Consider the following 141,981-nt stretch of genomic DNA (forward strand, 5'->3'; position numbering starts at 1 on the left):
TTGTTGGAAAAGCAAAAGGGCTTTTCTTCCAGCAGGAAGCAAACAGCATGGCTCCAAGAGCTGAAGGAGGGAATGCACTCCCTTCCTCCCACAGGTCCCTACCTTGCTGCTTTTGGGTCATCATTTCCTTGCTGCTGGTTTTCACCTTGGAGCAGTCTGTTGCTCTTTGCTTTTATGAGAGGAAATCCTGATTTGGGGAATTCCCTGGGAAACGTGCAGACCTGTAGGGCCAGCCCAGTGGTGTTGTGTGCCTGTGCTGAGGAGCTCGACTGAACCAGCACTGGTTCTCCATAGGTCTGTTTGGCAGGAGCAGTCTGGAAAATTATTATCCTGAGAAGACTTGATGCTGGGGAGGAAAACACAGCCCTTTAATTCCAGCTGCCATTTGCAGTTTTGTTATTAATCCCATAGGATGACAGGAGGGTTAATTGTGCTCAGGTTTCCTGTTATCCTGTTCCAGACCAGCACTGTGACCCCACCACTAAAAATATCCCACGACTTTAGCCTGAAAAAGGACTTTGCTAAATCTTCACTCCTTTCCCTCAGGTCTCAGAAGCCTCCATGGATGCACACTAAGGATTGCAAACTGGGAACCTTGTATAGGAATGGGGCATACAGAACCTTGTACAGGTACTCACCAGTGCTTCCCCTCCTCCTGAACAGGGGTGCTTCTCTGAGGGAGAAAAATCAGGAATGAGTAAAACCATGAATTGTATCTGCCTTGAGTCACCCCCAGACCTCCTGGGACAGCACTACATGGGACTGGGGTGCCTGCACAGCCCATTCTGCTCAGAGAGACAAACAGGAGGCTGAGCACAAGGTGACTGCATGAAGGGACATCTCTTCTCTTGCACTGCCCATTCCATTCACACAGCAATGTGTGAATTCCTCTGCCGGGGCACAGAGCCACCTCCTCCCACTGTGTCCTGCAGTCCCTGGTGCGACAGCTCCGGCTGGTGGCTGCTGAGGGCTGTGAACAGCATTCACATGGAAACACTCAGCAGAGGGAACACGGCTGTGCCAAGGACATGCCTCATCTTCCTGATGGTATCTCCCAAACACAAGGGACAGGAAACATGGCAGCTGCTTTTGTGGAACACCCGAGGTGCATCAAACACACATCACTGCTGCTCTCCACAGCACAACGAGGCCACTGATTTAATTACACACCAGCTCTCCTAAATCAAGGGGAGAGACAGTTGAAAATAGGGTGGAAAAAAACCCAACATTTAATTCAATTTATTTAGCAGCATCTTTATTGCAACAAAGGTTTTGTAATAAAACGCAGCAAAACTAATGTCTCCACTTTACATGATTAAAAGCCATGGAGCTTGGGAGGGAGGAGGGAGGGAGCCCAATAAACCCACTGGAGTGAGACATGCAATTTTGTTAACGCAAACAGCAGGCACTTCATGTTCTCAAATTAAACACCTGAACTTCTACTGTGCAGAACAGCCGAGGAAAAACCGCAGGAAGAGCTCTCTGCCCCTCCAAAGGGGCACGTGGAAAGTCTCTGCAGGGTTCTGGCACCAAGGAAACAGGTAGCCCAAGGCAGGGCCTCACCTGGCCCGTGTTTTCCTCACTCAGGCTCTGTTATTGCCTGGGCAGGGGCTGGGTGTCGCAGCAGCAGGACAGCTGGACACACAGACACACACAGCAGGAGCACAACCCATTTCTCCTGGCAGGGAATATGGGTTGGAACTCAGAGCATGAGAATTCTCCATAATTTCCTACCCAGGTTCAGGTGCAGGTGCTCCAGGGTTAAAGCATTACTACATTATCCCACTCAGAAAGTTTTTCCATAGCCTATTTCTAAATGCCATTAGTAAGGAGGGAATGCATTTTCCATTCTAATATGATGAAGTTAGCTATTTTCAAAGCTTTGCTTGGTGCTTTGAGCTTATTTTTCCATTGAATTTGTAAAAATTAAGCAGTTCTGTGTAATTTTACTGTGTTCTGAATAAAAAGAGATCATTGAGAACAAAGGGAGGTGGGGGTGAAACCCAACAGCTTTGCACATCCCACACTCACAAGGCATCACTGGAAGCTGCACTAAAATGGGGTGAAAGAACATGCTTTCACCAGGAACAAACACAACCAAACCCAAGCACCTCAAAAGACAGGAAACTGCCTGCACCAACACACAACAACTTCAGTATCTCAGCACTCAGATCCCCATATTTGATATATGTTCTTAAACATTCATCTCAAAGACACCTGTGCAACTAAACATCCACCAGGAAGGCTCAGAGCAGGGCTCCTGCTGGGCAGACACACCTGGAAAGCAGAGGGGCCTCCCCAGGGGACACAGCAAAGGCTCCTCCTCACACCTTTTGCTCCCTTGCATGTGCTGCCCCAGAATCTCACTAGCTCTGCTTAAAACTCATGTTAACCAAGAGATTTTTCAACATGCAGGAAGTGATGAAATACAATCCCAAATCTCAACCAGGCTGGAAACCTCCTTGAGTGACATTCCCATCTCCAGGACTGTGAGGTTCAGCCTTGTCCTGGTCCTTGGCCAGACCAGGAGTTCCCCCTCAAAAATAAAGATGCTAAGTCCCTCAGCACTAACACCTTCCTACCTCTGCAGTCTTGATCACAATGGGGCCTTTCTTCACTGGGAATTTAGATGGAACCAGACTTCATCTAAGGCATCTCTTTTGCAAGAACTACAAAACTCTGGTGGTAAATCCTTCCAGCACTTCCACAGGATAAGAGAGCACGGGGTCTTAAAGTGCTTAACTACAGAAAAAGAAAATAAAACGGTAGGAAAGAAAGAATCCATAATTTATGTTATAAAACAGAGCAGTTACAGTATATTGTACTTTAATAGCTTTTTGAAGTATATATTTAAAACAGTGGAAGGATGCATTATTAAAAATTCTGTGTCAGCACTTAGAATCACATCCTGCCTCAAATCCAAACCCAGCCTGGTTTACTCACAAAATGTTTAGTTCTTCAGTCCCCCAAAAAAGCACTGTTTGATGAAGGCCATTTTTGTTCTGTTTTTTTAAACAAAAGGATTAATTTCATCTTAAAAATCATATACATTTACATTCAAGGGTAATCACCTCTAGAAAAAGAACAAAAACACCCCAAAAAAGCAAGTTAATTTAATATTGAACAAAATATAAACAACCTTGGAAAAGGTGAATACTATCCATGGGTAATTTTATACATATATGTATATATGAACAGATATAGATATATGTATATATAATACAGCATAAACACGTTGGGAGCACAATGGAATTCCAGAGGAACAGCTTTTTTTATCTCTACCCATGTGCTCCTCTCTTGGGTGCTGACTGCAGCACACTCCCCAGGGATGCTGCCTTTGCTCCAGCCACAGTTAAGGCTGAGAGAACATTCCTGGAGCTGGGCTCCTTCCCAAAATCAACCCCGGATTGACCTGCTAATGGTGTTTTAACTGATCCACTTGTAATCACTGCAACCTCAAACCCAGCAAACAGCCCGACCCAAGGCTCCCCAGTGCAGAGGAGCCACTCCCTGCACCCTGGTGGCTTTGGCTCTTTGTGTATCCCAAAAACCGGATCCTGTTCTCACAACCCTGTAACTGCCCTGGCTTTGGTGCATGTGCCCAGGAGTTTAACTGACAAAAGATGCAGTTTGATCCCATACAGCCAGACTCTGTTAAATCCCAGAGTTCTGGGATCAAGCTGAACAGTACAAAACCAAGGAAAGTACAAGGTTACAACATGTGGAGTTCTAAGAGCGTAAACACTAAGAGTGATTCCAGATTTTCAGCAGACGAAGAGAAAATCATGCTCTGCTTCTCTCTAGCACCAAAACAGAAAGGAAAGGAAGTTCTTGGGTTTCTAAGCAAACCATTTTATCAGAGTCCCAGAGGCAAGTCTCAAAGAGAGAACTTTCTGCATTAAAGAGAATAACTTTCTATGGATTTCTATCCTACCTGTTGCCAGTTAAAAGTGCCTTCACATATTTCTGCTTTTCAGCCAAGCCTGCTGCTTAGTTAAAACCTCAGTAGGAAAAACACAACTGGGACTGCAATTCCTTGAGGGTTACCTGAAGCTGTACAGAAAGGGGTTCTCAAAGACAGCATCATCATCATGCACAGTAGTGCTAGAAAGGACCCAGGAACAGGGGACTGGAAAGGGCATGAGCCTGGGAAATAGCCCCTCATACATGAGGAAATTCAACAGAACAGTTCATATTGCCTCACATGTAAGGCCTCCTCACACATCCTCTGCAGAACTTGGAATTAGAGTATTGAATTTCTAAATTGTAACATGATGCATATGCCTATATCATGCTGATGTGAGGGTGAGGAAGGAGTATTGCAAACCCAGCTCCAGAGTGAACATCAGGAAAAAAATCTCAATGGGATGCACTTTGAAGCTTGTTTGAAAGTTTACAGTTTCTGCTCTTTAACTTATGTTAGTTTGCACCTCAGAATATAAGATTGTTATGCCCATATCACAGTAAAGTATCAATTCACTTCTCCACTGAAATCAAGTACAATCAGGATAGGTTCTCAAGCTGCTGGAAGAAGAATGATTTATCCTAAGGGAGAAGGAATCAAAGAACCTGGCATCAACTGATCTGAAGCCAAACTTCAAATATAGTAAGAGGCAGCTTAAAAGTCTTTCTTCTTAAAAAACAATTAACATCTAGACAGGGGATGTGTCCAACTTGTGACCACCTTCTAAGGAGTGAGACACATCCCTTTCACAAAGCATAAAAGCTATATGATAGCATTTGAAATTAATAAAAGTTGTAACCATTCAGGTAAACTCTTGCTGTGTAGTGAGTAAATCATCCAGTATAACATAAGATATCAAGGAACACACTGTAAAAATACATCAATTATGCCATAATGCTTTTAAAAAGTGAAGATCTGGTGCTGTAGAAGTATTTTCAGTTTCAGCTCATCTCCCAAGAGAACACCCATGGTACTTATTATACCACAGACATTGGATTTTATTTACAACTTAAACTTGAAGTTTAATAACTAAAGTTATTAGATCACTGTACTTTAATTTCCCGTATGGCACCAAATTTACTTTTAAAAAAGTGTCTGTGAGGGTGTGTACGTGTGGCAGGCACCAGAAAGCAACGTTCCATCCTGTTTTCTCTAGTTTTCTACACCTCCCTGTGCAGAGAGCAGCCGTGGAGCAGAGCTCTGAGGTCAGTCACATGGCCTTCATGGCAGCAATGTGAGAGCCCAGGTTCTCCTGCAGGTAATAGAGCAGGTGCAGTTCGTAGTGCTCCCCCGACTCAGGGACCCTGATGCTGTGTCTCTCCTGAGGGTAGATCTGAAATGGAAAATAAAGTCATGAATATCCACGGGAGTTGAAGGTGCCAATATTTAAATCAGTCCCAGAGCCACATGGAATGTCCCTGAATTAACTCTGCACCTGAACTGACACACCTCATCCCCCACTGCCTGAACCCAGGAGAAGCCACTGGGACCCAGCTGTGCTGGAGGGGATCAGCCTGGCTGAGCAGAGGCAGCTCCTGGCCAGAGCACATTCCCACTTCTGCAGTGTGATGTGTGATCCCTGGGCTCCACCTGCACTGAGCCAGCAGGGTTTAATTAAATGCAGAACCCTTTTCCATGCTGTATGAACACTGCTGCACTGCCTTTCAGCTGCAGATCTCCACAGGAGCAGCCTTAACTGCTTATTTGCCCAATTTTTCTTTCTGTAAATTCATAAAATATTAACGTTTAAAAAAATGCTTGGCTCAAACGCTACAATTTTATCCTGGAATTCCAAGGTGTCCAGCACAGCCATGGCACAAGCTCCAATTCTGGACTCCTCCAAGACACACACATTACCTTTACACCCTGGTTCTGGTCTCACCTGTAGGTCATAGGGTTTCCCAGCTCTCACCAAAAAGCTGAGTAAAATACTGGTGTGTGCAAAGTGAACGTTCTCATCCAGGAATCCGTGCAGCAGCAGCAAACGGTTTGGTCTGGGAAAAGCAAGAGACAAACAGTTCTAGACAGCATCCCACTCATTTCACAGTCCTACAAAAACACTCCCTAGAAAAGAGTATTTGCATTGAAAGCAGTAATTGCACAGTTGTAAACTGCTCTGGATAGGCACATGTCTCAAACATTTTCCTTCCTTCTCTGAAAGTTCTTCCTGCACATGCATGTTACAGTCAGACAGACCTTTTATCTGAATATCTTATTTATTTCTCAGCAATGCTTCCCTGCTTGGACAATATGAGGCCTTAAACCTTGATGATTGTCAGCTCTTTGGCAAGAAAGCCCATGGCTCCATCTTGCTGTGCTGAGATAGCCTCAGAAAATACAAACACATTCCAATCAACTAATTTTTGTTTAGCTTAATGTGTATCTACAGTGCTAATCAAACGGAAGATGTGTTTGTCATTTCTTTAGACACAAAATATAATATAAAAGGGCTTACATGGAATGGTCTGTAATTTTGCAAAAGTTTATTAGTGTTGAGTATTGGTTTGGTTTTTTTTAGTATTATTTAATGTGAGCATTTGTGATTAGAGAAACGCCAAGAACAGGGAGATAAAAATGTGTCTAGGTGGCTTGAACTTTCCTGGTAGGAAAATGAAGATGAAAGCAAGAAGCAAACTTACTCAGAAGGAAACTTCTCAGCCTGCATGGCCACAGATCCCAGGTAGTAGCCCTGCTCGTTGTGCTCCGGGTGCCCCATGTAGCGCTCCGTGTATCCCGTGTCATAGAAAATCCACAGCGTGACTGGGGCTCCAGCTACTGCCACCTGCCAGTGCCACAGAGAGGGGAGTGACAACAGTGACCCTGACCTGGGAGTGACAACAGTGAGCCTGACCTGGGAGTGACAACAGTGAGCCTGACCTGGAGTGACAACACTGCCCCTGACCTGGGAGTGACAGTAGTGACCCTGACCTGGGAATGGCAACAGTGACCCTGACCTGGGAATGGCAACAGTGACCCTGACCTGGGAATGGCAACAGTGACCCTGACCTGGGAGTGACAACAGCCACCATGACCTGGGAGTGACAACAGTGACCATGACCTGGGAGTGACAGCAGTGACCCTGACCTGGGAATGGCATCAGTGAGCCTGACCTGGGAGTGTCCTTCCCTCCCATGGCTTCACCCATGTTAACTTCATCCACAGTTAACTTCCTGTAATGGTGGAAGGAGCAAAGCAATCCTCGCTGTCTCTGCCCCAGCTCAGCTATGATCCACATGTGCTGGACACCAGTGAGAGCCTACAGATAAACTGGAAGTGACTCTAAATATACCCCTTGCAAGGGATGCTGAGGGAAGTGCATTCTGTGAGGTTTTGTGAGTTTGGGTCCATTTGCATGTCTAACAGAAACAGCTCCCTAGGACTCAGCAAACCACCCTGCACAGCTACCAACAGCTTGCAGACAGGCTTGTGGGGAAAAAAAAGACCACAAAACCATCTAAAACTCTTTGCAAGGCAGTAAAGGTAAAAACACAACAATTGTTAAGGATTGAGATAAATAATTATTAAACATTCCAGTAATATTAACATTGGATTTAAAGAAAGCAAGAGTAGCCACAAAGAGCAAAATACACCTCAGGGGCAATAACCAGCTCTTCACACACCTCTATCCCAAAGGCAGTCGGTTTATTATAGTGGTTTAAAATCAGGCAGGCACAAGAATCTCTTTCCAGTACCTCTCCCCATCCTCAGGCTATCCTCCTGGCTGCTTCAGAACACACTGCTCTGCAGCAGCATGGGCAATTTGATCTGAGAATACAACAGCCTGCAAAGGAACTACTCTCTCAGGGCCAAAAAGAGGGAGGATGAGAAGGAGGTGTTGTTTTACACCAGGATGGTTTCCCTTACCTGGTTCACAACACAAAGAGCTCAGCTGGCACAAAGTGAGCAGCAGCTGACACTACCTAAGGTACCTTCAGCACAGGGGACCTCAGATAGGTAGAGGTACAGCAGCAAAGCTAAGTTATTGCAAGCTCAGCAGTCCAACAGCTGCTAGAAAAGCAAAGTCACCCAAATAGAAGAGTCCTGAAGAAAGCAGCCATTGCACTGTGTCCTAACTTGTCTACAGCAAGCCCCAAGGTCTTTGTGCTGTGACCACCCACAGAAGTCACACTATTAAAGATTCTGTCTGCACCACCAGAGTAAGTACTCAATGCATGAACATACCCTGAAGATATCTGACCTCTGTGTTAAAGCCATTAGGGACAGGTAGCCTCCGTAGGACCAGCCGTGAATGCCCACACGCTCCAAGTCGATGAAGTCGTGCTGTGATGCCAAATACTGCAGCCCTTCCACCTGGTCATCGATTTCTATCTGTCCCTGGCAGGGCAGAGACAAAGTTCTGTTAGTTACAGGCACAAGTTACATTCTCAGCATTGCCCAAGACAACCACCTTCAGAGCTTTGGTGCTGAGGAGTGATCCATGCTCAGAACGCAACTGTCCTGCTTTGTGTGAGCTGCAAATTGTATCTGTGAGGAGTCACAGCCTCATTATGAACCCTGTGTCAGGCTGCAGCTGGTTCACAACCTCAAACCATGACATTTTACCTTTCCTCCTTCAACTCCCCTCTACACACTTCCTGTCCCCAAACCCCAGGAGTGTCACACAGGCAGTGCTGGGCGCCTGTGCCAAACCAGTGCTGGTAACACTGGCACTCAAACCCATCTCTGGTTGAGAACAGAGCCACACTCAGAGCCCACTTACCATTTTGTACTTAAAGGCTCCTTCAAACTTCAGCCCTCGGTGGCAGGAGCCCCTGTTGTCAATGACAACAACAACATAGCCTAAAGAGGCCAAAGTGTTCAGTCTGAAGTACTTGATTCCTTTAAACCGGTTGTTCACCAGCTGTACCTGGAATACAAGAGCAGCACAAAATCCAGAGGTCATCCCTTAATCCAATTTCATATTTTATTTATATTTACTTTCCTTTAAATGCTTTATACAATTTTATAATGCAAAGTTTTCAAGATCTCTACTCTCTGTTGCAGGATTCCCTCTCTCTGCTATGCAATAAACTCTTCCCCTAATAAAACAAGCCATTCTGTCTCACACGTATGAAGAGCTGAATTGAAGCAACTGGAGAGGAGCAGGAGACAGAACTGGGAACAAGGACTATCTGATTACCTTTTCTCCCAGCTCCAGTTCTGCTATTGTGTACCATGACCTGGGAACAATGAATCCTTACAGCACCTTTGGCCAAGCACCTACTCACCCAACAGGCAAAATGACACCTGCTGGATTCAGCACAGAGCAGGAAGTGCTCCTGCAGGAGAGCAGTGGAGTGATCCCTGGCCAGCCCATCCCACTGCTCACCAACTCACCTGAGGGCCTCCATAGATGAAGAGCACTGTGGGGTACTTCTTCCCAGGCTGCAGGTTGTGGGGTTTGTACATCATTCCATACAGTGTGAACCCCGTGGAGCTCTCAAAGGAGAACACTTCAGGGGGAATGTAATCAGGAAGAGGACCTGCCATGGGAGGGAGCAGAGAGCCTGGTTTTAACAGCAATGGACAAGTAACAGCTCTGCTGCACCACTGTCCTGTCACCAGTCTCACTGCAATCCCAGTGGAGCTCCCCCACACTCTCCAGTGGGTGTGGCTGGATCCAGGCAGAGCCTGGCAATGCCCCAGGCCCAGGTGAGCTTTCTGAGCTCTATCACATTGCCATCCCTGCTCTCCTGTGAGTAACTCTTCTCTCCTGACACAGCCATTACAGATGTCCCATCCCTTCACAATCCCACTTAGGACTAGCCACATTAACACATGGAAAGCACAGGACATAGAGTATGCCTCAGCTAAGGAGAAATAAAAGGCAACAGAAATCCAGTGGAAGATTATAGCCCAAGAGCTCTCCCATGAAGACACAAGTAGGCAGCAGCACACACTATTTAAGAAGTGCACCTCCCTTCCCAGGAACACACTCTTTGGCAGGCACATCAGAGCAAGCAAATGTACTTAAATCCCTCCCTGAGCTAAAACTGGCAGGAGAAAATTGGTAATTTCTACTCTAAATTCCTTCATGGTCTGTTTATATCCATTTGTTGCTGAGCTGCAAATGTCCCTCCTGTACTTCACAGAACTCCTCACACAAGCCTGAGTTTCAGAGACAAGCCACAACAGCAAATCTCAAGCAAGCATATGCTGGGATATCTTTTTATCCTGTGATCCTGCTTGTCCTTTTCCTGTTCCTCACCCATGCCATTACCTGCTGAATCTAAAATGGTAGCCCAGAATTCCTTAGTTCTATGAGCTGCATCATCTTCTGATCCTGTCAGCCGGTACAGGGACACACAGTGAGGGCTCTTCTGATTACTGTACTTGCTGATGAACATGTCACAGTCCTGGGGAGGAAAAGAACATGCCTTGAACTCCTTGGTGCAGAGTCACAAGCAAGTGATCATTTCTTTTGCATTTACATCTTTCAGAAGGTGCTTTGGACCAAATTAAAACAGAAATCTGAGTACTTTTGTTTCTGAAATACTACAGTCCTTAACACTCCAAACCCAAAGATACACCTGCAAATGCAAGAGTGGCATGAAGAGCTTGTCACACTCCTTCTTCTGGGCCATGAATTCCCAGCTGGACTCCTGAAACTCCACCCAGTGCTGCCCAGGCTCATCTCCTCTGGTGATTGCTCTTTAGCCCACTGCAGGCAGAGAGCTCAAAGAGTTTCAAACAATTCGTCCTGGCTCCTTTTGCCTGAAGTGAGCTGGACAGCAATGGAACCAGGAGGTCAAGTCTGGTTTCCAGGATGGTTTTACACACTGACTGTACAATGTACAGGAGGGCACAACACAGCCTAAAATCTGCTTTTGCTGTACATCAATCCTGCCCTGCCTGCTGAGTGACAGGATAAGCCCTGGCAGGCACAGGTACCTGGCTGACACAGCAGGCGTGTGAGTAACCGCGCTCCGTCAGACGCTTCACCTCGCCGGGGTTCTCGTAGTTAACAACGTACAAGTGATGCTCCAGAGGAGAATCTTTTGTGCCTTGAAAGTACACCAGTTTCTTGGCTTCATCCACATAGATCTGTCAGGAACAAAACAAACAGCACATCCCTCAATATCCAGTTCTACCACCTCTCCCCCATGTCCCTCCTGTCCCAATTCCATAATGCTGATTTGGAGCCCAGCAATCTGCAAGGGACAAACCAAACAACTGCTCTCACTGTCTACAACTCTGTCAGTTTGATTCAAATGATCAAAGAATTCATCCAGCCCAGAGCTAGAAGAGCAGCAGTTTGGGGACCATTCCTTCCCTCCTTGAGCAAGCTCACAAGTTACACAGGACAGAAATACTGTGTATTTTGGCTAAAACCATACTGGATTAACAGATTTATGCTGACCCCTCCAAGGGACCATCTCCCTGCAGTGTGTGGCAGAATATCCAGGAAGCAAGAGCAAGACTTACATTGGATCCATGTCTGCCAAGCACTTCCCATTCCCCACTGGTAATTGCTATCTCCTCTTTGATGAGGCACTTGAAGTCACCTGCAAATAATTCAATGTACAGAGATTTTTATTTCTAAAAAATATTTTGTCACTTGCATAGAAATAAAGGTTTAATGCTGAACAACAGGCAGGCAAATAAAATATGAAGTGTCAAAAAGAGCATTTTGCAAGAACTCTGCTTTTATAAGATGATTTCATTTCCCTTAGAATAAGGGAGATTTAGCAAGAAAAAGAAATCAGATGCATTCAGAGAAATCTAATCAGCCCAAGATATAATACTATGTGGGAAAAAGACCCACAACAGTTGCATGAAACTAGGAAAACCTCTAGTAAAATTATAAGTATTTTTTGTGCATACAGAGTTCAGTAGGTGCCTTCAACACACACTAAGTAAATTATCACAGCATGGAACTGTGAATTTAAGAACACATGCTGTGGAAAAACCACTCTGGGAGCTCTGCACACAGTGATTTTCTGCATCTGAGCAAGACCGAGTTCCAGCAGTGAAGAAGAAAAGCCAACTATGTCTCAGTATCACAGGGAGCTTGTTTCCCATCTGGCTTTTGGAAACTTTTCCCTCTAGTCCATAAGGAAGGATCAGGGTTAAAACTAAGGCATGCTGAGAACAGAATAACCCCTGCACAATTTCCAGAGGAATGACTTTACACTGAAGTGCTTTCCTGGACAACAGCAGAAATTTCCAATAAAACAATAACTCCTGCCATCTGGAAGGACATTTATGTCCTCACTGGTCAGCAACAAATAACCAGTTAAAGCACAAGAACAGTTGCCCTTACTGGGGGCAGGGAGGCCTCCACAGGAGCGTTTGTACTTGCTCTCCTTCAGGACTGAGGTGACCTTGTACAGGTGCCGGAAGCCTGTTTTGCACTCGGAGGCAAAAATGAATTCTATCTCATCTTCGTGGGTTTGAGGGAAGACATGGAAGATATCATGGATCTGAGGAGACAGAGCAGTGGATTATTGTTAGCAGCAGGATTCTGGCACTGCAGTCACACAAATTATGCTCCTCTTGCTGCTCAACACAGACCACACAGTTCAGGCTAACTGGGTGCAGCTCTCCTTACTGGGAGAGCCAGTTACACTTGGAGCAAGGGGAGTCTGCAGCCAGTGTCCCCTCCCTGCAGCTCCAGCCTTCTGCCAGTCTAACTCTATATCCTGTCACCAAACTCATGAAGTTTTTCTGCACCTGCCCTTCTAGCTTAAACACAGAGGTGGGTCCAGCTCTGCAGACCTCTGCCCTGTGCTGCCTGCAAGTGAAGGATTATTCAAAGAAGGATGAGCTGACATCATCTTCCCACTCATCAACATGCCAGCTCTTGCTTCAAGGGACAATCTTTGCAGGACTGGGGAGCATTTATCTTCACAATATGAGCTGCCAATCAAGAACCACTTCAGACAGTAAAAATAATGGAGAAAGGAGAACTCACTGTACCATCCTGAAACCAAACACTAAGGAGAGAATGTGTTATCATAGACAGCACTTGCTGCATGGGGACCATGCACTGGAAGGCTTTGTGCAAACACTCTCTGCTGAAAGATCCAACTATGTGCCAAGTGATTGATGCTCCCAGGCACACCTCCAATGGGATGTCACTGCAGAGACAGGGATCTATCTTTATGTGCAGCAGTGTGAGGAGAGGCACAGTTTACAGCAGTGACCAGGCACCCTGACTGCTCTCAGCACAGGCCCTGCAGTTCACCTCCCACAACATCACACCCTTAATCTGTTTCACCAGAGCAGATGTAGCTCAGGAGGGGTTCAGTGCCTGTTAGCTGAGTCTCAAGACTTTTTACCCAGTGTCACCTTGCTACATCTTTGTTGCTTGGAGAATATTTTATCTGGCACTGCTGGCACTAACAATTGGTACCAAGAAGCTGGAGAGTGCCAGTGACACAGTGGGCAAGGGGCTGCCTGGAAACACCAGAGTCCCAGGCTCTGCTCCTGGCTCTGAGAACTGCATCCACTCAAGCAAAGCAGGTCTGTTTTCACATCCCAAATCTTTTCTCTACATCCTGTTTTTCACAGCAGAAAGCACTGAATATGCACAGAACTTGCATAATGGGATCACTCCCCTTGGCAGCACAGTGACAAACATTGTTTGAGTGCTACCAACTGTCAGAGAAGGCTGAAATTCAAATTCTTACATTTATCCAGATGTCTGTCGTTTCTTCATAAATAATGAAAGGTGTAACAGAATCTGGTACAGCATCAATAAGTTTCTGCCTTTCCATTGCATCATCTTCTGTGGGGATGAATAATGCAGGAGGGATCAGGACTATCTGAAGCCGAGTTTGGGAGCGATCCAGCAAGATGGACCAGATGCTGTTGAGGACACAGATATTAGAGAAAATAACATGCAACCATGAGTATGACACAAGTCTGAAAATCTCAGCAGACACCCAGTAGCACTAGGCATTTTGAGGGAGTCAAGAATATTCAATTGGAGATTAAGTCACGTGCAAAATTTCACCCACATAAACAAATCTCTTCCATAATACAAGAAACCTATTTTGCTTCATTTTAATATTGCATAAGCACTGCAAGTTCAAAAGTTTAACTCATTCTGTTCTCCCCGATTTGAATTGTGCTTCAAGGGAGAAAGAGAAGAGAAAAAAATCAGAGGGAATAATGAAGCAGAAAAAATTTCAATTGAAATTTCAAGATGCTAGTGAAAATGCTACTGTTAGATGTACACCTGGCAGAGAATAACACTGGCACCTAAAGGGACCAGCAGCAGCCCCTGCCATATTCTGACAGCTTTATATGTAGCTCCAACAATAATTCTGCAAAAAGCAGGATAATACAGCAAATGTGTCCCTGTATTTCTTCCACATTTGGATGGGAAAGAAATTAAAAAGGTGAAAGCCATCCTTAGATTCAAAACCTGGAGGAGTGCACTTCTGGAAAACCATGGGATCATTTGGGTTGGAAAAGCCCCTTAAGATCATTGAGTCCAACCATTCCTCCAGCACTGCCAAGCCCACCACTAACCATGTCCCCAAGTGCCACATCTACACAGCTTTAAAGTCCCTCCAGGGATGGTGATTCCACCACTGCCCTGGGCAGCCTGTGCCAGGGCTGGACAACCCTTTCAGTGAAATACCCTTTGGGAAAAGCTTCTGGTGAGTTAGAAACACTGTACTACATCATCTACAGGGTTAAAATGACATGCAAATGTAAGTAGCACTTACAGCAGGTTTTCTGATCAGTAAGTCTGGTCAGCAAGGATGGTCCAGTGGTTAGGGCGCTAGCCTAGGGCCTGGGGGACCTGGGCTCATTTCTCTCCTCAGCCACAGACTTCCTGCGTGACCATGGCAAGGCACTTAACCTCTCTGGGCTTCAGTTCCCCATCTGTAAAATGGGGATAATAGCACTGCACTCTCTCTCACAGGGATGCTGAGAGGACACACACATCAAAGGCTGCGAGTGCCCAAACCCAAAGCAGTAGGGCCAGGGAGCAGAGAAAGACACAAGGAGGGCTCTGGTTTGGCTTTTGGAAAAATGGTCCCCTTTGCACAAACAAGTTGGTAGCAATGTAAAAGTGAAAGCAGGCTTAAGCTGGAAGGAGACAAAGACCGCTACAATCTGCTTCTGACTGTAGGACCCCAAACCCTCTGAGCAGAGACAGGATTAACATACGCACTATTTTCCTTCTGGCGTCCACCCAGCTCTAGCAATGTACTCTACTCCTTCAAAGAGGATCTCGAAGGGCTGAACTAGCTCTTTATCCACAACATCTGCAATCTGTTGACAAAGCAGCAATTCAGTGACACTGAGATGAACCCCCACAACCAGATTTTCATGCATGATGAGAGCCTGGACACAGAAGACTTTTTCTGTGCAGCTTTTGCAATTTAGATTGTTCAGCCTTTGCAGCACAGGGGACTGAACCCTGTCTGTAGCCAGATCCCAGCACAGCAGGAGAGCAGCACACTGCCAGCACAGCCAGGGCTGGGAACAGACAAATCAGGATGCTGCTCACAAACCCATCATTCATCTTGCACAACTCATTTGAACTCTCAGTTCTCCCCCTGTAAAGGGGAGGCGATTTGTATTGAGCTCTTTTGTAGGATTTTCATGGATAGGTGCTGAACATCCTGCATGACACCAATGTGGCTCTAATCCATGAAATGCAGGGCTGCAGTCTGTCCCTGCTGGGATTGGGAACAAGTCCCAGTGGTACCCAAAGGGTCCTGAAGGCTTTCCCTGCCTTTGCTGGCTGACACCAGCATCACTATCCCAGCAGGTGACTGCTGATGGCTGAAGGAGCTCAAGAGTTGGGAGAATTCCAGTAATTTATGGCTGTTAATGTATCTGTTTGATAAGATTAATTTCCCATCTGTCCAAAGATCTTGGACTGGGCTGTGGAAATTTCTGCATCTGCTTAAAAAATCCCAGGGCAAAAGCAAAGTTCATCTCTTTCCATATGTTCATGCTTTTGTAAGGTGATATACTGTATTTGCAATCCAATTTTCCCAGTATCTGAAGCCAATCAAGAGATCAGTCACATAAGAAGGTCTAACCATCCACACCTACAATACTCTGCTCTGCAGCTGAGCTCACACACCAGTGCTAGCAAAGAAAAGCACAGCCTTGAGAAATACTGCTGCACACTGAGTATCTGCACAGGAATGAGCCAAAGGCACTGCCTCCAGAGAAGCCAGGAAGCCATCACAACCAGGAAAGTTTCTTTGTACAGAGCTGGAAAATGAATTTGACAAAATAAAAATAAAAATCACAGCAACTAAATATATTTGACAAACAAACAAAACATAGACTTACTCTGCCTTCTGCATTGATTGTCACTTCAGAGATCTTGAAAGTGACCTTTGGATTTGCTGTACCTAAAAAAGAGATGTTAACAGTCAGGCATCAATTGTTTGCTGTGCATTATTGTGGTGTTATTCACATAGGACTGGAAAAGGCAAACAGGAAAATACTCTTTGATCAAATAGCCTCCCTGCAAGCCTGAGAGACAGCACAGAACCAGGCAGGGAAAAAAGAAACTGCAAACATGAAGTGATTTAGAGGTTGTAATCCTGCAAACAGATCAAGAGCCACACCATTGTCCCAGTCAGACTTGTCTCCCAAAATCAGTGGATGCATTTACATGGTGGAAGTGAATGCTCAGGAGTGACTGGGATAGCAAAGCAGGCCTTGGTTCACTGTTAGGTTGTTATTCCAAGGTGGTACACAGAAAGTGATCCAGTGCTAAAGAGAATCTGTGAAAATTAAACAACTAAAAACCTACTGCCATTACTGGTGCCATTATGATAATAAAGCTACATATTGTTTAAGGGATTTGGGTTTTTGTTAGTTTGTTTTCTTTGCATTGAATAGAGCCATGGCAAAATACTCGCAGAAATCTGAGTGTTCACAAGCACCAAAAAACCAGTGTCACCTCTTACTTCCCAGCCTCACACTGAGCCTTTCTCCATCATCAATACAAGTAGTAAATCAGGAAAGGCAGAAAGTTTTCCCAGTGAATTGGGGAATCTACAAGATCTGAATGAATTCTGCAGCTTGAAGAGGTCAGCCAAAGAAAGATGTTTCTCCAAAAAAAGATTTCAGGAGTGAGGAAAAAGAGTAAACCACTGTTACCTGAGCAATGTGTCCTGCTGTGACAGCAGAGACAACTCTGAACTGTTCAAACTTGCCCCACACCTGACAGTGAATCAGCCCTCAGCAGTTCTGCTAAAATCCCACTTCCCTGTTTCCAGTGGCACTCCACTTCAAGCCTGCCCTCAGCCCTTCACTGCTGAAGCCTCCAGATCATCCACTGTGTGCAAATGTGACCACAGGAGGTTTTCCTGGCAGGCTGCAGCAGGACAGGTTTGCTGTTCAAAGTCCAAGAGTAATCCTGGAGATCAGAGTCCTCCAGAACTTGAACTGCCAGGGCACTGCCAGCAGCTAAACAGAAATGCTCCCAAAACACCAAAAGGTTGTAATTCTGGAGCTGTTCCCTCAGAAACACAGGGATGTAATGAGAATCAACTCCTCAACAACTCAGGTCTTCCAGGATCCCAGAGAGTGGCTCAAACAGTGACAATGGGAGAGGGTTCCTGCCAAGTCCTGAGAGCCAGAGCCCTCAGTAACCACAAGGCTGCAGTATCAGCACAGCCACAGTGACTCACTCAGCCTCCAGAGCAGATCCCCAAACACATTTGCACAACTTTACACCAATTCAAAGACTACTCAACACCTCTCTGCTCCAGTCTTGGAGAGTCACTGCTGTCAGGCACATGGAATAAAACTGGTGTCTTGCAGAAACAGAGATGTAAGTTTTAGGGTCTCACCAGTTTTGGGGTACCGGAAGGAATCTGTTCTTCTTGTCTCCAGCATGGGTGATGTGACATGGATAATTTCCACCTCTGACTCATCATTTTCTTCATAAAGAATCTGAAGAACTTTACCCCCATCCAGTGCTGTAAATGAATTAACATTACAGAATTACAGAACAGAATTATCAGTTATTGCAGGCATCAGTATTCTCTCAGGAGCCTGAACTGATTGGAAGGATGAAGAAAAATCCAATAAAGCCTGTGATTCATGTTTCATTAAGGAAAACACTGAGACTCCTACCAGTCCCACCACTGTTGTGAGAAGGGAAGTCTCTCCCCCAGTGCTCTCCTGTAACCTGCCCCCTGCTGCAGACTGCTCCAAAGGAGGCCATTCCCAAATTGCACAAAGCAGGAGGAACAGAGAGTTCTGCACTGGACAGGGCCTGTCAGACACGATGGATCCCCACACTTACTGGGCTGTGCCTTTGGGCACCACCAGTAGCCAGTGTATCTGTCAAACTCCTCCTGCAGCACAAAAGTAGCCACGCCAGCAGATTTGGGATCCTCCTCAACATTGGCCAGTTCTAAAAAAAGACACCAAAAGAATTAGTTCATGATGTGCTGCAGAACCAAAGCAGTTCTGCATTATCTCAAACACAGCCCAAGTTCACCCCCAGGGAACAATTACTAGATAATAAATCTGACTTCTCAGCAGATTTGTTTTCTGCTTCCAGCCTTCTCTGTTCATATATTTAGGGAGGATTTAATCCTCTCTGACATGGCAGCTTGTTTTAGGAAAGGAAAGCCATTCTCCCTTCTTACTTCTACCTAATCAGGCTCTCAATTAGTCTAAGAAACAAAATGTTCTCTCTACCTGAGTTCAGTGAATTGGAACTACAACTTTTAAGAAAATCAAAACCCCAAACCTTTCTGGGCAACAGAACTGAAAACATGAACACTCAGAAAAATGAAAGCATCAATATTTCACTTACTGTACGAACCAAAAGTAACAGACTTACATAACATCTCAACATGATGACATATCCATAGGGCTTCAATATTTTTCCTGTTACCCTGGAGGTAACTTAGCAGCGCTCCATAAATAATTATCATCTGAGAAGGAGTCACTGCTACAGTTTATTTTTACTGTACTTACATAAGATTTTAATATTAAGCATTTAAATAGTCTAAAGCATTATTATGAAGTGCCAGAAATTTCAATTGACTAAAATTTAAATTATATAGTTTAAATACAAAACGAAATTGATTTTTAAAGTGGTTTATCCACAATTTCCCATTTTCTTTCTTCCAGAACAAATGCCTAAAACAGAGTTGAAGAGGGTAAGAAGTGAAAACCTAAGTTATTGAGTATGAGGGGCCAGCAGAAGCCCCAGAGCTATTCAGAAACTGCCTTAACTGCCTCTAAAAGTCTCTGCAGCCTGATTTCACTGGCAGAAACTTTCCTCCAGCTCTATTCCACCCACAGCTCCTCCACTCCAAAAAGGCTGTTCCAGTGAAAAGCAATGTGCTGTGTTTCTGGAGAAGAGCCCCTCCATATGTATCCAACAAACAACTCATTCTGCCAGATTGCACAGTGCAGGGAAAAGAATCATCCCACAGTATCTGCACTAGGGGAAGTCTATAAATGTGACAAACAAGGTGGCACAAGGTGGCCATTGCCCCCATTTCAGGAGAATCTTTAGTGCCATTGCTCAGTGCAGTCTAGCAAGAACAAGTGCAGAGGAGGTAGAGGAATTGAATTCAGGATGCATTACCATTGTGCACAAACGTCAGCCTCCTTTCTTCCCTGGATTCTATATTAGATATCCAGATGTCATTGCAATGGATAAATGCAATCCAATTTGGATCAGCTGGGCAAAGCTTGGGATCCATCCGGATATTGGGACAACTGGTCTCTACCAGAATGGGTCTTAAAGGCTGTTGCTATTTGGAATTAAAAAACACAAAAGAAACACAGTAAGATATGATAACACAGGAATATATCCACCAAGTAACCTGGATTTTAGGAGAGCACAGTAGTGTGGGCACTGACTTCAAATACATGTTTAGAGAGGAATTTACCCACTTGACACACAGGAAAATACTGTGCAGATATTTTATAGGGAAAGTTGTGCCTCTACCATGGTCTCATCAGGCCTCTTTTCCCAGAACTGAGGATCAGCCCCAAATCAGAGGGCAGCTTGTGTAGAGAAGCCTGGCCCACTCTTAAAGACAGCACCCCAAAAGGGGCTGGCAGAACACACAACCTTGTCCTCCAAAAGCAACTCAAGGTACAGTAAATTACCCCTGGCGGCAGGGCTAGACAAACACCAGGTAATAATAATAATAATAGTAATAGTAATAGTAATAATAATAATAATAATAATAATAATAATAATAATAATAATAATAAATTATTCAGCTTTGAAGGTCAGTTTCAGCACCAGCAGAGTGAAGGTTGCAAGTTGCACAGTCAAATGGTGTAAAAATGGTGTAGTATACCCAGCACTGACCACGGAACAGTGACCTGGAAACTGCAGCCCAGGGACAAAAGTTGTCTCTGATGTGATGTCTGACTCCATGGAAGAGCACTGAGCCTTTTGCTGCTTTTTATGGACACTGTTAGTCATGAAAAATCAAACAAATCTATTGTCCTGCCTTGCTGCCACTATTTTACCATTCTTATAGCCCTGCAACTGAGTTTCTACAATCATGGAAACACAGCCTAGCCTGTGCAGAACCCTGTTCCCAGGGTTATCAAGGTCACTTCCTGTGCCAGTGCAGTAATTGCTGATCTGCTCTTTGCTCTCACTCCAAGCCAAAGGAGGTCCTTGCCAGAGCAAAGTCCTGCAGAGAGGATGAGTAAACTCACGGTGAAGCCATGGGGGCCTCCATCTTTCACATGGTAAATGCCACTCCCTGCCTGGAACAGGAAGGTGCCGCTCTCTCTGTGGTAATCGTAGGAGGCGATCCCGACGGTGCCGATCCGCTTCCTCTCCCGCAACAACTCCTCCTCCCGGGAGTACATCCCATAGTCCAGGATGGCCTGAAAACAGGCAGAGAACCCAAATCAACACCTCTGCTCTGCATGCCTTACCCTGCTTAGAAGCAGATGGCTGAGCAGACATCCTCCTCCTCCAGACTCCTGCTGCCGGCTGGAACCCCACTCCTGCTTTGCCTCTGCCATCAGCGCTCGTAGGTGCAGGCCACGATCAGATCCCACACAACTGTAAACTGATAGCCACTCCTCCCATAGCTAGGCCAGCATTATTCCCAATACTCCCTGGTATAAGAAAGCTCAGACTGAGGGTTTGTTATTTCTAGAATGAGCAGAAGAGACTTTGCTCACTTTCACAGACATGCAGTGACTGGGCTGGTGGGAGGAGAGCACAGCCGGAGTTTTATGTCTGGCTGACAGCCCCGAGAAATAACACGGGGAAAAATCCACCTCATTCCATGTGGGGTTTGTCCCACCTCCTCCAGCCTGCCATGGTGCATGGGATGGGATGGTGCAGGCTTGCTTGTGCAGCAGGGAAAAGGGAATCCACATCCCAGTGAGTGGGAAAGGGATCCTCTGCTCCTGTGTGAGTCACAGAGCCACTGACTGATCCTCGGGGGAATCATCACTTCCCCTGCAAGACAGCAGGGAAGTGATTGGAGACTCCAGGCTCCTTCAGCAATCCCCAGGATATCACAGCACAGAATTTGATGCAAATTAGCACTTGCCATCTCTGCCAGCAAAGGAGTCATCCAGCACACAGAGAGGATGGAACTCCAAACACTGAGGAGAAAACTGCTTCATTTTGGGATGGCTGCAGGGTTGGCATGTACAAGGAGAATCTTTACATTTTTAAGACAATAAACTTCACATTTTCACTATGAAAACCCTGAATCCCAAAGGCTTGAAGCAAGAAAGAAATCAGGACCCACCGGAAAAAGATCCAGAAGAGGCTTCCAGGAAAGCAGCAGGACAGCAGCTTTGTTTATGGTTTTGGGAATTTCAGAGTAGAAGAGTGTGTTCTCCCTGTTCTCCCCAGACATTGCTATTGTGAAAGTGAGGTGAAAAAGAAGTATATTAGCTTTGTATAAATAATCCAAACAATCTCAAAGGATGCCCAGGAACAGTTTCCCAGGCCCTTCCCACCAGAGGAAGCACTGATGGTCTCTGCACTGCAGGAATTCCCTGCTTCACAGAGAAGGCAGAGAACAACACCACCCAGGCTTACCCCATGCTGCTCAAAGCACTCTGTGTCTCCTAACTGCCCTTTAATTCCATAAGCTTTATAAATCAAGGAGAGCTTTTGTGCCAATTCCCCTGTCTGGGACACACAGCCAGTGTTCCAAAGGTAACTGAGCTTCAGGGAGGTTTGAACATCCCTGTCCTGCTCCTCTCTCTCAGTGCTATTCAGATTTCTGAAGGCTCCTGCCAGGGCACATGGGGATCAGACCAGAGGTGTGCTCCAGGGAAGGCCAAGTCTGATCTATAACCCAGGAAGGGGCACTTGGAAAACTAGAGCTCATCCCAGGGGAATCAACCTCAACCCACCCGTGATGTGCTTGAACTCAGCATCATCCAAGGATTATGACTCCCATCTTCTGAAAAGGGAAAAAAACCAGCAGTGTTCTGACTGTGTCACTGCACAGCACATGCAAAGACTGTGAATCAAAACCTGAGCTTAAGCAAGTAGCCTAAGTGATAAGCAGTGGGGCTAGAACATGGCTCTGGCTCCTAGGCCTCTGCTTCAGCCATTGTTTCTCCCTCTAATCCAGGTTTTCATGGATTTATGTTCAGCTACTGCAGCTCCAGACAAAAGCACTCCTCCACCACAAGGCCTGCTCTAAAAAGCCACTCAGAGGGTTGCTCACAGTATCACTTATGGTCAAATCACTTCCACCAAGTGAATATTAATTAGTGAAACAATGCACAGCTGAGGCACTGAATCCAAGAAAAACAAACTACATGAAGCTTTTGTTAATAAGACCAAAATGTTGAGAAAAGTATTAAATTCTAAGCTGCCCCTGACCTGTGCTATTTATTCCCCACAGGATTCCTGGAAAACCTGCTCCATTGGTAGCTGAGGTACAAAGAATTACACTTAAAATCTCAGCTTTGGAAGGAAACTTTGAAACAGAACAAGGCTCCACCCAACAGCTGTAATAAGAGAAAGGAGATAAACCTGCACGGCTTTTGGAGAGAGTATTACTTGGGGTGACAGAAAAGGGACTGGACAGACTTCCAGCTTGGGATCATGCCCCAAAGGACAATTCCCAGTTCTTTTCCAGGCCTAATGGGTCACCTCCAAGCACGCCACTCCCATGGGAGATTACCTCACAAGTTTTAATAAGATATTACGATCACAACCATGACTTTTGAGCAGCCAGTGTGGCCTGGAATCCCTTTTGATTTAACTGCCAGGAACACCCAGCTGTCAGGAGCAGTCAATGCCAAACAGCCCTGCAGCGACACTGTCCCAGCCAGCTCACCCAGGTAGTAGATCCTGTCGGAATGAGGTCCTTCAGGATCATTTTTCTTCACAAATGTGAAGTCATGAGGAGCTTTTGCCATCATGTATCCATGATACTTCCGTGTATCTGTGAGCAGTTTCCGAAGCTGGCTCCAGGAATGCCTCTCTACATAGAAAGGTTCCAGTTTTGGCTGCTCTTCTCTTGGGACCTGCTCCTCATGACCTGCAGTCTCAAAGATTTCCAGGCCCGGCTGTTCAGTTTCCATGGCTGCTGCCATGTTGCATGTTTCTGGAAAAAACAGAACAGCAGAGCTTCAGCTCCAGCAAATCCCCACTGCACACTCCCAACACACCCCCCAGCAAAAATGCTTTAAGAAAACCATCCTTTCATGTGGGGAATAAAACTCACAGCAGAAGGAAGAGGACTAGGAAATATTTTTCTGCTCTGGAAAACAGGCTGGCACCACTCAGCCTTTCAGAAGGGACTAAAGACTTCACAGAGCCACAGATTTATTGTTGTTTTTCCCATGCCCACACATACCAACCACTCATTTCAGGTCGTGAAGTGGATAAATTCTTCCCCTTTAAGCTCACACTTGCTTCCTTCCCTCCAAGACCTCAACAAATCACCTCCCTACACTGATATTGGAACAGAGGAGCAAGAGCTGGGACAAACAACTGCTCAGAAGACACAACACTGGTAGCTGTCCTGGAAACATCAGCCCACACAGCAGCTTTAGGTAGCTCATGTCCATTATTCTCCCATATTCTTGGGTTTATCTGTATCACCTTTCAAACTAAGCTCAGAAGGGTCTAGCAGTGATCAACACTATTACATGGTCCCAATTACTAATACCAGAAGGGGACACAGTGAAAAAAGCATTTCCTTAATGGATTTATTTGCAACACAAGCCTTATCTACCCAACAGGCTGTTAATTCAAGAGATATCTCTTGCTGCAGTCAGCTGGGCTTTACAAAGCGTATCTGAGCTGAAATTATCAGCCCAGACATCTGGCAAGAGGAAACCAAGTCCTCCCACTGTAAATCCCAGAGCTGAGGGCAGCTCCAAAAGGATCCAAGCTATGAACTGCTGTCACATAGCTCATTCCTGGAGAGCCCAAGGTGTAGGATTGTCAGTGCTCAGAGGGAGGAAGGGGGTGCCTATATATAGCATGGAAAGACTGCACAAGTGTTGTGTACACTGGTGGGGCACAGCATGTTGGCCTGAGCCTGACAAAACACTAATACAGCCTAAATAAAGCATTTCCCTAGAGCAAACAGGCACTGAAGGATCGCTGGAGCTCAAGACACAGGCTTGAGCAGCTGCCAGAGCTCTCTGATGGACTGGCTCTCCCACGGCTCTCCAGAACAGAACAGACATCTCCCCAAAGGAGTGAAAAAGATATGATCTGCACCTTGACACAAACCCATTTTAACACTAATAGTTCAGTTTCACCTTCAGCAACACAAACCAAACACGGGTCTTTCTTCTGCTCACGCTATTTACAGCACAAAAATTCAGAACAAAAGAGCCCTGTCCAGCTGGAAGGAGGGTCCAAGGCATGCACCGAGCAGTGCCGTGCTCAAGACAGGAACTGACAATGAACCTTCAAACCTGAATTGCAAATCGCGTTTCATCTGAAGAATTCTAACAAAGAAAAAACGTCCTTTCGCCACCTACCCCCAGATGCTGCTATTTCTTAACCCGACCTACTTCTCGCAGGAAAAGGGATAAAAACCGAAGAGCAGCAGACGTTAACGAGCCAATAGCAGTGGGAACGGCCACCCGGCACGGGAATGTCAGCCCAGGGTGATGCTCCCGGGGGTTCCTCCATGGCCGGGGGCAGGTCCCGGGGGACGGCGGGCAGATCGTGGGGATCCCTCCCCGGCCGAACACAGATCCCGGGAAGCCCTCCACAGCCGGGAGAGTACCTCAGGAGGACCCTCCACGGCCAGGGGCAGATCCAGGAGTTCCCTCCACGGCCAGGGGCAGGTCCCGGGGGAGCCTCCACGACCAGAGGCAGATCCCAGGGCGCCCCCAAGGCCGGGGACACATCCCGGGGTGGAGACGGGCAGACCCCGGGGGTCTCTCCACGGCCGGGGCGGCGGCCAGGCCTGGCCGGGGGCGGAAGGCCAGGCCGCCCCGGGTCAAGCCCCCTCCTCCCGCCCACTTCAGGAGTCCCAAGGCCCCCAGGGGTCCTCTCCGGAGAGGAGCCCCCTTTCCCGGCCCCCGAGGCTCCCCCCGGTACTCACGGCGCTCCGCGGCGGCGCTGCTGCCGAGCCGCCCCGCCGGGCCGCTGCTGCCGCTTCCGCTTCCGCTTCCAGGAGCGGCCACGGGAACCGAGCCGAGCGGAGCGGGCGCCGCCTGCCGGCCGGGAGGACCAAGGGCAGGGGATGCGACATCACCCGGGCACGGGAACCGGGACACGGGACACAGGGACACCTTGCACAGGGACTGGGACACACTTCCCACAGGGGAAAGAAATTCCCAGCTGTAATAACGAGTGTTAAACCCTGGGCACACCGAGGCTCCAGTGCAGAAATGTGAGCCTCCAAAACAACCCAAGCTCCAGAGCTGTGAGCTCCCAGCCAAATGTTTCTATACCCCTGAATTTTGCTTTGCAAAGCACAGTCCCTATTTTCACAGGAAAATCTTTTCTGACCCCCTATAAATCAGAAAAAATTACTTTTCTGCAGGTGCTCCCTTCTAAATGCACACGCAGGTGGAAGCTCTGGGTCACACTGGGACCTGAGGGTTGGTTTTCCACACACGCTGCCCCAAAGGGTCTGTGGGGTTTGTGCTCCAAAATCCATCCTGGGACCATCGCTGCAGCTCACCCGACCTTCTGTGGCACTTCACAGCCCCAGGGCTGGCAGAGGGTGGGAATCCTCCATCCAGGGGCAGGCTGGGCCATGGAGCCGCTATCTCCACACCAGAGATTCACACAGAAACCCTGAGGCTGGGAGAGAGAGGCCGTGCCAAGGTGGGCCTGAAGGAGGATGGATTTGCTCTTGGAATGAGGATGGCTGTGGGAAACAGGCCCTCATGTGAGCTGCTGAGGGAGTGAGTTTTTGGAAACAGCAAGTCAATGCTGTCCTTTTTTAGCCTTATTATCATAGAATCATGGAATAGTGTGGGTTGGAAGGGACCTTAAAGCTCAGCCAGTTCCAGCCATAGGCAAGGACACCTAAATCAGGCTGTTCCAAGCCCCGTCCAACCTGGCCTTGGACACTTCCATAAATGAGGCAGCCACAGCTTCTCTGGATAACCTATGCCAGGGCTTGGCCAGCAGAAGGTCTATAATAATGAGCACATAATAATGACAGTGCTGAGAGTTCTAACAGGTTGGGCCTCAAGACTGCAGGATTGGTATTTGCAAAATTCTCATCAGCCTCTCCTGTCATGGCTGAGACAAGGTCAGTGTCTTCTACCAGGTAACATGCTACAGGACAAGGGAGACTGGCTTAAGTCGTGCCAGGAGAGCTTTAGTTTGGATACCACTGAAAATTTCTTCACAGAAAGGGTTGTTGAGCATTGGCACAGGCTGCCCGGGGAAGCGGTGGAGTCCCCAACCCGGAGGGATTTCAAACCATGGCGTAGTGGCGGCGTCGGAATGGTTAGTTCGGACCTTGCAGGGTTTAGCGGCTGTGCCTCAATGACTCCGAGCACACAGCCCGCGGGAGCCGCCGAGGGCAGCAGCCATCGCTGAGGGTAGCAGCCATGGCGGCCCCGCCCGCCCCCGGTAACGCGCGCGGTGCGCAGGCGCGGGGCCCGCCCGGCGGGGCTCGGGGTGCGCAGGCGCGGGGGCGCCGCGGGCCGGTGCGGGCCGGGACGATGGCGGGGCCCAGCCTGCGGCCGCACGTGCACTGGGCACAGCGGCACCGCGAGCTCTTCCTGCGCGTGGACCTCAGCGACGTCCGGGTACGGCCGCGACACGTGGGGACACCCGGGGGGACTCGCCTGCGGGGGGTGGCGGGCAGGCTGACCTGCGGACACCCGGGGAGCGACACCTGGGTGACGCCGGGCAGGGACACCTGTGGGGGATTGGGTGCGAGGGTGGGGAGACTCACCTGGGGGACCCTGGGGGAGATCACCTGCAGGACACCTGGAAAGGCTGAGCTGGGGGACACCCTCGGGGCAGACTCGGCGGCGGGTGGGGAACACCTGCGGGACCCCAGGGCTGCCTCCCCTGCGGATCCCCGGGCGGGTCTCGCAGCGGGGCCCGGGGGGGCTGTGCCGGCGTGTGGCAGGCGGGACCTCCGGGTGGGTGCAGTGACCCCCGCGGGTTCGTGAGCTGCCAGCTAATACGTGTTCTCCCTCCGCAGAACCCGGACATCACCATCACCGACAATGTCCTGCACTTCAGAGGTACGGGCTCCATCGGGGGGTCTCAGCCTGGCCCCACCCCGGGGGCGTCCCCATTGTCCCCATCGTGGGGTTCCCATCAGTGCAGGAGCCACCGTGCTGGGCACGTTCAGATCCACCACAGTCCCACCCACAGCCCTCTGTGTTCCAGCCCTGGTAACCACAACAGGCCCTATCTTATCTAACAAGAAAACCCCAACCTCCCCATATTTAAATACCAGTGGAATTTCCATATATCCTTCCCATCCCAGGCCAGCCAAACCCCCGAGATAACTCTCAGCAATTTTTCTTTTCACAAAGACCTTGTGTGCAATTCTTATCGAGCCTCCACATCAGGAACTAGTGCTCCATTTGGAAACTAAAGCAGATCTCGCCCTGAAATATGAGTTTTTTGCAGCTGGACAGCTGCACATTCCAGCACCACGGAGTTTTTTAAGATGTCTCATTAGGAGCTGCTGTCTCCTTGGTGAGCTGCAGCCAGGCCATTTGATAGGAGGGTGTTGCACATCGTGTTCTCTTTGGGATCAGTTTACGGCGTGGAAGGGTGGGAATTAAACAGAGTGCAGAGTTTGGAGCCCTTCTGGGGACAGGATCGATGTGGGAGATGACAAATGAAGCCTGGTAAGTGCCCTGCTATTGGGAGGGACTCCCCACAGCACCTTCCCACACAGCCAGCAGCACCCATCTCCCTGGGTGCTCCATTGTGTGAGGCTGGACCTCTCAAAGGCAGGAGATTCTCAGCTGGATTTGAGTTATCCATGAGCAGCCTTTTGATCCCCTCTTTTGGGAATCTGACACTCTGCCTTCCTGCAGCAGGGACCCTTTTCCAGTGTGGTGCAGACCTGCAGCAGCTTTAGCTGCTGACTCCTGTGTCTGCCCCTCCAGGCAACGTTTTGGTGTCTTCCCTGTGACTGTGTGGTTTTCTCCTGCTTCTCAGGAAGGCAGGAGGAAAGTGCTGTGAATAAATGCTGAGTATTTCTGTGTACTGACTATCCTGTGCAGGTGGAGTGTGTGGAACCTCACACTGACTGTCAATTCTTGTCTTTTAGCCCAGGGTCACGGTGCCAAAGGAGACAACATCTATGAATTTGAGATCGAATTCCTCGAGCCAGTTGAGCCTAAAGTAGGTATTTTTACTTCTCTAATTCTTGCAAAGAAAAAAGTAAATTTTGAAGGACTTGAAAGGAAAATGGCTGTGCATAAAGTTCCCAATATACTGTTTAAATTTTTCTGATAACTCTCTAACAGCCAGCTCTGTGGCAGTCCTGTGTGCCATTGTGTTGTTTTAATGCAAATCACCTTGCTGGAGCTGGTGCTTGCATGGACCAGCTTCAGTAGACATTTTCTTGTTTCACTTGTTACACAGCAGCTGTAAGTTTTTTAAAGGATGTGTAGCAGCAAAATAATGGGAGAATCTGGCAATGTGTTGTTTGATGCAACCTTGACTGGAGGTCAGGGGAACATTGTGCAGTCACTGTGATGTTTCATGGTGTCTTTTGTAGCTGGACAAAAGAAGAGAGTCAGGAGAATTCGTGTTTCTGGCTTGAGCAGATTTCTTAGGTTGTGATGTGTTGTGGCTCCTGTTGCAGAAATCTTGCCTTAATTCCTGTTGCAGTCTGGGTGGAAAGAGCTTGGCTTGAAAAGCCATCCCTCTGTGTTATTCACATCTGTCTGTCCCTATCTCTCAGAGCTGTTAGGGGCACAGGAGAACTTGGGCTTTGTTCCTGGGCAGGATTTGTGCTGCTTATTCCTGGCTGAGTTGGGATAACTCCAGTCAGACCAGGAGCCACTGTTCACCTCTGCTTTTCGGCAGGGAAGGAGACCATGGGAGGGTGAATTTCCAGGCTCTGTCAGCAGGAACATTTCTGGTGAGGCTCCTGCCAGATGTGGAGTGGCAGACAGTGAACAGCTCCTGGTTCCAGGGTCTGGTCACTGCCTTTTCATCTGCCTGGTGTACAGTGTGGGAGAGGTGCCTGTCTCTGCCTGTGCCTGTCTCCTGTGCTGGCAGACACAGGCTCTGCTGTGAGCCAGGCCTGGAAGGCAAGTCCTTGCCTCTGCAGAGCAGCCTCCTTCCAAAAATCATCACTCTGAGTCACTGTGGAGGGATGGAGAACAGACTGCTCTGTGTAACTACAGATGCTCAGGACCAGGAAGTGTCACAGTCCAGGGTTTTCTCCTTTAGTTTTGATGTGCACAGTGAGTTCCCCTTGCTGGTACCACGTTGGCCAGCAGTGAGAAATGGAGCCTGTGGCAGACAAGGACAAGGTTTAGTAGCTGTAAATTCTGTAAATTACAGCTGCAGCCTTCAGATGTCTGAGGAGCATCCAGCCAGCCTTGACAGAGCAGAGCTGGTGTAATGTGCTCAGTTTGGAGTGCAGCTCATGCAGCAGTTTCAGCTGGTCTGAGTGAGAGGCACTGCAGTGTGGAGCAGCCTGGGTGGTCAGGAGGGTGGGCTCCATGGTGACAGTGCCATGGGCTCCAAAGTGACAGTGCCATGGGCTCCAAGTGACAGTGCTGTGGGCTCCAAGGTGACAGTGCCATGGGCTGTAAGGATGGAGAGGTTCTGGGCTGCCACTGTGCAGGTGGAGAGGCCTTGTGGGGTGCCAGTGACCACACTGCCTGGTCTGTGAGCTCACCTTGCCTCCAGGTGTTCCCTAAGGCTCTTAGCTCCTTCTCTTGCTGCAGCAGGGGTCACATGGGGTCCCCTGTTTAGACATGTACCTGTGGCTGCTGGCAGTGTTATTTTTACTGCTGGCTAGAGGAGGTGGGTGGCTCACAGTACCAAGTGCAAGAAGGTGTAAAGCCAAGATCAGGGGTTCTGAGAAGGCTGGCACTGGGGTCTCTGCTAGCTCTGTGGTGGGATGCAGTGGTGCTGTGATATGGGCAGGCTGCTCATCAAGCTGCCATCTTCAACTGGACTTTGCTTGTGTGCCTTGGGTGGCAGAGAGAGATTTGTGCTGCAGCAGTTGTGTCATCCCTGCCTTCTTGAAAAGGGGAGCTTGGCTGTCAACTCAGTCTCAGAGCTTGTTTCTTTGGACTTTTGCTGATGTGTCTGCCTCCAGCCTGTGTGCAGGATGACCCAAAGGCAGCTGAACATCACTGTGCAGAAGAAAGAGAGTAACTGGTGGGAGAGGCTGACCAAGCAGGAGAAGCGCCCGCTCTTCCTGGCACCCGATTTCGACCGCTGGTTGGACGAGTCGGATGCTGAAATGGAGCTGAAGGAGAAGGTCAGTCCCGTGGGCACCTGGAGCTTGTGCTGCCAGTTACAAAGCAAGGACAGCTGTTCTCCTGTGCCTGAACCTGCACTCTTCATTTAGCAGCCTGGCATGCTGATTGTTATTGCTGTTCTATATAGAGTTGGTTCATATTGTAAGCAGGAATTTGGAAACAGGCACATTTCTGGTTGGGACTGGAACTGGAGGCTGTGTGCTAGCTCCTTGCATGTGCCCCTTGCCCAGTGTCCTGATCTCTAGAGGATCATGTCACTCTGCCATGTGGAGCCAAAGCAGTGAGTCCTGGCCATTGTCTGGCTGGGAAGCAGGGATTGCTGAGGCTTTCCTGAGCCCCAGGGCTGGCCCTGCTGGTGCATTCCCACTGTCTGGTGAGCTTGAGCAGCTTACTGAGGTGGGCAGATGCAAGATGGACTTGGAAGAGACTTGAACAGACCACATTGCTGCAAATCCCTTTTACAACATCCACTGCCCTGTTCCTCTCACGGAGCAGAGAGGGGCACTGCAGTGCCAGGACTCAGGAGCTTTGGGAAAGGTAGGCAGAGAACCTGGGCTGGATGTTCTCTGTTCTCTTCGGGTTGCTGGTGGGTCATGTAAGAAACAGCACAGTCATAACTGAGAATTAACACAGAAAGCAGAGGCTTTTTCAGCAAAAGCATTAATTACTAGAACAAGCCACACTGTGAGGGCAGGATAACTGGTTAACACCCTCTGGCTTTTACTGTACTATAATTTCTGGATGATTAATGTGCTGTTTTATGCTGGTGAAAATTTAAACCTTCTAGCTACTGGGTGCTTGGCTGAATTTTAAACCCACTAGCTTTGCAGTAGTATAGTTAACAAATCACTTGCTAATTACAGTAAGTCTTTAAAACCTTATCCTTCATCTTAAGGAAGAAGAAAAGATTAACAAAATGAAAATAGAATCCAGAGTCCCAAAAGACCGTAAGTAACTGCATTTTTTTGTGGGTAAAGTGGGATTTAGAAAGTTTGTTCACACTTTGTGAACCTCAACTCTTAAGGAGCAGTTTTCAGTGGCTTGGTGTGTCTTAGAGGGGGATCTTTGAATTGTGAGCTATTAGAAATTTAATAAAAATGGACTGAAGTTTCCTGGGAATGTCAAAAGTCTGACTACCAAGAATTGAGTTCTGGCAGATGGTGGCAAAAGCAGAACCCCCAGGGCACCCAACAAGGCTTTTATTACAATCAATAACTTCACTTTTCCTGACAAGCTTTATTCTCAGAAAGCCTGGTTTGCAGCTCTATTACCATTGCACTCTGCTCACCTGATGTGTTTATTATTGATTTTAGCCTTCAAACACCTGAAGAAGGGATACCTAATCATGTATAATCTTGTACAGTTTTTGGGATTCTCTTGGATTTTTGTGAACATGACAGTACGACTGTTCATCTTAGGAAAAGGCAAGTAATGCACTATTTTATTTATATTGGAGGGTCTGAGTTGACTTTCAGTGTTGTTTTAAGATATTTTAAATAGCAAAATCTAAAGGGAGACATATTTAGGAACAAAACCATGAATGCATTGCCAAAGAGCACAATGAAAGCCTTTCAAAGGTCATCAAAATGTCAAGGGCAGGAAAATACTGTCCCCTTGTAAATCACAGCTGTGTACTTTGTGAATGATACTTGTGCTCAGCCAGGATCACTTCTAACAAAATCAGCTGAAGCAAAATGTCTCGCTCACTGCAATGTTAATGTTTTTGAAAATGATCTGGATAGAATATTTTGTTTTTGAAGCAGGAACAATCCATTCTGTTGAAGTACAGCACTATTGCCTTTTTTGTAAAGCAATTACTGAAATAGCTCTTGATCCTTCTGTGTGTGAAATGGAGCAGTGTTTCTGACCCAACTGCTGTGAGTTCAAGATAAGGCCTATGAAGAACTTATGTAATTATGCATCATGTTTTTCTCAAATACAACCAGAATCCTGTTATCACAAGCTGTGCTGCTGCACCAGCTTCCTGAGCATGGAAATTCACTTGTTCCCTAAAATGGTTGGTTTCCTGTGTCTTACAGATTCCTTCTATGACACATTTCACACTATTTCTGATATGATGTATTTCTGTCAGACCCTGGCATTAATGGAGATCATGAATTCACTAATAGGACTGGTCAGATCACCAGTGTTACCTTCTGTAATGCAGGTAATATTTCTAAATTCTTCTCCTTCATCTTATCTTTAAAGTAAATATTTATTTTACACAAGTGTTGAGACTCCTTAAGTAAGTGATGCAACCTCACTGGCACTGGACTAGAGGATTTCTTATTCACAAGGCAGGAATCCATGTTCCCAGTCTTGGCTGTGACAGGCTGTCTGTCTCCTGCCATCACCTGGGTAAGGGAGTGCAGGACAGCAAAAGCAAGAAGCTGATAAAAGTACATGACTTTGATTTGGTGCCCTTTTTATCCTGGTTGTGGTTGTTGTGCATAAAAATGAGCATGGGGGATTTAAGACTGGATCCCTTGCACTGTACCTAAATACAGAGCAAGATGCCACTTGTGAGCAGCAGGTCACAGCTCAGCTGTGAGTTAGGTGTGTGCTCAGCTGTGTGAGGAGTAGGTATCTTGTGTTTCTGACAGCAAGGACTTGCCCTTTCTTTTGATGAAGAGTGAATGTTCCTTAATATGTTTTTTTCTTTAATAGATATTTGGAAGAAACTTCGTTTTGTTTGTTATCCTTGGAAGCTTGGAGGAAATGCAGAGCAAACCTGTGGTGTTCTTCATATTTTATTTCTGGAGTATCACTGAGCTGTTCAGGTTGGTGGGATTTTCCTCCTACCAAGTGTGCACAGAACAAAGTGGTTGTTCCCAAGAACTCTGTAAAGAAGATTTTGATCATTGTATTTTTTGGAAGAATTAGCTCCAGAGGGTAAAAGCTCCTTGAGCCATGGATTGTTCACAGCCTTCCTTCACCTGCCAAAAACTGAGGCAGGGTTGGAGTCTGAAAGTGATACTGCCCTGTTTCTTTATTTCTTTGTTGCTTTGAATTTCCATTTTTCAATTGAGGTCTTTATCTTTGAAAAGAAGTTCTTTTGAAAGGTTTATTAGGCAGCCAGGCAGTTCATCCCTGTGTTCAGAATGACTTGAGCTCTGCAAACTGCCCAAAAACTTTGTGTCCATCACCATCCCCAGGGACAATGCTTTGAATGTCCTTGTGTCATCTGGGAATTGTGTTGAGCACACAGTGTATATACAGAAGATAATTCTAGCAGTAGTTTCCATGTTAAGGTGTTTGTTTCCCCTCACACTGTAGGTATCCCTATTACATGCTTTCCTGCATTGGAATTGAATGGAAACCACTCACCTGGCTCCGTTACACTGTCTGGATCCCTCTCTACCCCTTAGGGGGCTTGGCAGAAGGTACCTCCTTAAAACAGTTCACTAAATACTGAATTGGAGGCTGGGAAAATAACTCAATCTCTTTTCTGGTAGCTGAACTTACAACAGTAAAATAGAACAACAGATAAATAGATTTTCTTTGAGGTGAACCAAATATAAGCATTTTGTCTTTCATGCTGAATCAAATATTCTTTTCAATTTGATGTGAGAAGAACTCTTCCTTTTGGAGGAAAGACTCCCTTTCTGGAGGGGGAAGTAAAGGCAGTGAAGGGACAAGCTCTGCTGACCCAAAGCTTTGTCTGCTGGCCTGACTTGCTCAGCCTGGCCTGGGTTCACACCAGCTCCCAGGTTTGATATTACCTTGTAAATCACTGCAGAGGACAGGCAGGGGCTCATTCCTGTGTTGCAAACCTGTGAGCCAGGAGGAGCTTTGGGCATTGCCCAACACTGAGCAGGGGGAGGAGGAGTGTGCCTGTTTCATTGCTGGGGGTATTTCTGGATGGCAGATCCTGCTGGCACAGGCCCTGGGGCTGCAGCTGTGTGTGAGAACAGAGTCTCACCAGGAAGGTTCACTGCTGCACCCCCCTCCCTACTGCATGTCCCACACCTTCACAACTGCTGTCATTAATCAGTGCTGGCAAATGAGAAGGGACTATGCTGAAATAGTTGGTGTGGGCTGGGTAATTACATATTTTATCTGTACTTGGTAATGATGTGACCTTCTGCTTTCAGCTGTCTGTATTGTTCAATCCATTCCAATCTTCAGTGAAACAGGGAAATTTAGCCTGGGATTGCCAAATCCACTGAACGTCACAATCCAGTTTCCATTTGTGCTTCAAATATATCTTATAGCCTTGTTTTTAGGTAAGCATTTAATTATATTTCTCAATATTGAAATAAAAAGGCTAGTTTCCCCCTGAATAACTTGATTTTTCAAAGAAAATGAAATTCCTGCATCTTGGGGACCATGGCAACACAAAATTACTTCAGTTTAAGCATTATCCTTGTGGATTTTTCATGTAAGTTTGTCAGTGATAGAGAGGAACCCACCTCCAATGAGCTCTGATTAGCCACCAAAAAGGTGATCTTGGTAACAAATTAGCAGCATAAACTTGACTTAAAGGAGTATTTTTTACATGTATTTACAACCACAGTATACTTAGTTTCACCTTTTATGGGGCATTTAAACTTTGGAATGATGTAGTGGCAATCTCAACATAATTTCAAATTGAAGTAGTTTAGTTAAATGTTGCAATATAATCACAAATGCAACATGTTTTTCCAGGAAACAATCTAGAATTCTCTTTACCTAGTACATTTAAAGAAGAAAACCTGCTTGAGACATACTTGCTTTACACAATTTAACTTCCTTGTACCCACACCCACACTGGGAATACACAACTCACCACAATCTAACAGAATTTTAAACTGCACTTTCACTAGATTCCTCCTGCTCACAGACATTGCTTAAGGCCACCCTTCAGTTGAGTTTCACTCTGAAATACCTGGTTCATCCTCCTTAGCTCTGCCCAGCTGGTCTCACAACTTCTTAAAGGTGACAGACCAACCTTCCAAGGAGCCCTTTACCAAACAGCAACTCCTGCCTCAGCAGGACAAAACCCTTCCATTAGCTTTCCCTGCTGTACACAGCCCTAAATAATTTATTTTGTTGTGTGGGGGTTGGGATCTGCTATTTTTTTCTTTTAGATCTGGTACAGCCATTTAGCAAAAAAAGATGCAGTAATGTCCTACCTAAAGGCTTCTTTCTTTTCCAGGGGTATTTGTAAACTTCCGCCACCTCTACAAGCAAAGGAAACAGCACCTTGGACCAAAGAAGAGGAAGATGAAGTGAAGCAGGACTGCAAAGCTTTTATCTCACCTGGGGACAAGATAAGCCTCTAATTCTTACGGTTTTTCCCACTGTAATGCAAAGAATTTTGTAAAATGAAATGACCACGCTAGATTTCATGATTTCATAGTGAATTCAGGTAACATTCCCTTATACTGGATTTTGTTCCCTTTCCATCATCTATGCATGGCATTTACCACTGAACATTTAAATGTGTATCCTGTCAACCAGCATATTAGAAAGAAATCCTATTATCTGCATATGATATGCTTATAATCAGTGGAGCAGCACTAACTAGAAATAGTGTTTATCTTTTAATTGGAGATTTGCTCTTTCAATATTGCATGCAGATAGGGCTTCTGATGTGGGATATGCTCTTAGCTGGCCTGTGCTGTTCCTGGGAGGCATCCTGATGGCAGGAGGAGGCACAGTCTGAGGCCACTGTGCAGTGTTTGGGTGTTTATCAACCACTGGGATAAAGTTACTCAGCACATACCCCCCCTTTTCTTCTGCAGCATTATTGATGGTGCAGAATTAAAACTGGAAGTAGCTAATGCTGATTTAAATGCTACCAACTTAAGTCTGTTTCTAGTTGAGCCTGAACAGAATAGGAGCTCTGTGTGGACCACAGCAATGTGTATTCCTGTAGCAACACATCTTATCCAATCATTAAGGAAAGGAAGCTGCCACTGAGGGCAGAAATGCTTTCCTGGTCGGTAGAGCAAGCACTGAAATGTAACAAAGCAAGGGAACACAGGTTCCAGCTTTCCCCTGGCACGTGAACCCCAACAGAACTGCATCCAAGCCATGCAGAGGGAGAATGTGGAATTCTCATGGGAGATGGGGCCCCTCTGATCCATCCTGCTGGGGCTGTGGTTCCTGTATTTCCAGCTTTCAGCAAGGCAGCAAAGTCACTTTTCTGCCTGCATTTAGGGGTGCAGCAGAGAAGCTGGTGTATCTGGTTTGACTAGCCCCAGGGGGGATGGAACAGAGGGTCAAATAAACTGTGTTATTTAGACAGCACATATCACATCTTAGTAAGGCAGGTCCCACACAGGGTTTGAAGGACCCATTTCTCTTTGTTTGCTTTTACCACCACCACTACTACCAAAACAAAGCAAACCTGCCCCCACATTTCAGACACATCTGCTGTCTCACCTGGAAACCTCTGGCTCAGCTGACTTTATTTCAGCCTGTCCTTCACACTGAGCACCTGTAGTGAATCCCAGATTCCTCTGGCCTCCTTAACCCAGTTTAGAAATGTACAGAAAGTTTACTCTAAACTGTACTGTGGTTATGAACAGGTTGTTTCCCAACTGCCACTGCCCCAGGGCACTGCAGAGCAATGCCAGCAATCCAGAACAGACACTGAAGCTGAGATTAGCTTCGTGCCATGTTACTATTTATCTTTTTCTACTGTAAAACAATATAAACCCTCCAGAAAATTATTTTATATATATAAAAATTAACAAACAGCAGAAGGTTTGTGATATGGACCCAGTGCTTGTTACTGTAAATGAAATAGTGTTATAAGGAGACTTTAACAGAGAAGCAGTACAAGCTCCATGCTGCATTTCACAAATTGTGTTCTGTCAACACGAGGCGTGGTACAACTTCTCTTTGGGAGAAGCACAGCCTACTTTACTCAGGAGAGTTGAGTACTATTTACACAATATTTCACTTAGCACACACTGTACCTATGTGTTTGAAGTATGTGAAAGGGTTGAATTAGCTGAACAGCAAGGATCACTTTCATACTTTAATTTCTCTGCTGGGCATTTAAACCTCTGTTATGAAATCTGTATGTATTCATCAGTGAAATTGTGGTACCTAGTGCTAGCTGTCACAGATCTTACACTACTGAATTTTAGTCCTTCAGAAAGAATGTGTTTCTATTAATAAAGATTTACAACCAAATTTTGCTTTAGTTCAGTTGTTTGTTCGTTCAAATTACACAACTTTCTGAGAAGTTGTATAAGAGATAAACAGCTGGGACCTGAGCCTTCACCAGGTCAGTGTTTTGGGCCACACAGCCTGGTTCTATGAAAATGGAACAAATCCAACTTAAATTTTCATGAAGAATTACTCTTTATTTGTATTATGCAAATAAAAAACCATTTGTCCCAAGATCAAGTTACTTTCAGAAGCACTGCAGTGCAAGTACAGACTGTCTGTCCAGTTGGACATAAAGTCAGCGCCAACACCCCAAAATCAGCTCCATCTGATCTTGCAGGGTGCTTCTCACACCTTTCTTTGGACTAATCAAGTTGATGTTTAAAGTGTAGTAGCTGCCTTTTAGGATACTTTCACCAGTTCAGTTATGTAATAACTGCATTCTGGGAAGGCCAAAACCCAAGAAGTGCCTCCAATGGCATTTTTTTTCTCTCCTCACATGTACCAAATAACTTCCACCCATCATCCAACACCATCACTGGGTCTGGGACACTTTCCACAGTTTCCAGGTCTGACTAAAAGCCACCACAAACGAGCTATGTTTGTTTAGAGAGCACTGATGCAAAACTTCCCCATTTGGACAGGAAGTTCTTCAAACAGCAATTGAACAGGCCCTAAAAAGTAAACAATAAATTTTGAACCACTCCAGCCTTAATCTAGAGAAGCTCCCAAAACGGAGACTTCACATTCTCTCGGTGCTGCTACCAGAAAAGTCAGTCTGCAGAGGAGCAATGTTGTGCTCGTAGGCAGCATACTCCGAGGCTCCCGTACTCGCCACTTTGAGCTGCTGGGCAGCATGTGTGAGCTGGAAGGCGGCGTCGGGGTGAGCGGTGTCGGGGAGCAGGGTGCACTCCCTCTCCAGCATGTCTGCCACGCCCTTCAGCAGCTCCAGGAAGCCAAAGGCCAGAGCTGCCTTTCGCAAACGGTTCAGCTCCTGCAAAGACACAAAACTCCTCTTAAAGCCACTCCAAGCCTCCACATCGAGCGTGGGTTTCTTGTGTCTGTTTGTAAAGGTGATGATACTCACAGTGCAGCTGCTGGAAACTGCCCAGCTGCTCGTGGATAGAAAATCAGGGCTGAAGATAACTGTGATCTCGCCTTGATCCTTTCCTATAAACCTCTACTTCTTCCTTTTGTGCACTCAGCTATTGTACCTGCCTGCTTTGTCTGTGTCCCAGCAGGGCTCCAGCTGAGTCTTCAGTGACTGACTGCTGCCTTTAAGCACAGTGTCCAGTAAAATGTAGATACATTGATTTTTCTTCCCTATAAACTGAACAATGCTTATGTGCACTTAGGCAGGGTATTCATTCTTCAAGTCTCTGGAGGCTGCAGTACCAAACTGCTTTCAGCACTGAGCTTGCAAGAGCAATAATTACCTCCAGCTACAGTCAGCTTATGGATCATTCTGGTGTGGCCAAATGTGCCTGGAACTTTGTCTTTATCTGCTCCGGTTGTAGATAAAATGGAAGAGACATTTTCAAGACTCAGAATGACATCCTATTCCTCTATGATTATTTCTGGTAATTTCTGCCTGGACAACAGCATAAAATTTCACCATGGAAGTAGCAGAGGTCATGAGGGGCACTTGTAGACATGACACATCTGTGCCTGAAAATGTAGTGCCAGACCATTGCAATGACACCTCCTGTCTCACCTAACCACTCTACATTTTTGCAGAGCCTGCACAGAACACACAGTGTGGTTCCTCTGTCTAATGCACCACCACCACTATGGATCAAACCTAGGCCAGCCTGGAATGTTACTCACTTTATAGAAGGTTTGTGTTTTTTCAGGAAGTTTCCTTGCATTTCTCAAGATCTTCTGTACATCTGTCTGCAGAAAAGAGAAAAAAAAAACTTGGCAGCTTCTGGGGCAAGCTGCAGAACAACCCCCAACTCTTTATGGATAAATTATCCTGACCATTGACAAGACTGCAGCTCACAAAGACTGAAACATAACTGGTAATTATACTAAATTCAATAAACCAAGCCAGATGCTCTACTGGAGACACAGCTCCCATTAAACAAGCTATGCTTTCTGATTGCATTTTAATCACGACATTGTAAATTCTCAGTGTTTATAAAAATGAAAGAAAAGCCATAAAGCAATCACATTAAATAGGCAAGACCTGCACAGACTGCAGCTCCTGCTGAGATGGCTCCTGCTGCTCCAGGTAAAGCAGCACAACCTGGATCATTACCTGGAGGCCACTGGGTTTGATCCAGACAGTGACATTCTGAGCATAGCTGCGCTTGTTCTTGGGCTGCAAAGGGAAAGGGCTCTTATTGTCATCCTCCCCATAAGGATTTTCTTTTGCATCTGGGAGAAAGAAGAAATTACAGACTTAGCAACTAAAAATTGCCAAGATCATTCACACAACAGAGTTATTCAGAGGAGTGTGACCAGTACCTGAAATGGGGCCAAGCTGTGCCATCTTCCCCAGCCATGGGAGGGGCTCAGGACCAGGTTCAAAGAGTGACATCATGAGGTTTGATTTCTTCTTGCTATCAGCTTGTGAATAAAGCATTCCATACCACTCTGGCCTGTGGAAAAGAGCAAACCCTCAAACACTGAAAATCTTCCACCCTCTGCCTAGAATGTGCCTCCCTCTCACTGTGTGGAGGCTCAATGTTTGCAATTTGTACTGACAGAAACAAATCTGCAATTAAAAATCCACAGCTTAGTCTAGCAGTGCAGAGTTCTGCATAGAATACAGATATAAATAAACATAATTTATAAATAAAGCCTAAAAGAGCAAAGTAAGAGATTTTTCAGGCAGACATCCAGCTCCATACCCCAACTGGACGAGAGCCACCATGCCTTCCACCTTCAGGCTGCCATGTAATAAAACACAGAAGTTGGGGATTTTCCCAGCAATCTGATTAGCTGAATTCTCATCTTCAGTGTCATCTGTGATCCCAGGTCCCACCTCATCGCCCTCTGGGGAAGAATCAAAGCAAACAAAGAGAAAACATGAGAATAAACTCAAACACAAGAGTTCTGTTTCCATGACACCACCCTTTACTGTCTGCCTGCAAGAGTTAATTAATACTTTTGTAGAACAAACAGCTGCAGAAAGAACTGCTTGGGCAAAGTGGCACAATAATGATACATAAATATTCCACTGCATTGTACTCAGGGGTATTAAATATTCATCTTGCACCACATATTTCATGGGTCATTATTATTCTGAACAGGAAGTTTAGCATGTTCTATTAATAATGATGTTGTAAGGACCCTGGTCCCTCTATGAACTTCACAAAGAACACAGTATGCAAAATAAGAGAGCTTGTGGCCAAGGTTTTAATTTTAATGCAATCACACAAATATGACATCTGGTATTTTGATAAAGCAAAAAGAAACTGTGCTTCCAGTCTAAACCACATTACAAGGGAAGCCTAAAGTAGTTTTTGCTGAAATAAACCCAACTTGCTCACCTCTGTTAAGTGCAATGGGCAGTACCAAATGTCTGGACAAGACAGGAGGGCTGGAAATGTCAGCAATATCTACAAACCCAACAATTTCTAGATCTGCAGGGAGACAACAGATTTAAATTAGATTTAAGACAGTTTAAGTCACATTTAGAAATAACTGAAATGTATTCAGAGCCAATTTAACATCACCACTTCTTACACCACCAGGTTTTCTGAAGCAAAGACTAAAGGTAGCACAAGAGAACCCAAACTCAACTGGAGTGTAAAGGTCTTAGTAAGTTAGAAATACATAAAACACAGAACTTTTGAAGATGACTTAATACACACACAGACTGAGCTGTGCTGCTGGACACTTACACAACTGGGCACCTTGATATTTACACTGTACACAATCTTATAAATTCCAAAAGAGAAAACCCAAATACCTGCTGCTCATGGGAGCTGTGTCCACTAACAGCAGGGCTGGGAAGGTTTTTCTTTGCACAGTTGTTTTTAAAAATCATTTATCCTCCCTGAAGCTTAGGAGGGTGTTCATGGAAAGCAGCCTGTGACTGTCTTCCAGTCTCTACCCCTAGAAATTGGCACCCTGAGCTCTCAAAGTGCCTCCACCCTACTCCAGCCCTTTAGCCACGTATCCATGGATGAAGCAGGATGATATTTTTGTCCCACACACACCAAAAAATTACACAGAGACTGATCCTTGCAGAGACAAAGCAATAACTACACAGGAGGAGAGGTGGTAGTGAAAGGGCAGAAATCAAATGGATTTTAGTAAAAAAGCCATCAAAGATTTGTTACCTGTATTAATTGCTTTAGGAATGGGGTCTATTTCCTCATCTATAATGAAAGGCTCTGGTCTGGGAAACACTTGCACATCAGATGTTAAGTGGCCACACTTGAGGACAGCATGGAATGGTGTATAAGCCAGGTCTATTAGCTTTCTAGAACACAGTTATTAAGGAAAACATGTCAAATGAAAATAGTTTGTCTAAAGCACACTAATTTAGCTCCCAAACCTTTTTTAACTACAGTTAATTCAATAGTTCTAGTGTTGCTAAATGATGAAACAAAGCAGCATTATCCCACTCATGGCAAATGAACAATAATTATGGAAATTACAGCCTTCTATCTGCCAAGCATAAGCAGATGCTATGGTTTGGTTACAAAGATTAAAATAAATATTGACCAGAACCAGTGAAGGCCAAGATGAAATTACAGTTAACAAGATTATAAAATAATAATAAAAAAGAGTTTAATTAGAATATCTCATATCACCAGATTTCTTATTGTATTTGTTTTTCCTTTCAAGATACCAACTGGGGACCTTCCCAGAGTTCTGTTATCTACAAGTGTGCTCACCCAAACATGGACTGCACATTCTTCAGGCACAGGGGGCCATCAATGGTGAAAATCTGCCCTTCCCCATTGTTTAAATCAATGAGTCGTTCCAGGCAGTCTAAGGAATCTGTGCTTTGAAGCTGCAGAAAAATAAAGGGAAATATTTTTGTTGAGTGTTCTTTTTATTCTCTTTTGTACTAACCAATATTTTAAAAGAAAATAAACACAACACAGCAAAAAGCATCTGATTGGATGCTCCCATGATTTTTTGTTCTCTCTCTCCTTTCCAAATAAACCAACATTCTTTGTCTCGCAGGCAATGTTCTCTTTTTACTTATCAGAAATAGATGATTTATTTTAAATATTTTCCCAGTTATTTTGAGATGTAAACAGTGCTTCAATCCACCAGCTTAATCAAAAGCATCACCCTTGACAGAGATCATGAAGCTGAGATATCTAATTGATGCCTAAGCATCTGTAAAGGACACAAGAATACAGATGTCAAATCAAAAGCAATGCTATTAATAAAATGAATCTAAGGAATATTAGTCAAGTAGGCTGCTCTTTAAACTGTTTATGCAGCAGAATTCTAACCACTGTGAAAATCTTTAAAGCTGTGATTGAAATTTGCAAGAGAAGGAGAAAGGAGGAAGAAAATTGGCATCTTTCCTTCAGAACTAAGGGAAGCTGCTTTGAGCACTGGCTTGGAGACTTCAGTTTTCCCCTCTCACATTTCTACATACAGCTACTGCTTATAAGTGTTGAGCATCTCTGCAGCACAAGTCATTTATTCAAGAATTTAACTGCAGATTAAGAACAGCCCCAAAAACATTCAATGCAATTAATGCAGTAGTAATACAAACAGAGAAATTAAAATTCCACAATATTCCCCAGGAACAAACTGCCACGATTTATAAAGATTATGGTAACAATGCAATAAACCCTGAACTCCCCTTCACCCAGAACATCAACAAAACCTTAAGCACAAGAACATCAACACAATGGTCATTAGTTCAGAGAAGACCAACAATTATCCAATGCAACAAAGAATAAGACATCACCTCTTCCAGGTTGGCCATGCACATGACATAGAGCTTGGACGGGAACGGGAAGGGCAGAGGGAACCTGTTGCTTTCGCTGCGCTGGCTGTGCGTGGCCAGGGAGTGGCGCAGGGAGCCTCTGCCGATGCCCAGGCAGCCGTCGGTGACCAGGACAACCTGCAGGGAGCGGGGACACGAGAGAATTCAGCTGCACCGGTGTCCTGGGGTGATGCTATGGTGCTTGTATCCCCAGTCGTGTGTTTGTTTAGGTGAAGGTTTGTTTTGTCCCCTCCTCCACTGTCTGTGCTTAGGGGAGGCCAGGTTTGCTGCCTTTTGCTTTGCTGGCTTTTGCTTTTGCTTTTGAGTTAGTTTAGTTCCCTGGACTGGTTTTTTTTTGTTCTTTCTTTCTTTCCCTTTCTGTGTGCCATTTGAACCTGTTCTGGACCGGGACCTGGGAAACACCAAGGAACACCGGGAGCTGCAATTTGTGATCTGCAGTCATCCCAAGAGCCAGAGACTGATACCACTCACAGGAGAGATTTTCTGAGTTTGTCATCTGTTCATTTTCTGTTCATTTTCTTTTCTTGTGTTGGGCAGTGTTTTGTTTGTTAAATAAACAGGTTTTTTCCACTTTTCCTCTGAGGAAATTCTTCCCGAAGCCGGTGGTGGGGGGAGGAGTCGTGGGGGTTTTGTTTTCTGGGGGCTCTTTCCGGAGGTTTTCCCCAAATTTGCCCTAAACTAGGACAGCCAGGCACCTGAACACTCTCTGCTCCCACTGGATTTTCCTCCACCCAGACAGCCAAAGAACTGCCAGCAGAATTTCCAGAAAAAGCCCCATATCGAGGAGAAATTGAAGATTGAACCCTCGTGATTTACACAGCGGGCATGGGAAATAAATGTTTTCTTGGCATTAGGTAATTGCACTAGAATTTCAATCTCATACATTTCATTTTTAAGTGTACACTAGAAGCACAAAAAACTGCCTGTTACTGTTGGACTCAAAGATTCCAGGTTTATTTTCAGATGGATGATAAAGCCCATTTTTTTCTGCAGAATCTGGATACCAACTTAGCTTCCACTACAAGCCACAGAAACCTCATAAAAGGGTAATATTAGTGATCTTAATTCTTGCAAATACAGCTACAGTATGCTCACATTTTGCAGCAGAACTATTATACACACACTTTTCTATTCAAGTGCACATCCAGAGTCAATCCTTGTGGAAACCTGCACTAATTACACTGAATAATGGGATTATTTACACTCAGCTGTGATCAGAGGAGTAAAAGAGCTGCTCCTTCAATGCTGCATGGCAACAGCAGGCATGATTTCTGGCTGGTAGGTAAGGAAAACCAAATCCAATTGAAACCCCATGTGTAATTGCTACATCCAGCTTTGTATTCTCCCTTCATCCTCAGTCTCTCCTGCAGTCTCCTCAGAACTGCTGCTCACCAGTGATGTTTTCCACTACCCCAAGGCTGCACAGCACATTGCCCAGTGCCCTCCACCACCCCAGCACCTGAAGTGCCAGTAAAATGAGCTGTGACACAAATGAGAGACAAAACAGTTGAGGTCTAATCTCTGACTGGTTTTCACATCTTTTTTGTTCTTTGCTTTGAATGTTTTTTGCTGTCCCAAGGTGCCTTTTGTCCCTGTTGGATGATGAAGCACTATCCTTTTTCTCCTTAAAGATATTTGCTCAAGCATCTTCCCAGTTCACTGAGCTGCAAAATTACTGAACTTCAATCAAGTGTCTCAGAAAACTGAGGGTTAAAAGCAAACTCTGCCATAAGAGGCAGCAGATTTGGAAGGCTGAGAGCTTGGAGGGGTGAATGGGGTGTGTGAGCAGCTGCATGGCAAATGACTCATTTGGGAGAGAAGTCAGATCAAAACACACTCGGCTGCAGCCCCGCGCTGCTGGTTCAGAGCTGGAATTGTTGTAAGCCCTGGAAACCATCAGGGACTGCAGGGGAGAGGCTCCTGCATGTGGGACCACACCCTTTCCAAATGGAGTGAGGTTCCTGGGACAGCAGATTGCATCCAGATCAAACATCAGGGCTGCACAACAGCGCTCCTGAGCCACATTTTATAATCCACTGCACTACAATAACACATTGGGCAGGAAACAGTCTCATTTTTTTTGCTGCTGAATATTTTTCTAAAGATCACCTTCTGTTCATACTGCAGGTTTAGCCAAAATACTAATTCTTTGTGTTTTTGCAGCACCAGCATGCCTGAGAGCATTCCAAATTTTCAAATTACATTTACATTTCTATGTGCAACTCTCAGGAATACAATCAATCACAGAATCACAGGATAATTTGGGTTGGAAGGGGCTTTAAAGATCACCAAGTTCCAATCTCCCTGCCAGGGATAACTAAAATTAAACCAGTGAAATCAGCAGCGAATTTAAACCAGCGAAATCAGCCATACCTGGCAAGGAATTGCTGCCCCCCACTCCTGCTGGACAATATTGCAAACCCCCAGCAGCGCTGACTCCAAACAGGTTTTGTCATAATCATCCATGTTACTCAGGGCTTCCTGCAAAGACAAACACCACAGTCATTGCTGGGGGAATATCCCTGCCAGGAGACACCCAGCAGTCACTCACAGCTTGGAAGGAACTGTAACAATACCAACACAGCTCTTTAAGAGTGAATAAACACCTCTGCGTGTCTTAAAAAAGTGGAAACCTGAGGCAACATCTAGTGGGAAACATTTAGCTGAGAAAATCCTCGAAGGTGTCAGAGCAGCTCAAACTTCTTAGAGACTCACAGAGATCACAAGGAGTTTGTCTCACAAAAACTCTTTGGCAGAGAGAGAATAACAAACCCAAAACTTGCATCTGCATCCACAAACCAGCTTTTCTTCTAAAAGTGAAAACCTCACACTTAACACAGCATCACCAGGGTGCAGCTGTGAGGTGAACTTGGTAAAGGAGCCTGGTTGGGCTCTTGGCTTGCAAAATTCCTCAAATGAACTCTTAGGGAAGTGAAAAAGCAATCAGAGAGGATGCATAAACATAACAGAGAACAGCTTTCAAAATCTCTTTCAAAATCCCTGGACAAACCTAAACCATGGTGCCCTGTGACAGCAATGTGTCCTTTCCTCCTGCATGTGAGGGTCAGACACAAATGTGCCATTTTTACTGCAGAGGCTCCAGTGCTTTGCTGCATTGATGTGAAATTTCCCTCTTGGATGTTCTCCTTTCCATTTCCTCCTCCCAACTTCCCACCAGGCCTAAAATCACTTATTCTCACTCTTATGCTGTTTTGACTTCTACAGTCTCAACAGCAGCTTTTCTCTACCAAATCACTTGACCCAAAGCCTTTCTAAATGGTCCTGCTGGCTGCATCCTTTATCAAGAGCAAACCAACAACTACACATAAAAACAGGAACATCACAGAACCACTTACGGATGGAGCCCGTTCCTCCATCCCATTTTTAACTCCATCCCATTTTAGAGTCAATCAATCATACCCTAGTGCTCACCTGCAAAGGTGCAACAGGCAAAGTTCAATGTTTCAAACACACTGATTTCACCACCTTTAAAATAAGGACAATTCAAGACGTTGTGCACAGGATGATACCAAATCTCACAATGTCACTGTATTTTAGTGGTGCAACTGGCTGATTTTTTACAAATATCGACGGTTTATTGGTGTAAGTATTCACACCCCCTACCTGGAGTGTGTTGTAGTCTCTCGTGAAGGGCACCATCAGCTCCCAGAGGGATGAAAACACCACCAAGGCCGTGAACTCCAGCTTGTAGTTGGTGGCCATGTGCTCGAAGAGCATGGTGAGCCCGTGGGCAGCCAGGTGCTTGCGCTGGTACTCCTCGGAGCCCTCCACCGACACCGGCCGCGTCATGGACAGCGACACGTCCACCACCACCACCGTGGGCATGGCGAGCTGCTCCTCACGGACGGGACGGGCCGGGATCACCTGCCAGCAGCGGGACCGAAAGGCACAAATCATTATCAAACTGCGCTCGTGGAGCCACGCGTCTCGCCCCCTCACGCTGACCCCGGGGAGAAGCGACAATTACCCTTTTTCCCCTCAAAACGAGGGACTGAGCACGGATTCAGTGAATGCACGCTGAACCCCACACAGCATTTCCAGCAAGGCCTGGAGACGGCAGGAACTGGGGAAAGGGCGCAGCTCTGCCGCTCCGAGGGCGGTCGGGCAGGGATCCAGCCCTCCCTACAAGCATTCACCCTCAGCGGGGCTGTCCCCGGAGCGGCCCGGGCCGGGCGGCGGCGGCGGGCACGGAGCGGGGCGGCGGAAGGGAAATGGTGCTGCACAGCACGGCCCGCCGCGCCGCCATGAGTGCGCCTCGGAAAGCGTCCCCCCGGAACGCGCGGCCCGAGCGGGAAGGGCCGGGCCCCAGCGCCTCACGCAGCCCCTGAGGGCTGACACCGTGAGGGAAGCGGGAATGTGGGATGTCCGTGCTGGGGGAATGTGGTGCACACGTCAAATATGACCGCAAATAACCGCTATGTGTGGAGAAGGGTTTATGGATAAGCATCCCGGCTGGGCAGTGCACCTCCTTCTCCTGGTTCTATGTGGGAGTAGGGGGCAGGAGGCAATAAACTCCAGTGCAAAACTGGATGTACTCCTGAAATTGTGTGTTCAATAACAGTTTGCTTTAAAATTATCGGAGTCACAGAATAGTTTAGCTGGAAAAGCCCTCTATGGTCATCAAGTCCCACTGTTCCCCCAGCATTGCCAAGGCCACCAAAAGCCACGAGGGATGGTGCCACATCTATAAAGCTTTAAAATTTCTCCAGCGATGGGGACTCCACCACTGCCCTGGGCAGCCTGTTCCAATGCTGAACAGTAGGGAATTTTCAGTAAATTCAGTAGAGAACCTTTCAGTAGAGAAATTTTCCCCAATATCCAACCTAAATCTCCTGTGGCACAACCTGAACCGGTCCCTCTCCTCCTGTCCCTGTTCCCTGGGAGCAGATCCCAAATCCCCTCCCTCTGTCCCCTCCTGGCAGGGAGTTGTGCAGAGCCACAGGGTCCCTCCTGAGCTCCTTTTCTCCAAGCTAAACCCCCTCAGCTGCTCCAGAGCCTTCCCTAGCTCTGTTCCCTTCCCTGGACGTGCTCCAACACTTCCATGTGCTTCTTGGCATGAGAGACCCAAAATCAAATAATCATTCTCTAATTCCCCTGCGATAAATCAGATGATTAGATTGTTGTGGCTGTTAAATCCTTGGCCAGGGATGTTGTGGAACTGCACATCCCCAGGTCCCTGCTCCCTCCCTCTGCATCAGTGATGCTGGCACAAGCCCTGAGGGATTTTTCCAGGAGTCAATGGGTTTTAACCCTCCCTCTGGGATAGCAAAGTAGACACATACTGTGGCAAAGCCCAGCAGAGCTGTTTGTCTGGCATCTGGCCTCTCAGCCATAGGAGATGCCTCCAAATGCAGCTCCATGTGCCTTGTTTAGAAGTTTTTATAAACGTGATTTACTGCTGCCAGTGCAGTGAGGGTGAGCTGTGTCCATGGCTGGTGCTTCAATCCAGGAGTTTGTGAAGGGGATAATCACCTGCCCTCACACTGAGAACAACCTGTGGTAGCAGACAAAGGTATTGGCTTCAGAGATGGACCCAAATCTATACAATACTATTTAATCTTCTTAGGGCCTGTGGGTATTAAACTGGATTGGGAATCCCTCCACTAACATGTCCTTCACAGCTGACCCGCTCTTGTTTTAGGACTCTGCCAGCAGAGGAGACATCCTGAAAATGGGATCATTTTCACCTGCCTGTCTCTGCAACAGCATCTCCCATCTGCCTGTTGAGTACCAAAGAAGCTTCCAGCACTACATCCAACCCCTGGAACTGCCCTTCCTCCTGGACAGACCTTTGGAAGGTAGGCTGGGGAGGTTTGTGGGATTATTTTGGATCTCGTGTTACTGAGACTGCAGGTGAGAAAAGGAGTTTATCAGGAGTTGACCTAAACTTACAAGAGTAGAGAAACAATTCCTCTGGTCAGAAAGGCTGGAGAGCTCTTAGAACTGATCCTAGCTTTGGATGTCCTTCTGCTTGCAAAGTCTTTCAAGCAGCTTGATTTGGAGAGGAGAAGTAAAACCAGTGTTTAAATAGGAGTGTGTGCATAGCTGTGTTCTCTCTGTGCCATCCTTTGAACTCTCCTGTCTTTGTTAGGGGGAGTTATTTTCTCATAACATGCAATTTGTTATACCTTTTGTGCAGTTCTGCCACATGTATATTTATTTTCTTTTTATGCCTGAAAAGCAAAGCTTGTATCATCTATTTATCTAGGTACTCCCATGACCCTCTCCTACTGTTGCCTTAGTGATCCTCCCAACTATTTAAATTAACACTGCCTGTTTTGCAAGAAATTTAGGCTGATAACTTCCCTGGGTGTTATGTAAGAGGGTAAATGTGTGATAACTTGCATGAAGAGCTTATCTGAGAACGGTTTAGAAAACTATGATTCACATCTAAAGAATAATTCATAGCTAAGGAATAATGTAACATGCCCACTCTGGGGAAAAAAATAATCCATGAAGAGTGTCATTCTAAGGTAAAACATTCAAGCAGTGCTGAAGGGTAAATTCTGTCCAGCCCCAAATCCCTGTCCCTGTGCTGTCACAGCTGCAGGCACTGGCACTCTAGCATTTGCAGTTTCTCTCCCTTTCTAATAATTATGCAAGATATGCTAATTACCCCCTAATAAAAGGTATGATTACAATTCCACTTCACCAGTTCTGATTTCTACAGAAAGCCCTGGAAAGATGTAGTCATAGAAACAAATGGCTGCTCAGCACCTCCACTTTTACTAGAACCACATCTTCCTCACCTCTGCTCAAACTGAAGGAAAAAATCTCACCCTTGCTTGGGTGGTTTCCTGGGGAGTGAAAGGCTGGAAAGCCATGGAGCAGCATCACTGAGAACTCTAAACCAGTTTCTGTCCTCCTGAGGTTATTTTGGTGAATAACTAGCTTAGGAGGGAGGTTTGAACAGCTTGACCTTGTCCTCAGAGCATCATTTTTAGCAATTGAAAGTTGGTTCCTCGACAGAAACCATCCCCACTTCTCCTGCAGAACACTGATCCAACTGGCAATATTACAGAATAACAACTGGACTCTGGTAAATACAGTCCCTAACAGCTCCTGGATAGGAATTTGGTGGAATCAGAATTCAGCTTGGATTGGACTGCCTCAGCCAACTCCTCTCTATTAACCCTAACCTTTGATTATTAATCAGCATAGCCTACAGTCATATTAAAAAATAGACTGAAACCTGGATCCAGATCTGTCTTTACTCATCTAAGTCCATTTTTTTATTGAAAAACAGATAAGCAGTCAGTGAAGCGTTGCTGCTCAAATGGTGGAAAGTTCAGTACTTTGTTTTTCACACCAGATTTTCTTTTGCAGGATTTCCCATTTTGTGCTGTGCAGTTCCATTCCTGATGTTCCAGCTCAGCAAACTGCTGACCAAGTGAAGTCTTCAGTGGCTTCTGGACACCTTTAGGAAATGCATTTACCACGGAGGAGGCGGCTACGGAGGAACCGAATCCTCTTCTTGCTTTCCATAGTGTTGGTCTTCTCTTTCTACCAGCTCCAGCTCAGCCCCTCTGCCCTTCCAGCATCACACAGAGCCCTCCAATCCATGGACCCTGTCAGAGTGACTTCCAGGGACCTCCCCAGCAACAAGACTGCTGTAAGAGGCAATGCCACAGCACCCAAAATAAGGCACTGTATCTATGTGGATCCTGAGCCAACCGTGCCCGTCACTACGTCAGTGGGTACAACACCACAGCCAGAAAATGCCACTGAAAGCTCCCCAGATGAAAAACCACCCTATGAGTCCAAAGGAGAATACCCCCAGGACCTGTTCAGTGTGGAAGAACGCAGGCAAGGGTGGGTTGTACTTCACATCTTTGGCATGATGTATGTGTTTGTGGCCTTGGCCATAGTGTGTGATGAGTATTTTGTCCCTGCTTTGGGAGTGATCACTGAGAAGTTGCAGATCTCTGAAGATGTGGCTGGAGCCACCTTCATGGCAGCAGGTGGATCAGCACCAGAACTCTTCACGTCCCTCATAGGTGTCTTCATCTCCCACAGCAATGTTGGCATCGGTACCATTGTGGGCTCAGCAGTGTTTAATATCCTCTTTGTCATTGGCACCTGTGCCCTCTTCTCCAGGCAGATACTCCACCTGACATGGTGGCCCTTATTTAGAGACATCTCATTCTACATTGTAGACTTACTGATGCTCATCCTGTTTTTCCTAGACAGTGTCATAGATTGGTGGGAAAGCCTCCTTTTACTGACTGCCTATGCCACATACGTGTTCACCATGAAACAGAACGTGTTCCTAGAGCAATGGGTGAAGCAGGAGCTGAAAAAGAAGCTAAATGCTGTGCAGGCAGCATCACCAGAGCATATGCAGAAGGTTGGTGTTTTTAGAGTTCAGAGGGCAAGTTGGAAATAACTTTATAGTGTAAACCACAAAGAAAAACTGCATCTCCTTCACAAAGCACATATTTGAACCTCAGAATACAGGTACTGGTCAATAATTATGGGTTTAGAATGAGGGAAATGCAAACTGGAGAGATTCTAAGAAATTAGAGAACATGACTAAAAGGGAGTTCTACCTGTCTCTTAGCTGCTTTCAAAGATGGGTGTGGTGTTTTGCTTACTTGGTTGTTGTAAAGAAGTTTCAGAAGTTGCAGGAACACATTTTTGGTCTGGGAATAAGATGAGACAATTCTGGTAAAAGGCTTCTGTCCCAGCCTCTTGCAACTGAGAGATGTTGGAGGAAATTCTCTTTTCCCTCTCTGAAGCTGGATGTGTTTCTGGGATGCTGATGGTGTCACTCATTACCTGATCAGCAGCACAGAAAGGCATCTGGCAGCTTTAGCAACCATTCCTGCTCTCCTGGGCAGCGTTTGACAGCCAGATTGAAGTGCCCAAACCCAATTCCATGCCAGCACATTTCAAACTGTCCCCTGGCACTGCATGCTCTGCTAGTCAGAGTCCCTGGCTCTCAAGCATGCTTTGCCTTCTGATCCTGGTACTGCATTTAAGGAAAGGAAGGGATCAGATAAAGGAGAGTGAGGATAGTTGAAGTGGTGCAGAATTGAGAAACTGCTTCTCTTTCCTGCTGCTGGTTTGTTGTTCAGCCAGTGCTCACAGCTGGGAGTCCTGAAAGCTCCTGGGTTACATTCCAGTGGGATACATCTGCAAGAAACTGTAGTGACACACACACATCACTGTGGACATCACCAAGCATCACAAACTGAACCCAGCCCTGCAACTAGAAGTTTCCAGAGAACTCTCACTAATGTTTAGTAGCATGACAGAGAGCTGCTGAACCTATCCCTTGGGAAAAAATAGTCACAGAAATTATAAATGATGGAAAGTAATGCTAATCACTGTAAAAAAAAAAAAAAAAATCCCCTTTGCACCTTCACTCTGCTGGAAAATGAGTAAGGATACAGATGTTTGAGGATGAAATCTGGCACTGTCTGTAGCCACAGGAATCTGCCCCAGGTGCTTGCATCCTCACTGGGAGGCCTGAGATAGAATCCTGTTTTTCTCAGAAGCCAGTGGTTTGAGGAGGCTCATGTCTCTGGCTCTTTCAGTAGCATCCATGGACATTTGTGTCACTGTGCCACTTCCCCAGAGGCAGCAGCCTGAAGGATCATTAGATCCTGAAGCAGCAGAGGTGATTGGTCATTTCTGTTCTTCATTGCTTGCAGACAAGCACCGGGGCAGTTGTAGATGATGGAACAACAATGAAGCCACCAGGAGTGAGGAAGCTGCAGGTAGGTCTAAGCAACTTTACAGGGATCTGAAATCATGGTATTTTGAATCTCTTCCCATGTCAGGTCATAAATAAAAGTGTCAACTCCCATGTCAAGAAACCTGGACCAAAACCTGTATCATATCAGGCACAATGGCCACAGTTTGATTAAGAGGACACCTGGCTGATTCCTGGCCTTAAAGGAATTTCTGTAAAATTTAAGACACAACTCAGGCTTCCCAGGTGGATTTAACTAGAAGAGTGCTGCTCATTCTCTGCTATAAAACAGGGATATAGAAATTCAGAAAGTGACTCTTCTTACCGGGTTTTGTGGCCAAATTTCTTCCTGGGCTCTCACAGCAGAGGCTGGCAGGGTCTGTCCTTTCCCATAGCAAACACTGAACAGCTGATTGCTCTGCTGCTGTTGAATTGCTGCCCCATGGCCTGGAGAGGCCTTGTCTGCTGTAGAGGACAAGGAAGCTGGAACTGACTGGCTTTGTGCCTTCCCACAGCCTGGGCCAGTCCTGCAGCGGGGCAGCAGCTCGGCCTCCCTGCACAACTCTCAGATGCGCGGCACCATCGTGCAGCTCATGATCCACACCCTGGACCCCCTGGCAGAAGGTGAGTGCATGCTCCACACCAGAGGGCTGTGAATTCACAGCCCTGAGTGGTTTCACTGGGAATACAATCAGTATTTTGGGGTCAGCTGAGTACCACAGATGGTGTCAGGTGCAGTGGGATGTGCCCCTTCTGATCACATGGCTGGCAAGGACAAACACCTCATGTTCTGGTCCTGCCATATCTACATTTCCTGTGCCAAGCTGGTTGCTGCTGTGGTGGCAGCTGCTGCTGCTGGGGTTCCCTGGAAGTGGTGACATCCTCCATCTCTGCTGTCTCTCTGACTACAGGGGCAGCAAACATGAGTTACAGACTTCCTCTATTCCATGGCACATCCCATCCTCCTCTTAGCTCAGACCTCATCCCAGCCCCAAAACAGCAGCACAAGAAGAGGTTAAAGCCCTTGAAGAATTTTCTTTTTGACACTGGTTAAAATACCAGCTGAGATTCTAATCATGATGGTGAGGCCAATTCTATGTGATTCAGACTGACACATTTAGAATCCCACCTGCACCATGGTATCATCACTGCCATGGCAAAGTATCCCCACAGCCCTGTGCAGGCAATGGGAGGCTCCCCAGGGCCAGGGATGGACCAGCTCAGGTCCAAAACGTCTTTTAAGCTGCCCAGGGTGGTGAGAAGCCTCATCCCCAGACAGACCAGGGGTCTTTGTACACAGCCTTTTAACATGTTGTTTTATATAAACTTTAATCAAATCAAACTGTGGAGCTTTAGTCTCAAAGAAATAGTGAAACACATAAAAAAAATTTCTTTCCTAGCTCGGTATATGCCCCACCCCTCCACTGCCCTACTTGTTCTAAAGAGATTATCTGCTGCCCATTCAAAGAGAGATTGAAGCTAAGCAGATAAACACCTCTCGTGTCCCTCACAGAGGTTACAAAAAGGACTCTCCAGATGAGAATCCCAGCTGCACAAACTGATGAGGGAACAAAGGACAGCAAGGCAGATCAGTGTCTGCTTTGACAGATTCCAGTGACCATACCCAGTTTGTTATGAACAGTAGCCTAACAAGAGCCAGATCCATCATGGTTTGCTCCTTGCCTCCTGTGCCTCCAAAAGGTTTTGTAAACAACACCAGGACAGACCCAAAACCTTCCAAGAGGATGTGCCATACCTTGGGCATCAGAAAGTGCCAGAATTGAGGGGCTGCTGCCACTCAGAGACCTCCCAGCACCTCCTCATCCTTCCCACACCTCTAAATGTCTCAGTGCAGTATCTGCCCACCCTAGGCCACCACAGGCTTGGCTTTCTGGTCCAGTTTGGTGACCCTGGTGAAACTCTGGGACCCCTCAGTAGGAGAGTTGTGGGGGCCTGAGGTTGGCAGCCCAGCCAAGGAGAGCCCCAGGCAGTTCAGCCCAGAATGAGCTGCTGGGAGCTTTCCATGCAGTTCACTGTCCTTGCTGGAGAATATGGAATAAACAGGACTGGGAGAGCAGTTTGGATTTTCTCTCAGAGAGATTTTCCCTACTCATTAAACAGAATCACAGACTCATTTAGCTTGACCTTTAAGATCATCAAGTCAAGTCCATCCAGCACTGCCAAGGTGATGTGTCCCCAGTGTCCCTTCTACACATCCTATAAATCCTGACGGGGATGGTGACTCCCTGTGCCAGGGCTTGAGAATCCTTTGGGTGCAGAAATTGCTCCTGACATTCAAGCTCAGCCTCTGCCGGCTCCCGTGTGAGTGCGGCAGCCGCTAGATGGGAGTGTGGCCGTGTGTTTGTGGGGCTGGCACCGCAGGGACCGTGCGGGCTGCGGCCATGGGCTGCCACAGCCTCTCCACAAGGGTTTGATTTCCCAGACCCTTTACCTCGCTAATGTCACTGAGTTAATGGCACAAACTCTGCCCCAGGTACGTGCCTGCTCCACTCAAGGCTGTGAGAAATGAAACAGCACCTTATAAAATAGAACAATAAAATTACTGATATTACAAGAGCTCAGCAGCCACAATCAAGGAGCCCATGTGCCAAGTCCTGTGTGCCCTGTAGGAGATTTGCCTTAATCTGATCAATTCCTACCTGAAGAAAAGTGAGTCTGGAGAAAAGGAATTTATCCCTAAATGCCATGAGGAATTTGGCCAAAGTGATGGAATGACATCCCAAGGAAGGATGTGGAAAAGGATTTGAGCCTGCCGAGGCATACAAGGACTTGTGTTCTGACATGTTAACAGTTCCTAGTACTGAGCTAACAGCCCTGCAGCCCTGTGGGACCCTGGGACAGCTGTGCCTGCTTGCCATGGATCACCAGCACCTCCCTTTGCTGTGTGTGCTGCACTCTCTGTACCAGGCACATTTCTGTAATTAGGCTGACACATAGAAGATGATCCCAAAGCAATTTATAATTCCTCAAGGGCCCTTGTTCCTTCTTGCCAAGGGCTGTAGCATCAGCACTTACAGGCTGTGGAAATGAACACTCAACAGAAGGAAAAAGTTGCCAACAGTTGCTCAGCAGTTCCTCACTGGACCTGCTGCAATCAGGGTAGGGTTTCCTTCTTTCAGCTGCCCTCACTTTTTATTTGGGCAGCACAGAAGTGGTTTCAGGGCAGCGAGGTCCAAAACAGAAAAGCTGCCAGCACTGGGCCTCCAACCCCAAATTTCAGGGGCAGAGATCTTGGAAATACAGGAAATGCAGAAGAAATGTGAAACACAAAGCTGCAACAAAATTTCTCTTTTGAAGAGTAGGTTGAGTTCTCAATGTGGGTTTTTTTCTTTTTGTATTAGGGAGGTATCATTACTTGAGTCTTTGTCTTGGGGAGATTGTGTATTTACTTTAGAAGTTCTGATATTTACATGACATCCTGAATTATATTTTTGATAGAACTTTTTACTTTCAATGTGCCTTTTTAAAATTAGGAATCTCTAGCAAGTTTGCTCTTGTGTCCTTTTCCCCACTTCCTTTGAAAGTGAGTAGAAGAAGAACATGAGATCTTTTCCTGGGCATCCCATTCAACACCAGAGGGAACTGTTGGGGAAATAAAGGGAGCAAGGATTTTGGAAATGCTCAGGAACCCTCTAATTTCTGAACCACTAGCTATACCACCAGACTCTTTAAACTCTAGTCACACAGGGAACAAGGCAGAAGCCTACATTTCTTTTTGAACAAAGCAAAAGACTCCAGCAGAGAGGTTGTCAGAGCTGTCTGCCCTCACTATGCCCCAGTTAGCAAGGTAATGATTTTGGAAATTAGACCAGAGCAGTGGGCACTGTTGCAAGCTGGAGAAGGCTGAAGGCAGCTTCAGCTTCTCCTTGCTTCATTAGCATTCCATCATTTTTTGTAAGAGAACCATGATACAGAGAGGCAAAAGGAATCACAAGACTTTTTTTTATACTTGCACTTTTATACAGTATAATCTCCAAATCCTCCAGGTTCATGCTGAATTATAAAGGAAAAAATCCTCCCTGCTGGTTGTTTTCTCAATCCTGTTAGATTGAATATTAGAGCCAAAGAGTGAATTAAATGTAAGAGCCAAATTCAAGGCAGAAGCTCAGCTGCCACCTGAAGTCCATCCTGGATGCAGTCAGTTCATAGGACAAGAATTCTCCTGGAGAGCATCTCAGGGCCACTGGACACAGACATGTCCTGTGAGATGGGTTCTCAGCCCTGGGGACAGAGTTGCCAGCAGTGAATGCCCCAGAGGACTGAGGGACACTGCCCTGTACAGCTGATCCAGCAGAGCCCAGACTGAGCTCATGCACATCCTTCCTCCCCGTGCTGAGCCAGCTTAGAGCCAGCTCTGCCTCCAGTCTCAGTCCCTCCTGCAGGAATTGTGTGTCAGAGGAATTAAACCCTTTTAAACGAGGCTGATCTCATGAGAAGTGGACAGTGGCTGGGCCTAATCTGTTTATCCTGCCAGAGATGCTGCTGGACTGCACTGACCCTCCCAGCCCCTGGCCTGGCTGAGGGCAGCGAGCCAGGAGCTTGAATTTCCATAATCTCAGGCTGAGCCTGACCGCCCTGACCCTGCTGACAGGAGCTTTTGCAGCAGCTCCAGGGAAAAGCCAAACAGAAGGATGCATTGCCCAGTGCTTAGAGGAGACTGGGAGCAAAAGCTCTGCCCTGCACTGAGGGATGTACTTGTGCATGAGCATGGGGGAAAGGAATCCAACACTTCACATCCCCTCAGGGAACTTCAGTATTGACCAGGAGTGTGGAAGAGTCAGGCTCTTGAGTCCCAACCATCTTTTCAAAAGAAAAGAAATTATCATTTAGACACAAAATTCTTACCTGTAAGGGTGGTGATGCCTTGGCACAGTTGCCCAGAGAAGCTGTGGCTGTCCCTGAATCCCTGGAAGTGTCCAAGGCCAGGTTGGATGGGGCTTGGAGCAGCCTGGGACAGTGGAAGTGTCCCTGTCCATGGCAGGGGATGGACTGGATGGTTTTTAAGGTCCCTTCCAACACAAACCATTCTGGTACTCCATGGTCATCTCATCTCAGTCCAGCCATTCCAGTGCTCAGTGGAAATCCCAGCTGGTGAAAGATGTTTTTGTCAGACAATAGCAGGAATCTCACCAGAGCAGGACTTATCCCCTGAGGTCTGAATGTCTGAGCTGGGCCCAGTTATTGGACATACAGCAGAATTTACTGATTTCCACAAGGTTCAGCTCAGAACAATAGTTCTGCCCACATGGCTGGACCTCCTATTTCTATTATCTCAATGTCACTGTGATTAATAAAGTGGCAGGGCCCTGCCCTTGAGGCATATGACAGCAGCACCTTCTGGGTGCATAGTCAACAACACAGCAGATTAAATCAGTGTGATAAAGCATTCAGAGGAAATTAATTTACAGTCCTGCACACAAGCCAAACCCAGCACTGCCAGATTCCATTTGGTTACTGCCCATGTGCAGAGACCCTCAGTCACTGGGAGTGCAGCTCAACAGAGGACAGAGATTAGAGCAAAATACTTTTTTTGAGCCCATTCTCATCACTTTCACTGAGAGTCAGTAAGATGTTTGAGCAAAAAAACAACTGCAGAGACACACAGTTTCACAGTTCACTGTAAACCAGTAAAAAAGCAGCTGAGCTGAGTAAAGCAGAGCTTGGTTTACAGTTGAAGAAGCCCTCAGCAGTGCCAGAAAGAGATCACCAGACCTGTGCTGGTGACAGCCTGGACCATGCTGAACCTGGATACCAGGAATTTAGATCAGCTCCAGCAGGAGACACTTTTGTATACTTAGAAAAATCAATCATTTTCCAGGGAACTGGAACATAAAAGATGTTTATTTTCCATTTCCATCAGGTCCCCAAGCTGTAAGCAGCACCCTAAAGCCTCTTCAACTGCCACATAGCAGGAGGAAGGTGTCATTTTTAGTTTGTTCATAATCTAGCCTAGAAAAAAATCAATAGTCCATTTGGAACAAGATGATATTGTACCAAAACTCCCCCTCTGTTCTTTCTGCATTTTCTTCCTATGAAGTACAGATATCCTCTGTATTACTGATCTGGGAAGGATTTCTCATTCCTCTAGATTCTCCTTAAACAGTTCCATGTCAAACTGCTGGTGCAATTTCTGTAGCATTAAGCAGTTAAATACAACAGCTCTGACCAGCAGCCAAAACCTGGGGTCCCAACCAGAACAACCCCTGGGGCAGCAGCTGCAGGAGGAGGGGGGCAGGAGCAGGTGTGAGCTGGGGGATGCAGGTCCAGGGGGCTCTGCAGTGACAGCCCCTGATGACCATGTCCTTCTCACCCACAGCAAAATTTAAAGACAGGGTTGACATCCTGAGCAACATGGCCAAGGCCAAGGCTGAGACCCTGGAAGGACAAGGCTCCCAGCCTGGTGAGTGCAGGAAGAGCCAGCACTGTTTGCCTTGTGCACTGCAAGCTTTCACCTTTGCAGCATGAAAAGCCCAAGGACTGGCAAAGAAACCCTGGGGTCATCACAAATGTTGTGCTGATACTGGGCACAGATGGCTGCTGTAACAAGGCAGCAGAAATCAATCGATGCACAGGGGCAGGAGCATCCCCAGAGGAGCTGTTAGTGAGGCAGGGCAGGGAGAGCTGCAAGGGTGGACTGGAATGGCCATGGAACAGTGCAGGAGGGAATTCAGGGCATTGCAGACAGCACTTGGGTGCTGCTGGTCCTTGGTAGATCCTGCAAATGAGGTGTTTGTTGAAACAAAGCACCTTCACACACTTGCAGAAGGGCACAGAAGGTTCCTCCAGAGGGATTAATTGACACTGTCTGTATCAATTCCAAGGACCTGGGCACCCTTCCTTTAACAGAATCACAGAATCATATAATGGTTTGGGTTGGAAGGAACCTTAGAGACCATCCCATTCCACCCCTGCTGTGGAGAGGGATTTCCACTATCCCAGGGTGCTCCAAGCCCTGTCCAGCCTGGCCTTGGACACTTCCAGGAATGGAGCAGCCACAGCTTCTCTGGGCACCCTGTGCCAGGGCCTCACCACCCTCACAGGGAACAATTTCTAATCTAACATTTAACCTAGATCTGCCCTCTGTCAGTTTAATTTTTTTTTTGGTTTTCTCTGTCACTTCTGACACAAAGGCTGCCTTGGAGCCAGAGCTGACCTGTGCTACAACACAGATTTGTGCTGCCAGCAAGGCTGGAGATTTTGAACACCAGGAAACTTTTGTGTGGACAACACAGGCACCTGAGCACCTCCCAGTGCTGGGCCTCACAGAGGTGAACGAGCCCAAACTTGAGAAAATCACTGTTTAAAACCTGAGTAAATTCTTGGTGTGTGCTTCAAACACCACACTGACTTCCCTCCCCCAGCCCTGCTCCACGTTATCCAGATTTCTGCTGTTCCCACAGAGGTTTCCATGTTCCTCTTGGCTCTGCAGGTTAATGCAGGAGCAGCAGGACATTGCAGTTATTTCCTTGTACATGTCAGCACTTTCCTATTTGCTTTTGAATACCCACCAAGCGATCAGGGATTAAAGTCTGGCAGCACATCCCGGTCATTTCTCAGAAGCCTTGAAGAGTATCAAGTCCCTGGAGAATGCCTGGTCTATGGAGGGAAGGGGGAGCTGGGGGGGAAACCTGAGAAGCAAAGCTTGACATCCCTTCTGGGTTTTAAGGATGGCTTTAATACAATCTTCAGAATCCAGAAACAAACTGAGAAATGCCAATCAGCTGTAGGTGAAATTGCATTCTCCTTGTGCCACTTACAGCAGCTCTGCAGGGAAGGTCAGAGGAGCACCAAGGTCTCATTCTACTCCAAGTGGGCCAAATTCTGCCCAGATTTACCAAACACAACCACAGCAGTCAGGGACACAACAAACCTAAGCAATCTGAGGGTATTTCACCTGAAATGCCACCACTGTGGCAGGCAGCTCAGAGCTCCTGCTGGTCACAGGGAAGGTGATGCCCTGATATGGTGGAGATGACTGAAACCAGCATTCCTTCTTATTACTTTTGCAGAAGAGGAAAAGAAAGCAAGCACACTCAAGGTAATCCCTGCCAGTGACTCTGAGCCCAGCAAGGACACACAGAAGGCTGATGTGCCACAGGATGGACAGGTACCAAAATCAGGAGTGCCCACCCAGGCTGACCTTCATGTGTGCTTTCCTTCTTCCCTCTCCAGAGCTGTTGGGACAGGACCCAGCCCATGTCACTGGCATCTATAAATAGGCTCTGTGTGTAGTGATTTAAGATGCTGGCTGAAACACTTTGGCTTACAAACACAGACTGGCTCCAAATTATGACACAAAGTGATACTGGATAGTCCTGTCCCCTGAAATGACTCTCCTGAGCTCAGAGGGTACTCCAGGGTAAGGGGAGGTAGGAGCACCTGCCTGTCCCATGCTCAGCAGCAGACTGTCCTGCTTGGCTCCCCAAATCCCTTTTGGATGATGTTATTTGGCAGTTCCAATGGAAGAAGGTTTTCCAAGTTCATAAAATATTTAATTTGTGCCTAAAGGGTGGCTGTGGTTAATGGATGCCCATTAGTTATCAATGCACAGGTGCTGGGGGTGTGTGCCTGGATCCTGTCCCACAAGAGCTGTGGCTGCCCTCAGCAGTTACAAATGCCAGCTCTGCTCAGGTGAGGCCACAGTGAGTAACTGCAGCTCTTGTTAGTGTGAAAATACATTGGCTTGTTGTTTTTTATCCTGAGGCACAGCCCCCGTCGAGCAGTGACAGCTCAGACGACAGCAGCTCTGAGAGCCAGGACAGTGACAGTGACAGCTCAGAGGGTGATGAAAACGATGAGCCTTTGTCTCTGCAATGGCCAGAATCAAGGACAAAACAAGCAATTTACCTTTTCCTCTTTCCCATTGTCTTTCCTCTCTGGAGCACTCTGCCTGACGTCAGAAACCCGGTAAGAATCTATCTTCCTTCTGCTACTGGAGTCATTAACTGAGCTACAGATTTCCTCTGGGCAACAGTCCCTGGGTCCATTTCTCCATGTCTGGAGTCTTTGCACAGTTGAAGGGCTGTTACTGCTGCAGGGAGTGGGACAGGAGCCTCAGCTGCATGTAATGTCATTCCAGAGACTTAATTTAATAAACCACAAATTCTAGCAACTACAGGTCAAGCTGAAAAACAGCAAACAGAGACCAGGGTACAAGTTAAAGCATCAATTGCAGTGAAATATTTCAGGTGGATAGTTTTCAATGGGGACTATTAACTTCCCTGAAACTTCTCTTTCTTCTTTTCAAACTTGATTTCAACAGGAGTCAAAAAAATTCTTTGTCATCACATTTTTTGGATCCATCCTCTGGATTGCTGCATTCTCCTATCTGATGGTGTGGTGGGCTCACCAGGTGAGAGGTTTTGTTCTTTCTGAAATGGCAAATCCCCATTTCAGAACAAGTAGATGGAGAGAGGGGACAGTGTTACTGTGGCATTTCATCTGATAAATGACAGCTGCAGTTATCCATCACAACAGTAGAAACTTTGTTTTGTTAGAACCCAAAAGGGAATTTTTCATATCCTTTTTTTTTTGATTTGACAAAGATTCATTCATTTCCGTGAGCTTCCAAGGGAGTTTGTGCATCAGTAAAAGGAGAAGCACCATCAAGATTTATCTTAATTCTGACTTTTCACTGATGAATGTTTCTGTGCAGAACATAATTATCCATTACCTAATTAAAATTCCAGGAAAATATAGGTTCTGATTCTGGAAGCTGCTAAATGATCTTCACTCCCCCATCTTAATGTTCACCTGGTATTCTGGGAAATAATACTTGCAGCTTGTAGGATCAGCCCCCCAGTCTGTATTGAGTGATATATTGCACATGCAAGATCTGTTCATGCCACAAATCCAAGGGCTGTCATCTCCAAAGGCCCTTAGCTCTTGCACAGCTGATATTAAATTTGCAAAGGTAGACAACATCCAGAAGAGGACTGAGAACAGGAAAATTGTGCTGTAGCTGACTTGACCTTGTCTCAGTGCTGGCATCACTGTGGTCAGATTTCCTACACTACAAATCCAGAATCAACAGACACAGTAAAATGGAACTTTTTCATCCTATAAAGCAGGAAAGTGCTGCCACATTTATGGGACTTGGAATATTTTAACTCAAATATGGCACAAACCCTAACCCTGTACTGATAAATTACAGTGCCTCTTCCATTGCTAACAGCCCTACCCAACGTTGTGTTGATTAGGTTGGTGAAACAATTGGGATATCAGAGGAAATTATGGGGTTAACCATACTGGCAGCAGGCACCTCCATCCCTGACCTCATCACCAGTGTCATCGTGGCCAGGAAGGGCCTGGGGGACATGGCTGTGTCCAGTTCTGTGGGCAGCAACATCTTTGACATCACTGTTGGGTGAGTACCAGGATTTCTTCTGAATTTCCTGCTTTGAAACCAAACATGCCTCAGGTAATTTCATTTCAGCTGTAGTTAAGTGAAAGGCAGCTCAGCACCCTTTTTCTTTTGAAGAAACCCAAACCCAGCCAGGAAGGAGAAGCTGTTATAACTCAGCCCACTATCTGCACCCAATTCTGAATCAACACAAAATTACCAATTTTTCAAGACAAAAATGCAAGAGACCTTTAGCTCATGTCCAAGCTATACAGGTAGGACCTCACCTGGTCACTCAGGAGACATTCAGCTCCTGGTGCAGGGCAGTATCAGTGCCTGAACCTCCCATCCTGAACCATCAGGACATTTCTGTATTATAGCACACCAAGGCTCTTCATTCTTAGGCATTATTTTCAAACCATTTTACTCTTGGATTGTATTATGATAGTGCAAGCATTATCCAAATGCAGTTTTGACAGAACAACATCCAGTTTAGATTTATACTGAGCTATATTGAATACAATGGCACATTTTTTCCCCTGTAAAAGTTTGGAAAAATTGCTTAGTTATGATGCAGCAAATGAACTGCCTTAAAACATTTATTTCAATTACTTGTCCTTTCCTTGCAGGCTGCCAGTTCCCTGGTTCCTTTTTTCTATCTTCAATGGCCTCAGCCCTGTAGCAGTCAGCAGCAATGGTTTGTTTTGTGCAATTGTCCTCCTTTTCCTCATGCTCCTGTTTGTGATTATTTCTATTGCTGTCTGTAAATGGAAAATGAACAAACTACTGGGGCTCACCATGTTTGCTCTTTACTTTGTGTTCCTGATCATCAGTGTGCTGTTAGAGGACAAGATAATATCCTGCCCAGTATCTGTGTGACATGTGGACACTTAAAGATGTGAGTGAGGATCCAGCAGCATCAAAAGGGGTTGAGGTAGCAGTTGTTCTACTGAAAAAAACCAATAAGAATTGTAATAAACTTACTGAAAATAAGATATCTTTAATATGCTAAAAAATAAATCAATCTTAAGTGGTATGTCAGCCTCTGCTGTTTTTCTTCAGGATCACAACAGATACTGAAATGACCAATTTTAAATAACACAGATTTAGGCACTTGGGGAAAGGGTGATACCATTCAGATGCATCAAATTGTCACTGTGGCTGATCCCCTCAAGGTAAAGGAGCTGATTTTCACCACAGAATATTTACTCCTTATAGGAAATTTTCAGGAACATGCTCTAAATTAGCCAGTGAGCTGCTCAAACTCCTTGAAATCAATGAATTTTACTTCAGTGGGAAGAGAAATCAGGCTGATGTGGCTGGGCCTTTTCAGAACTGCTCTGCTTAAAATCCCTGTGTGGAGACAGAGGCAGCAGCTCAGCACAGAACTGCCCCAACTGCACTGAGCTCCCTTCAGATCTGAACCTGATCTTGCAATGCAGTCCCTAAAATTCATGTAAGGTGCCCACAAGTACAAGGGTGATGTCACCTGGTTTATCTTGCTGCAACAAGACTAAAAGGCTCAGGGGTTAGAAGAACACATTACCTCCAATCAGAACTAAAGCCAGGAATCAAATACAACAGGGAGTTAATGCTGGGGGTCTGTTTGCATCCTGACACTAATCTCTGACAGTTTCAGATTATTTAACCAGCACTAATTCCTCTTGTAAAAACTGACTTCTATATAGAAGAGATAAAAAAATGCCACTGACATCACCAGAGCTGAGGTTTATTGTTAACACCTCATGGGAGCACACAAAAGAGCTGCAGACATTTCTGTCACTCTAATAATCTAATAAAGTGTTAATGAAAATAACCAGAAAGATTTTAAGCTTTTTATTGACTCACTGTAAAACTTTTTTTTTTGGATGAGACAGGAAAAAAACCTTAACATTGTGAACATTGACTTTGCATATTTTAAAGGAACTACAAACCAAAGCAAACATCCAACATACTGTTTTTTTGGTAAATAAAATTTAAACATTACATATTTACAAATCTACAACCATTCATTTAAAAAGTGCTGCTTGCAGACTAACAAGGTACCATTTTAAAATCCCAATGAGATAATATCCAGAAATACTCCTCTCTATTATCACTATTTGCATCTCCCATTTGTTACACTAAGATTTTACATGCAGGAATTTTCTCTTTCTTGGGATACAAATCATTTAATTTGCCAATGGAAGTCAAATTCATCAGGCTCTAACTGTACCAACAGCAAACCTCCTCAAATGGGACACAGCAGTGTCAGAGAAACAGCACAATTTCTATTCACATTTCAGTATTTCATCTCCAATAATTATTCCAGTGGAACCATAAGTAAAGCAAAATATATATTGCACTGCAAATGTAAAACCTTTGTTTAAGGTTTTGGACATAAGCATTATTTAGTACACAAAAGGAGAAAATTCTGTTCATACAAAATTTTAAATTGAAAATATGTCTCAAATATTTAATTTATTCATCTTTGTGGTATTGGAAAATATAGGCAAATTGCTTTTCTAATAAAGGACAGTGAGATTTGAAAACTGTTTCAACACTGAATTGGATGATGCTTAAAAATTATCGACCTCAGGATACATTTGGAACATTATGACTCGAATGAGGAAAATTTCCCACTTATAGTATGTTGTTATTCCAACCCTATTTTTATATATTTCTACAGTGGACTGACTTGCAACAGACTTTATAAAACAATCCATTAAGTGTAATGATTTCACTTGATGAGTTACAATATGACAGAGTAATTTAAAAGCACACCCAAATTAACATTGGCAACGCTTCAGGAGAGCCACGCCGGGGATGCAGGGACAGGGATTGTGTGAAGGCTGCAGGGACAAACCTGACACTCCCTGACAGGGCTGGGGGAAGCAGAACTGTTGGGTTGATAAGCCTGGGGACAGCTGAAGTCCTCACAAGGAGGCTGGGGCTGGGATGGAGGAAGGGCCTCGTGTTGCCCCCACACCTGCACCGTGTCCTGGGGACGGGGACTGGGCTCGGCTCTTCGGCCACCCCACAATGGGGGTGGGAAGCTGGGTCATAGCTCAGCCCCTCTAACACCCCACAGCAGCTCTGGAAAAAGCATTTTCTCTCTCTCCTTTCATGGCTAGAAGGTCCTGTAGAACCGTGGCTGCCCCAGTGGCAAATGGAAACAGAACTGCAGGGAGCTGGGAACACGAGCTGCCCTGCACATCCAGCTCGGAGCTTCAGAACAGCAACTACTGGAGGCAACATTTCCATGGTAATGCACATTCCTACTGTACAGAGCAGAGCAGCCATGCACTCTGAGGGCTACTTACAGGGACTGGGATCAAAAATAGCCTGTTTACTTCACAACAGCTCAGAGGAATGAAGAGGGTATCTCTACCTGGGTGAAAAAAGGAGCTCCATTTCATGCACAAGGATACTGTACAAGCGTGGCAGCACAAAAGAGCATCACAACTTGTTAAAATAAATTAAATGTGAAAGATGTTATAAGTGTAGCATTGCTAGCTCCGCCTCAGGTGGGGGGATACTTTCAAAAAGGTCAGCTACCTAATTAGCAGCACATTAGAGAAGAGGCATTACCCGATGGAAGTTGTAGCCAAGACTACATCCTGCAATTATCAGCACATTCCTGCAGCTCTACAGGTTTGAAATCCTTTCTTCTTAGGGCAGCTTCTTCTTAGAACTTTACAGAGGTCTGGGAGGAGGTTACAGAGCTTCATAGCAGCATTACTTTTCATTTAAGCCTCTGAGGCTCGCTCTATTTCACTTAATAAAGTAAATGTGAGCTTTAAAGTTTATCACCTTTCTGCTTAACTGAATATTGCTGGTTTATTATACTTGCAAACTAAAGATGTTTTTAAAAACACCTACCTACTGGTAGGCAGACTGTAATATAGAATCTAATGTAACAGTTGAATATTTTGAAGTATTATAACAGCAACAACTAAAAGAAATTAGAAGTGGAAAATTATTAATATTACTTAAAATACAGCTATTTGTTAAAGCATGATTTAAATTTGTTTAGGGTGTTTTATACAGTTCAATGTCTGTTTTCCCACCTCCATGCAAGACTTCTGATATTTTCCCTGTAGCCTACCTTCTGGTGAGGGTTGCTATGTGACTAGAGCACAGAACATTTTTTTAAATGTCTGGAACAAGAAAACATGAGGCAAAAGCCATGACTCCACCACAAGGACTGATATAGAAGTTTTCTTCAGAGAAAAAAAAAATGTTTTGCCTGTGAAATAGAGACAGAACATTCCAAGTACATTTAACTAAGCACAATATGCCCCAGTAAGTTATATTCCCTATAATTCCCTGTAGCAAGTTTGCTGGATGTACTTGAGTTCAAAGCTTTGGATGGGCATGATGTGGTGTTGTACTGAGTGTCTGAAACACAACCACTGTGTGTTCATGGAGAACTCACTGCAGGCTGGCATTTGCTCCCTGTCACACCTGGAATGAGGCCACTAACAAATGCCAACAGCTGAGATGGGCTACTCCAGAAAATCCATAGCACTCTTCAATGTGCCTTCCCTTTCCTAGGGAGTGGGGAGGGAACACGAGAGGAAGAGGAGATTTCTACAGAAGTGTTTCACAGAGACATTGGTGAATTCATTAGAGTTTTGTAAAATTTACCATACCTTCCTTCTGATTGCTGTGGTAACACGTTTTCCAAGTGTGCATGAGAGAAATCCTGGATCTCCAGTACTGTCTAGGTGAAGGTCAACATTTTCTATTCTGCTTTAAAAACAAATCACTCTTCAAAAAGTAACTGGACAAGTTACTATAAATAGCAGTGTACTGCAAAAAAAATAAGCACTGTATTGCTTCTGCAGCAAGTCCATTTAAAATTCACTCCAGTAATTTAAAAAAATTAAAAAAATATCAACTTACTATAAACAATTTAAAATATGTATAATACAACTTTGTATGCTCTTCATAACATCATGAATATTCTATGTAAACAATAGATTCTGAAGAATTTCCTTCGCTCACATTCGTTTCAGTGCATTGTTTCTGTCCACCTGTTACTTACATTTTTTTTTTTAAGGGAGCTGTAATATGTCCCAAGACAGAGAACTGATTTTGTTTAGAACCTGCCTCTCCACACACTGATTTGCAGAAAGGACAAGGGACAGGGAAATAATATTTGGCCCATTTTGCTCTCTGTCCATCTCCACAAGCGCAGCCAGGCCGAATTTCCCGAGGCCTCCTGCCACAGTCCATCGCACGCACCTTCCTGAACACTGAACACTGTTCCTTGTGACTGAAGTGGTTATTTTACACAGGGATACTCATAGATATCACCTCTTTAGCCAGGTATATTTAAAGATATGGTTCTCCAAAAATCTTTCTGCATTCCATGACGCCGGTGCTGGGCGGTCTGTCGCAGTTATGAGTGTTCTTCACCTGGTTAGCGGTCAGACGGTCATAGGCCATTTTGTACTCTCTGTCAAAAGCATCTGCAGCAAGGGAAAAACAACTTCACACACCCAGCTCAAAACCACCACCCAAATGCCACAACAGCTGCATTTATCAGCACAAAATATCTGTAAAGTCCTTTTTATTTGGCACTCAGCACAGAGTGGCACACATCTAATCTACAGATCATTTTTTTCTGGAAGCTGAACAAGTAAGTTTGCATAAATTCATCATCTGTGCTCATTTGAATAGTTGGTAGAACTCACCTATATCAATGTTATCTCTTCCCAGGGCAACAAGTGAAAGGAACAGTATTTCTCTGTAAAGGCTCCTGAAATGGTAAAAACCCCAAGTTACATACTGCACTGACATAGCACAAAATCTCCATTAAAAATAGATTGAAGCATTTAAAGACAACTTATTAAATAGAAGCATTTTGAACATAATTCCTGATCCTGCCTCCAAAATATTGTCACTTCTGAGCTCTGGATTCCCCACATATGGACATCACCCATGGTAGGTGCCCTGGGAGCTGCACCAAGTGCATGCAGAGAGAAACACATTTAAACACTCAACCAAATCCCAGGAAATTTAACCAGGCAAGGAATTTGCTTTTCTGCACTTCCACATTAGAACAAGCAGGCAGACAAGCAAATAAACACCTTGTCAATGCTCCAGCTGTTGACAAGCCTGTTGTATATCCCAGCATAAATTAGTAAATCCAGGCAAGAAATGAAAATTCACAGGAATTAATGATCACCAATTCCACTGCTAATGAAAAAAACCTCTGCCTAAATATGAGACAAAACCTCTCCTAGCTCCTTTTCTGTCCTCTACTAAAGACTTAAAAATAAACCCCAAAGCTACCTATACACCCTAGAAACAAACAAGTGTAGGGTTTTTATTTTAAAACACCTACTAATTTATAAATAACATTCAATAACAAAATATACACACAATCCCTACTTCCCATTGTTCAGAGGTAAAAAAAGAGGTGGCTGTAAAGAGGAGGGGGAGAGGAAAAAGTAAAAAAAAAAAGCAAACTGAGAAACTAAGTTGGTGAAAGGAAAAAAAATTTACCAGAGTGATAACTTTGGGAATACTGGTGAAAAACAGTGTTTTTTTTTTTTTAAAGAACACATTAGGAAAATATAATTCACATTAATAAGCTGATTACTGCCCAATTCTGCTCCAGCTAGGCACACTGGTGGTCTCACCTCTGTCTTTTAATATGTGGCCACTTGTTGAGCCTCTCCAGTATCTGACTCATTGGTCCATACACATCATTCATCTTAATACTTTTCACCATGCTCCTCAAGAGCTCCTGGTTAAAGGAGTCATCATCTTTTTGCAATAACTGGACCATTGGGTACTTCTGGGCTGGAAAACATTAGAAAAGCTGTAAGAATAAATAGATTCTTTGTGGCAAGTACAGTTGTTAAAAAGAGGCTACAGGATCTGTGAAAATATTGACATGTATGCAGTAAATAAAACATCAAGTCAAAAATTATCAATGTAGAACACAAAAAGCACATAAGAAAACTCAACAGATGCAATGGGCCATGAGCTATTTTCAGGTGTGTGATCCAATACCAGCAACAAAACTCTGAGTAAGCAAATGCTAAAAATAAGAACATGAGCTAAGTGGATGAGCAGCATCAATGAAATGCATTCCCTCTCATTCCTCCCATCCCAGTGAAGAAAAAGCCACTGGCAATACCAGCCAATGATTTGAAACAGAAATGCTGGAAAACTAAAATTTGTTCAAGCAGTTTCTGCTCAGCACAGAAACAACCTCCCTCCCAAAACAATCACCCAAACTGAGAAGAGCAACATCAAATTTAACACTCACTCTCAAACAAAAGAGTGCGATTTTGACCTGCAAGACAAAAAGCAGCATGATCAACAATCAGTATTGCAGCTCATGTGAACTATCCACAGAGACATCTTTTCTCAACACACATGCTTCAGTTGCTCCAAATGAGAATTGTTCTTAAAAAATTCCACCAAAATCCGCAAGAAACAGAACTTACTCTGAGCATTCCACAGAATATACAGAGGTTGCCTTGGATCCTGATGCAATTTCATGTTGTCCCAGAGCATCTGAATAAGAACATATTTACTGTCCTCTGACATACAGCTCCGTGGAATCTGAACAGGAGAATGCACAAAGGCATTTCAATAAAAAGTCATGACAAAGGAGCTCTGTATTTAACATGTATCTGCACATCTCTAGGTCTCATGGTAAAAAGCTTTGCTATTAAAACTGTGTACAGACTGTGACCTGAACTTTCAGTGACACAATCCTAAAATCTAAACGTCTTCCTTCTACTGCTCAGCTACTCAAACAGCAACAAGTGACTAGCAACTTATCCTCCTTGAAAGTGAGGATCACAAACTGCAGTGGGATGAGTAAGAGCTAAGCACCAGCCCCCCACAAGGACTGCAGAGCACATCTTTCAGAGTTTTGAATATCTTCCCTCAGCTAACACATTCTTTACCAATTCAGGACTGGGCTCAGCATAGTGCAAGACATTTCTAAGAGCTACTGAATCATGTAATGATTTCCTATATGGGCAAACAGCCATTCCTCATGTGCCAGTGTTTCCTATCCAATCCCATACCTTGGAGTTCTTATTGCAGTGCTCAGAAGAAAGTATTAATCCTGGTAAGTTGCTGGGCAAGTCCAAGCGCCTGAAATACCACACCAAATTCCAGAACACGATGGGATGATGATCTACAAAGTCTGCTACTGTTATGGCATGATCCCCTTCATTTTCAAGTAAGCTTTCAAGCTCTTTCCACACCACGAGAGGACTGAGGTAAGGAACTGTTATAGGATCAGGACTAGGCAAGCGCCACTCCAGGCCCAAGGAGTCCTGCAGCAACAGAAAAAATGCCATTAATTGTAACTAGTGGAATGAGTGTAACTGTCTTTACAAGGTCTTAGAAATGCTTTTGTTCCCTATGACACACAGCAACATCTAAAAGCTCCAGCTAGCATTAGTTCAAATAACACAATCTAGCCTTTACTGTAATCTAGGAAGGTTAATGATGTTACACGTTTCTCTAATCTATGGCAAACATGAAAAAATGACTTTTAAGGTAGAAAAACTACACACTGTTGGTCCTTGCAAAGTAGCAGGCAGGCTACCAGTAGGAATGATATGGCTGATCTTCTGGTTTTCCTTCTCATCTTCTTCCAAAGGACCAAATGTACTGATGCTCCTTGCTACAGGGTGACTTGTACATTCTGACCCAGAGGCATTTTGCCTTCTTCCTGAGGGGATCTGGATACTTCTGGCATAAACATTGTCATGCTGCTTAGATTTGCTAGAGGAGAGGAAAAAAAGAAGAAAGAGTCTCAGCTTTTTGTTTTACTCTGCTCCAACATGTACACAGAAATAAACTGGAAATAATGGACCTGACAGTTTGAATTCTGCCTTGATGGTCACCACACTCATTCATGTTACAGTACAAGTTTTATTCCCTCCTGCACTGATGATGAACACATGTCCTCAGTTCATAAAACTTGCAGAATTACAAATACCAACATGAATTTTTATATTAGGGATGAAATGCTGTGTTATCAGGTAGAGAAAGCATGATGTGGCCAGCTGAGAGAAAAGGGAGAGGCAGCAGAGAGATCCTCTCTCAAAGCAATCTCTCCTCTTTGAAGATTAGAATATAAATTTATTTCAGTTGATTAAAATACACACATATGCACAGAAAAGCTGAGAATTTCCAGGCAGGAAATGCACATTTACCTATTTGAATTGATATCTTCTTGGACAGACATCAGGGATGTAGTGAGGCCAACAGTGCCTGTGGTGTTACAGGACTTCCCACTCTGATTGGAGGAAAGGGATGGCAACTGCATATTTTCTGTAGAAGGGCTGGACTTCAGAAAATACCTGTAGGAAAAGCAAAAGCTTAGCATTATCCAAAAAACCTCCAAAATAGCTAAATCCCAAACAAAAGCACTTCCCAACAGGAGCATTTAAATGGAGGTAAAGTCAAATACTGTGATTACCGCCCAGGCCGCCGGAGATCTCGGATTTCTATGCTTAAAAAAGGCAGAAATAAATTGCCACAGAAGGGACAGGTGGTGTTGAGGTTTGAATCATCTGCTGTCCAGCCTGCCATGATTTCTTCATCATGAACCAAACAGTCACAAGTGCGACACCGAGAGCAGCTGGAGATGAGGACCTGCACAGGGCAGAACAGAACCCACTAGAACACACAAAACTTCTGTGTCACAAAGCACCTAAAACTACAGCCAAAATCTCAGCCCTTTGCTGAATATTCCTCCCACCTGCAGACAAGTTCATCCTCTTATTGCTGCTCAGATTAAAATCAGCCAGTTGTTTAATAATATTTCTATTAACAAGAACACGTTATCGGTAATTTGCAAGAGTAAAAGAATATTTATGCAGATAATTTATCATAAATTATGATTAGAATTTAACACACTTTTGTAGTGACTGTCAGTATTATAAAAATGGAAAAAAAAGATGCAAATGAGCAGTCATTAACCTAAATCCAGGGGGGGTGTGGAACAAAGAGCCACCCAAACCAGCCTAACAGTGAAAAGAAAAGTGATCTTATTAGAAGCTACACCAAGAAATAGTTCTCTCTTCTGTGCTTTTAAACATCCAGTGCTACTTCAGACTTGGTATTTTCACTTAGAACAAATTTATCTCAACAAGGGATTTATATGCCTCAATTCAATTGCATCCAATAGCAAACTCCTGAGAACTGAAGCTTTAAGGCCCAAAAGATGTGACTAAAAGACCTTTCTAGAGCAGGATTTGAAATTAAATCTACTTTGTGACAAAAATATCCATCTTTCAGTATTTTAGTTTGAAGCTTTGAACTTTCCCAGAGATACAGATAATATTCAGGTTTAAAGACACATGCTCCAAGTCCATCAATTAAATCATCCTGTACCTCCATGGCATAGTTCTGGAACACACTGGTACTGCTGGTGCTGCAGGAAGACACCAACTCTGATTTGTCAGGTAAAGGGAACTTGGAAAGAGAACCTGTTAACAGAAGAAACCCAAAGTACAAGTTATTCAGAAAATGCATTTTTAGCACCCTGCTTCCCTGCTCAAACAATACTGCAGTTATAATAAAATGTGTGATGGAAGATGCAACAAATGAGAGACACTGGTACAGAACTGTGGAGTGTGAGGCTGCCATCTGCCCAGCACCAACCAAGGCAAAAATAAAAGTTACCAACAAACAATTTCCATATGTTCCATATGTTTCCAAGCTGGTAGCTTGGAAACAAATTTTAAGCAATTCATAGCCACACCTTCTGTGTGAACAAAAACTAGAGAAGGACAAGAGGTGCTGTTTGTAACCCAAATGACACCAGAAAGTGACACAGTCATGACCAATTATCCAGTACAGATTAAAAAAAAAAAAAATCTACAGTCTGGCTGATAATCAGCTTCAACAGTGGCTTCTACAAAAATTATAATTAAAAAGTATTTTTACTACTTTTAGAAAATAGAACCTTAATGTGAATTAAGGTGTTCACATGAATATTCAAGGACTCAAAGTGTTTCCTATTTGAGTAGGAGTTTTCAGGTAGCAAAAGAAAAATTTATTTCTTCCACAAAAAGGACTAATGACTAGGGTGATCCTAAACTGAGAATTATGAAAGAACAACTTGTAAAACTGGAATGTTTTTGTTCAGATTGATGAATGCCATGCAAAAATTGTCTCTTACCACACTGGTCAAATTGCTTAGCTGAGCTGTCATGGGAAGTTGAGCTTTCCAGGCTTGTCTTGCTGATGCTAATTCCCTTAATTTCTGATGTGGTGTTCTCCTGAGGAGAAGCACTTTCAAAATCATTGCAGACATCTTCATCAGTGAGAGAAGTAGATTCTGAGTCCAGAGCTCCAAGAGATGAAACACTTGCTCGGTCTGAATTTTGATCCTGAGAAAAGAAAAGCAGTTCAAGTGAGAAAATGAAAGGAAAGCAAAAATATTAAAAAAAATAAAGGGGCAGCCTTGTTTTACACAGTAAATTCCAGAAATGACCCTCCCTGCTTGGAGGATCACAGACCTGTGTTCAGAACTGATGCAAGAAAGGCAAGTCTCACTCTGGGTTAACCAGCTACACCAGGATTCTTTTTTAAAGATTCTCCTAGCAAAAATAATTAAGTGAAATCATAACCATTATAACCACAACCATATATAACCCATAACCATTTTAATCCTGTAACTTTTCACCCCATTGCTACAAGAATTATCAGAAGCTGCAGGAATACATTAGGATGGACAAGGCAAGTGTCTCTCTTCAAACCCAAGGTCTGGGAACAAAAGCAGTTTTGGTCTGAATTGGTAGCAGCAAACAACATTCTAACAAATGAGCTCAGATCAAAACTAGCTTTAAATTATTTTGGCAACTGATACAACCAGATTTCCCCTTACTCATAAAAGCAATAAAGACTCTAAACCAGTATTTGTTTATTTAAGTGTTTCTTCTTTAGGTTAAAAAGGGAAGCCAGAGCAGTCTTTGTTCTGTCAACACACTTCTTTTCTCCCATTAAATATATTCAGAACCCAGCCAGACTAAAAATTTATTCAGGATGATAGAATTAGGATTCTGGTATATCAAACATGATTAAAACAATTTAATGTTCATGGTCCACAATGAAATAGATTCATCACATGTGAGTCAGTAATTAAACTTTTACAAAGTCTTTCCCTAATGTATAGGATCTTAATAAACATTTACCTTTGCAGATGCAGCATACATTGCAAATTTGGAGTACCACTTGCTTGCTTTCTCTGCAACCCCTTTCCCAGCAGAGAACATGCTGCTCTTCAGAACATCAAACTTGGGAGTGAGCAGGGTGTCCAAGTTGAAGGATGGTGATGACACAAGTGTCAATGCACTGCCTGTGTCCTGGGGCTGCTCCTTGGCTGGGCTGTTGGGGGAATAAGCTGGGGAAGACCAAAGTCTGTCCCTTGGCCTTTCCTCATTTTTTGAGTGGTAGCTCTTGGATTTGGTAAGACTGGGTGGCCTTGGGGAGTTTGGGGGAAGGCTGGACCTCCTACAAGGCTGGATAATGGTTGGGCTCCTTTTATTGGCATTTCTGTCATCAAAGGGTTTTTGCAGCTCAATGCTTGGGGCACGACTGGACAAAGGGCTGCTCATGTTGTTCATGTACATGACTATTTCTTCAGCTAAATCTCTTCTTGCAGATGGAGTTGAAACACTTCTGTCATCATCCTCCTCCTCCTCCTCTTTCTGCTGCTCTGTCTCAGCAACCAGCAGAGACAATGGATCAAATCCAGTTTCAACATCTGTTTTTTCAACTGGCTTTACTGGAAAGCTGCTCTTTCTTTGCAACCTTTTAGATTTTTCACTGGAAGTTTTCACTGCTGTAGGTGTTTCAGGTTCTGCATCCAGGTCTTCCAGATCAAAGATAACAGGAGACTCTGTTTTATCTGTAAAACTGCAATCAAAAGCTGCATCTTCATCACTGGATTCTTTCTCCAGGCTTTCTCTCTTAGAATCTAAAGAGGAAGATCTGATATTAAGAGTTTTTGGCCTTATGCTTTTCTGTAATGCACTAGAGAGAATTTTGGCATCAGCTCCCAGTTTTTCAACTATTTCTCCAGGGTTTGCCTCCTGGTTGATTCTGTTCATCATGAGTCCCACTAAGCCATCTCCACTCAGGTTCCTGCTCCTGGTGTCCCATGGCATCTCCCTTAAGTCAGCTTCCACTGCACTTTTATGTCTCTTTCTTAAGGATTTACTTTTTATAAATTCTGCTTCATTGGCATCCTCAAAAGATGATGTAAACAGCAATCCTACAGAACTCTCTGAAAAACAGATGGAACAAGGTGCTTTAATTGTTGCTGTAGAAGAAAACTAAATGAAAGTACAAAAGAATGGAAATTTGTCTCATCTTTCAAACATTTTACAACACAGAGTTGGGATTCACTGTGTTGTGCTAGAGGCTGAAATGTTGAGCTGACTATGGTCATAACTTTTAGGAAGGGATAGAGAATAAAACACTTAAAAGGAGTAAAATCATACAACATAAAGAGCATTTTGAGAGACATCAAGTCTCAGCTGTATTTCCCTCTTTAGGAGACATTGCTACAAGGTTTGAAAGCTAAGGATAGCACAGGTATCAAGGAAATTGCAAAAAAAGCATCACTTTCTAACTTAATGATTTAGAAATAGAGCCAATAAAAGGCATTATTGTCAGAGAAATCTCCATTGTTTTGCCAGAGCACAAAGATGCAGACTTTAAAGCATATTGCAATATTTCAAGCAAGTTGGCAGTATTGTAATGACCACATCTGACATTACTAAAGACTCATGAAAATGACTGAAAGTGTCTTTTTAATTTCACTCCTTGTCCATCCTGGAGGAATTAATTACTTGCTGGAGACCATAAGAAAAACCCCAAGATTTTGGTGTTTTGTAAGCAGATGTTACCTACAGCAAAAAAAAATCTGGAAATGCAGAATATTCCCATGCATCTTCCTGACACAGCATATGCTGCTCCAACCTAAACTCCCTCCCCCACCTTTCATCAGCCACTGCTGTTACAGCAATAAAATACTGCAAGTTTAATGGACAACACAACTTGGGAACAGTGCTCAGAACTAATTAATAACAAATCAGACAAATGTATTTTCCCTGCACTCACCCCTGCTCCCTTCTGCCACGGAATTGTCAACGGTGCCGTTGAGGCGCACGATGCTGGACGTGGCTTTGTCACTCCTGGAGTTCTGGTAATTCAGCTTGGGCAGGCAGTCCCCACTCCCTTTGGTGCTCTCCACTTCAGACACTGCAGGTAGAAAAGGACAGAGTTTTGTAGAATCCAAGAACAACCCATAAATCAAGTCCCCATTACCTGCTGGACACCTCAGACAGGATTAAGTGACCCCTTGCTGCACCCATCCCATGATGCACACTGGCTGACATCTGCCTGGGCAGAGGTTTGCACTATGGAAATTTAGCTCCCAGCATTGTTCCAAAAGCCAGAAGTTCCATAACCTTCTTACAGAGCCCAAAAATCATTCCAAAACACATGGTATTTTTGAAGATTAAGACCACTGTTGTTCATTTGCATAGAAGAGGTGCAAGAGTATTTTTCCCCTGCCTTTGCAAGAGCTCAGCTTCCCACAGATCTCATTTCCTCCAGAACTACACAGGAGAAATGAAGCAAATGTGAATATTCATATTCAACTCTTTTAGATATGACACAGATTCCATTGCAGGTGACCACCCAAACCAGAGAATTACTTCTCTCAGGGATTTCAGGCAACTTCGGTATTATCATGTTGTTTCCAAAAGTGCAAAATGTTTTAGCCCATCATTATTATAGAGCACCACAAATGTCTTAATCATGGTCAAAAGTAAAAAATTAGGCAGAATTCACATTTTTTGCATCCTCAAAAGTTTTCTTAAACCTAAATAATTTCTTACATGTATGTTCTTGTAATCATGAGTAAGACACCTTTTCAAGCTAATTGAAAAAAAAATTACTAGTGCTAGAAGGAAGATTGTGGTGAAAACACTGAAGCAAATTATCTAATCCCATATTTTCCCACACTTTCATATCACTTCACAATGGGATAGTTGACCCAAATAGTAGGAGAAATCCCACTAAAAAATTTAAACAAAAAATTTATATTACTAGGGAAACATTTACTAAGAAGGGTATTTTCCATGAATATACATGGGAATCTGTAGAACTTATATTTTTACTACACAATCTCATCTTCTATGTTCTTCCATGAAGTTGATGCTGCTCAACTGCAGTTGAAGGAAACAAGAGCAGCAGATGTAAAACCTGAAGAAAAAACCCTTCCCATTCTGATGCATCTCCCAAACTATGAGAATTCCAAGAAGCTGGGTAATTTAGACCTCTCAGACTTGCAAAATTTCAGCTGCTCTCCTCTTACAGGATTTATAAAGAAACCAGACTGGTAGAAAATGCTTTTCTGTAGATTATGCCTATGAGGCAATTTCATTTTTTTTAAAAGACAAAAACATTAGGCTATAATTATCATTAAGCCTTTATACTCCCATTATCACTTATTTGAAACATCAGAGAAAAAAGAACTGTAATTTTCCAAGTGAAACCATTAGACATCCAGAAAATTACACTTAGAGAAAGAACTTTAGGCAGTGGCATAAACTGGCATTATCACACACAGTCACTGAGGATTCAGCTGTCCCACTTAGCTTTTGCTGGAATCCTTATTTATCCCCACAGAAGCAGAGATCTGTGCTCATGAGATACGTACAAGAACTGGAGTCACTCTCTCTCTTGTCCTCCTTTTGTTCTTGGATGTCTTGAAGACAAGTTTTCCCTTGCTTGGTTTCTTCTTTGAGTGATGTGTTGTTGGCAGTGTCTGAAAGTCCCCCTATCAGTGCAGAGCAACATCAGAATGAAGACAGTTAAGGTATTTAATAGTGTGACACTGTTCAGGGGAATAAATTGAATAACAACAGTAATTCAAAGGTCTCTTATCAAGAACATTCCAATTAACAGTGAACATTTTACCACCAAAAGAAAGGATAAAAAGGATTGGCTTATTATAGTACAAACACTGAAGTGATGCTTTAGAGGATGAAATTAAAGAGGTAATGGGCAACATTTCTTTTTAAATATTCAACTAAAGCACTGTTTGACTTAATTCTGTTTTCTGAATTATTTGATCAAAAGGTCACATCTTTTCAAGAACTCCAAGAGGCATCTAAACATGGCTTCATTTTACTGTAAAATGTTTCTCAAAAGCATTAATATTAACAGACATGTTAATGCATGTGATTCTCATGGTTATACTCTAGAGAGTAAAAAAAAAATTAAACAATGCAGTGGCAAACATGAGTTAATCTGCAAAACTAGCTTAAAATAAAAATAACCATCATCCCAAACCCCCCTGCAAACATTCAAGCCACTCATCTGGTCATTCTCAAGCCAGAACACTGCTCAGGTTTAATGAATATGGTCTCTCTCCAGGATCAAGAGGGTCCAACATAACTAAAATTTCTTTCCCTGTTTTCCCTAAAAAGGCTGCACTGAATGGTTACAGACAGGGTAAAAACCTTGTTGCTATGGCAAAGATAAGAAAATATTCTGGAATTTATGGAAGACATTTTTTGGATTTCCTGAGGACTCAGCACACATTCCAGCTATGAGATTTCCTACAAAGCAATCTTGAAAAATCAGATTATGTCAAATACTATTAATTATATAAGTGACAGTTATTTCATTAAGGATTATTTACATGGTCTGAGTTGCAACCAACATTGCTAAGCTCTTGTACAGTGCTTTGCATGGCTGGCTTTCAATAAAGTGGTTTATTAGGAAGCCCAGCTTCATGAAGAACAGACAGAAATAAAGAAGAATTGTTCAAGGCCATCCATAAGGTTAATGATAGAGCCAGAAGCAGGCCTGGAGTCTCTGGGGTCCAGAAATAATCTAGCCATAAGGTCATCATATGTGTTGTTTGTCAGGGTAAAGATTTATTTCTACACATTTGGAATCAAAGAACAGCCCTGGATGGAAGGACTTTGAAAGCTGAGTCAGATGACCCACATACATTTATAAAAGTATGTTGTAAAGGTCTTCCAAGGTCAGCCTGAACTGAACTCAATGGATTGCTGCTACTTTACAATGCACTATTGTGCTTTACTACCAGGAAATTATAAACACCATGGAAAGTAGTACCTTTAAAAAATATCAATTACAGGCATGGCCATATGACCATTTGATGTTTTTACTGGAAATAAAAGGAAAGAAATTCACAGCCTAACATATTGTACTTATATTCTAGATAAAAACAAACATGATCACTGCAGGTGGTATGCAGAACCTGCAATCAGTACTGCAGACTCAAGGATTAGTTCTGGTTGCCTCTCAGCTAACATCAAATAAAAAAGGGGAAAATAAAGGCAAGGCTGGACAGAAGTTTCTGCCAATAATAAGACTGGTTATTGGATTAACTAGGATAAACATTACAAATTTCAGACTCATGAATAGCTGATACAATAAATAAATAGCACACTATTTCAGACTGATAGGCAAAAAGAAAAGACTGGTTTTTAAAACTTACGCAGGAACTATTGGGGTTTTTTTTCTCTAAAACAGATTTATCAAACTCCCAAAAGAAAGTTTATTTCAAAAACCTTTCTCATCGGCATGAAAACAAAACCAGAAGGATGTGAATACTTTACCAGGAACAGATGTATGTGCAGTGCTTGCTGGTGGCTTTTTCAATGCTTTTTTAAACTGTGCTATTCCCAGGACAACATTCCGTATTTTCATCCAGAGGAAGTAGCCACCTCGATTGCTCGAAGGCCAGGTGCTTTCCAGAACAGCCTGGTTTGGAAATATCACAATCAGGTACTCATCTTCAGGAACAGTCAGGTGTGAAAACAGGAGCTTAAATCTCAGACTGAGTTACATTGGCAGTAATACAGTAGATTTCTAAACCTCCAAAACACACAAAATGATTCTGTCTTGTTTCTTCAGCTTACAAGAAATGACAGAATCACACTTTAACTGCTCTGTTATTTTTCTCCCTCCTGTTTGCCTGGATAAAAAAAGCCCTTTTGTCTCCCCCACCTCTTTAAAGCATACCTTGTTGTAGTAGCCATAGGTGATGGCATTGGGGTCGATGCCAGCCTTCTGCATCTCAAAGAGCACCCTGACAGCCAGCACAGGCTGCCCATACTGCCCACACAGCTGCATGAGCACCCTGTAGCACACCTGAGAACAAACACACACCAGTGAGCCCTGGGCTGCCAGCACTGCCCCACCCTCGCACCCACGGCTCCTTCTGCACTTGGGGGCTCTCTTACCTCATCAGGTGGATCTATTTTTTTGGTGTGCATTTTCTGTAGCACATCATAGGCAGTTCTCAGAGCCCTGACTTTGGAGTGGCAGACTTTCACATAGGCAGGGAGGCAGATGAACCAGAGGCCGTAGCAGTGGCGGAGCAAACACCTGGACCACATCTGGGGGATGGAGGAGTACTTCTTTGCAATTTTGTGGGCAGATTTAATTTCCTGGAAAGAAACACAGAGATTATTTGTGTTTATATCTACATCACACAAAGCTGAACATGCATCATTATATCTATGGAAACTGCAACAATAATATTAACAATATTATAAAGTGGGAAAGGACATGAAAGCAGTGACAGTGATACCAAAAACAGTCACTGTGCAATATTCCACTGCTAAAACCTTGCATTTCTTGAAGTCTCTATTACTTGGAAAGTTACAGTTCCTCAAAGCCCTGGGCAGTGAAAAGCAATCAAGAAGTGGATGTGGAAAATTCATAGAGGACAGTGTGAAGAAAGGAGAAGGGACAGGCACAGCACAGCAAGCAACAACCTGTACAGGGGCCCTTGTAGGATATGGTGCAGGCAAGAAGCACATCCAAAGAACAGCACAGTGACCCTGCAGTCACCAGATCTGTGAAGAACCATCAGGCTGCAGCCACTGCCAGTCAGGCTTTACAGCCAAACTCAAGCTGTCCCCTTCCAAAGCACCTCACACTCCAGGAACAGCAGCAAGTACCTGTTTGGTTCTTCTGAACATTGGTGATGGGTTGTTGGGGCTACTGGCTTTTGAGGACAGTTTGTTATTTGGTGCTCTGAGAAATCCTTCAGGTCGTTCAAACAATTCTAGTTTTAATACTGGAAATCCATTATAGCTGGAAGAGAAATGTGTCAATTCTGGTAAGTTAGCTCCAAAGCAAACAGATCACATGATAGCAAAGACACAAAAGTAAACCTTTAACAACATGGTTGATAAAGTGGCTCACTAATCCCTCAGCATGGGTTCATGTGCTTGCACAAACAGTCTCAACCTGCTATTCAGGTAAGCAACTTCAATTGATAAATGTATTTACTGCCACAGCATTTTCTTTAATTAATGTGTCAAATGCATTAGTATTGATTCTAGTTAATAAAAGAATAATCTGTGTGGCTGAGTCCCCAGTGAGCATCACGTGACTGAGGTTTGTGAAAATCAATAGGAACAATATCAAACCATCTAAAAGATTAAATCAGATCAGATATAAAAATTTTTATCAGAATTAATGAAGAACCCAACAAACTCATCTGACATAATTACTAAATTAGTTTTCAATGACTCTTCGACATGCACTCTCTCTTTCCAAAGTGTATCTGCAGTTTGTATTGTTATCAGTAACAGCAGCAGGACAACAGACTGGGTCCACCAATATTAAAAAGTGTCAACAGCCAGCACAATGTAATGTGATCACTACCACCTTTATCAAGTATTACTGCTTCTGTGTGTACACACACAAAATTAAGACCTCAAAAGAACTGGCCATTTCACACACACAAAATTAAACTTCAAAAGAACTGGCCATTTCACACACACCTTTTACTTGTGCAACCTAAAGGAACAGGAAAAATCTCTTCTTCCTGACCCTCACAAGAACCTAGAAATTCAACTCTATGAGGGCAGCTGTTAGGATTTTGGCTGGCATCCTGCTGTGTTAGGCTACCTGTATTGTAGAGGGTGCTCTTCCCCATTTGGCAGATGAGGGATCTCAGGGGGTGTTATGAAAACTGTGTGCTCACTCTTGTAGGACTCATCCAGCTCAATAAGTCTTGTTTCCCCAGTTTTGTCCATATCTACCTGGAGGAAGAAGTTAAAAGAAAAAGTAGTTACCAGAGGCATTGTATTTTCTGCTGTTAACAGCTGTGTGATCAACAGCACAGAGTCTGTACTAGCTTCAAGGAACAGCATCTTAAATGCAAGGACACCTTGCAAATTTATAGTAACAACAACTGTTGCATTGGTTTTGTGAGCTTCACCCCAAGCCAATAATCAGTGTTTAATAGTAGAGTGTGAATTGTCTGTTTTCAGGTAAATATTTTAAGACACATGTAGAGATTAATCCTTCTGGACATAACCATTTCCAGAACTATGTTTCCTACTGCAGCAGTAACTTGAAATTTATTTTTAAATATAAAAATAAGAGCTATTTTCCCCCTCTTTTAACCACTGAAAACAATACCAAGCTTTATCAAATTGACTGATGCATACCAGCACTATCCCCAATTGCAGTCACTTACACAGCACTTAATGCCTTGATAGTTTGCAGAGACTGCAGGAACACACCTGCACTCCCAGAGAATGGAATATAAATGTGTGACCTTACTGAAGTTAAAGGGAGACAGGCATAGCTTTGTTTTTTTAATATTAATTACTTAAATGGTTTGAATGGCAACCAAATGGCAGAATGCTTCAAAGAAATGAATAAGCAACCTGTGGAACCCAAAAATGCATGTTTTTTATGCCTTAAGAGTTTGGAAACAGAGTTCATGTATAAAAAGAAGCACATTCCACAGTTCTCTCCCCCTCCAGTGAGGTGCAAATATATCAAGTAGTTTCAGTAAAATTCTTGAATATTTAAAGTTTGATAAACATACAAAGAGGTGTCCTTAATTACACATTTTGCTGCATGAGACAGATGGAAAGCATTAGCAAATTGAACCAGCCAAGTAGCAAGAACATATGGCTCCTGAGAAGCAGCAGTAAACGAAACCTTACTTGCAATTTAAATACTTCTAAGGATGTAAAAATCCCACAGCTACAAGTTTTACCAGTGAAATATAATAAAACCAGTAGTTTAAATGTGTGTTGAATTGAGGTAATTTCTGAATTCCTTGAAAAATGAAAACTTGTGAGACAATTACACTGTATCTTTCAGTTGACAAAATGGGCAATCAATTACAATCTGCTGCTGCTGTCTGTGAGCAAATAACATAAAAGAGATTGCTCTTCATCTTAAACTATTCTCACAAATTATTCAAGGCAGGGATTAGTTGATATTTTATAGATAACTAATTTCACAGTACATAAATTTTGTCTCAAGCCAGTAGGCTCTAACTACCCAGAAGAAAGCACTGTATCACCTTTCAACTCATGACACCACTCATCCAAAACCCTGTCAGGTACTGGTTCACCCAATAAAGGATTAAAATATAAATACTGGCTTTACTGGAATAATTCCATTTTGATATCTGGTCTTGGCTATAGCTCTAGTTGGTACAGCAGTCTTTGGTATACTTCCATATTTTGACTCTGTATGTTACTGGTAAGAACAAATTAGGGGAAAACCAGGGAGGGGAAGTAGGAAAGACAAAAAACAAATATGTAATTGTTCAAAGAAATCTTACACAGAACCTGCTCCCTCATGTCAGTGAATACCCAGTTTCACAAGCAATTCTAAAGCCATGGCAAATCCTAAAAGCATTGCAATGCCAGTGCCTCAGTTTCCCCACAGTTATCCCTGGCACAGAATTCACTGTCCCATTAATAAACTGAATAAAATCCTCACTGCCAGTAATGGAAGCTGGAGAAGTGTACATGCATTCTGGAAAATTTGTTCTCACCAAACTGTCATGAGCATTTTTTATAGTGGAAAGAAGCTGTCCAGGGCATCAAGCAGTAAATACCTGGCACTAGAACAGACAAGTCTCTGTTTCAGCTGTACAAATGGCTACTTAACCTTTTCTAAAAGGTGAGAGCTCCAACAGCTCCACAGATTATTTGCAGTCTCACAGTAACATCAGCAACCTAAGCATGACTTTTTTGAAAGAGATGTCTGAGTTCCGAGACAAGATAACTTTAGTTTAGGGCATCAACTTCAGCACCCTCATAAACCATTCTGTAAAATGAAATGCAACAGATAGAATTTGACACTTACACAGTCATTGCATTCTGAATAAACATCCTTTTTAACAGCAGCCAGAGAACTAAAGTGCAGCACAGAGGAAACCAAGTGCAGCTCAGCAGGTCACTCACTGGGGTCTATTTCTGTCTAGCAGAGCTCCTGTTTCATGCACAAGCTGGCACATGGCAAAGCAAGAACTGCATGTTGAAGGGTTTCTAACACAGCTATGGGATTGACTCAACATTACAGAAATGTTTGTAATTAATTCAATTCACAAGCCATCAATACCTGCAAGTCATGCTATAGAACTGGAGAACAGTTTTGAAAACTGTTACTACTAAAATATTGAGACCAGCAAAAGCTATAAAAAGCATTCAATATTATACTATGCTTTTATATTTCTCCCAAACTTCACTGTTTTCAGACTTCTTTTCAAAACATCTCCTTTTAGCTCTTCTGCACTTCCATGGAAAAATCAGTCATGAGTAGGAATTGCGAACAGCAGTTACATGGAACAAACAGCAGGTGACCTGCTTTCCAGGAAATCCCAGACAACTGCACCCTGCTAAAACAGCAGTGTCCCACTACAGAGTGGGACAGGTAGCCAGTAAGATGACACCAAGGTGTGGAATTTCTTATAATACTCATAGAAAAAGGGATATAAGATTCTGGGTTATCAGTTCAGTCCTCCTTTCTGCACTTCTTACAACAGGCCAGTATTACAGAAGTTTACATACCAGTGAAAATTAACACCTCTAATTTGTTCTCATGATCTTTTATTTACATTCAAGGATTTGAAGTAAAAAAGGGAATGAAGCCAAACAAAAAAGGAAAATGGAAGGCTACAATAATGAGAAAACAGGGAAAGCAAAACCAAGTTTGCATTTCAAATACATTCTGGTTGTACTTTTTCAGAGGAGGTAGACAACAGTAGATGTTAAACACTGTATGCACACCAAGACTTGCTTACTTTATCCACACAGTCATCAAAGAAGGCAAGGCTGGCATCCTTGTCACTGACAAAAGAGCATTCCTCAATGAAGCGAATGAACATCTGGGTTTTGGTCATCAGGGTGTAGAACTTCTGATGGGAACGGTCCCTGCTCTTCAGGAAGCCTGCAAAGTGCAATCAGCAGCGTTGTCAGAGTGCCCAGAATAAAAAGCCCTGACCAGAACTCAGTGTAAGTTCTCCTTATGTGCAAAAAGCTTCCTGTCGTCTTTGCCACTATTGTGCAATTTCATCTGTACTTACATTTCCCCCACCATTTACAACACTAACAAGCAAATGTTCCTATTCTTTAGATAAAAGAAAATAAAAAATAATAAATTAATACACACAACACAAGTTTATAACTTTTCACCTTGTAGTTCAAAGAGAGAACTTGCATCTGTGGCTGTTTCAGAGGGTGCCTCTGTTATTGGCCTGAGATAAGACCTGTAACCTTTTAAGATTGAAGCCATGAAACAGAGAAATGCTTCCTGGATCTCCAAATCCAATTTCTCCAAATGCAATTTCTTCCCAGAATTAAAATCATAATCATTCATTGCAAATTCCATGAATGCATCTTCTCTTGGTCGCTGTTGCACTGTGAACAAAACAATATTACAGTCTTTTGTTTCCCCCTCAATATTGGCCAAAAATCTTCTCTTACTAGATTCAGTGATTACTGAACTCCATTACATTTGAAATAGGTTAAAATATACCCAAATTTAATCAGGATATGAGACAATGGATTCAGCTTGACCTTCTGTACCCATGTATTTGTGGATAACACCCAAAGCAGGATGCACTGGCCTGGCCAGCACAGGAGTTACTACAGCAACAGAACCAGTGTGGAAAGAGCTTTAAAAAACCCTCAAAGGTTTGTAAAACCATGTGAAAATTTAGACAGAAGCTGATTAAAGAAGCATATTTTCAGGACAAATACATGGATGGGATGTATTTTTTTTTATTGTGTTTTTTATTTCAAAAAGCAGACAATGCACACTAAACACTGACAGACACAGAAAAATCATCACTCAGAGGCCAAGTGGAGCCATTAAAACACAACACTGCAAAATGCTACTAGAGACAAAATGTGGCTCCAGTAAAACCTGTATTCTTTAATGAAGTGTGTGTACCAACATTTTAAAGGCATCAGAACTCCAGCTGAGACTTCACTGCTGCACACAGTTTGATAACATTCTAATAATGTCTCAGGAAAGTGAGAGGATGGTTTCATCACTGTCTTTCCACATCATATAATTACAGCCAACTTTACCTCGATAGCATTTTTAAGCAACCTACTCTGTAATAAGATTTAAGTTCACTACCACTCTATTTTTACATACAGAACATAAGGTTTAGAATATTTTCTAAAAAAGCCCTTGTAGAAAAATGTATCAAAATTCTGAAGCATCAGATAACTTTCAACATCCATCAGCTACACACTTCTTTGTGCAGCACATCCCAATAACTTTGTGTTTCTATACATTCTAATCAGGACACAAATTCTTGTGACCTCAATAGCCAGGAATTTGTAAACAGCCTTTAAAAAAAAAGTGCTTTTTTTAATGAATTTCACTAAAACCACCCCATCCATTTTTCTCACATCAAGGTTCAAAATACCTTGCTCTGCAATATTCGAGGATTCTATCAACCACCAATTTTTACTTTGAGATGCCCAGTAATTGTGCCTTACATTTAAACCCCTAATGTTTAAAAAACACTTGTCATTTCCATCCTAAATTTTTAGGTGAGGTACTATTATCTTGAGTATCAAAGTTATTCCAATTTCAGTTGTGAAGACATCAGCAAACTTTGAGCAGACTTTGAATATGGGAAAAAAAAAAGCCGTTATTAGGTCCTGGTCTATTCTTTGCTTTGCTTTCCTATTCCCTTCTCATAGAAGCTCTGCTCTTTTTTTGTATGAGGCTAACATTAATAGGACAGGACATCTATTAAACACTGCCCTCATATATATGTGAACTCTCCTCTGTCCCAAAAGTCCCCAAATAGTTTTTAATCTCTGGATTTAGAGCACAGATTTTCCCTTTCTGTGAAAATAAATGTTTAGTGGAACTGATAACTTTAGAATATAATTAATTAGCTAGATTTATGTGTTTTTGTGGCACACTGAGCCCAGTGTAAAGTTTACTAAGTACTATGTACTTTCCCACTCACATTCTGCCAGTTGCTGATATAAAGTATTTAACGTGTTCATCAGATTTTTACAAGGTTTCTTTGGTAAGATCTTCCATGCAATAGCTTTCTTGTCTCCAGTTCTGGAAAGGAAAAAAAAAAAAAAATCATACACTGGAATGTGTTCAGAGGATGTTCCATCCCACCAGAGAAAAGTTTCACTCCATTAAAACTGGACTGAGAAGGATTGCAAACCAAGTAACAAAGTCAAATTTGATTTACTGTGTGGAGATGTGATCAGAGGCACCCAAGCAATGCCCCATATTTCAGTGTGATGATTACACTGCCACACTCTTCAGCACTGAAATCAATCCAGTTACAACTCACCAGAGATGGATTAATGGTATTAAGCACCTGTTACTGCACCAGCAACCACCATACCATGTTCTGAGCTCTAATTACTTAAACTGGTATGGACAGAAAGAAATTAAAAGAAAAACTAAAATAACCTTCCAAGTTCTGCCAAAAGCCAGTTTTTGCTTTGAAAATAGGAAGCAGAAAAAAATTAACGGAGAAGAAAAACTGAGAAACTTACTGAGAAATTGTGTTGGTATCCAGGTCAACACAGCTGACATCAGGTGGGGGGTCATAGAGATCAAAGTATCTGGAATCAATTCCCACTATGAACGGGCAGGGGGCACTCAGCACATCTGCCAGGGCCAGGGGACACAGAGGAATATACGGGCAAGGCCAGTGGAAAGGGAAGATCATCTTGGAAAATGTGCAGAGACAAAAACACAGCTTAGACATGTGCAATACAGCCCATGCAAGAATGAATCACACTGTGCTAACTTCACAATTATTTAACATGGCAGATTGTTGTTACTGAGATTCTAGATGTAGATTGTTAATTAAAAACTGCATTAATTTTTCTAATGTTCAATTTGTAGGAAAAAACTCTTCAGAATCACAGATTGCACACAGCAGAGGCAGCAAACAATGCTTAGTGATGACAGGTAGGGAAAATCATGCATTTAAAATTCCATAGGAATAGATACAGTGCTAGTTGGAAAATCAGAAACTCTTATCTTAAAAGCACTGTGATGATCAAACACTTATTTACAATATTTACACAAAGAATCAACAGCAATTTATCTTCTATCTTCATAGAATAGCATTACAACAGCAATATTTTTCTTTCTAGTGATCTTTAATTCTTATTTTTAAGTAACTTTTAAGTTGGACAGCACTAATACTAAATCTAGATTTAATCTCAGAAGCATTCTCTCAGTCCTTTTGCAGGTGCATGACTAAAAGCTGGTACTTACAGACACCAGTGCCTCTGTCACACTGGTGAGGACAGAAGGTCGCAAGGAGTGGATGAGAATTTTATGTTCTGTCACAGCAAACACCAGCAGAGTCACTGCATTTTCAGGTCCTAAATTCTGAAGTAGTGTAGAAAACTTGCCACCACTGTTTACAGGGCATAAACACACTGGTGAATTACAAGGGACAGTAAAAAAATGAAATGTTCAATAATAAAATAAATGGAAATCTGCAAATCTTTCTTTTGGAGATTACTTGGTAGAATACTTGGCACACTTCACTGTCCAGTGAGGAATGGTTATTTCCCAACAGTAACCATGATTCCTTGAGACTTGACTCAGTCTAGACTATTTTCAAGACACAGGCATGACAATTTTTCTTTCTGAGAAGCAATTTACAGGGAGACAACATGTGTTTCTTTAATCAGCCTCCTGCACTGAGACAGGGAAGTCAAGACAGTAATAGAAATCCTTCAATTTCCTTTCAAAACAAAAACCCAAACTACCTTGGGAGTCCAGGGATCAACTCCTAGAAAGGGGATTTAATAATCTATATCCTTCCTCAAGAACCACTAAAATGATTTAAAAACCCCCACATGCATTGTTTAATTAAATGTGTATCCTTGTCAGAGTGCAGGTCTAATCACATCAATAAACTTTAGATCCACCAGCTTCCAAAGGCACCAGACAAGCTAAGTTATTTACACAATTGCAACTCAAAATACCAAATTTTTTGCATAATAAAAATCAGAATAATCTCACAATTAACAAGATACTGCTACTTGCCTCAGTGGGAGTGGTGATGACACAGGCTGGCTAAGAATCAGGTTATCATGTGGAGATAACTGGAAGAAGATTTTGAATTACATTATTTTTAATCTGAACTTGTGGAATTTCTAATAAATATTTCCAAACTATAACAAAGAACACTTAAAAATAATTCAAATGAAGCTGAATCTTGTATAGCCCAGTTGTGTATCACTCTGAGAAGTGCTGTGCAATGATATGCACCAGGATCTTTCAGCAAAAACTGGGCAAAGCATGATCTTCCTTTCTTGGCCAGAACTGAATACATTGCATATTCATAAAGAAGACTTTAAACTAGCTAATGCTGCAAAAATTTGAATATATTAACTGCTGAAAAATGAAGCCTTCTGTACTTTAAGGGCTTTGAGAACCCATAGTTCATGCACAGCTTTCAGGAGCTGGGGGGAATTCTTTCTGGATTTAGGGGTAAAAAAAAAGATAAAAATTCATAAAGGGGAGAGATGGCAGGTGATAATGTAAAGCCATATTTTCCTCAGAAGACACATGAGAATTAGGCTCTTGGCTGGTAGAAACTGCTCAGCTCTGATAAAATCTTTAAAATTTGCATGAGTTGAAGATGCAAGAAGATCCTATTAAATCACATTTCTTTCTTACAGCGACATGGCATCAAGCAGATCATTCCCACATCAGCATGAACAGGAAGACTCAGGTGAGTACAAGAATAGCAATAGACAATCAGTTTATCAAAGCCCAGCTGATGTTTTCAGCCATGCTAAATTCAGGGTAACAAAAAAGAAGTTGGTACAATCCTGCCTGCATTTTCTGCTGTATAAAAGCAGCAGTAACTCAGCCACAGGAACTTGTACAACTCAGCTGCAGGTTCAGACTGTTTTCAGTAACATTTCAGGTTTGAGTGTGTTTCACCTTAAATCCACTGCAGGTGACCAGGTAATAGAGGCCAGATAACAAGATTGATGACTTAGGAACACAAAGTCACCTAATGCTGTGCCTGGAGACCCACCAAACTCAGGGAATTCAGGAGAGCCTGCAAAGCTGTTTTCCCTGCATGCCTCACATCCCACTTCCCTGACAAATGTGGATGGCCACACCAGGCTGGATTTGTTAAGTAAGTCACCTTGGGACTCCCAGCACCATTAGCTCATTCAGTGGAACAATTCAGAGGACTCATTTTTTCAGCCTGGGGCAAACTTTCACAAACCACCCTCTGAAGCATCAGCCTGATGTCCCCTGACTTCTGTGCTTCAGCAAAAGCACACAAAGACAATCAAGCATCTATTCAAGGGGCACATCTCCCTCAGGCACAAGGGGCACTTATTGCCCCCAGTCCCCAGAGGGAGAAACATCACTCCACGTGCTCCTGAAGTTTGCAGGTTGTGATACATTAGCACAGCGAGCTGTGTGCAATGAGGGGATGTAGGACACAGAGTCCAGCAGATCTCAGGTCAGAAGGAACCCATCAACACTGGCAGCTGGGAAATGGGAACATTCCAGAGTGTTTTACTAATGGCTATCATTTCTTTGAGACTTAAGTTTAATTGCTTAGCAAAAGATTACCACATTTTCCATTAACAGCTTTCAGAGAGAAATGGAATCCTGAAAGTTTACCATTTTCAATGCAGGCATTTCCCACACTAATTTTGAGGAAAACTCTAAGGTACAATCACTTGTGATTTTATTCAGTGCAGTTTCAAACACAACTTAAGTCTCTGGAAGCAGCTGGAAGGAAGAATTTACTTACAGTTCTCAATTACCACTGCCTACTGTAAAAGCAGTGTTTTCTCCATCTGTACTATCAGCTCCTAAAGTTGTACTAATTTAATGCACAAAACATTTTGAAAATAAGGTATAACAGACATAATTTTCATATCTTGATCTTATATCTTGATCTTCAGACTACATTCCAGGATATAAACCCATACATACTCTGACAAAATTCCCTAAAATTTCAGACTAAGAACATTAAATGTTTTTTTCTGAACTCAATTACTATCTCTGTAAATAAGTGTTTAATGTTTCCTAGCACAAATATTTTACTGAATAAAAGCCCAAACAAGAAGTAAAAATGCTGTGTTTTGAATTGAACTTTAAAATCCTAAGAAAAGGTAGAGAAGTGCCAGATACAGTTTCAGTATAACTATTCTCTAATCCATTTCAGTAACAGTGATAAATATCACTCCTCTAGAATACACTAAAGAGGATTTCAATATTCAGTCCATGCTATAAAGACATAACTCAGGATTGTATTTGCTCTGAAAGACTTCACTACCATATGGGCTACACAATTAAGGCTCAGAAATGCACAGGGCTCTCCACATTTTATGTTATACAAGTAATAACATAGAATAGCATAATTTTGTAACTATTTAATAAAAGCCACGATTGGTAGAATACTATGCACAGAGCTCTCTTTTTTCTGCAATAAAAATTTTAACATGTCTCTACCTATTTCACTTCTTTAGGAGGAAATAAAAAGATTTATTAACACTTGAGAAGCCCTCAAGACCAGGATTTCTCCTCTCCTACCAACAGTGAAATTTCAAAGAGCAGGTAGCAATTCCTGGAATGATTTCACTCACACAGTCCTGCAGGCAGACAGAGCAAGGGCCACATTTGATAAAGGGGCAGTTACTGGGTGTGGCTCTTGCTCTTCTCACTGAGAGCACAAAGGCCTTTGGGAAGAGGGGCAGTCATGGATATCCATTTCACATCTGGTTTTAGTTTTATTGATTTATTTTACACTCAGCCTTTATACAGTAGCAAAACCCAGTACAAAAGCTATTGCAAAAGTCAGACCACATGCTGACTCAGAGTAGTTTCTCATTAATTTCTATATACTCTGAAAAAAATTTCTAAGCTCACTAAACGGCTTCTTGAAATAACTTACTGAACTAACTTAGCTAAACTGGAAACCATTTTTACAGATTTCGCACATTACATTCATTAATTTAGGAAAAAGAAATCCTGAGCAAAAATAATTTGAGCACAAAAGTTACATTTTCCATTTATTAGCCTGCTTTATCTTCACCTTAGACACAGTTATTAAAGAAAATTATGCTTACCTGCACAAGGATTCTTGGCCTCTGAGGGGATGGAAAAGGTACTTTATGCATGAAATGGGAAATGTGTCTACAGGAAAAGAAAAATACTGATTTAGTAGAAATTAAGCTTAAACTACTTCACCTCAAGACAATTTTGACAATAAGAGAAATTATTATATAAAAGTGGTACACACTTAGTCAGAAAACAGAGCAAAAAATCCCAGCACTTAAACCCTATTGGGATATTCTGGCCTTGAAAACTGATTTTTCTACTGGTCACAAGAAAATGGGAGGGGAGATTCTCTTTCAGAATACAAACTCTCTTTGTGAGATTGAAAAATTACAAGAAGATTTTTTTTTTTTTTTTCACTTGTAAAGTAGAAATATTGATGTTTGAACATCACAACTCCATTTTAAAATTCTGCTTCTGAGCAGAGTTTGAAATAGCAGTAAACCTCAGAGAGTAGAACTGGTGACTTGCAAAAAAATATTCATGGTTGAATACCAAGGAGAATCATTAAACTCATCCATTTTCCTCAGTTCTAAATAGAAAAAGTTATACAAAATTGCTGATGGAAAAGCTTTAAAGTTTTTTCACATACTACAAATACAGAAAGATGTTTATAGAATTTGACAAAGTTCTCAGTTCTGTGAATTGATTAAACTTCCACATGTTCTAAAAGTGTAATTCTACACAAGAGACTTGCATTTAAAAGTTACATGGGGTCAGTAAGAACCCATGGAAACAGGAATTCCATCCTAAACTCCACCCTATGGCACATACTTCAGCAGGATTTCTACAAATGTTACCAGCATGACACAGGCAACTACACTTGGAAGCAATTCAGACAAACCCACAAATAAGCATTGATTTGGGTTTTATTTTATTTTATTATGGAGATAGTGCCCAAAGTATGGAATGTGTCCCACAAGGGAAACAGCTGAAAATGTTCAGATGCATGCATGGTACAGACAAAGCTTTATCCTCATTAAAACAGCCAAAGGAAATAGGCTGGATACTACATTAGAAGCCTTTATTTAAATTATCCACAGTAAACTGACTAGTTTACAAATCAGAGAAAGTAGAATAAATCCATAAATCCAAACTGATGAAGCATTTCTCATATCTACTTATTTTATTCATCATCAAAAGTGAAAGCACCAAACCCCTGAGATTAAAAACAAAATAAATATATATATTTGTATATATATTTATCATCGGAAGTTTACACTATCAGAATTTTCAAACAAGTTCATTGATGTAAACTGCAATAATGAAGGGGATAAAAAACCACAAGAAATACTTAATCCACAAAGTATCCTGAAAGTTAATATTTAAGTTGAAGCAGAAAAAACCTTGATGTGCAATAAAATAGAAAAGTAAACAGTGTAACTGAAATCTGCTGCATTAAAAGATTACATTATCCTAGAAATGTTACATGGTGTTACATATCAATTAGAGGTATTGACCATTTCCTGGTGTAAGGATTTCCTCTGCATTTCATAATGTGAAATCATTTATGTGAGAAAAAAATTAAGTTTATTTATCACAAATAGAAGATAATTACTAGTGCAAAATATTCAATCTGCTTTATCATCTCTCATTACATTACAAATAGCATTTGAAAAAATGCAAATCTACTCATTTAGTTCTCCTAACTTGATGTGTGTAAGATTAAGAAAGGATTTATAATCTTGCTCTTTTTAATCACTATGGCTAAAGGGTGCAAAGCTAATTAAAACAGCTTTCAGAGACCTTTGCAGGCACTTAAATCACAAATAAAAATCTAGACTTTTTCAGGAATTAGGTACAGATACATTCATCAGAGGAGAAAAGTGCAGCCATTATATTTAATGTTTGATGAGTAAAGTAAAAAGGAGATTACAGGAAATTTAGAACACAAAACCCCCCTCTTATCAACTGAAATGACTGTTCTGAATTTTGGAAGTTACTTACTTCTCAATGGGGAGGACATGTGGCCCAGAAATGGAGTAACGGTACAGAAAGGTCAGAAACTTCTTGAAAGCATCAAAGAAAGGCCAGTGAGAGAGCAGGCAGATGCATTTATTGGTCTGCACTGTTCTGCACGTGTCCTTTCCCTCTCCAGCAGCTGCTAATCCCAGCTGAGACTTCTGTTTCTCTGTGAGGTTCTCCTCAGGATACAGTTCATAAAACTGAATAGCAGCACCATACACCTGCAGACACATGTGAGTGTGGGGTCAGTAACTCTGCCTCCATCTTCAAAGCAATCCAAGAAACCCCAAACACACAGAAAATCAAGTCTGTGCTACTGTTTGAAAAGGTAAATTAATGCATCATTTTTTTTGAAGGAATCCATTCTGGAATATTCTTATGGCTGTGAAAATCCAGACTGTCTATTATTTATTTAAAACATTTAATGTCATATGAGAAAGAAAGAGTAATTTACAAAACAATTTATTTGAGAGAAAAATAATGATTATAAAGAGTATAACTGCACTCAACTGCTCCTCCAATTGCCTTTAAAGCTATTTTAGGAATCCTTTACACACAACTCAAAGTCATATTCCCTGACATCCAATTTACTTTTTAGAACAAGTATGTGCATGCAAGGTCGTTTCCATGCTTGCAATAAAAATAGCATTACTTGCATGTATATGCAGCCCAATTTTAGAGCTCTCCAGTTTCCCAGGCTAACAGGAAAGCAGAGGAGCTCAGGTTTATGATCAACTGAAACTACTGCAAGTCTCTTCAAAGCAGTCTTGGAATCAAGCCCAAAAGAACAGATTCAAACTTATCTATGAAAAAAATCATTATCATCACCCTGAACAGATAAACAACAATTTTTTTTCAATTAAATTAATAACTTTTTTTAATGTTTTCAAATACCTTTTCTGCAGAAGCTCCAGTTAGTACAAATGTCGAAAAAACTGGGAGAGGGTATTTACTGTTAGATGGCCAACATTCAATTGTTGCACCCATAGGGAGACAAAAAAGAGGCACAGATTCTGGTAATGGGAATGATTCATAATCTTCTTCAGGATATCTGCATATTAAACCTATAAATAGAATGAGCAAAGAGGTAGTTATAGAAAAGCCAGCAGAAACAGGTTTGTAATAGCTAATTCCATAAAATAATTGCCAGAAAATTCATGTATGAGCACCCTAACTTCAGAGGATGAGTGAAGGTGTAAATCATCAGGCACAGTGAATAGCTGCAAGGGGCAGATGCTCCCATGGCCAAAGGAGAAATCACCTGACTAAAGCAATACACTGAAATCCCACTTTCCATTCTAGAAACTATTAATAACTGATTTATCTTTTCCTGTTTTCAGCCTGTGTGCATCTCACCTATTATTATATAACAGTTCACATTCATCACAAGTATGAGCAAAGATTTAAAATCTAGTTGAAAATAAGGTAATGCAAATAATTGAGAAATAAGACTGATGTTTACAGCTACAACACTAATTAATTCTGACCAACAAATGTGAAAAATATATGTTAGATATTAGATAGTTTTTTAAAACCAAGAGAATCCAATCAATTATGCTGATCCACCTCAGCTGAGGACTCAGCTCTTGTGCTGTCAGGCCACTGTGTTCAGACTTATTTTAAACACAGCTGTAAAACATGAAGATCTGAAGCAGAGGCTTTTAGCACACAAGTCCTCAGTTACATCAGAGGCTGCAGCAATCCATCCTGTCTGACTGCCAGCCCAGGGGACTCCACACTGAGAACAGATACTGCATGAAAGGATTTAGGATTTCTCAGTTAGACAGCACAATCACTGTGTACTTCTCTAACAAAAAGGGAACTATTAATAAGCAATAAAAACTTGTAAACAAAAAAGGCACTGGATCCCCTCATACCAAATTTTGTACAAGCTACCACCAGATGTGGGGCCTTTTAAAATTTTTATTTGTTTACAATGTACTGTCCACCTTTTAGTACATCCTGAACTCCTGCTTACATCCCTTTTAGAGGCTGCTCTCTGTAAGTGGATTAAAGCTTGAGTGTGAATCATGTTCATGACTTGTATGCCAAACAAAATCAGGGTTTAAAAAAAACCCAACAACAAATGCAAAGCCAACACGTTTCATCAGTCGCAGCAAATCTAATTCTGTCTTATAAATAAAACAATAAAATAAAGATGATACACGATCCAAAAATACTCCAAGAGCTCAGTGCCAATGATGCTCCAGGCAGTGTACAAGTCTGTAAGATTCTTCAAAATGTTTCTTAAAGACAGTGATCATGAAAGTGCATCAAATACTTTCTGTGGTATTTTCTACACACACACATCCTTAAGAGACAGCTACCAGTAACACAAACAGAGTGTGGGAGACACCCAGGTTTGTAAAAACCTATCAAAACATAGCTGAGCTTCCCAATTAAACATCAATTTTAAAACAGCATGATCATGATACCCAGTTCTAAGGCCTCTTTTTTGACATGGTTTTAAAAGAATTCTTTAAGAAAGCATTCGCTTTTGGATAATGGCAAGTAGTACATTGAAGATAAAAAAAGCTACACAGTAGTTACATACCAGCTTTGTATGATATGGTGTTGGTTTTTGCCACAGACTTTTTATAACATAAATATACTGCTGAGCCCCACTGTAAAATAAAAATTATTGGATTAAGTGATTAATTATAACAAATAGACATAAGAGTATAATTAATAATAATGTTGATAACTTTAAGTATTCAAATTCTCAGTTTCTGGAGATGAGAATAAAGAACAGGGAAAGCCATGGAACAGCAAAGAGCAGCACCCATAGGGGGAACACAGAGCTTTACAGAAGGGAGAAAGGTGTAACAACTACCATAAGACAGCACTTCCATAAACCAGTCAATATGGGGACTGAAAAATCCATTGGTTAATGCCTACAGCATTTACTTAAAAACAAGCACAAATCAATTCCCATGATCTTTTTTACATGATCCCACTTGCAGAGCAGTCAGCATCCTCCTCAGCACAGACTTCTGAGGACCCTGCAAGAGTCAGCACATGGGGCTGCAGATTTAACCAAGAAACACCTAAATACTCAGCTCTGCAAATCAAAGTGCTGTGAAACCTGTGTATTTTAGCAGGTCAGGCTTTGGAACACATTAAACATTTAAATGTGCTTACAGACAACAGCTTCCAACATCACTCACATACAACTTTCTTTAAGTAAGAAGTTTGTGAAACTACTGAAGAGAAAAACATTTATAAAATAACATTGTAGGTAAAGGGAGGAGTTGGAAAACAAAACTGGTTGCTAGATATGGAATTCCCACCACAACAGTAAAAGCAGTGTCAGAAACAGCCATATCTGTAAAACCTCCAGTTACACACACGTACACAACAGGACCCATCCAAAGATGCTAGAGTCAGCACTAAAAAAACCCAAACATTTGCTCTAAGGCTTCCAGAAAGACTTTGTTCCAAGTAGGAGGAAAGGAATGCAATCCTCCAACTCTTCCAATATTTATCTTTGGAGACCTCTTACGAACATTTTTCACCAGGTACTCCAAGAGCTGCAGCAAGTACTCCACAAACATCACATCAACGAGTACCAAGTGCTCAAAGCCCAGCTTTTGAACCTCACCATGCTGTTATTCAGATTCTTGTCCACCTTGCAGAAGGTGTGTGGAGGAGTCTCTCCTTTGCTGGGGATGATGATGCAGATGTCAGTGACAGCCAGGGTGTTCTGGCTCATGTTCTCGGAGGCCCTGCGGTAGGTGATGTACACCCGCTGTGACGAGGCGCTGCCGCTGATGTTGGCGAGCCGCCCGTACGGGGTGCTCTGAATGATTTCACAGCCTTGCTTGACTCTTTCTTTCCCATCATATAAAACCCTAGTTAAAAGGGGATGGAGAAAAGTCAGAAGGCACGTTTTTGAAACAGTTTTAATCATAGCTCTCGCCTCATCTCAGAGCAAAACATTTTTACCAACAAGTTCAGGTCACGTTATCTCTGACTGTATTCTAACAGAAAAGATTCATGATGAAACTATCCTGGTTTTCCTTGTATATAATTGCTTTAAGCATTTTGTTTACTACAAAAGAGTGTTATTTTCAGTTCTATTAAAGATTCATTGCCTGATCCTAAGAATGTCATATAACTTATCTCATTCCAATCTGTATTAAATAGGTTAAGCATCTTATCCCAATCCAAACATATACATTAAAAATTATAAATGGCTTTGAAAACTCCAGAATGGGAAGGATTAAACTCATCACTCAAATCCACTCAGCATGCATTTTCCCTTTCATGCTGGGTTACAGTACACTCAAGTCAACAAATACCTTCCTGTTTAGAGTTTTGCCTTGTATTTAAAAAGTATGGCATTTCCTTAAACCTGCCTTATCTGCTCCTTAGCTCAACAGAACTGTGAAAAACACCCACTGGAAGAGGGAAAGCACTCACCCCAAATCAGTAAGTGGAGGTTTGTCCCTCCCTCGCCGATAACAAAGGTACATCTGCGGTCCCACCAGGCTGCCGTTATTGAGATCTGCAGACAGGCCCGAGGGAGTGACATCTATGCATTTATAGCCCTGGGGAACCTCCTCCCCCAGGGTTTTATTAAGCACTGTCACATCTGTGATGGGCTCTTTGGGTTTGGCCATTTTATGGCAGGCATCATTGAAGTGGATCTCCTCCTCCAGCGGCTTCGAGATGTCCGTCAGTCCTGCCACAACGAAGTAATCAGCAACACGGGCCCCTTTGTCTTCCATCTTCCATCACAGGCTGTTACAGCTTCTAAGAAAGAAATATAGGTCAGAAATGGTAATTTTTAAAAAAAATTATAGCCTGCAAATAAATAAAATGCTTTCTGCTTGCAATAGAACATTGAGAAATGGGCTAAAAACGTTTTTCCGAGTCACTCATATGCACTGGAATCTTGCTAGAGTAGCTTCAGGAAGTTTACTGTCATCAAGTTCCAGACTCTTTAAACCAGACAAGCTATTTAAGACTCCCTTTTGTTGAAATAATTTTGTTTGGGTGCAAAATTTTATTGCAACAGAAACTGTTACCACACAGAAGTTTCAAGAGTTTGCTGACATTCTGAAACTGAACAACCAGAATTTAGAACAGTTTGAATGAGTGGCACAAGACTTCAGTTTTTATTCCCATTGCTTTATCTCCCTTTATTTCTTGCTCTAGGTAGCAAGTATTAATCCTTATCAAACATCATGCCATCATGATTCTTGGATTTGATCAAGATTTTTGTTAAAACATAACAAATTCAGACATTTTTTACAAGTAATTTGGTAAATTATGGTTCAATTTGATAATGTGCATTTAATCAAATTGTTCCAAGCTGCTCTCAGACCCCCAGCACCAGGCCCTGCTCAAGCAGGAAGAATGTCAGGCTCTGCCTGGTCACCCCTACCAACCTCATCCACCAGCACAAGGGAGGCAATTCCCTCTTGCTCTTATCTTGTAGGTTGGTTGTGTTTGGCTGGACCGGCTTGAGAAGCTTCTAAAGTTGCAAGGAAATGAGTATAACTTTTTATTTTATGCTTATTTCTGTTGCTCTAGGAAATGCCAAGAAGAAACCCCAAATTATCTTTTGTTTTTCTTTATGGCAAACCAGAGGACTGGCAAGCAATCATCCACATACAGGAGAGTGAGAGTTTGAAAGTAACTCCAGCCTGGGTTTGAAGAGAGAATGCAGTTACCAAACTGAGCTTGGCTTAACCTACATTCAGTTATTTCAAAAACATCTGGAATATGTTACTCAGCATATATATATGAAAGTAATAACTACAAATTCAAACTCCTCCCTGAGTGATATATTCAAAGACACAAACCCAACCTCTGCATATGCTGCCTATTATCTCTCTGTCCATCTGGCTCCAGCAAACCCAGGCGGGCTGGGAACAAATGCACGCAGAGATATTTAACAAAATATCCTTAAACTCTGGCACAAGACCAAACAATGACATTTTTTAGCTAATATAACTGAAGTTTAGGTATTTTGTTACATTTACAATTCTCTGTGAAACTACTTTATAGCTATTGTAACATTGAGGTTTTTTTCCTTTTCTCACCAGCATCATTTCACAGAACTACACTGATTTCTGGAGAGATTCACCATGCCTTTTAGGATTAAATGAAACTTCAGCAATCAAAAATTACACAAATGATGGCTGTTAAAACTGCAAGCAAGATTTGTAACTCCTGTGTATTAACAGCAGTTAATCTCCAGTTTAATCAGCCAAGACAGCATTACAAATAAACAGAATGATGTGTGTATATATATATGTATTATATTGAAGAATCATACCCTTACACCATTTAAACCTCACCATTATTCCACATAAAGTTTATACCAAGAGTCTTAAATTCAAACATTCATTTATTCCCAAAAGCACTTTCAAGAAAAACTGGGACAAGCTCTCCTCATTTAGAGGCAGTTAAAATTAGAATCCCCTACATACAAACACCTGCTATCACACAAATTTGCTTCCTAAGGTTATTGCATGTAATACACAAGTCAGCAAGACTTTCATAATTTAATGCAGATTTTACAGAAGAGAGGAAAAATAAAGGCCTGGTTGATGATGCATTATCCCTTCATATCTACCCCATCCCTGCAGTTCCAAGGCCAGGTTGGACAGACTTGGAGCAGCCTGGAAAGTGGAAGGTGTCCCTTCCTATGATAATCTTTAAGGTCCCTTCGAACCCAAACCATTCAGGAACTCTACAAGGGTCTTATGATTTTTGTCTTTTGGCTTACTGCTAAAATGGGATAAAAAAGATAAACTTCAGTGGTATTTTAGTCTAAGGCTGACTTAGACTTTACTAGAGCTACAGTTTTACTCAAATTTTCAACATGGGGTTACTGGCAGAGCAGATCTGTGCAAACTTTTTTAATGGACCCCAGAAAGAAGGTATAAATTGTGAGCTAACTCAGTGAAAAAAAAATCATTCTGTGAAGAGCATTTCACATAAACTGGTGAAGAATTTCTGTACAAGCTCAGATCATGAAGCCATTCCACAGTGACTTCAGTCCTACATCTTACTCAGCAAGTCCTGGTTGTCCCTTGCTGGTGTGAATCTCAGGACAGCACCTGAGATAACCCTGGGATGGGGACATGCATCACTCCAAGCACAGAGATTTCTCCACAGCTGCTGATTCCACAGCAGGATCTCTTCCCTTATCTCCCTGTGTGGCTGTATCAGCTAGAAAGTTCCAGACTTGCCTCCTCTGCAAGGGTTTCAACACAGCCTGGCCATGGGGTCTCCACTCCACCCCTTGGATTGTGCTGAGTGGGAGTTCAGGAATGCTGCTCATGTTCCATCCAGGGATAGCAGATTTTTCCCTAAAACTCCTATACTGTTATCTTTTTACCCTCACTCATCTTCCTGTAACATCTCACCATATTGCAAGTCATCTTTGAAGGCAAAAAAACCCCCAAACCAAACAAACTTGGAAAACACAGCAGAAAAAGTCACACTGCTCAAGGGAGTTGCTCAAGGCAGCTAGTTCCAGATGAAATTCAACATTAGGACTGCCACACTGAGAAACTTTCACTGCTTCTCCACATTTCTGTAACCTGGGGACAAAAGGCTGCACTTTGAGGGCAATGCCATGGGATCATAACCATCAGCTCTTACAGAAGTCCCTGGAAATAATTGCAATATATGTTCTTTGAGCCACCTCATGATAATGATTTTTAATGGATGTCATATAATTAATACAACTATAAATGAAACAACATAAAGATCAGAAAGAATAACAAATAACAAAGTCATGTAAAAAATATTAAACACACACACTCTAGATAATTACTACATAGATGAGAGCTTTTTGTTATTTCTAAGAATGTAGGAGCAGAGGAAACAAGCAGATAATCTCTCAGATCCACAAACTATTAACTTGATTACTCTGCTGAAAGACAAAGGGTAAACACAGTTTCACTGTTTATTCAATGTCATTTTCTAACATCCTATTTGTTCATAAACATTTAGGAAATACTAAAAGATTTTTACTGCTTGTCACCACTGTTGCAATTCATTCAGTGTCCAAGTTTTTTGAACAGATCACATTCCTCATTCAAAGACTATAAGAGGAAAGCACACATCAGCTTTTCCCCATCACATGAGCAGAACTGATGTGGATGAGCCACACACTCCATCTGTGCAGCAGGAACAGGCATCATGCTTCACAAAGCACAGTTTACTACAGATGCACTACAACATTTACAAGGAAAAAATACTGATCTGATCCCTACAACCTGCTCCTAGCCACAGGATCTTGCAGGGATAACTCAGGAGTGGCTGCAGACCAGAAGAACTGCTCCAGCCATGCCAGCTTCTTTCCAGGAGCCAACTTTCCCAGACAGCAGTGAGGACCATCTGACTCCAATAAAAGAGTTTCTGCCAGTCCACCTCTGGTAGACAAATACAGCAACTGCCTTCTAATCTTTTAATCTGCCTTGTTGTCATTCTCATTCCTTCCTGCATTTTTCTTTGAGAATACTAAATTGCTTATTAATTTGAGTTCCTTATTAGATCCATTTGCTGTCTGAACCAGGTGATATTTCACTTTGTTAGCCTGACTCCAAAGATGTTCCATGTGTAAACAAGCAATGAATCTCTCCTAGAGTAGGCTGGAAACCAGTGCAGGGCAACCTTTTTTTTTAAAGAATTCAAAGCTTGTGATTTATTTTTTAAAATATTAATCACACAATAACATTCCAAGAACTTACTTCCTTTGAAGGAACATGAGGAGCAGAAGAACAGAGACACAAATCAGAGGCTAATTATTAAAAATTGCCAGTAAAGTTCTAACAGCCCCCAGCATCTCATACTTGTATTGCTACATTAGCTGCTGAAGTAACCAACCCACAGAGATGTGTCAGCTGGGCATGCAAGAGCCAAGTGAAGTTAACTGGATCAGTCAGTTCTGCTCTGGCTACTCAGAACCACTTCTCACCACACAAATCACATGGGAGTTGCACAGTCTCAAGACATGGGAGTAACTGCAGTTACACAAGGAAAAAACTTCACCCCTTCTCTGTACTGCCAAAATTGCCTGGCAAAATTGTCAGACAAGTCTTTCTCCTCTCAGTATTTTCTTCAGAGCAAGCAAACAATCCTGGGTACAAAGCAGAGCCCCTTTAATTTCACAGGAATTCCCAAGGCAGAACATGAGCCTTTTGCCCACTCTGCCCAAGTGTTCCCTACCTTTTCATCAGGGCATTGCTTCTGCACTTTTCCTCTCTTGCTGTCAGCCAGGCTTTAACACAGACTTCTTGTTAAAGTTTCATTCCCTACAGAAACAGTAAAAATAAGAATCAAACAATGAACACATTTGTCGAAACTTTGTTCACACTTCACTGCACCAGTCACATGAAATGAACGCTGTGGGTTGCTGTAGGATGCATTGCTAAGGTAAGGTTACATATCACTTCACTAAAAAAGTAAATGAAACCAACTTTTAAGCTAAGAAACAAAATATCAAGTTTTATGCTGTGTTGATATTTTAAAAAAGAAAACAACACTTAATGCTTTAAACCAAATAAATTAAAGAAGAGACGAGCCAGCCACTTCAAACTACTTCACCTCTTCCATTATTTTGTGACCTTGTGTCCATTCCTAGGTGTTAGCCAGCTATCAAAGTCCTCTCTCAGTCCAAGAACCTTTCAGAATTTACCTCAAACCATTTTTCTTTGCAAGATTTGGATATGTAAGCAGAACCTTCTTACTCCACAATCAGCATCTTTCATCGAGTCACCCCAACTCCTCCTGCAGTGGGTGACACAGGAGTCTTCTTGCCCTTTACTGCCACAGTTCATCATTTTCCTTCAGATGTGGTGAACACCAGCACTGGCCACTTTTAAACACTGGTATCAGCACAGTTTGAGCTGCTGTTTTACACTGAGGAACTTGCAAGCCCAGGAGCCCGTGTTACACTGAGCATTTTGAAGCAGCAGTTTTGTACCACGGGACTGAGGATAGCACCTCACTGCAGACACTGAGGCTCCGGGCTCCCAGAACAGCTCATTAGCATCAGCAAGGCTGTATCAAAAGTGAACTTGGTTTAAAGGAAGCTTCCATTCCCCAAAACTTGTAGAACACTCTCAGAAGATTACTGTGAGAAAACTGCAGCAAACAAAGTGTAACATAAGAGAGGCAGGGAAGAAACATCTCAGGAGGGTTGATGCAAACCATGAAAGATTTGCTTCCATTCCTGAAGTGGAAAAATCTGGGGAATTAGAGTACCAGAACTACATTTTTGGGATCCCAAAGTTCAAGGTTCTGTTCATAACCCCAATCTACAAGGTCATTTTTTGGAGAGCTCACAGGAGCAATCAGCACTGTTAGTTCATTACTCTGACAGCCCAGAATCCAGCCCCAGAGATCTCTGAAACCCACACAGCACCATGGACCTGCACCACTTACAGCCAGTTTACAGTATCTGACTTTGAACATTTTCACACAAGACTACAAAGAGAATGCAGCAGCAGCACAACATCATTTTCTCCAACCTACACAATATCAAGCTTCCAGGAGCCCCTGAAATTATAAATTTTGGGATCACCTGCAGACCTCAAGCACAGCTGAAAAAAGTCTAAGAACTAGACAGCATGAACACATGATTAATTTCCCCATGGACAGTTTGAAAAACTTCAACTCTCTGGAAAACCAGTGAGGAGACTTAAATGAAAGTAAAAAATACAGATTTAGGCATTGCAAGGAACACAGCCAGAACTGCTGCCAGTGTACTAGCAGCTCTATTTTGTATTACTTGCACAACTTATTTACAACTAGCTTCTTGTCCTCTACGTATCTCAAGAAACAAGAATGCAAAGGGCTTACATCATTACCCAAATATAAACAGAACTTCTCACGGTATTTTCAGTTTTAGTAGGACATCGCTTGCACTCCTTCCCATTTCCTACTACAGCTACACAAACAACAGCAACAAACAGGGCTAAAGTGATAAATGGCATTACTTTCCAGACCCTACTGCACACATTGCACTCAGTGATGTTAGACAACACAATAATTCACAAGGACTCACCAGCCTCCACTAAGCTCCCTTTGACGCTGCATCAATTTTTATTAAAAAAGAAGAAAATCAACAATAACCCAAGAGAAAACCTGAGATTTTTCTGCCTTGCATCACTGGACTGGAAATGCCACCAAGCATTTTGCAGGCCCAGTCACAATCATCTGTACCAAGTCATGGTTTACATCTCTGATCCAAACAGCTGAGGAGATAATCAAGGGAGCTCAGAAAACTTGGCAATGAAGGATCTGTAAGAGGTGTCAGGAAATAGGAAAGTGCTGGAGAAAAACACAGGGACAAAACAAGACAGTGAATTTGGGAGAAGAAAATAGGAGTGTAGCCAAGAATTGAGGGACAAGCAGACTTGTTCAGCAATGATGAGGAAGAAAGATGAGGCCAAAATTCAGAGGCTAATCTGGATCCAGCAGGAGGAAAAGAGCAAAGCGAGCAGGAACTGGTCATCACAGCATCAAAGCTTACAGGAGGAAGCAGAATAAGTGGCAGAGAGAAGGCAGGAAGGAATAAACTTCACCCTGAGGGTGAGATCAGGCATATCCCACATCTTCCACACATTTCTCCCTCACTCACCAAGTGCTCTATTTGTTTCTTTTTCAGTGTTGTTTGTAGTCTCAATAAAATCCAAGCATTTACTAAGAGGGTCTAACAGAGCACAGGCTGCTCTGGTGATCCTTCCCATTGTGCCACAGCAAAATCCCATAAAATTCAACCCTGCCTACAAAAATTCAGGAAAGGGATGTTCAAGTATCCCACAAGACTCATGACAGACACAAATCTCTGGGCCAGTTTGAAAACTCCCACTTTTCCTTCTAGATTACAGTATTTATGGCCAAAAGGCACCACCAAGGAAAGGAAAGGATTTCTGAAATACAACTGTGTTTGTAGGGAGGGATGCAGGAAACAAATTGTAGCAAATCAGGGGGAGGAAAGCCAAAATAAGCACTAGAAAATGTAAATATTACTTCATCCAAAACACAGTTCAGAAGGGCAGCTTGTCCATGTTTTTACTGTACAACTATTTACTATAAAACAACATTTTAAAAGAAGTCCCCCAAACTGAATGTTCTATTTTTCTTGGCACAGTAGATAAAGGGAAATGAAAATAGAAAATCTTCCAATACTGAGCTTCAAACCCTTCAAAATCTGTCACTGAAAACGTCAAAGTGCACCAACCCAGAGTGACAGAAGTGACCTGCTTTCACCCTGCCACATTTAGACTCGGATGCCAACCTCAGTTTTGTTTTGAAACCATCCTCTACCCAAATTAAATTTTGAATTCATGGTGTGACAGAAGAAAAGATAGGTGAGGATTCTTCTAACACTTTTTGCTACATTTAAAAACATACTTTGAGACTTAGAACATTTTATATTATTTTTTTCCTTCAGCCAGAAAAAAATTCTATAACATGAGAAAATGGGACCCAACCACACTGCAAATTACAGAGAGGGACAGCCATGCACAGACTGCATCTGCAGGGCTGGAACTGCTGCCTGCAGATCATCCACACCCCACTGGGAGGGTTTAATGCAGGGATAACACTCACTGATACCTCCCTCATTCACCAAATCTCTACATCCACTCACCAAAACATTCAGCATCTATTCCACAGAAAAATAAGTGTGCAAGTACCACTACCAGCTCAGCTACAAATACATCAATCAACTACCAAGTATTGCTGGGACAGTTTCCCAGCCAGCAAAGCAACAGAAAACCACATCAGGTTCTCCTGAAAATCACCATAAATTAGCTGAAAAGCAATGCTGTGCCAAGGTAGCTCTGCTGATCCTGATCCTGAAGAGTTAGGAATTTTGAGAATAATTCCTTACACCCACAGGTTTCTTCTGAAGCTAAGTCAAAACCAAAACTCAAGAGTCCAGCCCACAAAACCCTTCTCTGTGTTTGCATAAAGCTTGCACACAAGGTGGGGGTTTTCTCTTGGGATTTTTTTTTTTATTTACATACATGTACTTAATACATCACACTTACTGCCTGCTCACTTTCATTTCAGATGGCCAAACTGAAATAATTTTATTAATTAGCATTAATGATTTTCCTGACCCAGATTTTTGAAAGTCAAGATTTAGAGTAAATATTAAACACAGAGGATATAACTGGCTAACTTACTTCTGACACATTCCTTATCTTCTCATCCCATTTTTAGACCACAGTTCCTCCTCCTTTCCCTCCCCTCCCATTATTACTTAGTTCACTCTATTTCAGCTTCTACAGCAACCATTATCTAAAATATCCATTAGACACCTATACATTTTTCATATATATATTAGATAAAGCAATATATCTTACATCTAATATATGGAAAAGGTAAAAATACACCATTTAAAATAGTCAGCCCAGCCAACACTTTCTGAAGTCTTTCATTTCCACTTCTCAATTTCCTCCTGGTGCTGTTTCTGAGCTCTTTAGGGAACTACCAGTGACTAGTTCTGCATCACAGACTGCTACTGAAATGAGTGTTATAGATCAAACAAACCTCTGGGCATCACTGCCCCACACAGCCTTCCCTGCACGGTTTAATTTTGACTCTGGAGTCTGTGGGAGCACTTAATAAGCATCAGCAGCTTATTTCCAGAGCAGCCACAGACCAAACTTCCAGAGCAGGTACAGACTAAACCTGAACTGAAGGACAGCAGAAAACATCCAAGGACTATTTTGCCATTTAGCAACGAACCTCATTCACTTCAAGTAATTAATTGATCAGTACCAGTGTTAGAAACAGCTGATTTTTCACAGCAGCAGAACAGTGGTGATGCATTCACAGCATTCAAATATTTATTCATCCCCTACCTGTTGGCTGTCCCTCAATTCAGATGAGGCATAGCTGCCTTGAGCTTCCACAGGATCTGCTGCTCTTAGTATGGCTAAAAAATTATAGCAGGATTGGTGTGTGCAGCAGCAGACATGATTTACATACAGAGATGACATTTAAGTGAACAGACCAAGGGACTTTTCTGTGCTCTTGTCACCACCCAGTGAAGCCACAGCAGAAGGACACGGGACAGGTAACCTCAGCCCACCACATCACACCTGCACCTTGCACCAGGGCAAGCTCAGCCTGAACTTCCTTCAAAGGTCCCACATTTCTACAGGTTTGGTTTTGGAGGGGAATTGCAGAGTGGGGAAGGAATAGCCTGATTTGGATTTGGGGCTTTTTATGAGTCAGCTTAACAAAAGTTTGACATTTGAACACATCCCAGAGAAGCTTGACTAAAATACTGTAACAGGCAAGATAAACATACTGGAAATTCACCAATCACCATAAACTGCATGATGCTTTGTTAAGGCACTTGTAAAGAATATATTTTGGTGTCTTCTTTTTATTTTTGGTTCTTTCATTATGTCTATTAGTATTAATCATTCTTTCATTATTAGTCTTATTATGCAGCTCTTTCCAGGAAACTTCAGAAAAAATACCTTGGTTTTACAGCAACACATGTATCAAAACCTTTACTGCTGTAACCCTGTGACACAGCAACGTGGCTGAAATTACCAATACCCCAAACATACATTTGAACAACATTACAAGGCTCTACTGACCTTTTATTTCTTAATCCAACATAAACTGGGCAACACGTGGCCTCCAAATTTCTGGTCATGTCAACACCACATTTAAAAACTCAGGTCAAAGATGATTAAAGGACAAAAATCAGAAAGGAGGCTTCCAGCAAGTCTTTATTTCAGGAGATAAATTTAAGATTGAGAAAGCTTTTGCCTAAGTACTTATTGTACTATTCCCATTCCAACCTGCCTGTGTTTGGCCAGGAAGTACAAATGTTTCTGCAGCCACTGTTATAAAAAGCATTTCAGCCTACTATGACTTGCAAAACTAACAGCAACTCAGCTGCTAGGGAGCATGATGGAAATAAAAAAGGATGTTGAATATTTAAGTGACGCTGCAAATTTCTTGTTCCCATGTTAAAACCTCAAGGTTACCAAACCCCTTTATCACTCAGCTTGGTCTAGGAATTGCCTTCCTCTCTGAAGAGTCACAAGACAGTTTTCTCCAGCTATCACACACTACAGCAGGAATTAACCTAGAAATTAGTAAACCCTCAATGCAAAATCCTGCAGATTAAAAACTGACAGACTGGCTTCTGGCAGTGGTGGTGCCCACAATTCTCCTTCAGGAGTCACACAGAACAGCTGAGTTAGTTACAGCCTCACTCCTTTAGGGACCAGCTGGCTTCACTCTCTACCTTTCCACTTTCCCTTTCAAGCACATATTTGAAATAGAAGCAGGTTATTGACATTGTTTCTAAGGCTTGACCTGCATCAGCTCCGTTCACCTAGAGTGTGTGCCAGGCTATGTCAATATTTGTGCTTTTTCGAACTAATAATTAACTCTGGCTATATTAACTAGATAACTACTAATATTGCCATTAACACATATAGTAATTCCATTAGGCACCATACTGGGGTTATGTTATGTAGAACAAGCTGCTCACCAGAAACACAAACCTGCAACCATATGGCTACAAAATTATGAATACTCAGAGGAATGAAAATCTCAAATACTGGGAAAGCATTTTTAAGTAAGTCCCTGTTCAAAGAAAATAGTCCTGGTGCTTTTTGTCTTACTGCATGCAGAAGTAGATCTTCTATTTTGTGCTGTTTTCTAATAAATTCACTTTTTAGAAGAGGCCATTGAGTAAAGCCTGTTCCAAAGGAGCAGAAGCCACTCAAACTTGAGGAAAACACTCACCCAGCTGCAGCCCAACATTTCCAGAAGTAAAACATGTACATCACAGAAGCTCTTAAGGCTGCAGAGAAGCTTAATATTTTTGTTCTGTTTTTAAGGCCCCATGCAATTTTCCCCTTCCTCCAGCTAACCACAGAAACTCTAATGCCCTATTTTGATAATTAAACTATTTCAATGCCAAGTCATGATAGCCCCTAAAAAACCAGCTCCCTTTACCAGAGTTCCACTTTAATGCTCACTTTAAATAAACTTACAGACTCCTCAACACTTTAAAAGCAAGATGAAGTTTCTCCAGTACTCTAAATACATGACTTTAAAAAAAATAAAAGATGAGAAAAGCAAGAGACTCTTACAAAGTAAGACCTGCATTCTAGACACACAAACCAGAAATAATCCATTTACTCCCCCTCGACCTTCCTTGGCTAGACTAACTCAATTAGTTTCCCTAAACCACCAGGCACTTGCCAAGATAACATATTTGTGCTTAATCATTCAAAAAGTGAAATATTATGTACTGTAATGTAACACTTTTTACGGAAACCTCCAGTTGAGCAACAGTTCCAGAAAAAATTGTGAAATGAAGTAAAAAAGCTGTCCAGAACACTATACTTCCACTCAGTTAATTCAAAAAAATGAAGTTTCAGAACTAGGCAGAAAGTCAAGACCTCATTTTTAGCAAAGAAGCGGCACATTTTTAAACGCAGCCTGTTTGAAATAACTTCGGAATACCAACCATCACTGGGAAGTTATTGAATACCATCATCCCCTGGCCAGCAACTTGTGCTACACGCAGACCTCATGACAGAACGACGATAAAAATGCCAGGGCTAATTTCTACCAGCGCGTCCAGCGCGTCGCAATAATCCAGGTGCAGGGTAGCCCAGGCTGCCGAAGGGAAAGCCGGGACAGAAACACCAGAAACACGCACCGTGGGGCTGAGCAGCAGCGGGCAATTCCGGCTGACGCAGCGGAGCTGCGCGGAAAACCCGCACATGGGCTTGGGGACACGCACGCACACACACACACACGCGGATCGGGGGAACGAGCACACGCGGGGTCTGGGCAAAGCACAGACGAGGATCTGGGGAGCGCACATAGAGGGATTTGGGGGATGCACACATCGGGATTTGGGGAGCGCACACACCGGGATTTGGGGAGCGCACACACCGCAATTTGGGGAGCGCACACACCCCGGCCCGCCGGCGTGCAGCCCGTACAACATGGCAGGTCGGCCCCGCCGCCCGCGGAGCCCCTCGGGCCCGGCCGGGGCTGGCGGGAGCCTCGAGCCGGCGGGGACAAGGAGAAAGGAGAAAGTTTTCCCCCTCCCACCGCGGCCCAGCGGAAAGTTACCGCCGCCCCCGCGCCGCCTCAGCCCCCGGCCCGCCAGCGCCGGCCTCCCCGCCCCCGCTGACAGCCCCGCGCCCCTTCCCCGCCGGCCCCGGAACGCGGCAGCGCCCGACCCGCGGCACCGCCTCGGAGAAACCCCCGGCCCGCGCCCCGCGGCGGTGACAGCCCCGCCGCCCTCACCTCAGGCAGGGGCCGCGCTCCCCGAGCGAGGAGCGGGCGGTGAAGGGGTTCGGGGGGGGGGGGCAGCGCGCTCGGTGCCCGCGCCCTTATCTCATCCCAGCGGAGCCCGGCTCGCCCCCGCCGCCTCCCGCCGTGTGGGCGGCTCAGGCGGGATCCCCCCTCCCCTCCGCCGCCATCTTGGCTGTCACGGGGCGGGGGAGGCGGGCGGCGACCCGTGATCGCGGCGGGGCGGGCGCGGGACGGAGCCCGCCGGGTCCCGCGGCTCCTGAGGGGGAGGCGGCCGTGCCCCGCCGCCCCCCGGGTCCCTTCTGAGCGCACCGCGGCCCCGCCGCTCTCGCCTTTCCCCTCACAGAGCGCGGCCCCTCCGCTCCCGCCTTCCCCCCCACGGAGCGCGGCGCCGGCGGCTCCGAGCCGTGAAGGGGGAGCGGGGTGCCTTAAGCGAAAGCGCCTAAAACGCAGCGCGCAGAGCATGGGCTCGACTCTGCCTCCCCCCCACCTCAGCCTTTTAACCCAGACAGCATCTTTAGTTTAAACAGAAATGAATCTCCGGCCCAAATAGGCCGGGGTTTGGCTCACCTGCAGCGCCCGTCGCCTGGACCCGGAGGAGGTGCCGGCTGTCTGGAAAACAAGGGATGAGAAAACCGAGGGATTTTCTGCAGGCTTGATGTAACCCGCAGCAGGCTGTTGCATCAAAGACTAGAAAAAGAACCCGAGACAAAAATAATCTTTTAAGAGCGTGCGGCTAAGATTAGTGCAGCGTGTCAAGATGTTGCTGAGCGCAACAGAACGAGTCCTGTACCCACACAGAAATAAATACTACTGTTCTGGCACCTTGTCCACTGCAACCCCGAGTTTCCAAATTTTATACCAAAGTGCTGTTTAGGGGTAGGTTCCAACCATACAATTTTGAATTTGAATTCAGGCTTACCTCAGTTTTTGTCTTGAGAGTTTAGATGTGGCTCGTTATGAAAGACATAAAATTCATATGAAGTTCTGAATTTGTAAGTACTGTGAATTTATCAAATTACTCTGTTCAGACCTACTCGCTTGGTTTACTTCATCTCTCTGAAAATCTGACCAAATAGGAGAATATAAAAGCAAAAAACTATGAAATAACAGTTTTCCCCTACACGCTTTTATTAAATTATTCATAGCAGAAATGCTGCTCCTCATACCCCACCCTTGTAGGAAATGTGGTGGCTGACACAAATCGGTGTGTACCTGGGCAGGAGCACCCATGTGCAAGCCTGCACATGCAGGCACAGCTCTGTGCTGCCAGGGTTGGTATTTGGGAGCTGAGTCTGTCTTGTTTTGTTTTTTCTCAACAGGCAGCAAACCGAGTAAGGAATGTGTCAGGGATTTAGAGAACGTTGCCCATTGCTTGTGTTCCTTCGTGAAAAGCATTTCTAGCCACACCCATAAAGAAGTTGTCTCTCCTGACAATACACAGTGGGGTAAGTGAGATACCAAGAACATAGAATGTCACTGTTCACTCCAGCAAGATGCTCTGTGTTCAGTAGTGTGTCCTTAAATTATCTGGTGTGCTGGTAGAGACTTTCTAAATCAATTTCCTATATATTTTAATCCTGGAAATGCTTCTCAAATAAATAGCAATGCTGGTCCATCTGCTGGCTAGTGTTAGTAATTTTTGATATGCAAACTGTTCTGTGCTCTCTGCCCTTGCTCATTTTTCAGGTAGGCATAAATTTTAGGCTTCAGTTTAACATCCAAGATTAATGGGTCTGTTCCTGCTTCTAAGAGTATTGTTACAGCTGCCTGTATACTGAGCAAAATCCCTGAACTGATGTATGAATAGCTGGCTTTGCAGGCTTTAAGTTCATAACCATTAAAATATTCTGGACTATTTCTAATAGAAACTCATTTTAGAGAAACAGAATTCTTAAATATTCTCTGGCAGTTTTCATACTTTTCAGCTCTTTTACAAGTAAAACATTATGTAGATGTCTGTGTTTTGCTGTTAATTTGTTTCCCTCCCCCATTTCTGTCCTTCTAGGACTATCTGCATTTAATTACACGTTGTCTCAATGTCAACAAATTGCGGTCAGGGATGGGGTTCTCTCTCTGCACGGTCTGATATGAACACCAAAGTAGTTTCTGCCCCACACTGCTATCACAGCTAACAGTGCTTATCTCTGTCCTGTCTTTCTTGTTCTTACATCTCCCCCTCCTTCCCACCCTGCTCCATCAAGCCTCTGCCGCATTCTCTCCCTGACCTACCTGCTGCTCGTGCTCTTGGCTGTGGCACACTTTCTTCCCCACCAGCACATTTAATTGCAATGTTCCATTTCATTATTAGCTTGTCACCACCTTTATCAAGTCACCTTTCCTAACAGATCTCACTGCGAAGCTTTCGTCATCAATTTTCCACTTTAAGGCTCTTCTAGAGCCACGTGCGGAAGGGCCTATGAAAAATCGTGACTGTAGTTCTGTATTTATTGGTGAATAAAGAGCAGCATCAGTGAATAGTGCTACTGTACAGGCAGAGACAGATTTACTGTGTGCCCAGCTCCTGCCAGGCTCATTGCACAGAGATGTGTCTATGTGTCACTCAGACAAAGCCTTTCCCTTCCCTGGCGTTTTCGGGATCTCTGAGCAAGGATCTCTACTCGCACATGAAGACCTGAGCCCAAGATCATTAAGTCACTGAAATCTACTTATTAATTCCAGTCAGTGTTGGATCAGATTCTTGTTGTGCATAGTGAGCTAATTACCCCAGGTAACAACTGCGTGTAGTGCAGGTGGGCAGGCACCAGGCACGCTTAATGTGGGATTCTGCTGCCTCTCGAGTGCAGGGTGGAGCCCTGGCAGCCAGATTTAGCCTCCCCCGTAGTGCAGCCAGAGAGACACGCAGGCTTTCTACGGACCAGCAACCACAGAACGATTTTTTTCCATGTTACAACCCCAAATTTCTAGCTTGTGGCACTGAAGTAATTTTCAAAGTCTGGTTTAGCTTATTTTAAGTGCATTTTACACATGGGTAAACTCATGCAAGGCAGAGGACAAGTGGCAGATGGTCAGTGACAGTGCCAGGAATAGAATGGAGAACTCTGATGTCCCAGGACATGATTTTAAGAAACTTTGTCCCAGGATTATGAGCTTGACAATTTATAATTCATGGGACTTCAGAAGTGCTTTAAGGAAAAAAAAAAAAAATGCAGCTATCACTATTCCCAGTTTTTCCTGGCAGAGACTGGCTTTATAAACAAAACAATTTTAGCTCAGTTTCTTAAGTGTGCAATTTGGGACTTAATCTGTTCATTTTCTCACCAGTTTTATGCCTTTTGAATTCACTTGGCTGTGCTGTGTGCACTGCTCATTTACCTCTACAGGGGAAGGATGAACCTCCAAGAGAACCCAACAGAATACCTTTCAAATAGACCTATCTGTAACCTTGGTAAAAATAACTATGGAGATAATGATACTGGATAATTATAAACTCCATAACTGGCAAAACAAGGCTGTGCATTTCAGAAGATGAATTGCCTTAGCCTGTCCAGTAACCCACTTTACGGTGCAGTAATGGATCTGCATCCGGAGGGTTATGCAATGAAATGGAGCCTTTGGCAAGCTGGAATCACACTGGAAACAAAGCAACATCTTCATGGGTTTTTTCAAGCATGTATGTTTGTAAATCTGGGATTTATCCCTTTTGACATAAAGAGACCGTCCCTGCTTGGAATGATTAAATTCTAGGACAGATTATGAAATAATAAAGCATTTAAATATTATGGTGCAGCAGTACAACAGCGCAGTCACCCTTTTACTGTTTCAAGTGTAGTGTCTCTGAAAAGCTTTTTGCACTCCAGAGAAACTTCTGACTATACATTATAAAAGAGGAAATAAAATATATGTGTGTATATTAAAAAAAAAAAAAGATTTCTCAGAACTTTCTCTAGGTAGTTACTGAAGCAGCTAAAAATAAGGGGAAATTAAGCAAATACAGGCCCTGATCCAAAAACCAATGAACTCAGCAGAGGCCTTGAGTCTCATGTGTCATGAATTACAATTCACAAATGCAAGAATGTTAGTGTATATGTGTATGGATAAAGTCTAATTGTCTAGTAGCAGTATATAGGCATTCCACTTGGATAAAATGAGGAGATTTTTTTCTCCAGCAGGTAGAGTTTCTCAGCAAGCATGTATTGCCAATATTTATGGGAGAGTTGTGGTCCCAAAAGTACAGAAATGCTGGGAAACAAAAAGGAAAGAAAATGTACCCAAGGAGGAGATCCAGCTTCTTCCAAGTCATTTCTATAAATAAAAATCTGATGCAAACTCATTATCATTTCCCTTTCCAGCCCCGATTTGCTTCCTCAAGATTTCAGAATGTGCATCTGAGGACTTGGGCTGCGCGTCGTAAAGTTTCCCTCGGCAACTGCTAAAATTATTCCCAAGGCACTGCAGCATGGCAGCAGCTATCAGCTTTGGATTGGTGAGAGAGGTGTTAGTCAGGGAAAAACCAGTGAAGTTGTGCTTGGCTGAGGGCTGGGCTGTCAAGCAAGCGATGCCATCCGTACCTCTTGTCCTGTCCTTAGGGGGCAATCAGCGCGTACAGCTGGAGCACATTTCTGGAATGGCTCTTCCATAGACACTGGATGCTCCCAGACAAATATTTGCAGCCCATTTTGTGAGCAAGGGACAGCAGAAGGGTTGCTTGAGGATGGCCCAAATCCTAATGCATCTACCAAAGCCAGCTTGCTGTCTGTGCCAGCACTAACCTGGTTTAAGTATTGCTGTCATCAGTAATGCCAGATAACAAAAGCTGCCCTTTGTGGAGTAATATCAGGAAGGAAATTGTGCATGCAGATTCACCAGCAAAAATAACAGTCTGGGGCTGTAAATGTACACACTGATACTGCTGGTTTGTTGCTATTTTCAGCAGCTCCTGTTCCCTCAGGGATGAGAGGACTTAACTGCTATCCCTGCTGTTCATGCATCAGCCTTAAAGGTTCCATGTGGATGCCTGCTCTTTGGCCCATCTGGGGGTGATTTCTGCAAAGAGCAGTTTTCCTCTGAATCAGTATTCAATTCATCACTAGAGCCACACCACATGATACTGTGGGGCCATAGAAAACCACTTTCCTTCACTAGAGAGCTCTAGTGAAGGGTTCTTTATTATTTGCACTTTTATTCACTTTTGAGTTGTGCCCAGGCCAAGCAATTGTATTTCACGTAGCTAAACCTTCCCCACGGTTTTGCCTGACAGGAATACTTCAGGCCCTAAACTCCTGTGCAGTCCTGCTGCTTAAAGTTTTTGTATTTTGTTCTAGAGATTGCTTATGTCATAGTGGGTGAAGTATATCTATCACTTAACCACTTCTCAGGAGTACTATTAGGCTTAATTAATGTTTGTAGAACACTACTGAGATTCTCAAGAGAAGCAGCTATAGAAGTGCAAAGGATTATAATTAATTTAAAACTAATTTTTCAGTAAACTGCTAACAACACTTAAGCTGAGATTCCCCAAGTAAAAGTCATTTATTAGATTATTAGACAAAAACATTCTGAAGTCTGGGTTCCATTAACTGCTACCACTGTATGATGCATTTTGATTTTTATTATCCTTCAATACCCTTTGATATATCCAGGCACACAGTACACCTTGTTTTAGTTCAGGAAATACTGCTCAACACATGTAAGTCAAGTTAAAATAAAACTAACAAAGTAACTAAATTAATAAACTCAAAGACAATCCCCAGCATCATTTGCTTTTAGTATAATAAGTGTTTGAACCATAAAGCCTGTTATTAATATTATGGAATAATTTCCATATTTATTTATAAGGAATCTCATTTACATAAATAGTCATTATCTGGAAATAAAACCAGATCATTAAAATTCTGAAAACTGATTGAGATCAGTCAAGATGTACCAAAGAGATTTGCTGAACTCCCTGTTTGAAACTGTTCTGAGATGAAATCTCTTTTCCCAAACAAGCTGAAACAGGACTCTGCTGTGGAAATGCAAGCAGTGCTTCATGCACATGACATCACCAAACAGAGCAGTTATTTTGTACGGTGAGAAAACATTGGGTCCTCTTCTCACCAACTGCCATGGAGAGATTCCAAGGAACTGCACCTGACACATCTGCACTGGAAATCTGACCCAGATTGTAGCTGAAGTTCTCCTAACACAGATTTCTGCTTTGCTGAGATTCTACAGCACGTCAAAATACTTTTCAAAATACTAATTTCTTTCAAAATATTTTTAATGCTTACAGTATCTTCAGTATCTTCAAAGTTTTACATCTAGTCAGGGAACACTTCATGCAGAAAAAAAGAGAATAAATAACACTCTTGTGTTTCTATTTGCAAGCTGGATTGATCACTCCTCAGTTATTAGCTAGAGGGTCAGAGGTATTTAAAATGATGTCCTGCTTGTCACACAGAATGCATCTCTGGTCCTGCTGTCAGTACTTTTGCCTTTCAAGGTCCACCTCTCTATTCGATTTTTTCTAGATAGAAATAAACTCACCATTTTTAAAAAAAGCAACAACTACAGAACATATTTTAAAAAAATTTCAATTGCCCTGAGAAGTCAGAGCTGAGTCTCACCTTTTCCTGTGAGACCCCTTTGAAGTGTAAGTGTAAGCCCAGAGTAAGGCAATACACCACCACCTATGTTTGGATGATTCCTAGAGAATGGAAGTTGGCCTGAGTACTGAGTCATGAGGATTTCATCTCAATACAGATATTTTTAGTATCTGTTATTTTATCTTGGGTACTTTTAAAATCTGTATCACTGCCCAACTCCTCTCCTAATCATCTGAAATTCTTTTCCTCTGTAACAGCTTTGGAATGTGCCCTTCTATGATTACAAATACTGGCTGCATTAGACTGGGTCCCAACTGCTCATCCATCGATTGGGTTAGGTAAGAGTGCCCCTGTTTAAAGCCTCAGCAACTGCTGAGAAACCAACAAAACAGAGGAACAACATTAAATCTCATGGTGAGTCACTGTGAATATAGGTCAGCCCAGGCTCTGCCCTTTGCTGAGCTCTCAGAGGGTTGGCTCCAGGTTACCTGAAGGAGCCCCAACCTCAACAGACCCCCCAAAATTATGTTTGTGTTCCTTTGCCATACAGCACTGCCACTTCCATGGGGGACTTCAGAGCAGATGAACACTTTCTTAGCAGCTGGGCCACAACCAGGAGCTGAGAAAGGATAGGAGAGAAAATACAAACCAAATCACCTTGAGAGTAAAATACACAACCTGTTTGTTTAACCCAATTTGTGCCAAATTACATTAGAGATCCACTCAATCTCAGCCACTTGAGGCTCAAAATCAATGTGCTAAGAGCAGAAGAAGGAGGGTGATGTATCTGCTCTGATTTGTACCTGGGGGAGACCCTCTCCTGCAACAGTCAGGGGCTCTACATAATGAGGTAGGCAGAGAGAACTGTGAATTGATTATGAATTAAACTCCTTGGAAAATATATGACCAAATGTTGATGCACGGAAAGTAATTTACATAACCAAGTTTGAATTTGACTCATAGTAATAATAAATACAAAACTGCCTTAATAAATGGCAATTTTTAAAAATCACACTCTGGCTCTTGATACAAAATAAAGAATACTTCCAGTATAAATAATGAGATGGGAGGAAATGTCCTTGGCAAGTCAATTTGTTCCATGCTGCTGATGGTTCCTGTTAGTGACAAGGATTTTTTTTCAAGAAGGAAACAATGGAAAACAAATGCAAAAGCATTTACCAGAAGGCCAGGCAATGGCAGCTTTTCCAAAATGTCAAGTGTGCAGAATAGAGTCAATTTAAAAGAGAATTAATTATTTAAACTGAATTAATGTGACTACAATGAAGCCCTGTTAAACCATCTCATCCATCCTGCTTCCAACTGTGCTACCCCTTACAGTCTAAGTCTAAATACTGTGACCTCAATTTTCAAACACTTCAAACTCTCTTACCCAATCATACCAATATGTTGCTTTTTAAATATATTTACTGCATCTCTTCCAGGAACTCACCCACAGAACTGTGCTCATCTTCTCCACATTCCCATCTTACACAAATTTGACTTCTGGATCCCCTTTCTCCCTCTTTTCCTCTTTCATCTTCGTTCTTGTTGTGTTTTCCCAGATGCTCCAGGCAGTTTCTATCACTGCCATCCTTCAGATCATCCTTTGCCTGCAAGTCTGCCCTTTGCATGAAGTCCTGATATCTTAATTTCAACAACTTTCCCCCTTTGTTTTATGCATTGCCTTGTCCTTGCCTGCCTTTGGGGACAGGAAGGTGACTGAGTTTTAGGTCTCCAGCTTCCATATGGAAGCTCATTTTCTCCAAAGAATGTCCACACCTACTTCTCCTGGAGCCATCTGTCCCAAAGGGCTTCAGTTCCTCCAGGACTATGGGCCATGGTGTAATTCACTGGATATCACCCCTAGAAGGAATACTCTGTGCCCACAGAGTTCCAGGTCAACACGAATTTGCTATCAACAATTTAAAAGTGCAATAATGGTTACTGAGAGCTCTTTTTGCTGGCTAGTGTTACATGAAATGTGGCAAACACCAGCAGAGCCACTCTTCCTCTTTGTATCCCACAGGAATATGTGTAACCACGTCTACCAGTGATAAGTCAAAGCTGTCACTTTTGGTTTCCAGTTTCAACATGGGCAAAGGAACCACTCCAAATCCATCCTTTTCTGCTGCCCTTTAAAGCAAAACATCTGGGCGAGAATTTACATAAAATAAATTTTTTTATTTCTTCTATTTCATGGAGAAAAAGAACTCTCATCTGATAAGTAATGAACTTATTTGCCCTGGGTCATGACTGTATTGGGAGTGCATATTAATTTAAATGCATCAGTGTAAAAATCAGTCTCATTAAACTATCTTAAAGCTCTAGAATAGATGGAGCACTGCATCAACACTTGCATGTAGTCATTCATATTAAAGTTATAATTTATAGGAACTCATGATTAATATAAACGGGAACTAAAACTGAGGTGAGGTGCAGGAAAAAGGATTAGTGGCAGTGATATTTAAATTGACAGTTAAAAACTTTTCTGGAGCATTTACAAGGCCTTGGAGAAATCCAGTCGTTGGAAATACAATTTTTTATTGCACTGTGTACTAGAAACAATGTATGAAACATGAGCACACCCAGGCCAAATGAATATCTTCACTGCAGAAATATATTTCTGAAGTTATTTTATACACTGTCATTTTCATGTTGTGCAAGGGGAAGGACTGATACACATATGGAAAATTTTGAGCAAGTTCTTAGAAACCATAATATTTTCTTGATCATTCATAAATACATAAAGAACTCTGCAGCGTATCACTATTGCACAGCTTGTAGGAGATCTCCATAGCTACCCTTGGCACAACAAGCACAAAACCCAAGTGCCTTTGCAGGGCTGATAAGCAGACAGGAAGCAAGTGAACATCTGCTACAGCTTTAGATGGTTTTGCCTTCAGCAGCCACTGAAAAACGTCAGGCTCTGCATTCCACGTCCTGCTGGCTTGGCCTTTGACACCACCAGCTGTTGGACAGGAGAAGTCAAATGTTCTACCTACAGAAAGGGAGGTGCATTATTTTCTAAAGGACCACTGGGATGTTTAATGGCATCTTTTCCTTTCCATTCTCTGAGGACTGGAAACTCTGGATAGCAGAATCTGCACATGGAGTTACTTCCTCAAAGTCAACCACTTCCTATTTAACTATTATTTTTTTTCTAATGCTCTGTTTTCCTTTCCAAACCTGCTTTGTTTTGTCCGGTTTTGTTTTGTCCTGTTTTAAGCACCAAAAACAATTGCCCCCTATACTGAATAGTAATTATATTCATCCTAATCATTGTAAGGAAGCCATGTGCTTCCCTGGATCAGGGCTGGGGCTTCTAGCCCAGGCAATCTGTCTTCTTGGAGCATAACAGCATTTCTATAGCATGGACAGCCAAGGAACAGAGTTACATAAAATAAATATCAAACAATTTATTGCAAACCCTTTCTTTGTTTAAAGAAAGAGCTGTTGAACATGATGTTTTATAAAGGAGCTCAGCCAAATAATGCAGATTCTCTGCTTGTGTGTGGAGAGAAAATCTCTGCTCCAGATACTTCAGCAGTTCTCCACCACCATGGTATGTTCATTTGCATGGAAAACTACTAACAGGGAACAACTGACAGCAGCATATTTTTAGGATATTGAGGCCCAAGCATCTTTATGTACTTCCTCTGAGATTGTAATTTTGTCTAGGAGATTGCAACAGTCGTGACGAAATCGGATTTAGCCATGTATGGTAGATCCTATGGCTCTGACACAATGAGATGAAAAGGGGCTCAGAGTAACAACTAGAAAGAGGAAGACACTACTCCAGAGTTATGTAAGTGTAACTGAGAAGAGAATCTTGCCCAGAAATTCTGTTTTGTGCTTTGGAGTTCTATACTTTTTTTTATATGTTCTATTCTTAAACTGCAGATGGATGCTGTTTTGCCAGAAAATAAATGAAACACAAAGATGACTTCAAATATGTGGAGAAGTCATGTTGCCACTCAAAATACAGAAGCATCAAGTAACTGCCCTAGTGAGATCATAAAGCAGAGTGATCAAAGAAGAAAATACAGGACTCTCACTCCATTCCTAATACAAGCTATTTCTCTTTTTAGGAACAGGAGCCTACCTGGCACAGAGATGTTCCCATATTCTACAAATACAGTAGCTGAGTGTGAGGTGACTACTTTGCCAGTATTTAGTTAAGTATAGCAATAGTCATAAAGACAGTGAATTTAACCCTTGAGACTGTCAAATTACTAACTCAGGTTATTATTGTATAATGGAATCATAGAACCCCACAATGGATTGGGTTGGAAGGGACCTTAAAAATCATCCAGATCCAACCCCCTATCTTTCATTATCCCAGGTAGCTCCATGCCTCATCCAGCCTGGCCTTGGCCTCCCAGGGATCCAAGGGCAGCCACAGCTTCTCTGGGCACCCTGTGCCAGGGTCTCACCATCCTCACAGGGAACAATTCCTTCCCTATATCCCATCCATCCCTGCCCTCTGGCAGTGGGAAGCCATTCCCTCTTGTCCTCTCCCTCCAGGTTCTTGTCCAAAGTCCTTCTCCAGCTCTCTTGGAGACCCTTCAGACATTGGAAGGGTATCTAAGGTCTCCCCAGAGCCTTTTCTTCTCCAAACTGAGCATCCCCATCTCTCCCAGCCTGGCTCCAGAGCAGAGGGGATTCAGCCTTTGCAGCATCTCTGTGGCCTCCTCTGGACTTGCTCCAGCAGCCCCAAATCCTTCTGCTGTTGTTCCCCAGGGCTGGAGGCAGCTCTGCAGGTGGGGTCTCACCTGAGAAGGGCAGAATTCCCCCTCACCTGCAGCCCTCACTGTGGGATGAACCCAGGATACAGTGCCCTTCTGGGCTGCTCTCTCTGCTTTTTACCTTCTGCAGTTCACAGGGAACCAAATTTTTTAAACTATATTAATATTAGAATAATTAAATAGCTGTCTTGAACTGTGTGCATATTGCATTTAACCAGCTTGAAAGCAAGCCAAAACTTAAAGCAATTTTTAGAAGAATTGTAGAATCAATACATCAATTCCTATTAATTTGGTGTCAGAGGAAACAAATGTACCTGTCTGAAATGTGTGCATTCCCTGCAGAGAAGTACTAAAATAAGCATCTTCTGTCTCCCTGACTTTCCTGTGCTCTCCAAACGTCAGAAACCAGAATGAGGGAAACCCAGACTGGCTGCAAAATACAACAAAACCACTTTTATCAACCCAGTGTCCTGGACAAGTTATGCACAAACTGCCACATTGAAGCCATCCCAAGCTCTACCCCATCCCCTGCACTGAGTTCCTTATTTCTCCCCTGATGCTCCAGTCCCTCCCAATTACATCTCCATTCCAGGGATGAGAATATCTAGGCAAGCTGAGGTGAAATTCCATTCAGTCTGTCCCAGCCATAAGCTGTAATTCTGCTCAGCAGTGAGACAATATTAGTGACTAATCCCATTCAAGAGTGCATGTTAAACCAGCCAAGGTTCTGGATCAATCCCAGATAAATCCTCCATAAAATATGCTGTGCTGCAAGCATCTTGCACATCTTGCTCACTGCACAGCTGGCTGCTGAGCAAATTCTTGTCTCAGGAGGTTTGCTCAAGCTCATGAAACATATTTTTAGCATCCCTAAGGTGTGAGAACTCCCAGAGCTGAGAATGCAACCTGGCTGACAGCAGGTTTCCAGAGGAAGGAGCAGGAAAGAGGCGATGGGTGATGAGATTACCCCCCACAGAAGGAGACTTCTGCTTGGAATATCAACACATCTTTTCAGTCTCTCATTGTGACTGTTTGTGCTTTCATCAGATTTTCCATTTGCTCCTTCAGCTAGGGGACCAGATGGCTCCCACACATTATGCTCTGAATCATGGCAAGGCTCGAGGTGTTTGTTGTGTGTCACAGCAAACACAGACCAGGTTAAGCTCCCTCACAGCCAACATATGGTGCACCCTGCACAGGGGTGAGACTGCAGCAGGTACCTCCAGATCCACACTGTGCAAGATTTGAGGATCCTTTTCTTCTTGCAGGGAAGTGACTGCCATAGCCTGAGCACAGCTAGCAGGGAAGAGAGGCAGTGCAGTGACACATGGCAGAGGACAGATGCTCTGCACTTCCCATGAAGCTCAATGCCTGATGGCAAGGAGTCCTGGTGGGCCAAGGACAGGAGGCTCTTGTTCCCCCTCTGATTTTCCCTTGCAGTTTGTGATTAAACTGGTGCTGACACCTTGCCCAGTGCCTGTTTGCAGAGCCAATAGCCCTGGGCAGGACTTCTGGCCATGAAGCACCTACTGGAAAAAGAGACAATTTCATTGTTTGAGAGTATCTCTGCCTCTGGCATTTGTTAAATAGAAAAACAAAACTGATTTTCTCCTCACTTAGCCTGCATGGATCTGGGGTGGATTTAAGCTGTGACAGCTCTGTGAAATGAGAGTGAACAGGAGGGGTGTTTGCAAATGCAATAGCCCCTGTTGGGAGGGCAAGGCTGGGAGGATTACACAGAATGTAATTTGTACTTCAGTTACAAAACCATAAAAAACACCCTGTCACTGAAACACTTCATTTCTGAGCACTGAAAACCACTGGAATAATGAAAGAGGCTTTTTCAATACCTAAGAGGTATCTGGGGCTCAGTGCAAGTAACAAATGAGGAGGCAGAGGAGGGATGTCCTGGATAGCACAATTGATATGGTGTGTGCAGTGCAGGTCACACCATGGAGGGACAGCCAAGCAGCTGGAGCCTGTCCAATGGCCACACTCCACCTCGAGCATCTTCTGAGATGACAAAATTCCCCTTTGGCTGTTTCTCAGCTTGCTTTTCTTAGCACATATTTTCATGTCCCCGAGTCGGGAGTGACAGGGCACCTTGTGAGCGTGTGCTGTGCTGGCCTTTGCTGACAGGCAATCAGGGAACACCCATCAGGGATGGGGACAGTGACCAGGAATGGCACAGCCACAGCCTGCACAGCAGCTCCCGTGAAGGTTAACGCGTGCTGCCACCACCTCTGAGGTCAGCGTTGGCCTCGCTTTAGCAGTCCTATAAATAGATGCCCAAGGTTGACTGAAAAGAGGATTTGGCTCGGCTGGATCTTGTTTAGCATTCCCAGGGGAGGAAGGCAGATTCTTTTCCCTTTTTCTCTTCCAGCCTGTAACCTTGAGTTGGTCTCTGTGGGAAACATTAGTGGCATTTGCCAAAAGCGCTGCCGCTGGGAGCCGATGTCCTGCTGTGTCACACAAACCACACAAACACATCCCTTCAACCTGCAAACCCAGACCTAATTCCACTAAAGCCTCTAACTAATTCCTCACTGGCAAAACTAGGGAAAAACCCAAACAAACCTTGAGCCTAATTGCTTGAAAACAGTGGGACACCTAGTGGATTTATAGGGAATATCTTTGGGATTATCAACAACATTTTGTCATTTTCTTGGCAAAACCAGCTGTGAATATATTTATAGAGGAATCACTGAAATATCAGTGTTTCTATTTAATACATTAATCTTGTTATAGCTGTTACAGCCTCCAGTTTGCCTGAAGAAATTATTGCCACCTATAGAAAACCCAAAGAGCATTGTTTGAAGGACTTGAAAAAAGAATTATGGAAAACTGGATGCTTCCCAAGGTCTGGGAACAGGAGGAAGAATATTCTGCCAGATCAAAGCCATCCCAGTTGTTCCATCTGACAGCTCTCTAATGATCTTAATGAGCAAAGTTTTACAGTGTGAGCCTGGCTCGCGGTCCAATGGTGCAGCTCCACGACAACGCGGCCGTGCTGAGCACAGCCAGCCGGCCCTGCCGGTTGTTTCAGCACAGAATGACTTGGCCACAGAACCCAAAGTGCTTCTTCATTCCCCAGGGCTGATCTTTTGAATCCAAATTAGAAGATGATGGGCCACGTGATAACGCCCGCGCTGCTGTCGCTGCATTTGCCTGGTACCAACTCCACATCAAGCAAATTGTGACCCTAGATAGGAACAAACCCCTCTGGCAGGGTGTGTAAGAGCAGGAAGATTTTGAGTGATGATTCTATGAAATTATATCTTGGCCAGCAATTATCCTGGGGCTGCCAGGGTTATCTTGCTGGTGTCTCTAGAGGCAGCAGACACAGACAAAGAGATGAGTGTTGAGTTCAAAATGGATTCAGGAAACTGATGACTTCATTTTGACAGTCATCACAAGGAACACCAAGTCATTGAGTCTTGCACTCAATTCCTGTTCCCAAACACACTGAAAACTTTCCTTCCTTTCTGCTTACCCTAATATTGTCCTAGTGAAAAATGTCTCCAGAAGATGGTTAATTTTTCTGTTCCCATCCCACTGTTTCTGCAGCGCTGCAGGGATTCCTAAAAAACCAGCAAAACCAGAATGAGATTTGATTTTGGACAAAAAAATCTCTTCAGATGCAGGTCTTTTTTAAAATTCCAAGTTCAAGGTTAGAAAAGTAAAGGCTAATTTATAAATTAATTTTAATTTGGTCTATTTCTTCTTAAATCTTTTCTTCTTAGAGCTGCAGAAAGCAGAAAGGACACAGCAGGTGATGGAATGCAAATGAGTTATCAACAGAAAAATTCAGAACTCCATGTATTTTCATTATTCCTACCTGTGGCATAGAATTACCTGAAAAATAGAATCCTTGTACATTGCAAACCCTTTAAATTGGTATAGAGTTTTAAAATAGATTTTTTTTAAGTTTCAGTGGATGGATTTTATATTTGAAGGGGTTTTTTTCTGACTGACATGTCAGACTGGGGATAGTGTGTGCTAAGAGTACGTTTTTGTCTAATTTAGCAGCTGGATTGGAAAGCTTGAATTATCTCTGCATAATTGCAATGATTCATGGATTGTTAGGAAATTGCAAAGTATTGATTGAATTTTCCCCTTAGGAAATATTTCTCCTCTGATAAAACACAGTTCTGGGGCTTTGTTTTCGTCCTTCCTGCTTTCTGCCCTGGGGAAGCCAGGGGCTGCTTTTATCTGGGAAATGGGAATTTGGGTCAACAACCCTTCAAGGACAGTTTTAAATTATTGTGATTTCCAATTCCAAATCTTCTTTGAGCTTTGCAAAGAGATGGACTTGCAGAATGTGAACAACGATTTCAGAACCAGAAAAGCTCTCTTTTTTTGTTGTTTTTACTGGGACCAGCAGCAAATACTGGCCATCCCTGTTTCACATTCTGCCATTTCCATGTCCAAATACCACCAGTGTGCTCTGCAAAGACTCCTTGACCTTGTTGTGGGAATGCCACAACCATCAAAGAGGGTGGTAAATTAGGCCAGGATTACTCTGGGGGATCTCAGGAGCTGGTGGGAAGAGGGAAGTGGAGAATGAAGTGAGAATTGGGTGCAGAGGGAGTTGATGCAGTGCCTGGGGCTGGGTGGCTGAGCCTGGAGCCCTGGCACACATCTGCACGTTAATGGGGCTGGGCTCTTTTTGGCAGCTGCTCTGTGGATTTCCAGAACAGACCCATAAATACACAGTTATGAGTGTGACCTCTGCTTCTTTTCTTCGCTAAATTGAACATCCAAGGCCCAGCTGAGTGTCATTCCTTGTCTCTGCTCCAGTTGCTTGGGACGTGCTGCCTCTGCAAATGGTTCTGCCTAAGTCAGGAATTATGAGAGCGCGCTAATTCAAGGTTTGCCATGAATTTAGTGTTCCTGCAAGGATGACACTAATGGCAATTAATGCAGCAGAAATGCCAGTGCTGAGTGACTGTTCTCACATTAAAAGCCATTCATTGGAGAGCACACAGTCTCTGTTATTCCAGGCCTGACCTCTGCTTTTCCTGCACACAGCAGGTGTCCCAGGCCATCCCATCACTGCAGAAATTCTCTCTGGGAGGGGACACAGGGAAAGAGCAGAGCAGCAAACCAGCCTGTGCTGACAGTGACATTTCCTGAGGGTTTGGATATTTTCCTCTGGGGCTTGAACAGCAACAAAATTAACCCAGGACTGAACAGGGTGTAAAACTTTAATTTCTGGAACTCCTTGCTAGTTCAATGCTCTCCTCATGTCTTGTTTTGTTGATTCCTATTTAGACACAGAGCCCTTTCTACTGTTTCAGTTTTCACCATGAAGAATCTGATTATAAATGATCAATTGCATTTAAGCAGGTTTATCTATAAGCAGCCTCTGCTGCTGCTCAACTCCATAGCAATCTGCACAACTTTTCAGGTAAAAATAATTGGTAAAAATGCCTTTGCTTTATAGTGGCTGAAGTTCAACAAGTGACAGTGGTGCAGCAATGTGGGAACTGTGATTTTTACCTCAGCCAGAAGAGCCACTGTCCTCACCTGTGCCCTGAAGTCTTGAATAGGGTGAGTCTGTTCCAGATGAGGAACATCTGCAGTGTGGTGCAAGAGGAAGTAATGCTTGCACACACGAAATATGTAAATAAGGGGTGTTTCTAGGCTCATAAACACAATCCAAAGCATGAAAAGGAGAACAGCTCTCACAGGAGGATAACTAAAAGTACTTCATCTGTGTTATTTTAAGGGTTTTTAGCACTAACAGCAGTTCTGGAGGATGAAACCAGGTCCAAGAAACATCAAGTGAAAATTAATAGCTTTTTAACAGCAAAACTCAATGGACAAGTGCAAATAGGATGTGAGATGGAAACCTGAGCTCCTGAATTATAAATACACCCAGCCTCTACACAGACAAGTATCTGTTATCCATCTGATGTACTTACTACTCAATGCCAGAGGATTGAGAAAGGTGGAAGGGGAGGAGCAGGATGAGCATTTCAGGCTCTAGATTTTGTGCATTCTGGATTTGTCTGGAGATAAAAAGGATGAATCCAAAGACAACACAGATTCCTACAAACCCCATCACTACACTACCCCTGTGAGGAGCTGGAGGTGCAGGGCACATCAGAGGCTGGCAGCAGGATGTGGGTGAGCCCAGACCTGATGCTCCCCATGCTCCAATCTCACATGATGCTCCTGGAGAGCCTCTGTACTCCTGTGGTGGGACACACTGCACTCACACATCAGGTGTCTTTGTTACTAATGTTTTGTTTTCCTCTCTTGGAAGCTCTGAGGCAGCATGAACGATTTATTTTTAAAAGCAGAGGATCACGTTCTGGCTCGTTATGGTGCCAGCAGACGGTAACTGATGCTCAGCACTGCTGCTGATGCCCGGGGGTTACTGTGCACACAGGAATGATGACACAGCCACTGACTGCAGTGATGGCAAACGCTGCTGCTGAGGGCAGGCTGGAGCAGTTGTAAGGGATTCGGTTTAATCATCTGCACACAAGTGCTATTTTTATCCTCTGTTGTTTAGATCTCAAGCCTGCACCAGGAGAATCTTATGACAAAGTTGGTGTCTCCCATGGCACAGGGGCATCTTTTGGGAAGAGAGAAGCAGGGTGGGCAGTGATGGCCCCTGCACCTCATGAGCTGGAAGAGCTCCTTGGTATCTGTGATACCTCCACCACAAGCTCACATGCTGCTCTCAGCTCAGTTCACAGGAGGGATCTCTGAGATCTTGGGGGGCTTCCCACCAACCCACCCCAAGCTCCCCTGTGCTTTGGGGTGAGGTCAGTGCCTCCCCATGGAGGCAGAAGAGCACCCACCCTGTGATGGGGGTTAAGGTTGGGGTGGGCACCAGGCAAGAGTGAGGTGAGATTATCACAGTGTGTGAAGAGGCCTGGGGAGCTTGGAGCATGTCCATCGGTCACTGGGGCACAGAGTCCGGGCAGCTCAGTGTGCCCATGCATGGATTGGGTACAGGAATTTGGGGAACTCAGTGTGCCCATGCATGGTTTGGGTACAGGAATCTGAGGAGCTCAGTGTGCCCATCCATGGTTTGGGTACAGGAGTCTGGGGAGCTCAGTGTGCCCATGCATGGATTGTGTACAGAGTCTGGGGAGCTCAGTGTGCCCATGCATGGTTTGGGTGCAGGAATTTGGGGAGCTCAGTATACCCATCCATGGTTTGGGCACACGGACTCACTCGGACAGCTCAGAGCATGCCGGGCATCGTTTGGATACACAAAGCCGAAAAGAAAAAAAACGAAATAAAGGACAAAAAGATTCAGGTTCCACCGAGATTTGAACTCGGATCGCTGGATTCAGAGTCCAGAGTGCTAACCATTACACCATGGAACCGCTCTGCCACCACCCCCTCCCGGCCGCCTCTAGTCCCTTCCATCGCTCCCCGCCGCGCCCCGACCGCTCTCCTCCGGAGGTACCGAGGGTGGGCTCGGTGCTCGGGGGTCGCGGGGGCCGGGCGGGACCTTGCCCGCGGTAACCGCGGTGAGGGCGCGGCCGCGGGGCTGCCCCGGGCGCGGTCGAGCGGCGGCGCCGCTGCCCCGGAAGCGCCTGTGGGCGGGCGGGCGGAGCGCGGAGGGCGGAAGCGCTGCGGCGGCTGCAGGGAGGGTCCGGCCCCGCTCCGCTCCGCTCCCGGTCCCGTTCCTGCTCCTCGCCACCCGCCATGGGCACCCGCGACGACGAGTACGATTATCTCTTCAAAGGTGAGGCGGGCAGGGCCCGGCGGGCGGGCGGGAGAGCGGCGGGGCCCGCGGGCGGGGCCGGGGCCGCTCCCTGACGCGGGGCCCGGCGGGCGGGGGGAGCGCTCCGGGCATGGCCGGGCCCCGCTCGGGTGTCCCTCCTTCCCCCCAAAACGCCGGCTCCGGGCAGGGTTTGGCACCGGGGGTTCGCTGTCAGTGCCGGTCCGAGGCTGCCCCGGGCACAGGCTGAGGCGGTGGCCGGTCTGCGGGGTGGCGAGCAAAGATCGCCAGGGAAGATGCCCTGGGTTGATAAGGACTCTCAAGGCTGATAAGAACCCTCTCCAGCTGTTAAATAAAGCCATAGAGGGGGTGAGATACGCTCAGCAGGGGTAGATGATGCACTCATTTCATCAAGTACTACGGATTGCTGCCTTCTGTGTTCAGAGCCCTTGGAGAGCAGTGGAATGTCCCTGCTGCTCCACACCCAGAGACCATAAAATCCTCATGGAGTCATGGAATGGTTTGGGTGGGAAGGGACCTTAAAGATCATCGCATTCCACCCCCTGCCATGGGACACCTTCCACTATCCCAGGTTATCCAAGCCCTGTCCAGCCTGGCCTTGATCTGTCCTGGCTCCCACAGGGAAGGGCAGGAATACTTTGTTCACCTCTCCAGCCTGCGATACAGTGCCAGGTTGGGTTAAAACGTTCCAGGTTGTGATTAAATACTCAATTTTCACTCCCTGCAGAGTAAAACACCAGCCTGCTGGACAGGTTCATGTAGCCCACTGTGAAATGTGTACAGAAGTGCTGATGTTTTGAAAGTTCACTGTCCAGTTTTTTAAATCCCACTGAAAAAGCAAGCAAAGTAAAAATGTAGTTGTTTTTCTTGATGTGGTATTGTAAATTTGAATTTAGGATTAAGAACATTGCTTGTTGTTTTGTAATGGTGAGAGACCCTGTGCTTGTCATCATGAAGGTAAAGGAAAACATTGATTTTTTTTTTCCAGTATCTTTAAGCTCCTGTAATAACTTTGAGGAATTACATTATTTTTGTTGTTGGCTGTTTTATCCAATTGTGTGTGGAAAGTGGCTCTATTTCTACCTATGAATCACTCATCTGTACTGCTATGGAAATCAAATCAGGAAGTTCCAGAATGGGCTCTTTTCTCAGCTTGCAGCACTGGCAAGGACCTTGCTGACCCCTGGTTTAATGGCATCAGGCAATGTTGTTGTAGGTACTTGTGTGCAGGTTATCAAAGCCATTGAATCACCCTTGTTCATGCAGTTCTGTCAGTGGGCTTGTAATTAATGGTTTAGCTGTGAAAGCCTGGGAATATCAGTGAGAGGGTTTGCTGGGAGAGCTCCTATCTTTCATTTGGCCTGCTTCCTTTTATAGTTGGGAAAAATAAAGTTGGGATCCAGTTATAGTGCAAAGCTGATTTAATTGATTGCCCTTGCTGAAGCTTTTTCTGTTTAGCTTGGTTTGTAGAAGCTGTTGTGAGTGCAGGGAATGCTGTGAAGATGCTGTTGTGAAGATAAATGATTTGAGTTTTTCCAGGCTGAAGTTGACTGCAGGAAGTTGATGCAATGTCACTTAACTGGGATTGATGTGGCAGCTGAAATAACACAAAAATGCAGAGTAATAAAATCGTGGAAACTTCTGTAACTTCCCAGAGGTGACGATGGTTCTAAACAAGCTGTCAGCACTCTGGAATGATCTGGAAATTATTGCAAGGGAAGTCTCTGAACCAAATGTCTCCTTGCTGGGCACTGGTCAAAAAAGGCAAGGGGTAGGTAAATCTTTTGGGGAAGAAAATGGGAACTTGGGGACAATGTTTAGTTTGAATTTGAGACATGAGCATCTTGGGAATTGAGGTGAAATGTAGGCATGACAGACATATCCATTTTAAAAGGGATGTTGTAGAATTAAAAAGGTGGAGAAAGGTATTAAAATAATCAGAAAAGAGACCTAATGGATTCATGGCCCTTACACTAAACTGATGTACAGCTTGATTAAAATTTAAACAGTGAGCAATAAGGGCAAATAGGGGAAGTATCTCCTGTTTGTCATAATTTCTCTGGATATCTGTAATGCTTCTTTTATTGGGCAGTGGATGAAAGCAAAAGGACAAAGTCCCTCAGGTGTGTATGCAAATTTTGGAGTGGTGCATTGCCATGCATATTATAAATAGATTTGAAAGCTTGCAGGAATTCACAGAAACAAAAAATTCTTGTTTGGGGCACATCAGTGTGATGATTTCAATGGCAAGTCTGAAGGCATTGCTTATTTGAAGGTGTAGGGGCTGGCCAGGATGGAGATTAGCCTGTTTGTTGTGATATATGTCATGGTGTTAGGACAGCAGTTATTTGGAGTCAGACTCTGGGTGTTGGTCTGTCAGGACACTCCATCCAGCAGGACATTCCTGGCTTTGTGAAGGGACTGTGTGGGGAGGTTGGTGGGACTGAGTTCAGAGTTTGACCTGGTTAAAACAATCATGTGATGCTCTCTAGTCTGGCTGTCTTTTACTGCTCCTGGGCTGAACTGCCACGTTTCTGTTTGTGAGACCTCTGGTTTTGTCCTGTCAGCCCCTGACAGCAGCTGTGTGTTGGAATCTGGCTGACTCTGCTGCTGGGTGTAAGCTGAGCCCACCTGTGCTGCTGTACAATAAAATCCAGGGACCTGTTACAAAATACACTTCTGACTATGTAGCAACACTTCAGCATATAGGAAAGACTAAACTTAGCTTGGAAAAATCCAGTTTCTTTTAAATTCTTCTTGTCCAGCTTCCAGTCTTTGTATTCTTCCATACTTTTGGGGTCTGGCTGAGAGCAGTGCCTGCTGTTCCCAGAATGACCCCTGAGGAAATACAAGCCCTATGAAGTCCAGTTCATGGGAATCTTGCTCTAATTTTAGTAGGAGGAAAATATTATGATGATATAAAGATATTACTTTATTAGTTAATAAATTAAATCTGGCTTTGGTACAGGAACCTTTTGCTCTTTTTGATCAGTGTGCGTGCAGTAGAAGAGCAGTTATCAAAGGAACCCTCACTTATTAAGATTCCTATGGACAAAGCTCAGGAAGGTTGTGTCTGCACCTTGACCATCTGGGACTCTGGATTTGGGGCGGACTCGTGTCTTGGGCCTGAATTGTCACATTCAGCTTACTGAAAAACTCCAGTTTCAGCTCTCTGCTTCTTTGCATCACGTTCATTTCTCCAACTTCTCCCTTTGATATTGAGGAAATGCTCTAAAACTGAACCAGCCTACTGGTTTGGGGTTTGAGGACACATTTTTACTTGTGTGTTTAGATTAATGTGTGGTTGCATGACATCTCTCAGTTTGGCAGTGGTAGAAGTCCTTGGCTTTCACTGCCTCAGATGTGGAGGCACTTTGGTGCTGGGACAAACCTGCTGGTCCAGCCATTTACTGCAGGGGTGGGAAGTGTTACTGATGGTATGGACAGGTGATCCCTGCCCCAAAGGCCTTTGGAGTGCCACTTTGTGACAGAAAGAGTGAATAAAATGGGGCACAGCTGAGGAGGGAGATTGCAGTAAGTCATGGCCATGTTGGCTTTATCACCAGCTATGACATGTAGCATCAAGTAATTTTTTTCACATGCCCTTCAAACTCCAGCTGAAGTGGACAGGGGGAGGTATTCATCAGCAAGTTCTTCTGGGGGTCATGAAGACATGTCCAAGCTTTTTATTGATGTCTCTTATAGCAGAGCTCAGTGCAGAGACAAGTTTTAGACATGGTGATCTCCTTGTGCTGGTGTACTTGTCCTAGATCCTGTCATATGTGACTTGTGCAATAACTTTTGCCACAGACAACACAAGCTAGTGGTGCTGGACTCTATTTTCAGGCTGATCTCATATTTAATGAGATAATTAAAATATTTTCTGAAATCTTAAACTAAGAGGTTTTACAGAAATAAAAATTGTGTGAGGGAGCTGGAATGTTGGTGAAAAATTAATAATCCTTTCTTGACATAGTTCTCTAAATTGCTTCTCATGCAGCTTAGGAAATTGAATTCTTATTTTGGTCTTCTACAGAAATGAATCTGGAATTACAGAGTGAAATTTATACAGTACTATGGACTTCATATTATTTTTTCCCCCTCTCTCCACTGAATGCTTGTATATTTATCTTAGATGTTTGGGGTAGTAAATGCCATAGAAAGTCAAATGCATCGATTGGAAGCACGTGGTTGCAAGTATTGAATTGTCCCAGCACTAAATCAGTCACTTGGGGCTGGGAGATCATTTCCCTGACTTTCAAATGTGCCAATCCAATTTTCCTTGGTTGTGCAACTTCCTAAGGTGCTACTCCTGTGAGGGAGGTGCTGCTCCACAGCTGGTTATTGATTAAATCTGCTCTGGGTCTTGTGGCTGAGCTTGCTGAAATGTTTCCTCCAGACCTTCTTCCTTCCAGTGCTGATGTAGAAAAGGAATTTGTGGATGATGCAAGTTGGGTGGGACAGGGGAAGTGGGAGTGTGGCACTCAAAGAGCTGTGTGCTGGTGAGGACTGTGGTCCTCCAGATGAGTTAGGATTTGGGATGTAAGGGTTTATCCCTGAGGACTTGGACTCTGGTAAAGTAAAAGTTTGCCAAGCTAAAGCTGAACAATTAGATCTGATGACAGGCAAACTGAGCTGTCAAGGTGAAATGGCCAGGAGAAATAATTCCAGCCCCAGGTGTGCCCAGCAGAGATGGAAATACTAAAATTCTTGTCTGCATCACAGGGAGATCTCGCTTAGAATGAGGTGTGCAGTTCTCACTGTGAAAAGAAACTGAAAACCTTGCAGGGAAGGTGTTTGGGGAAATGAGCAACATGTTTATATGGAACCATTTGACAAGTTTTTGTATTTAGCAAATGCAGCAAAGCCCAGACAAGATGTGGTTGCTTTCTGTAAATACCCCAGCCTGAGCACCACTGGGAGCAGACACTAATAAGCTAATGGAGAATGCTGGCACATGGACACCGCTGCCAGCTGGCCACTAATTCCTGCTGAAAATCAGAAGGCAATTTCTAACCATTAGGAGTGAGTTTCTGGAAGAAAAGCCCGATGAAAGGGACAATGTGCAGGAACAATTAGCTTTATCATGGCCTAGATAACATCATTTCCCTCCTAGAAACTGTTTGCTTGGAGTGTTTAGTGTGGGACTTGGCCATCCAGGGTCATTCCTACTGCATTTCTATGCTAAGAATGTAATACATGGGAACACTGTGTAGTATAAAATATCAAAATATGGTGGCTTGATAAGAAAAGCAAAACTGATATTAATAACACAACCTGAGTGGCTGTTAAAGCTGTTTCAGTTCATAATTTCATTTAAAGAGTGATAGTTGCCCAGACTGGCAGAAATGCAGAAGGTGTGAGGAGTCTTAGGTGCCTGCTGACATTCCAAGCTGTCCTCGTGTCCGTGCTCAAGAGGAGCTGCAGTGGCCCAATTAAGTAGAGGAAATAGCTGCCTTCAAGGAGGAAGGTTTTATTTTCCCCTTATAATTGGGACACATTAATCTGGTGCTGGAAACCATTCAGAACATAAGCAGTGTGGGATTCAGAGAAGGTAACGAAAAAAACTTGGCAGTGAAATTAAAGGGATCCCTGTGTTGTTACATGACTTAAAGGTGGGCATTGCACTGTACTACAAGAACAGGTTTGAGGGAATACCTGACAGGTATATCATGCATCCTGTTGGGAAAAGGAAATGGTGAATGTGGATTGCTGTTCTTGCTTAGAGAAGCTTCTGGCCACTGCTGGGTGATAGCAGGACTGAGCTGTGTCAACTTTTCCTTCCTAGGAACTTGTTGTGTGTCCCAGTGAACACAAACATGATGTCATCTAAACTCATGGTCCAAACCTGCCAAAACAATGTTGAAGTGACTTGCCAGTGGCAGGGGAGAGCTGTGGCTGTTTGCCAGGGGTGGTGATGCAAGTGGTGCCCTGTCCCCTGCACTGGGTTTATCAGGATGTAGCTTCTCTGTGCCAGCAGAGCTGTTCAGCAGTGACCTGGCACGTAGGAAAGCAGACTTTTGTTTGCATTCAGCATGGGGCCTTGCCACCTACCTGCACTTGTGATCTTCCTACACAGGAGAGGTTAACAGAGTTTGCTTTCTCGTGTGCTTGGCCGGCTGTGTGCTGAGTCAGCTGGCACGGGCAGCTGGGAAGATGTTTATTTTGATGAAGTATTCTGCACAAGGCCGTGCTTGAAGCCAACATTTACAGCAATTTTCATTTATGGAGGGAGTCTAAAAGGTGCTGCTCTGCCCTTCCAGTCAGAGCAAAGTCCCATCTGCCAGGATTGCTCTGCATTATTTAAACAGAAGCTGCAGAGGGCTGCAGATGGGAGTGTTTCTGCTGCTAGACCGAGCTCCACGGAGGGTTTGGGTCATTGAGTGTGCTTGGTGCCCTCATTGCTTTGTTGTACCTTGCAGAATCTTTAATGCTGTGTTGTGGTGTCTTAATGGTTAATGGTGTATGTTACTGAGCAAGTAATTGTTTCTTCCTAAATAAACAAAGACACAATGATTTTTTGTCACCTGAGTGTGCTCTTTTTGCTTGGACTGGCGTTTATTCACTGCTGAACTTCTTTATTTGCCTTTCTTCCCAAAGATTTTATCTTATTTTTCTTCCCTTTCCTTCACTACTGTAAGGTTTAGAACCTTATCATCCATAAGACCATGGGATCACCCCAAGAGGCTCCTGTTCAAGTGACTCTGGTTGTGAACACATTTCATCCACTGCTCTGCCTCTTGGTACTGAGTTTTAAATTACACTTAAACCTGCACCTTTCAACTCAGCACTACAAGATACTGCAGTGAATCCTCGTGATGCTGTTTTTCCTACAGGAACTGGACTTTGAACCTTCTGTCAGTCCCTTGTCAGGCATAGCTGAATCCTTCCAATTAGTTTGCTTGGCACTGGTGCTGGGATGAGTCAAACTGAGCCAGGGAATGGTGGATCCAGTTCTGAGGCTCAGCGATCCCTTGGCAGCATTTTTGAGCAGATTCAGGCTCTGGCCTGCTGTGTCCAGGAGCCACAGCAGCAGTGGGGACTGCAGCACGGCAGAGAGCTGTGGCTCAGCAAACATTGCAAACTGGCTGGCAGGGTGATGGTGGCCTTGAGGGTGCTTTGGTTTGGTTGTTTTCATTCACAAGTTTTCTTATCCCAGTGGATAACCTCTCTTCTCCAAAGTTTACACTTAGGAGGAGTGTGAATGAAAGCAGAGTCTTCCGCTTGCCCTGTGCTTTGGACTTCTTCAGCAAAGCAGATTTCAGTTGTGTGGTTGTAGGGTTTGTGTTTTTTTTAATTCTAGTGTTGTTCAAGGAAATTCAACTGGTCACCAATGTTTGCTGTGACAGACATGTATATTCTTCCTAAAAGAGGAAAGTTCTTCCATGCTGGGCAAAGGAGGCTGAAATATAACCAATAAAAGTCAAGTCTACCATCTGTTCAAAATGCTGGTGAATGTGGCAACTCTGGTTTTCCAGAAATATTGAGACTTGGACAGCAAATCCATGACAAGGATGGTGCTGTTGCCATTCGTGTCCTTCATGCTTCATTCTTTAAAAGAAATATTCCTTGCATGTGATTTTCAGTGTGTCATCTACACCTGGAGTCTGATTCTGAATTCATTTTTGTCTTGCAGTTGTACTTATTGGAGACTCTGGAGTAGGCAAGAGCAACCTTCTGTCTCGATTCACTCGCAATGAGTTTAACTTGGAAAGCAAAAGCACCATTGGAGTGGAGTTTGCAACGAGGAGCATCCAGGTGGATGGGAAGACAATAAAGGCTCAGATCTGGGACACGGCGGGGCAGGAGCGATACCGAGCCATAACCTCAGCGTAAGTGGAGATTTGGCTGAGGAGGGCAATTTTGGGCCCTTCCAGTTCCTCACCAGCTAAAGAGGGGTGTTTGTGTTTTATTAGGTAATACCTACAACCTTTGGTGGCGGGAAGGTTAAATATTATTCAGCCCAGAAACTCGATCTGGTGTGTTCGTGCACAGACTGATTTACTTTGCAGTGCTCTCATGACACGTAACTGGGGGCATTTCAAGTTTAGAATGCAAGAGCTTTGAGAGACTCATTTCCATGGAAGTGAATGATAAAGGAATATCAGTGTTCCTGGTTGTTTTATCAGTGGTAACCTAAGAGCTGAAACCTTCCTGTAGCAGCCAGGAAAGACTGCTCACTTGTGTGCTTAATTGTTAAAAACCAGCATAGCAAAAGCTGGATTTCAGTAGAGCTGGAGAGAATTATGGGGTGGGAGAACACAGCCTGTTTCCTTTTGAATGCATGGCTGTGGCTCTCACTTGAAAGGAGCTGTGGCCTTTGGTAAAGAGAGCAGATCACCCTGACATTTCTATGAGTCACTCTACAGTCTGCTTATCACTCTGGGCCGTGCCTGTGCTGTGCCCACAGTGTTGGGCGGGGGAGAATTTTCAGGAGTGGATCAGAGGTGGAAAGTGGCAGCAGCTTCCCACAGAGCCCAGAGTTTCATGTCTGGCATGCAGGTTTTCCCCGCAGACATGGGGCTTGCCTTGCTCCCAGACTCTGAGCTGGCCCTGTGGCACAACCTCGTCTGGCTGCTGTGCTCCCCTGTGTCCAGTCCCACAGCACTGGGGAATTGCCCTGGGCATTGTTTGCACAACTGACCTAGCCAGAGCTGTTCCCCACTGCTGCAGGCTCACTGTCCCTGCTTGGCTGTCCCCTATCCCCAGGTACTACCGTGGAGCCGTGGGGGCACTGCTGGTGTACGACATCGCCAAGCACCTGACGTACGAGAACGTGGAGCGGTGGCTGAAGGAGCTGCGGGACCACGCCGACAGCAACATCGTCATCATGCTCGTGGGCAACAAGAGCGACCTGCGCCACCTGCGAGCCGTCCCCACGGACGAGGCCCGAGCTTTCGCAGGTCGGGGGGCTCAGCAATGTCCTGCTGCTGTCTGGGGATGTGCCCACCTAGCAAGGGGAGGAAAAACCTGGGGCTGGTCATGTCCCTCAGTGTCACATGTCACATTCAGTCAGAGGAGACATTTCTGTAGAACATGAATCAGCCAGAGGCACCTGGACATTCAAAACCCGATTTATTCTCTTGCCTGGGCACTGTTTGTCTTGCAGAAACTGCCTATGGCTTTAGGGTTGATTTTCTTGTGTGGTGGTAGCTTTGCCCTCTGTGTCCCAACTGATCTGCAGCCTTACACAGGTGCCTGTGGCTGAACACTTTCATCAAACTGGCTTTCTGACTTTTGTTATGTAATTAAGATCTGTGAACAGTAGCTCTGGTTTCTGTAAGCCTTGTTTTAGGCCCAGTCTCTTTCATGCCGGAGTGTAGCTCAGTTCCTCACATTAAAGTTCGCTGTAGCTCCACTGGCAGAGTTTATGGCCAGTGAGGATCCCTGCCTGCAGCT

General features: G+C 43.7%; 6 protein-coding genes, 1 long non-coding RNA gene and 1 other non-coding gene across 13 annotated transcripts in view; 4 read left to right on the forward strand and 4 right to left on the reverse strand.

Moving 5' to 3' along the window:
- Positions 1 to 1,233: 1,233 nt before the first annotated feature.
- LOC117001744 (dipeptidyl peptidase 8) lies at positions 1,234 to 25,499 on the reverse strand. 3 transcript variants are annotated; one of them, XM_033070228.2, is made up of 20 exons: positions 25,453 to 25,499; positions 23,218 to 23,487; positions 21,664 to 21,776; positions 20,606 to 20,779; positions 19,509 to 19,677; positions 18,207 to 18,317; positions 17,749 to 17,877; positions 16,235 to 16,296; positions 15,096 to 15,196; positions 13,597 to 13,774; positions 12,228 to 12,387; positions 11,390 to 11,469; positions 10,856 to 11,008; positions 10,185 to 10,320; positions 9,302 to 9,447; positions 8,685 to 8,831; positions 8,147 to 8,299; positions 6,604 to 6,746; positions 5,847 to 5,958; positions 1,234 to 5,297 (listed from the first exon to the last, which is right to left on the reverse strand). In XM_033070228.2, the coding sequence occupies exons 2-20, from the start codon at positions 23,474 to 23,476 to the stop codon at positions 5,175 to 5,177; spliced, it is 2,649 nt and encodes an 882-aa protein (XP_032926119.1). In that variant the 5' UTR covers positions 23,477 to 23,487; positions 25,453 to 25,499; the 3' UTR covers positions 1,234 to 5,174. The 3 variants fall into 3 exon arrangements, 2 of the variants coding, with proteins under 2 accessions (XP_032926119.1, XP_032926122.1); XM_033070231.1 differs by lacking the exons at positions 1,234 to 5,297; positions 5,847 to 5,958 and having other exon boundaries at positions 6,654 to 6,746; positions 8,163 to 8,299; XR_006163036.1 differs by lacking the exons at positions 1,234 to 5,297; positions 5,847 to 5,958; positions 6,604 to 6,746; ... (5 more) ...; positions 11,390 to 11,469; positions 12,228 to 12,387 and adding an exon at positions 14,644 to 14,803 and having other exon boundaries at positions 13,687 to 13,774; positions 15,092 to 15,196.
- Positions 25,500 to 26,993: 1,494 nt separating this feature from the next.
- On the forward strand, positions 26,994 to 37,921 carry LOC117001747 (very-long-chain (3R)-3-hydroxyacyl-CoA dehydratase). Its single transcript, XM_033070234.1, has 11 exons — positions 26,994 to 27,121; positions 27,526 to 27,568; positions 28,615 to 28,688; positions 30,628 to 30,792; positions 31,689 to 31,740; positions 32,107 to 32,217; positions 32,833 to 32,960; positions 33,461 to 33,573; positions 34,070 to 34,176; positions 34,888 to 35,019; positions 35,931 to 37,921. Exons 1-11 carry the CDS (start codon positions 27,035 to 27,037, stop codon positions 36,005 to 36,007), a joined length of 1,089 nt encoding a protein of 362 aa, XP_032926125.1. The 5' UTR covers positions 26,994 to 27,034; the 3' UTR covers positions 36,008 to 37,921.
- Positions 37,922 to 38,068: 147 nt separating this feature from the next.
- LOC117001746 (integrator complex subunit 14) lies at positions 38,069 to 48,047 on the reverse strand. The gene is made up of 12 exons (XM_033070233.1): positions 47,818 to 48,047; positions 47,454 to 47,714; positions 46,203 to 46,310; positions 43,791 to 43,946; positions 42,751 to 42,869; positions 42,190 to 42,332; positions 41,395 to 41,487; positions 40,753 to 40,897; positions 40,367 to 40,500; positions 40,158 to 40,276; positions 39,725 to 39,790; positions 38,069 to 38,891 (listed from the first exon to the last, which is right to left on the reverse strand). The coding sequence occupies exons 2-12, from the start codon at positions 47,673 to 47,675 to the stop codon at positions 38,640 to 38,642; spliced, it is 1,557 nt and encodes a 518-aa protein (XP_032926124.1). The 5' UTR covers positions 47,676 to 47,714; positions 47,818 to 48,047; the 3' UTR covers positions 38,069 to 38,639.
- A 3,229-nt stretch (positions 48,048 to 51,276) lies between these two features.
- LOC117001745 (sodium/potassium/calcium exchanger 1-like) lies at positions 51,277 to 65,014 on the forward strand. Its single transcript, XM_033070232.1, has 9 exons — positions 51,277 to 52,197; positions 53,507 to 53,572; positions 54,063 to 54,171; positions 59,885 to 59,968; positions 61,578 to 61,675; positions 62,278 to 62,475; positions 62,831 to 62,920; positions 63,768 to 63,934; positions 64,540 to 65,014. The coding sequence occupies exons 1-9, from the start codon at positions 51,277 to 51,279 to the stop codon at positions 64,787 to 64,789; spliced, it is 1,983 nt and encodes a 660-aa protein (XP_032926123.1). The 3' UTR covers positions 64,790 to 65,014.
- A 604-nt stretch (positions 65,015 to 65,618) lies between these two features.
- LOC117001742 (C-myc promoter-binding protein-like) lies at positions 65,619 to 114,248 on the reverse strand. Of its 4 annotated transcripts, none has more exons than XM_033070223.2 (33): positions 114,149 to 114,248; positions 105,482 to 105,567; positions 100,712 to 101,044; positions 99,891 to 100,140; positions 98,844 to 98,913; positions 97,184 to 97,353; positions 96,272 to 96,510; positions 94,336 to 94,402; positions 91,274 to 91,332; positions 90,491 to 90,635; positions 89,758 to 89,933; positions 89,205 to 89,305; positions 87,403 to 87,627; positions 87,012 to 87,157; positions 83,864 to 83,997; positions 82,906 to 83,041; positions 82,183 to 82,389; positions 81,962 to 82,090; positions 81,556 to 81,700; positions 79,620 to 79,739; positions 78,014 to 78,154; positions 76,081 to 77,174; positions 75,066 to 75,276; positions 74,276 to 74,370; positions 73,359 to 73,534; positions 73,093 to 73,239; positions 72,448 to 72,658; positions 71,950 to 72,204; positions 71,359 to 71,476; positions 71,178 to 71,204; positions 70,543 to 70,705; positions 69,592 to 69,656; positions 65,619 to 69,366 (listed from the first exon to the last, which is right to left on the reverse strand). In XM_033070223.2, exons 3-33 carry the CDS (start codon positions 101,017 to 101,019, stop codon positions 69,230 to 69,232), a joined length of 5,667 nt encoding a protein of 1,888 aa, XP_032926114.1. In that variant the 5' UTR covers positions 101,020 to 101,044; positions 105,482 to 105,567; positions 114,149 to 114,248; the 3' UTR covers positions 65,619 to 69,229. The 4 variants fall into 4 exon arrangements, with proteins under 4 accessions (XP_032926114.1, XP_032926113.1, XP_032926115.1 ...); XM_033070222.2 differs by lacking the exon at positions 114,149 to 114,248 and adding an exon at positions 113,573 to 113,760; XM_033070224.2 differs by lacking the exons at positions 105,482 to 105,567; positions 114,149 to 114,248 and adding an exon at positions 113,573 to 113,760.
- A 140-nt stretch (positions 114,249 to 114,388) lies between these two features.
- LOC117001749 lies at positions 114,389 to 120,528 on the forward strand. The gene is made up of 3 exons (XR_004419118.1): positions 114,389 to 114,457; positions 114,901 to 115,026; positions 120,384 to 120,528. It is a non-coding gene; the product is annotated as an uncharacterized LOC117001749 (long non-coding RNA).
- An 11,620-nt stretch (positions 120,529 to 132,148) lies between these two features.
- On the reverse strand, positions 132,149 to 132,220 carry TRNAQ-CUG. Its single transcript has one exon. It is a non-coding gene; the product is annotated as a tRNA-Gln (tRNA).
- Positions 132,221 to 132,449: 229 nt separating this feature from the next.
- LOC117001748 (ras-related protein Rab-11A) overlaps positions 132,450 to 141,981 on the forward strand; it is a 17,337-nt gene continuing 7,805 nt past the window's right edge. The window contains exons 1-3 of the mRNA XM_033070235.1: positions 132,450 to 132,585; positions 140,219 to 140,414; positions 141,292 to 141,485. Of these exons, the coding sequence (XP_032926126.1) occupies positions 132,546 to 132,585; positions 140,219 to 140,414; positions 141,292 to 141,485 (430 nt within the window). The 5' untranslated portion in view covers positions 132,450 to 132,545. The remainder of the gene's footprint in view (positions 132,586 to 140,218; positions 140,415 to 141,291; positions 141,486 to 141,981) is intronic.

Source organism: Catharus ustulatus, chromosome 12 (genome assembly GCF_009819885.2).
Source record: "Catharus ustulatus isolate bCatUst1 chromosome 12, bCatUst1.pri.v2, whole genome shotgun sequence".
NCBI lineage: Eukaryota > Metazoa > Chordata > Aves > Passeriformes > Turdidae > Catharus > Catharus ustulatus.

Bases quoted from the DNA above. Each gene is read 5' to 3' on its own strand.
- LOC117001744 (XM_033070228.2), bottom strand. From the start codon at position 23,476: ATGGCAGCAGCCATGGAAACTGAACAGCCGGGCCTGGAAATCTTTGAG. The intron at 9,448-10,184 runs GTAATGGCATGG...CTCCCATGGCAG, and splicing joins TACCATTTTAGATTCAGCAG to GTCCTCTTCCTGATTACATT. The intron at 5,298-5,846 runs GTGAGACCAGAA...TTTCCATTTCAG, and splicing joins GGAAACCCTATGACCTACAG to ATCTACCCTCAGGAGAGACA.
- LOC117001747 (XM_033070234.1), top strand. From the start codon at position 27,035: ATGGCGGGGCCCAGCCTGCGGCCGCACGTGCACTGGGCACAGCGGCAC. The intron at 27,569-28,614 runs GTACGGGCTCCA...CTTGTCTTTTAG, and splicing joins CAATGTCCTGCACTTCAGAG to CCCAGGGTCACGGTGCCAAA. The intron at 34,177-34,887 runs GTACCTCCTTAA...TTCTGCTTTCAG, and splicing joins CTTAGGGGGCTTGGCAGAAG to CTGTCTGTATTGTTCAATCC.
- LOC117001746 (XM_033070233.1), bottom strand. From the start codon at position 47,675: ATGCCCACGGTGGTGGTGGTGGACGTGTCGCTGTCCATGACGCGGCCG. The intron at 46,311-47,453 runs GTAGGGGGTGTG...TTGTCTTTGCAG, and splicing joins GAGACTACAACACACTCCAG to GAAGCCCTGAGTAACATGGA. The intron at 41,488-42,189 runs GTAACAAATCTT...GTCTCCCTGCAG, and splicing joins TCCTAAAGCAATTAATACAG to ATCTAGAAATTGTTGGGTTT.
- LOC117001745 (XM_033070232.1), top strand. From the start codon at position 51,277: ATGCATTTACCACGGAGGAGGCGGCTACGGAGGAACCGAATCCTCTTC. The intron at 62,476-62,830 runs GTAAGAATCTAT...TGATTTCAACAG, and splicing joins TGCCTGACGTCAGAAACCCG to GAGTCAAAAAAATTCTTTGT. The intron at 63,935-64,539 runs GTGAGTACCAGG...CTTTCCTTGCAG, and splicing joins ATCTTTGACATCACTGTTGG to GCTGCCAGTTCCCTGGTTCC.
- LOC117001742 (XM_033070223.2), bottom strand. From the start codon at position 101,019: ATGGAAGACAAAGGGGCCCGTGTTGCTGATTACTTCGTTGTGGCAGGA. The intron at 79,740-81,555 runs GTAAAGTATTCA...CTGCACTGATAG, and splicing joins TGCACATACATCTGTTCCTG to GGGGACTTTCAGACACTGCC. The intron at 73,240-73,358 runs GTAATCACAGTA...CTTTTCCTACAG, and splicing joins GATCTCCGGCGGCCTGGGCG to GTATTTTCTGAAGTCCAGCC.